At 37.3% G+C, this 135,210-nt stretch overlaps 1 protein-coding gene across 1 annotated transcript; it reads left to right on the top strand.

Moving 5' to 3' along the window:
• The first annotated feature begins 31,001 nt into the window (after nt 1-31,001).
• On the top strand, nt 31,002-111,044 carry HPD (4-hydroxyphenylpyruvate dioxygenase). Its single transcript, XM_053701751.1, has 14 exons — nt 31,002-31,067; nt 31,216-31,242; nt 32,010-32,072; nt 35,616-35,720; nt 35,824-35,866; nt 46,049-46,131; nt 53,187-53,276; nt 53,533-53,636; nt 57,280-57,357; nt 67,862-68,024; nt 81,629-81,700; nt 81,791-81,913; nt 87,404-87,520; nt 110,569-111,044. The coding sequence occupies exons 1-14, from the start codon at nt 31,065-31,067 to the stop codon at nt 110,677-110,679; spliced, it is 1,182 nt and encodes a 393-aa protein (XP_053557726.1). The 5' UTR covers nt 31,002-31,064; the 3' UTR covers nt 110,680-111,044.
• Nucleotides 111,045-135,210: the final 24,166 nt, after the last annotated feature.

Genomic DNA, 135,210 nt, shown 5'->3' with positions numbered 1-135,210 from the left:
TTTAAGTATTGGTATTTTTATCACTACTAGTTTCACTTTTTGTATTATATTTCAATCAGTTTCCTAGTGAAGAACAGAGTGTAAAAAGTAAAGCCGCTCTGTAATATTGCCGCAGGTGCCTATAAGAAAAAACATATTTACATGCAGTACAGAGAGTGCAAAAATGCTCTCTTACATAATCAATACAAATTAACTCTAAGCCGGGGCTGAATCTGAAGAAAATGTGTATAATTTAAACTATTGTAAGAGATGGTATTCCTGCTTAGAGTCACCATGGGAACTAATCAAACAAAAATATAATATAACACTCATAGAACTGTAACAACCAGTGATAGAGAGTTATTATAGAGTTAACAAAAATGCAAACTAGTGTAATTAATATGTAATTCTAAATGATAAGGTGGCACTTTGTAGAATACACGCTATCAAGCGTGTAGGTTAAACTAAGATCATTAGCAGGTGGGACCAAAAATAAATTAAATAGTAATATTTTCTTAGTAAGCATAGTGCAATACATATGACAAAAGGTATATGTAGCCCACTGGTAAATAACATAATGGGGCCTATCTATCAAGCTCCGAATGGAGCTTGATGCCCCGTGTTTCTGGCGAGCCTGCAGACTCGCCAGGAACAGCAGTTATGAAGCAGCGGTCACAAAGACGCTGCTCCATAACCTGTCCGCCTGCTCTGAGCAGGCGGACAGACATCGCCGGAAATCAACCCGATCGGGTTGATTGACACCCCCTGCTGGCGGCCCATTGGCCGCGAGTCTGCAGGAGGCGGCGTTGCACCAGCAGCTCTTGTGAGCAGGCCCGGCGCTTTGCATAAGGCAGCTTAGGCATTCGCCTTAGGGCGCACAAGGAGGTGGGCGCAATCCTGGAGCGGCAGATATGCAACAGCCAAAACTTTCATATTTTTTCATTTAGCCTGCCTAAATCTGACCTGACTTATATAATGAGTTAGCAATAGCAATGTTGTTATGCCATACATTTAACTGTTATCTATTTAATTTTACATGTGGGTGGGTAGGTCAGGTCACAGGTACCATAAACGCATATGACACTGACAGTGATAGACAGGCAGCTTTACAGTGCAGCCGCAACGAACAAAGTGTTGGCTGCCTGCCTCTGCGCTCTGCCTGGGAAAACAAACAGCCTGCTGCACTGTCACACACACACACAAGTTTGTGATGTAATGTCCGTGCGGTGCCGCAGTCAGAGCCCATGCGATGCTGGAGGCGGAGCTGAAGTGTGATATGAGTGTGTTTTAAAGCCCGCCACCGGACCGGACACTGGGAGCGGTGATCAGCGATGCCAGATCCAGGCTTTCAGCACAGACAGCAGGTTACATCTGTACTGCCTGCCCTCCTCCCTTACTCTCCCACTGGTGGTGTGAGTGGGATTTCCTGCTGTGCTCCCACGCTCACCCGGTCCTGGAAAACTTCTCCCAGCTACAGCGGCAGCCCGACTGCACAGAGCCACATGGCCAATGGCCATGCACTGAGGGAGAACATAAGTTATAACAACATTACATTATCAATATTGAGCGAGGTAAGTCCTCCTGGCCTGCAACAGTGGCACTTGTATCAGTACTGCTCCTGCTGGATCATACTTCATTTTTTAAGATTATTTTTTAGGAGCTAGTAAGTCAGTTACATAAAACCAAGCACATGTAACATGATAATTAGAGCCTGTATCTTTAGGTACACTTGGAGTGGAGTTTGGCCTCACCATTATATATGAAATTAATTCTATACTTTTATGGGATAAAAGATTTTAATGCCTATTTGCAACAGTTTGTCTCCTGAGTTCAAACTAACTAATGCTTTTATTGCTCATAGATAATAAGTACATACACATAACACACATATATTTACATGTGTACACGCAAACACACACACAAAACATGCATATAGACACACAACATGCAGACACGCACACATACACGCACACACATATATGTGTATATATATATGCATGCACAAACACACACAATATACATGCATATACACACACAACACACATGGCCATGCACTGATGGGAAAACATCAATATTGAGGGAGGTAAGTCCTCCTGGGAGTGGGACGGTGGCTCTATCTGTTATCTATTTCAGTCAGACTGCTGTGCTGTGTCACTCACACTTTGACCCCTCATTTACTGTCACTGGCAGTAATAATCAATTTGATTAAGGTGTAATGCACTACCACTGTCTTATTTGTTATGGAGCACAACCATTGTCTATTTTGTTAAGCAGCACAACCACTGTCTGACTTTCTATGCAGCACAACCATTATCTGATTTGCTATGCAGCACAACCGTTGTCTGATTTGCTATGCAGCACAACCGTTGTCTGATTTGCTATGCAGCACAACCGTTGTCTGATTTGCTATGCAGCACAACCGTTGTCTGATTTGCTATGCAGCACAACCGTTGTCTGATTTGCTATTCAGCACTACCACTGTCTAATTTGCTATGCTGCAGTACCACTGTCTGATTTGCTATGCAGCACAACCGTTGTCTGATTTGCTATGCAGCACAACCGTTGTCTGATTTGCTATGCAGCACAACCGTTGTCTGATTTGCTATGCAGCACAACCGTTGTCTGATTTGCTATGCAGCACAACCGTTGTCTGATTTGCTATGCAGCACAACCGTTGTCTGATTTGCTATGCAGCACAACCGTTGTCTGATTTGCTATGCAGCACAACCGTTGTCTGATTTGCTATTCAGCACTACCACTGTCTAATTTGCTATGCTGCAGTACCACTGTCTGATTTGCTATGCTGCACTACCACTGTTTGATTTGAATTTAGCCACCAATCAGCAAGTGCTACCCAGGTGCTGAACCAAAAATGGGCCAGCTCCTAAGCTTACATTCCTGCTTTTTAAATACAGATACCAAGAGAATTTTTTTTTTTTTAATAATAGGAGTTAATTAAAAAGTTGCTTAAAATGTCATGCTCTATCTGAATCATGATGGAAAAAATGTGGGTTTCATATCACTTTAACTAGCAATGGGATGGTATGTAATGGGGGGGGGGCGGCAAAATGTATTCTCGCCTGTGTGGCCAAAAATCCTAGCACCGGCCCTGCTTGTGAGCTGCTGGTGCAATGCTGAATACGGCGAGCGTATTGCTCGCCGTATTCAGCGAGGTCTGGTGGGCCTGATCCGCACTGTCGGATCAGGTCCCCCAGACTTTGATAAATTGGGGCCAAGGTCTTAGAGGCGTCTAGTTGCTTCCAATTACCCCAAAAACACCAACCCTTAAAGGGACACTGAAACCAAATTTTTTTTCTTTTGTGATTCAGATAGAGCATGAAATTTTAAGCAACTTTCTAATTTACTCCTATTATCAAATTTTCTTCATTCTCTTGGTATCTTTATTTGAAATGTTAGAATGTAAGTTTATTTGCCAGCCCATTTTTGGTGAACAACCTGGGTTGTTCTTGCTGATTGGTGGATAAATTCATCTACCAATAAAAAAAGTTCTAAACCATATAAAAGGTTAGATGCCTTCTTTTTCAAATAAAGATAGCAAGAGAACGAAGAAAAATTGATAATAGGAGTAAATTAGAAAGTTGCTTACAATTGCATGTTCTATCTGAATCATGAAAGAAAAAAATTGGGTTCAGTGTCCCTTTAAGACTTGACAACAAACTTTTAAGCAGAACATGCTTAAAGGGACAGTATACCATAGAATTGTTATTGTTTTAAAAGATAGATAATCCCTATATTACCCATTCCCCAGTTCTGCATAACCAACACTGTTATATTAATATACTTTTTACCTCTGTGATTACCTTGTATCTAGGAACCTTCTTCCAGCCCCCTGATCACATGACTGTGACTGTTTATTATCCATTGTCTTAAATTTACCATTGTGTTGTGCTAAATCTTAAATAACTTTCTGTGCCTGAACACAGTGTTATCTATATGGCCCAAGTGTACTTTCTGTCTCTTTGTGTTGAAAAGAGATTTAAAAAGCCTGTGATAAGAGGCAGCCCTCAAAGGCTTAGAAATTAGCATATGAGCTTACCTATGTTTAGTTTAAACTAAGAATATCAAGAGAAAAAAGCTAATTTGATTATAAAAGTAAATTGGAAAGTTGATTAAAATTAAAAGTCCTAGCTGAATAATGCAAGTTTAATTTATACTAGACTGTCCCTTTAACCAATATAACCAGAAATAACCACACTGACACAATATGTATGGCGAAATATGGAAAGGTCACGTTTTAATGAATTTTGCCAATAATATCTGTTTAGATTCAAGAGCAAAATTCACACAATATCATAATCACATTTCAATCTCAGAAAAAATGCACAAGCATTTGACCACAACATGAATTAGGGTCCCACGTATCGGGGTGAACCACAACCCCCTGTGACAGGGCAGAAAGGAGGGAAGGAGAACCCGCAGCACAGCCCGCCCAGCAGATAGACCAACGGATCATCCCTCTAGGCCAGTGTATGCCACGGGATCCTCCCACCTCGCTGCCCCGCCCACGTGCCAGACCCGAATTTCACCGCTATCAAAAGAGCCTTCTTTCTGCCATTTTCCCTACTTAGTTTTGTGACCTTTCCTTACCTTTACCAATTCCAGCAACATCATCTTGATGTCCAATAGGAACTGGTCATTTCCCACATCTGTAAGGTGGACCCCATGGCAAATAAAAATGTCCTCCCTTTTTGCCGCTATCAACGGGTGTTCTAATACAATACCCCTTATATCCCTTACTGTCTTTGCCGCTACCTGATTCACTTTTCTCCTTGATCTGTATCCTGCCCTCTGCGTGTTCGAATTTCTCCATTAAATTCTTGATATTACATAAAGCCACGTCATTACATACCTTAATTTTCTCCTTTAATTCCCTTAACGGATAAGCCCCTATAAATTTCCTCCAAGGTGAATAATTAAAATGTCAGGGCAACCCCATTGCTGCCTTGCCTACTGTATCGTATACACTAGCTCGTCCCACATCATGCCTCTCTTCCCTATCCATCTAATGCTAGCTTCCATAGGAGAGAAACCTAAATGCACGCCTTGCGATGCTGTCCTTGCTTGAGCCCAAAAGACGTAGGAATGTCCTATGATCCAAACCCTTAATGCTCTTCCTGCAATGAAAATAATTACAAACCGTTATCAACACATCAACCGTTCAATAATGAACCACACTTTTTTTTTTTTATCTACTCCCCCCTCTTGACCTAATATACAACTTGTATGCAACCGATTTCCAGCTCCCTGATTTTTGAATTTGCTTGGGTGTACACCCCCTACCTGCTGCCGAAGTTGCCGCCCCAATTCTAAATGAGTGAGGGGCAAAATAGGATTCCCCCCACCCAAGCTTTGACACAATCCTATTCAATACTCTTTTAAACTGGAAAATTGTCACATCAAATCCATCTGCATGTCTCAGGAATGCTCGCCCCTTGCCCCTAATAACTGTTAGGATGGCTGATCCGGCTTTGCTGCAGAAAAAGGTAAGTATTTTTAAAAAAAAAACACTGCAGTGTAAAATTTCATGAATGAAAGTGTCCCTGTTTTTAATAGTATTTTTAAAAACCGGGACTGATTCATGAAAGTTTACATTCACTTTAACTATAACTATATATAGTTATATAGTATATAGTTAACTTTAACTATAAACATCTTTGTCCAGTCTATTTCTACATATAATTGTGCAAAATAAGATATGCCCGACCACACTGTGCCTAACTGCCTTCTTTTAATTCCCAATCTTTTCATAGGCAACAATCTTTCTAAAAACTTCCCTTATTCTCTTATTTTCACTGTCTCCAATATTTTTTATATGCTACCCATGTTCTTGGCGCCACCAATTCTTTGATCCTGTCTATCCACTGCCAATCTGTCAAAGAAGCATAAGGCAACATTCACCTTCCTGTCTAGAGTTAAGTGCTAAAAAACCTAAATCTATCCCATTTAAAGTGCAATAAAGCGTCTGCCAATGTATTTCTATATACTGGAATGTGTTTCGCTTTAAAACAAATGTTATGCTTCAAACACTTCAGTACAAAATACCTCAGATACCTGATTACTGGCAAGGATGTAGCCGATAACTGGTTGATCACATCTACCACCCCTTTGTTATCCAACCAACATATTATCTTTTTGCTAGCCAACAGCTCTCCCCAAAGTTCAAAAGCCACCACTATAGGGAATAACTCCAGTAATACTTAGTTCCTAGTCCATTCCTTCTTTTTCCACTCCTCATTCCCCTGCACACCATCTACCCTGACAATAGGCTCCAAAACCTAAGCTCCGTGCTGCATCCGTGTACAGTTCCAGATCATCCACCGACAGCACCTCTTCCCATATTCGAACACCATTAAACTCTCTTAAAAATTCATCCCAAACTCTCAAATCTTCCCTCATCTCACCAGATATTCTAATCATATGCTTTGTTTTTTTGGCCCCTTTGGTACCTAACTCCAGCCTCCTTTTAAAAATTCTACCCACTGGTATGACCTTACAAGCAAAATTCAATATTCCTAATAACTTCTGCATTTCCTTTAAAGTTACCTTTTTCTTCTTAAGCACACCTGCTATTGACTGCCTAGCTTTTTCCACCTTATCTGCTGGCAACTCACATTGCCCTTTTTCTGAATCTATGACTATGCCCAGAAACGCTAACCTAACCCCAGGGTTCTCTGTCTTTTCCTTAGCAACAGACACTCCCAATTCCTCCAACATCTCAACCAGACCATCCTTCATCTGCCTATATACCTCAGAACCAGTCAGTCCTACTACCATGAAGTCGTCCAAATAATGAACCACTGACTACTTTCCTAGCCTTACCATCAGTAACCAATGCAAAAATGAACTACATTTCTCAAAGATTGAGCATGAAATAGAACACCCCATTGTAAAACATTTATCAACATAAAAACAACCTTCAAACTTACATCCTATTAACTTGAAACTCTCAGTGCCCTTTTGCAAACTTCTCTGACCAGCTTTACTGCACTGTCAAGAGATTGGTACTGAACCATAGCATCCAGCTTATCAATTGCATTATTTACTGATTTATCCCTAGGGTAAGATAAATGATGTATAATTCTGTATTTTCTTTTCTCCTTCTTGGGAACCACCCCCAGGGGAGAAATAACCATATCTACAAATGGTTTTTCAACAAATGGCCCTGCCATTCTACCCAGTGCTATCTCCTTATCCAACTTTTCTGGCACTACAAACCCCTTATTTAACCCCTCAATTAACAAATGCCTGTCCTCATTGTTAGGTTAGCCCTGCAACTCATCTGTCAACCTATCTATTCTCAATGGTGTTGTGGTCAGCCCCCATTGCTTGTCCCCCTCCTGTATTTCCTTGGCTTCAAAAGGAAGTTCTCCCTACTCCTCCATAATTACTGTTACCCTTACTGCAATCCATACGAGCATGACTTCCACTACAATACCTGTACATGTGCCTATATTTACATGAATTACATTTGTCACATCTTTTTTTCATTATACGTCCAGCTCTCCCTTGCTTCAGGTTTCTAACACCCTGATTATCTGCTACCTTCATAAACCTTGTATATATATATATATTTAAAATTTTTACCACAAACTGTTTTCTCCCTTTATTCCCCAGCTGCAAGTTACCCCTTCTAAATTCAGCGTCATAATCCTTACACGCAAAGCCTCCAGATGTCGTGTAGCATTCTGCAATTAAATTAATATATCTTAACATCCATTTTACCTTTTCTGGGTTGGCCTTAATAAAACACTCAGCATAGATCAACATACCCTTTACCCATTCTGGGAAAGACTGCTTAACTTTCCTCCCCTTTACCTCATCACCTCTAGGTTTTAAAGCCACCGCTTCCCTAGCAATTTCAAAGACATCTACATACTTCGCTTTTTGCACCCTAATTATCACTTTCGCTTTCAAATGTGTTGTTAGAGGAAGCAGTAAAGTTCCAGTTACCTCATCGTCTGCGTTAAATTCCTCCCCTACATTAATACCCCCTTCCGAACTAACTTCCTTGTCTTCAACCGACCCTGATTGGCATAAATCTTTTTAACTATCTTTAATATTTTCTTATTACCACCCCCTTTCACTTTCTCATCAACCAAATCTACCTCAGATGAGCTATCAGACTGCTATTTCTGCCTATAATGATCTTACCTTGTTTCGCTTATTTTCCTTTCCCAGCTCTCAGGTTTGATTCACACAACTTTGCCAGTGTTGCTTCCTCTACCCCCTGTTTTTGCTGAGACGCCACTGCAACAGATGGTCCTCCTTCCTCTGACCTGCTAGTCATTGCTGATGCCTCTGCAGATGGCAATTGACGTTCCTGTGAGTGTAACATATTGCTATTAGTGCGTTCCCCCTTTGATCCTGCTTTTGGCACCTATGAGCCTCCATCCTTTTCGCCCGCCTGCCCCACTACACCTATGCTCACCACCTCCATGCCACCTTTACTAACCCTACTCTCACCCTCCTTATCTACATCTTCTATTAACCTATACATATTGCCCTCAGTGTCGCTAATTACCCTGGAATTGTCCCTCCTATTCTCTATCGGCCTGGCTCTTTTTTGAGGCCTGCTATCCCCTCCAAAACCCCTCTCATAAACTTCAATTACCGGACATCTTCTATCTTCATCCATCCGGCATGGATCGGATAGAATGCAAGCTCAATCCTATTGGCTGATTGGATCAGCGTCGTTAGTCGTTGGGTGAAGAGGATGCTCCGTGCCGGATGGATGAAGATAGATGTCCGTTCTTCAAAACTGTAAGTGGATCTTCGGGGATTAGTGTTAGGTTTTTTGGGTGGGTTATATTTTTAGATTAGGGCTTTTGGGCTGAAAAAGAGCTAAATGCCCTTTTAAGGGCAATGCCCATACAAATGCCTTTTTCAGGCTATTGGTAGTTTAGTTTAGGCTAGGGTTTTTTTATTTTGGGGGGGCTTTTTTATTTTGATAGGGCTATTAGATTAGGTGTAATTAGTTTAAACATCTGATAATTTCTTTTTTTATTTTGTATAATTTATTGGGGGGTTTTGTTTGTAATTTAGGTAATTGTATTTAATTTAATTTATTTAATTGTAGTGTAATGTTAGGTGTTAGTGTAAGACAGGTTAGGTTTTATTTTACAGGTAGATTTGTATTTATTTTAACTAGGTAGTTATTAAATAGTTAATAACTATTTAGTAACTATTCTACCTAGTTGAAATAAATACAAACTTGCCTGTAAAATAAAAATAAACCCTAAGCTAGATACAATGTAACTATTAGTTATATTGTAGCTAGCTTAGGGTTTATTTTACAGGTAAGTATTTAGTTTTAAATAGGAATTATTTAGGTAATGATAGTAGGTTTTATTTAGATTTATTTTAATTATATTAAAGTTAGGGGGTGTTAGGGTTAGGCTTAGGTTTAGGGGTTAATAAATTTAGTATAGTGGCGGCGACCTTGGGGGCGGCAGATTAGAGGTTAATAAATGTAGGTAGGTGGTAGCGATGTTAGGGGCAGCAGATTAAGGGTTAATAATATTTAACTAGTGTTTGCAAGGCGGGAGTGCGGCGGTTTAGGGGTTAATGTTTATTATAGTGTCGGGGGCGGCAGATTAGTGGTTAATAAGTATAATGTAGGTGTCGGCGATGTCGGGCGGCAGATTAGGGGTTAATAAGTATACGATTAGGGGTGTTTAGCTTCAGGGTTCATGTTAGTGTGTTAGGTGTAAACATAAAATTTGTTTACTCATAGGAATCAATGGGGCTGCGTTACGGAGCTTTACGCTGCTTTTTTGCAGGTGTTAGACTTTTTTTCAGCTGGCTCTCCCCATTGATGTCTATGGGGAAATCGTGCACAAGCACTTAAAACCAGCTCACCGCGGCTTTCAGCAGCGCTGGTATTGGAGTGCGGTATGGAGCTCAATTTTGCTCTATGCTTACTTCTTGCCTGTTAATGCTGGGTTTATGAAAACCTGTAATACCAGTGCTGTAAGAAAGTGAGCGGTGACAATAACGTGCAAGTTATTACCGCACCCCTCATACCGCAAAACTCATAATCTAGCCGACAGGTAGTAACTCTTAAAAAGATTAATAATAATAAAAGAAAATGTATCATAGCGCAGGCAGTGATTTCAACAATAAGGGGTCTAACAATCATTATTGGAGACTTGACAGAGCAAAATAAAGAAAATTAAAGTTAGATCAAACACAGACTGACAGAGATTGTAATAAGCTTTCTGCTTATTTATTAGCAGAAACGAATGCTCAAATAAAATTACTGAGTTACAGATGAAAATAAAACAAGAAGAAAAAATAATTAGTGATATTTCTGGGAACAATGCAGATTGTGATCACTTACTGCCACAAAGGAGAGAGCTAAAACAAGTAATAAAACAAGATAATATGCCAGTGGGTCCCACTAAAAACCCAAGTTCTGTTCCAGTTGCCCCTGTCATAATATCTGAGAATGTTAACACCCTGAAATTTCCTACAGGTTTTTCAAATCAGACTAGGCCGATGACTTAAGCAGATAAAGACATTTTTCAGAAATGGTGGGGCACAATCCCCACAGTTTTAATAACTTTTCACATTGGTTTCACAAGGGGTCTGAAAAAGCCATAAAAATATGTATGAGCATGCAGGAATGGACAGAATTGCTTCAAGATGCCATGGGCCCCTATGCCAACAGGTTACTGGGATTCATCTCAAGCATATCTTATCAGGCTGGGAGAATAGTTGAAACCTTTTTCAATTTTACTAGTCTAGAAAAAGAGATTAGTGAAATTACCATGAGACCTCCTAGATGGGCCATTTAAAGTAGCAAAAAGAGTTTTTTATTCTGGTGTGTGCTGCGCCAGCTACAGAACCAAATGGTCTGGGGGTCACCAGCTCACATACAGCGGGTACTTGAAGCTCTCCCTATAAATTGTCAGGAGTTTGTAAAGCTGTATGATCCAAACTCCACAAACTTAGAAATGGTGCTCACTAGAGCTGAGAAGTGGTGGAATTATCACCCATACACCGTTAAGGCAATTTCTGCAGTGAAACAGTCAATGGAGAACAATCTGAATATTCACAGGCAGGAATCAGAGAGGGGCAACAGGAGACATGTTTGGGGATATCAGAATAGTAGAGCATCAAATACAGTAAACTGGAGAAACAGGAATTTCAATGGCGACATTAACAGAGGAGAAAATAGTATAAAAATTGGAGTCTGAGGCCAAATTAGATAAGCAATAAGGCCAACTTAAAGGTACATGAAACCCAAAAATTTTCTTTCATGATTCAGATAGAGAATACAATTATAAACAACTTTCTAATTTACTTCTATTATCTAATCTGTTTCATTCTCTTGGTATCATTTGTTGAAGGAGCAGCAATGCACTACTTGTTTCTAACTAAAGAAACAGCTGGAGTGCTCAAATTAAATCATTATATTTTTATTTTTTTTTATTTTTTTTATATCTTTATTTATTGAGGACCCAAACGGGTGCATCACAACAATAAGTAATAGTGTACATGAAAGCAACAATTCAAATTACATATAAACGGGGGGGGGGGGGGGGGGCGGAGGTGGGAGTAAGAGCAGGGGTGGGGAGAGAGAAAAAGGGGTGGGGGAAGAAGTAATAGTGTACATGAAAAAGGAACAATTCAAATTACATATAAACGGCATCCTGATAAAAAACTTACATCATAAGATAAGTGCAGGTTAATTATATACCTGAAATGGGGGGGGGGGCATTATTTTTTTGTAATGTGTACTTTAGTTTTAGGTTCAATTAATAATTTTAAGTGTTTTTATTATTAAGTTTTAAATATACCCATATTTAGAATGCATAGTTAATTGATAAATTTTCTATCTAAAAAAACAAATAACAGATACCTCCATTGTGATTACTTTTGGGAGGGCACATGCAAGAAAATTTCCATGTAACATGTCTGAAGTCTTATCTTGCAGGAAGAAAACCAATGAAGACAGAAGGCTTCTCACCTTTCCTTCCAGCTTTCCCCAATAACACATATTATATATTGTTGTTTTTCAGGTATCATCAGGACTGATCTAACCAAGAATCTGTGATTGTGGCGTTGGACAAATTAAATAAGTATAAAATGTATCACAATGGAGATGTAAAATGGGGCATTAGGCCAAAATTATATATAGCATAAAGGGGTAAATACTCATATAGGGAAAGCAACATAAGTTCAAGTAAGGGGGTGAGTGGGATGATGCAATGATAGAGGTACAACCCAACTTGAAGTTAATAACTGTGAATGTGGTTTCTACTGCAGATGGAGTGTTGTAGTGTGAAGTAAATATATGCCTGGTTTTAATCTCTTTTCATTCCTTCGAGGGTCCGGAAAAAAACTAATTGGTTCAAAGAGAGGTGATTGGTAAAGCAAGAGCAAGGACCAGATGACAACAAAGAACTTCAGTGAACCATTATAACTTATGTTCTACGGGCAAAATAAAGATTTTACTACACGCATACCCATCTAGTGTACCCACACTCACGCACTCATACAGGAACTTTACATTTTTCCCCATATTAAGACCATTGTATAAATGTTGCTAATGGGGTTTAGCATAGGATTTAGTGTTTCTATGTATAATTTTAAATTATTTTTTTAATGAATTGTATAAAGTTAGACAAGGAATTGACAGTCCTAGGAAAGTACAGAAGAGCTTGTGTCGCAGAGGGAATGATATTCCGGAGGGATGGTGGGAGAATTTTCCCAGTAAGGTTTTCGCTCCCACTGTGTTCTTCAGTACTAGTGGGTATAACTAGAAAACAGAGCAACATAGGAGAAGAAAAAGTGAGGGAATGTGGTGACATTTTATTACTGGAATATTAATCTAGCTGTAATTAAAATATAGTTAACAGATTTTATCCCTGGCAATTCACATAGCTGGTTTAATTCTTTGGCCTAGTCTCTGTCTAAGAAGGACACTCCCAATAGCCTTTGAATGGCATTTGATAAACCATTTCCTATTGAATTGGGGTATAAAAACTGGAACACCAACACCTTTTTTTTTTCTCTCTTCCCTGTCTTATCCTGTTCCTGCTGAAAAGATGGATGATGTTGGACACATTAGAGAATCTGGCTAAGTATTTCTGGGATAATATGCTGTGATTATTTTAGCAGTGTTGCACAAATTGGGGTTGTGGTAGAGTTTCCCTGTATTAACGATTTGGACTGTTTTTCTGTAAAATAGATGTGTGTATATATACCTGTAAATATTTCTCTTATTATTAACATATATTGATTCCTAATAAACTCTTTGGAAACAATGGAGACCCTCTCATAGAGTTTATTTCACAACTAAACTAATTAATAACCACACTGCTCAGCCCTCACTACCAGGAGATCCCAACAATGGAGCACTACTTGCCATCGATGGCACTACAGGTACACCAGCTGCTGAAGGTGGATCATTCACTGATACTCCCTGTACAGACTGAGGACCCTTCCTAGCTTTCTTCAGCCGCTTGAGTTTCCTCTGGGCTTGCAGAGCCCTCGTTTTCCACACTGTCTCGCCATTATCACGAAAACCTTGGGGATTCTTCTGTTTCTGGATGTCATTTTCCAACACCTTTACAGCTGCAATGATCCTTCCTGAAAAACAAAAAAAAAGGTTAGTCTGACCACTTCCTGCCAAACCCTAGTATATATACCCACACAATGCAAACATTCCCACAGGTAAGTAATCACTATTTCTAAACAATACAAGCAGAATGTCCCACACTGCAAGCTAAAAAGACCCCAACTTAACTCTTTACAGCCCAGAAGCTCATCCTTTATGCTATTACACTCATATTTGCTCCCTGCACTTATTTATTAATAAATGTTAGCTTGCTATTGCATTGTAATCTGTCCAACGTAGAAGTAGCATGGAAGGTATTCATAACATTGTTGCAGTGGACAAACAGCAACGCTGTTCAATTCACCAATTTCACTGGCCAGGTCCGATATCATCTAGAGAAAAAAATTATCCCACTCCTGTATTCCCTCACTCATGCCTCTCATGTGGAATTAAGAAATTGGATCTTACTCTTGCTTTGTCCCACTAATCTGGAAAAGTAACCTAAGTAAAATCACATATGGATAGATGGGGTAACTGTTGAAACACTGAAAAAGAAAAAGGTAGGAGCCTGTGTAGGAGATGGTGAGATACCTCTATGCAGCTCTCAATACATTGTGTAATGCCTGGGTTCTCAATCATCATGTGTGACACTTTGAATGGTCCAAGCTAAGAAGAAACAGAGCTGCAACAACTTCAGTCAAGTACAAGGCTGGTTATTGTTTTTTCTACCCTCCGTGTTCTGTGCACCACCACCCTGCTATACGTTGCAGTGTACCAGAAGGAGAATCACTGGAAACTTTTAAGAGAGGTAAGAGAAAAGAGGGCACCCCTATGGCTTTTGCAGTCATATACTGAATCCCCTCCAGAGGGAATGAGCACTGTAGAATCATCGGATGAGTAATCCCTTATGTAAGTAGACACTTGGCTGCTTGAAGGTCTAAATGGTGAGGTGTTAGTTTGATGGGAGATCGTAACTTTCTGCCTCCCACAACCGCTCCTCTGCTGTCAGGTCTGCACAGCTGGTGATCAGCTGATCCAATTTAGGAATGAGAATCTCTAGAGCTGCCACCACAACGTCCTTTTCAGTACACACTCTATCAGTCATGAATTAAGCCATCACTGGACATATAAAACTTTCTTGAACAGGTAGAAGTAAAGCAGAAAGCATTTGGTAAGTCGCAATAACAAAAAACATGGCCTCCAGGGGAAAGGTAGTGTTCAGTCCTTTATCCTCTCGTCTACTCCTCTAAATCAACAGAGAAGCAGTCCCAAACAGAATTCAGCTGTGAAGGGAGCTGTGGATGGTCTCTAATAGCAAAACATAGTTGAAACAACTGTGAAGTTTCCAGAGCTTCATGAAGTTTCCGCCATCTTGGTTAGCCACCCACCAGTAGTCCATTATGGCTTTAATATTTTGTTTGTTTGTAAATAAATACCATTAATACCTTCATGCTTGAACAAATATTTGACATCCAATGTAAAAATTTGCTTGAAAGTGGGAATCAATCCCGCACTCAAAAAAATTACGTTTTTGCATGGGATTTCCATAGTGCCAGTATTACAGGTTGTGCGGTGAGGCTAAAATGCTTGCGTTACAGCCTATATCGACACGATCTATTCCGCCATCTGAGAACAGTAGTTATGAGTTTTGCGCAACAAAATGTTTAATAAAACTCATAACTAAAGTGTTACAAAGTACACTAACACCCATAAACTACCTATTAACCCCTAAACCGAGGCACTCCTGCATCGCAAACACTATTTAAAACTTATTAACCCCTAATCTGCCGCCCGCCCACATCCCCGCAACTATAATAAAGTTATTAACTCCAATTCCGCCGCTCCCCAACACCGCCACTACTAACTAAACCTATTAACCCCTAAACCACCAGCGCGCCAAATCGCCACTACTAAATAAACCTAATAACCCCTAAACCGCCAGCCCTCCACATCGCCACTAATAAATTAAACTATTAACCCCTGAACCTATCACCCCCTAACTTTAAATTAAAATTACAATATCCCTATCTTAAAATAAATTAAAACTTACCTGTGAAATTAAAAAAACATAAGTTTAAACAAACAATTAACCTAACTATTATACTAAACTATTATACTAAAATTAAAATAACTACCAATTAAAAAAACAAAATTACACATTAAAAAAACCTAACACTACTAAAACATTTTAAGTCTACAAATGCAAAAAATAAAAAATACTAAATTACGAAAAATAACAAACCAAATTATCAAAAATAAAAACAATTACACCTACTCTAATAGCCCTATAAAAATAAAAAAGCCCCTCCAATAAACTACCAATAGCCCTTAAAAGGGCCTTTTGTAGGGCATTACCCTAAAGAAATCAGCTCTGTTACCTGTAAAAAAATACAAAGACCCACCAACAGTAAAACCCACCACCCAACCAACCTCCCAAAATACAAAACCTAACCCTAACAAAAACCTAAGCTACCCATTGCCCTTAAAAGGGCATTTGTATGGACATTGTGCAATCTGCACTTATGTGCATTGCAATGCATTTTCAGTCTTGTTGGGAGCGGGTGTTGGCCTTTTATGAGCACTAATTGTAATGGCTGGTTATTTAATGCGCACCAGTAGATGGGCGAATTTGACCGTTTATGGGCACACATCAAATTAGCGATCCACATGTAATCTATCCCAATATGTATTAAAATATATAGTCCAAGATGTTATGAATCTTCTTAGCAGGAGCTGTTAGTAACCTCAGGGTAAAAAAAGAAACAGCAATAGTGAAGTTCCGTAAATGTGAAGGATTTTAATCAACATGGACCTTACTCACGTTTTCGAGAGCTACACCTGAGCTCTCAGTTGAACAGCATAAATTTAAACTCCTGGAATGACAGGCAAGATGGTGACTGGATCAGATAAAAAGTATTTATTAAAACATCATAAAAGCAATGATACAGGACATTTAATACATGAAGGCAATATGGCAAGTCTGCAAGAGTTACGGCACTATGAGTGAAAAAGAACGACAACTGAACTCAGCGTCTTTATCCAATCCTTGTGCCGGACAATAAGACTGCTCACAAGAGTCCCGCCTTCTAACATAATAGTCCTTTGGTGTATCAAGGTAAGTTCTCCGACGCACGTTTCTCTGAGTTCTCGAAGTACTAAGAGATATGTACGTTGGAGAACTTACCTTGATGCACCATATAAACCTCACATCTCATCCCAAATGTACAGTTTCAGAGAGTTTGAGCAATGGTTAATATTCTCACATATGGACATCAGTGATACACAAGGATTAAAGGTGCATTAAAGCAAATTGTATACATTATGGTATATATTTATGAAGAGTCTGAGCATGGTAGAGAATTCCAGGGTTGGGTTTATCACATGAGCAAGAACAGTTATAATAAATGAAATATATTTTGAAAATTTTCAGATGGGTTGTATTTGGAAATTAGTGCAGAAAAAAGGGTTGTATTGAGTTGCGTCTGTTACAGGTAGCTTACAATTAACTGTAGTAGATTGGGAGCTATTGCAAGGATTTGAAAAGTGATGAAAAAATAATGAATATGCACAGTTAAGGATGGATTGCTAAGGAGAGAGGTGCCATTTAGGAGAAAGTTACAATAACCAAGTTTTGGGATAATGAAATGGTGAATCAGGATCTGCACCTTCATTTCTAAGGAAGTTGCAGTACCAGTAGGTTTCTAGGGGGTGCTGAGGGCTGCTGTGTGCCCCTATGGTGGTTCCTTTTTACAAATCCAGTGCTCTACATAGAGGGGAAATTAAATATAAAAGTAAGGGTAGATAGCAAAAAGTGAGGTCCCTCTCCAGTACCACTTGCACCCTTGATATTTAGCTTTGTGCTCAACGTTTTTGCTGCCCCACTCCCACATGTTATAGAAACACCCCCAGCCTGCATTGTTCCCTAAACTATGGGCTAGAAGATCGGTATGAGATGAAATCTGAGCTAAATGGAACTTCAAGACTTAAGCATTTCCAATGATTAGTGACATGGTATAGGTAGTTGGGACACTTCTTGAAGAGATGATAATGATATTAGATAATGCTGAGTTTCAGGAACATTTGGCATTTATTTATTAATACATATACAGCAGCCATACAATACATGTGCCTAGTAAAATGGATTTACATTGTTGCAAATATTTGAGACAATGTGTTGGCAGAGTTTTTGCTTTAATATGGTTTGCTACTTTGCAGACCTCATGCTAACCCTGTTGCAGAATAAGTGTTTATGTAGGAAATAAAAAGCATCCAGCAGAGACAAAACTGTACCAAAAACAACAGACCTCTGTAAGCTAGCAAAGCTTAACATTTCATTACAATGCATTATCCAGTACTTTCAAGCATAGTTATGGAAACAAAGCACATCAACTCTATTGCTGCTAGAGAATCCTGAAATGAATTACTCAGCAAATGAATTCTAGTGCAAATTACGCTCTCTAGGGACCAGAGTCCTATAATCCTATTCTCCCAGTCTGCCTTCTGTATTTATTGATTCTACCCCCTGTAAGAGCTGTGTTGGTGCATTACAGATAAAGATAATAATAATGATAAGATGCCTTTATGCATATAAGACTAATCTATTGTAAAAGAGCAACTCAAAGCATTTCATTAGAATTCACACAGGATTCTGAGTCATAATTCAGGAAATACAAAAAAAAAAATCTACATCACTCATTTTACTGAAGCTTTATCTACAGATTTAGGGCTAGATTACGAGTGGAGCGCTATTTTGCGTTCCCTCATCAACATCATCAAAAAGTTTGCGCCTGAGCAAAAACCTGACGTCCACAAAAAGTGAAGCATTGAAAATTGCAAGTGTGTTAATGGATTCTCCCATAGAAGTCAATAGAGGGTGGAAACTGCAAACAAATAAAAAAACTAACACCCATACTTGCTCGCTAACCCGAATGCTGAACCTGACATTAAATATGAATTTTTCACATTCCAATGTTCTTCACATAGAAGAATATATTCTATTTATTCATAAACACAAATTTCTATTTATATCTGATGATGTCTATACCTATATACAGTATATATATATATATATATATATATATATATTTATGATACAAAGAAACAACTGTGAATGAAGTGCACACAGATTCCCAGATAGGAGGATCAGCTGGGGAGGTACATGTCTCATCTCCCGCCACGGCACAATGGAGAGTGGGTGAATATGGAGACTAGGAATATTGCAAACGCAGCCAAAGGCGGGTCTGCAAGCCTCGCCAAACAGAGTACAAGAATCCAAGAATAATGTGCACTGTGTTAATTAATCCAATGTCACAACGGATACAAAATTCCAAAAGTTTACTAATCAAAAATAGATAAAAGCATGACAGCTAAGTACAGCTGTAAAAAGCACATATAAAAGCACAACAGTTGTGCAGACAAAATCAAAAGCAGACGCGTTTCGTACGCATGCGCACTTGGTCACTGCATACTTGCTGACCTGTCCGCTCTTAGCTTTATAGCACAATTTCTTAAAGGTAAATTACCTAATTCAAAAGAACAAGTTGGTATTAATTCACACAACATCCTTGCAATATACACTACACTGTTTTTAAGCATTATATGGTAAGAGATCAGTATTGTTCACTATAAAAGTATTAAAGAGATTTTCAAAAATGCTGTGATTATTTATCAACACGGTCTCATATCAATGTTTTCCGTTTTTTATAATAATATATGTTGTACACTTCAAGATATTTCACAAACCTTTTAACCATTTTATACTTATATATGTTGTACATTTCAGGATATGTCATATACCTTTTAACCATGTACCCTTATATCAACATTTTACGGTAGAAGAAATAATCCTAATCCGTAGAAGATAGACATTTTAAAATCCACCATGATGTTAAGTCACTGTATGAGTCTGTATATACAAATCTGCCTAAGCGTGTATGTGTCCATTCCTAGGTAATAAAGATCTAAGTCTCTTCTCATGTTGAGTCCCTGAGGACTGCTAGTCTTTAAAGATAAAATCCAAAAGACTTCTCTTTTATTTAGTTTATCCTCCCTATTGCCACCCCTTTTCCACACTGGAACATGAACAATCCCTTGGATTTTTAATAAAGTGATATCTGAGTTATGTAGAGTTTTGAAATGTTTGGCAACTGGAGTATCTGTGTATTCATCTTTAATTGAACGTAAATGTTCTAAAAATCTATCTTTTATAGGACGTTTGTTTTTTCCCACATACTGTATTTTACATAAATTACATCTTAACAAATACACCACATGTGTAGTAGAGCAGTTTATGTAGTAGTTAATTTCATGTTCTTGTTGGGTAATGCTAGATTTAAAGTTATTGCCTTCAATTACATGGTTGCAGATATTTTTTCTGCATTTGAAAAAAACCTTTCCTTCCTTTAAACCAGCACTTGCTGGTCTTAGTAGGCAGATCTGAAGGAGAAAGATAATTGGCCAGTTTTACCTCTTCTGGAGACACGTTTTACCCCATCTTGGACTACAATATAGGTATAGTCTCCTTAATGATATTACAGATATTACTGAAATCTGAGCTGTAAGTAGTGACAAATTTGGGTTTTTGTTTGTCATTTGATGTAGTCTTATTAGACACAGTGTTTTTATTTTTATATTTTAAGAGCTCTTCTCTGGGGGTGTTTTCTATGCTGTCCCTTGCTGTAAAGTGTATATTGCAAGGATCTTGTGTTAATTAGCACCAATTTGTTCTTTTGAATTAGGTAATTTACCTTTAAGAAATTGTGCTATAAAGCTAAGAGCAAGTATGCAGTGACCAAGAGTGCATGCGCACGAAACACGTCTTACTTTGATTTTGTCCGCACAACTGTTGTGCTTTTATGTGTGCTTTTTACAGCTATACTTAGCTGTCATGCTTTTATCTATTTTTGATGACTAAACTTTTGGAATTTTTTATCCGTTGTGTCATTGTGTCAGAACATTTGAATTTGAAATATTTACAGTAAATACACAGTATAACACTTTATTAAACATGAATATTGCTACTTGACTGCAATGGGCTCCAATGCATTTATATATATATGTCTATATATGTATTTATGTGTATATGTCTCACTTAACAGCTAACCAGAGCTCTGAAGTTGCGCTAACCAGATGCACGCTAAATTACATTGCACTCAAGTGAATGCAGTTACTTTCAACTCATAATATGTGCGCTATTTCTGTTGCTCGCAATGAGCCGTGAAATAAACATATTGCTTGCACGCTACAGTTAGCACACCGCTCATAATCTAGCCCTTAATGCTTATCGTAAACTGAATTGTATTAGGGGAATGTTTAATATTTTTTTTTTTAGCCTTTATTTTGCCACATTTTTTGTGCATTGATTTTGAAAATTCTGTTTTTCCACCTCCCCCATACTACACTCCCAACTATTACACATACAGTTCATTTTACTCCCTTAGAACAATCGTACATCCTAGCAGTTGATAGGATACCTGAATAGAATATTGGACATTTTTCCAGTCTGCATGGATTTTGTATCTTTGGGGTTCCCAGAATATGTATTTAATGTAAGGTTGGTTTCTTATACTCAGGACCATCTTTGATTGTAATTACATCCTCACTGGTGCTCCTTGGTCTATTACTACTACTTTTACCTGGATGATCAATAATTAGTTATTTGCTAAAAGACTTATAATTTACACCGATTCCCAGGGTTAATATCACATATACAATGGGGCAAAAAAGTATTTAGTCAGCCACCAATTGTGTAAGTTCTCCCACTTAAGAAGATGAGAGAGGCCTGTAATTTTCATCATAGGTATACCTCAACTATGAGAGACAAAATGTGGAAACAAATCCAGACAATCACATTGTCTGATTTGGAAATAATTTATTTGCAAATTATGGTGGAAAATAAGTATTTGGTTACCTACAAACAAGCAAGATTTCTGGCTCTCACAGACCTGTATCTTCTTCTTTAAGAGGCTCCTCTGTCCTCCACTCATTACCTGTATTAATGGCACCTGTTTGAACTTGTTATCAGTATAAAAGACAACTGTCCACAACCTCAAGCAGTCACACTCTAAACTCCACTATGGTGAAGACCAAAGAGCTGTTGAAGGACACCAGAAACAAAATTGTAGACCTGCACCAGGCTGGGAAGACTGAATCTGCAATAGGCAAGCAGCTTGGTGTGAAATCAACTGTGGGAGCAATAATTAGAAAATAGAAGACATACAAGACCACTAATAATCTCCCTCGATCTAGGGCTCCACGCAAGATCTCACCTTGTGGGGTCAATATTATCACAAGAACGGTGAGCAAACATCCCAGAACCACACGGGGGGATGACCTAGTGAATGACCTGCAGAGAGCTGGGACCAACGTAACAAAGGCTACCATCAGTAACACACTACGCCGCCAGGGACTCAGATCCTGCAGTGCCAGACGTGTCCCCCTGCTAAAGCCAATACATGTCCGGACCCGTCTGAAGTATGCTAGAGAGCATTTGGATGATCCAGAAGTGGATTGGGAGAATGTCATATGGTTAGATGAAACCAAAGTAGAACTGTTTGGTAGAAACACAACTTGTCGTGTTTGGAGGAGAGAGAATGCTGAGTTGCAACCAAAGAACACCATACCTACTATAAAGCATGGGAGTGGCAACATCATGCTTTGGGGCTGTTTCTCTGCAAAGGGAACAGGACGACTAATCCATGTACATGAAAGAATGAATGGGGCCATGTATCGTGAGATTTTGAGTGCAAACCTCCCTCTATCAGCAAGGGCATTGAAGATGAAACGTGGCTGGGTCTTTCAGCATGACAATGATCCCAAACACACCGCCCGGGCAACGAAGGAATGGCTTCGGAAGAAGCATTTCAAGGTCCTGGAGTGGTCTAGCCAGTCTCCAGATCTTAATCCTATAGAAAACCTTTGGAGGGAGTTGAAAGTCTGTGTTGCCTAGCGACAGCCACAAAACATCACTGCTCTAGAGGAGATCTGCATGCAGGAATGGGCCAACATACCAGCAACAGTGTGTGACAACCTTGTGAAGACTTACAGAAAACGTTTGACCTCTGTCATTGCCAACAAAGGATATATAACTAAGTATTGAGATGAACTTTTGATATTGACCAAATACTTATTTTCCACCATAATTTGCAAATAAATTATTTCCAAATCAGACAATGTGATTGTCTGGATTTGTTTCCACATTTTGTCTCTCATAGTTGAGGTATACCTATGATGAAAATTACAGGCCTCTCTCATCTTCTTAAGTGGGAGAACTTGCACAATTGGTGGCTGACTAAATACTTTTTTTTGCCCCACTGTACTAATACCATTTTAATATTGGTTCTTAACCATTTTTACAATTTTAATGTAATAAAAGTTATATTTTATTATTTTCTCTCAATCCCTGCCTTCATAGTAAGGGCAGAGGGTGCTGTTGTGCATACTTTAATGGATATTTTCTCCTCTTTCTCTATCAACAACCCCAATGTTGGTGGTATGTATTGTGTTTGTGAAGACTTAGGGCTAGTTTCCATTGAGGTGATAATGTTTGGAAACTGGTGGCAACATAACAATTCTCCATAAATAGCGTGACCATATTGCCACTTTCTAAAGGGACACATATGAAAAATACATATGTCAGGGTTCTTATAATGGAACAGTATTCAAAACATTTCTTTAATCAGCCCTGACATATGTATTTTTCATATCTGTCCCTTTTTAAAGCGGCAATATAATCAGCCTATCCATAAACTTTAATGAAGATAAATGTTTTTACCACCAGTTTCCAAACGTTACCACCTTAATGGAAACTAGGCCTTTCTTTGTGTCATACAAACCACTGCTGACTCTCTGAGAAGGAGCAGTGTTTGAATACTGGTGCTCGGGCGCTCACAACATATGTGTGTATGCTGTTGAAAAACAATAATAACTTTTGATAAAAACATTTATTGCAAAAATAATTATATTTAAATTTGAAATGCACCCATGCACATTTCAGTTTTGACCTTTCTAGATCATGACTAAGCATTCTATGGGCCAATGTAAGCCTGATAGTTATTTAACTCAAGGATGGAAAAGGTGCTATCCACACAGGAAGTGCATTCTTCTAGATGAAAGTCTGTAGCAGGATTTATTAATGTGTTTTCAAAGCACTCGCTACCTCTGAGCTTACAGGCAGAATTGCCCCTTTGAATCACTTCCATATGATTATGTTATGTGCAAATGCTGAACAACACGTTCGCTTATAACTGCTTTCCATTTGCTTTTAACCTCTAGCTTTGCTAACAGAGGAATGTGTAGCACATTGCAGAATATGTTTAGGTTTTTAGCCTTTTTTTTCTTTTGGGTTGTATTAGAAGAAACAAGAAATCCTCCTCCTGGTCCCACATCCCACCATTGCATCCAATGGGAGCATTAGGGCAGCCAACACCCCTTCATTACATCTATCATTACACAGTAGATGTGTGTGCTATCTGCTCACTTAAGCACTGTAGGTGGCATCTTCTTGTTTTTTGCTATTTTGTAGCGTTTTACCATTTGAGGTCAGCATTTTTCTGTAGAAATATATGTAGAAATAAACAAAAGTACCACAACCAAGTGGAGTATGGGGAAACATTATATTGTGTGATTCAACTTTTCAACCCCCTATAAAAATGCTAAAGGGATGATCATATGATTATCAGTGTTACGGAATTTGCAGCGCTATACAAATAAATGATAATAATAATTATGAGCCCACACTGCTTAGCCTGTGGTTATAATGTATTGTGTTTGGGGGATTAGAAAAACAAATGGATAATATTTTTTTTGCTAAGGCTCACTATTTATGTATGATTAATACCTGTTTATCATTTTACACACACACATATATGTATATACTGTACTGTATATATATTGTATATATATTTAAATGTCAAGTCCTAAGCTACTAGCCAGGACAAAATGTTACTCGCCACTTCTAAACCCACCCAAACCACACCCACTACTTCACCCTCACTTTGCATATGTTAAGCCACTGTGAAACATTTTGTAGTATTGTTTTTATTTTCTACCATAACAAATTAAATAATGCTACATACAGTAATAAAGTAACACAAATAAGTTCACAACAGCTAGAAACATGAACAAGAGGTTTTGGTTGAACAGCAGCTGGATAGAAAAAGGAAGTTGTTGAACTGACAGAATGCAGAGAGTGCTGACAGTCATGGAAGCTCACAGCAGACCTGGTGATTATTTTTATTTTTTATAACTATCTCTCCCTTCTTGCTCTAAACTATCTGAGGCCCATTTATCAAGCTCCGTATGGAGGTTGATGCCCCGTGTTTCTGGCGAACCTTCAGACTCGCCAGAAACACAAGTTATGGAGCAGCGGTCTAAAGACTGTTGCTCCATAACATATCCGCCTGCAAAGAGGCGGCAGGACAGACATCGCCGGAAATCAACCTGATCGAATACGATCAGGTTGATTGACACCCCCTGATGGCGGCTGCGAATCTGCAGGGGGCGGCATTGCACCAGCAGTTCACAATGTGCTGGACATTGGGACTTTATTTATGTAATTGTTCTGGGAGTCTGACACACACTGTAAAACGTTGCCCTGATTTGATAGTGGTAATCAGATTTGAGTTCTGCATTGGTCTTATTTATATACTAGTTTGCATAGTACACATCCTGCACTTTACACTGGAAGTATAGTAAATGTGAATCTGCTGCAGTTTACAAAGTAGATTGTATAGTACAGTATTTGTAGGGGAACTTTTTTGTAGCTCAATCACCGATTGGAGAAAAGTTCGGACCTTTAGCTCATAAAAAATATGAGTTTTGAAGTGTGTGGCTGGAGCACAGTGTGTTAGAATGGCTAGAATAAAAAGTATGTTTCAGCGCATCTTTATTAGAAGTGATCAATTAAAGTCCATCTAAAATATTTCTTAGATTCCAGACCTGATTTTAAAACATGTAAAGTTTACCATCACTTTAAGTGTGAAGCAGTTGTGTGCCCATGATAACTGGTGGAGAGAGTTGGGTTAATAAGGAGGGATTACTTCATAAGGAACGTGACAACTTGTGTGTTACTACCTAATGGCTAGATTTCTGCGTTAGGGTAAAAAAGCAGCGTTAAGAGGTCATAACGCTGCTTTTTTACGCCCGCTGCTATTACGAGTCTTGCAGGTTTAGGGTCACCGCACACTTCTTTGGCCTTACCGCAAAACGACTTACGTAAACTTCGTAAAGTCTTTTTTCTATGGGACTTCCATAGCACCGGTATTACGAGTCTGTCCTGGGAGGCCAAAAAGTGAGCGGTACACCCTATTCCGTCAAAATCCGTAACGCATTCTAAAGTCAGTAGTTAAGAGTTTTATGGTACATAGCCGTAACATAAAACTCATAACTAAAGTGCAAAAAAGTACACTAACACCCATAAATTACCTATTAACCCCTAAACCGTGGCCCTCCCGCATCGCAAACACTATAATAAAATTTTTAGCCCCTAATCTGCCGCTCCGGACACCGCCGCCACCTACATTATATTTATGAACCCCTAATCTGCTGCCCCCAACATCGCCGACACCTACATTATATTTATTAACCCCTAATCTGCCACCCCCAATGTCGCCGCAACCTACCTACACTTATTAACCCATAATCTGCCGCCCCCAACGTCGCTGCCACTATATTAAAGTTATTAACCCCTAAATCTAAGTCTAACCCTAACACCCCCTAACTTAAATATAATTAAAATAAATCTAAAGAAAATTACTATCATTAACTACATTATTCCTATTTAAAACTAAGTACTTACCTAAAAAATAAACCCTAAGCTAGCTACAATATAACTAATAGTAGCTATCTTAGGATTTATTTTTATTTTACAGGCAAGTTTATATATATTTTAACTAGGTAGAATAGTTATTAAATAGTTATTAACTATTTAATAACTACCTAGCTAAAATAAATACAAATTTACCTGTAAAATAAAACCTAACCTAAGTTACACTAACACCTAACACTACACTATATTTAAATAAATTAACTAAATTAACAACAATTAAATCAATTAAATTAAATTAGCTAAAGTACAAAAAACAAACACTAAATTACAGAAAATAATAAACAAATTACAAGATATTTAAACTATTTACACCTAATCTAATAGCCCTAGCAAAATTAAAAAAAAGCCCCCCCAAAATAAAAAAAACCCCTAGCCTAAACTAAACTACCAATAGCACTTAAAAAGGCCTTTTGCGGGGCATTGTCCCAAAGTAATCAGCTCTTTTACCTGTAAAAAAAATACAAACAACCCCCCCAACAGTAAAACCCACCACCCACACAACCAACCCCCCAAATAAAATACTATCTAAAAAACTAAGCTCCCCATTGCCCTGAAAAGGGCATTTGGATGGGCATTGCCCTTAAAAGGGCAGTTAGCTCTTTTGAAAGCCCAAACCCTAACCTAAAAATAAAACCCACCCAATACACCCTTAAAAAAAAACTAACACTAACCCCCTGAAGATCGACTTACCGGGAGAAGTCTTCTTCTATCTTCATCCATCCGACGCGGAGCGGTCCATCTTCAAGACATCCGACACGGAGCATCCTCTTCATCCGACGACTAAAGGCGAATGAAGGTACCTTTAAGTGACGTCATCCAAGATGGCGTCCCTTAGATTCCGATTGGCTGATAGAATTCTATCAGCCAATCGGAATTAAGGTAGAAAAAATCCTTTTGGCTGATGCAATCAGCCAATAGGATTGGATGAAGACTTCTCCCAGCTTTGTTGAGGACTTCGGCCCGGCTTGGATGAAGACTTCTCCCGGTAAGTTGATCTTCAGGGAGTTAGTGTTAGGTTTTTTTTTAGGGTGTATTGGGTGGGTTTTATTTTTAGGTTAGGGTTTGTGCTTTCAAAAGAGCTAACTGCCCTTTTCAGGGCAATGGGGAGCTTAGGTTTTTTAAATAGTATTTTATTTGGGGGGTTGGTTGTGTGGGTGGTGGGTTTTACTGTTGGGGGGGTTGTTTGTAGTTTTTTTTACAGGTAAAAGAGCTGATTACTTTGGGGCAATGCCCCGCAAAAGGCCATTTTACGGGCTATTGATAGTTTAGTTTAGGATAGGTTTTTTTTTATTTTGGGAGGGCTTTTTTATTTTGATAGGGCTATTAGATTAGGTGTAATTAGTTTAAATATCTTGTAATTTGTTTATTATTTACTGTAATTTAGTGTTTGTTTGTTTTTTGTACTTTAGCTAATTTAATTGATTTAACTGTTGTTAATTTAGTTAATTTATTTAATTATAGTGTAGTGTTAGGTGTTAGTGTAACTTAGGTTAGGTTTTATTTTACAGGTACTTGTTTTTATTTTAGCTAGGTAGATATTAAATAGTTAATAACTATTTAATAACTATTCTACCTAGTTAAAATAAATACAAACTTGCCTGTAAAATAAAAATAAATCCTAAACTAGCTACAATGTAACTATTAGTTATATTGTAGCTAGCTTAGGGTTTATTTTATAGGTAAGTATTTAGTTTTAAATAGGAATAATGTAGTTAATGATTGGAATTTTCTTTAGCTTTATTTTAATTATATTTAAGTTAGGGGGTGTTAGGGTTAGATTTAGGGGTTAATAACTTTAATATAGTGGCTGCGACATTGGGGTGGCAGATTAGGTGTTAATAAATGTAGGTAGGTGGCATCGACGTTAGGGACGGCATATTAGGGTTAATAATATTTAACTAATGTTTGTGAGGCAGGAGTGCGGCGGTTTAGGGGTTACTATGTTTATTATAGCGGCGGCGACATTGGGGGCGGCAGATTAGGGGTTAATAACTGTAGGTAGGTGGCGGCGACATTGGGGGCGGCAGATTAGGGGTTAATAAATATAATGTAGGTGGCGACGATGTTGGGGGCAGCAGATTAGGAGTTCATAAGTATAATGTAGGTGGCGGCGGTGTCCGGAGCGGCAGATTAGGGGTTAATAAATATAATGAAGGTGTCGGCGATGTCGGGAGCAGCAGATTAGGGTTAATAAGTGTAAGATTAGGGGTGTTTAGACTCGGGGTTCATGTTAGGGTGTTAGGTGTAGACATAAATTTTATTTCCCCATAGGAATCAATGGGGCTGCGTTACTGAGTTTTACGCTGCTTTTTTGCAGGTGTTAGACTTTTTCTCAGCTGGCTCTCCCCGTTGATTCTTATGGGGAAATCGTGCATGAGCATGTACGACCAGCTCACCGCTGACTTAAGAAGCGCTAGTATTGTAGTGTGGTAATGAGCAAAATTTTGCTCAACGCTCACTTCTTGTCTTTTAACGACAGGTTTGAAAAACTTGTAATACCAGCGCTGCAGGTAAGTGAGCGGTGAGAGAAAACTGCTTGTTAGCAGCGCACAGCTCAAAATGAAAAACTCGTAATCTAGCCGTATGTGTTTAAAGGACCACTCAATGCAGTAGAATTACATATTAAACAAGTACTTAATAATAAGACAATGCAATAACACTTACTCTGAATTTCTTACAATTTTATTTCCAATCACAGATTAGTATACGTATACCCTATGAGCTTGTGCACATGCTCAGTAGAATCTTGTTTCCCAGAAAGTGTGACTATAAATGGAAAATTTGATAATGGAAGTAAATTGGAAAGTGCCTTAAAACTGCTGCTCTATCTGAATCATAACAGTTTATTTTGACTTAAGTGTCCCTTTAAGTGAGGGTTATTCAAATCCTCTATTCTTCTAAAGAAATAGAATCCAAAACTAAAATGGACATTAAAGGGATATTAAACCCCAATTTTTTCTTTCATGATTCAGATAGAGCATGCAATTTTAAGCAACTTTCTCATTTACTCCTATTATTAATTTGTCTTCGTTGTCTTGCTATCTTAATTTAAAGCTTAGGAGCTTGCCCATTTTTGGTTTAGAACCTGGGTTGTGCTTGCTTATTGATGGCTAAATGTAGCCACCAATAATCAAGTACTATCAAGGGTGTTGAACCTCAAATGGGCTGGCTCCAAAGCTTTAAATTCCTGATTTTTTTTTAAAAAAGATAGCAAGAGAACGAATAAAAATTGAAAATAGGAGTAAATTAGAAAGTTGCTTAAAATTACATGTTCTATCTGAATTATGAAATAAAATAAAATGTGGGTTTAGTATCCCTTTAACATCAAAATTGAACTTTTAGGGGGGAAATTTAATTTTTCATGAATTTTGAATCCTATCCATGAGCACTAAATGAATAACAATGTTACTGCAAACAATGCTGTAAGATTGTAGCAAAGACACGTGCACACCCAGAATGTGCTAGTGGAAAGGAGCTAAGTTCCAAAAAAGTATATCAAGAGAAAGAGGTAAATTTGACAACAGAAAACTACAGAAATGTTTTTTTCTGTGAAAGGTACAGGCTGGGCAAAAAGAGGCTGCTCCAAGCATTGTAACTTGCCATAGAACAAGCTATTACGCTACTGTTCGTTCCCTGGTTGACCGTTTCTATCTGTTTGTAATTGTTGAAAAACATACCTAGGTAGGCTTAGCTGCTAATTGATGGCTACAAATATATGACTGTTGTTATTGGTTTACCAATGTGTTCAGCTAGCTCCCAGTATTATTATTATACTTTACTTATGAAGCGCCAACATATTCCGCAGCGCTGTCCATGGATACAATTCATTTAAATAAAACAATATAAGACTTGTAAGAGACAAGACAACATTTACAAACACATACAGGTGGAATTGAGGGCCCTATTCCCGTGGGAACTTACAATCTAGAAGGGTAGGAGGTTGAGAAACAGGAGGTGAGGACTGCAAGATTGAGAAAGATGTTAATGCAGAGTTAGAGGAGGGAAATGTTAGGTAAGTGAAATTAATTCATTATTGAGTGGTAGGCTTCCCTGAACAAAAAAGTATTCAGAGAGCATTTAAAGGAAGAAAGATTAGTGCAAAGCCTGACAGCACGAGGGAGAGCATTCCAGACGGTAGGTGCTGCATGACAGTAGTCCTGCAGTCTAGCATGGAAAGAGGTGATGGTTGCGGATGCAAGGAGCAGGTCATTGTTGTATCTTAGTGGGCGGGCTGGAGTATACTTGTTTATTAGAGCTGTAGCGAGTTCAGGGCAGGTTATAGTGGAAGTGTGAGGGAGAAGATCTTGAATGATTTTTGAAAACTGGAGCAGATCCACAGCATGTAGATTTCTACAGGTGCGGGGGCGGGATGGAGAAGTGGGTTTAGCTGTTGCATTAGTAGAGCATTGTTGTTCATTCAATAAATGAAAATTGATAAAAGAAATAAATTGTGAAGTTGTTTAAAAATGGTATGCTCTATCTGTACCAGGAAAGAAAAAAATTGTGTTTCATGTCCCTTTAAAACTCTCATACTTCAAACTTCAAAGGATAAGGTGGAGTCCAGAAGGAGTGTCCATTCTCACAGTCCTATATGAAGCATCTCTTACCCTCACAATCTTGTCATATCTGTCTTACTCTTGATAGCTCTGCTGATAGTGCTGAATCCAAAACAACATGGTAAGTAAAGTTATCAGTTCCTCTATCAGTATTAGCATTATAGGCTTAGCTAAAATATTCTTCTGCAGATAGAAGATTGAGACTGTACTGACTTTTGAAATATGTTCCATACTTTTGTTTAATCATTATCACTTTTTTTTCTTTTTAGACTTCATATACAAATAAAGGAGAGAAGGTATTATTGTTGCAAATTGATTTTGACTGTATTTCAGTAGAAGTTAGATTTGCCTTGTTTCAGTTCTTACAATTTATTTTTTAAGTAAACAATGCACAAAATATAAGCATGTAGGTAATGTGTATGTCCTATTTAATAATAGTTTTTTCTTTGTCTTTTTATAGTTAAGACAATATATTACAATATAATATCCATTATTTGTACCTCTTAATGATACAAAGATTTTGATTTTCAGAATGTATCCCAAATTGGTTGAATATGATTTTTCTGCTCAAATAAATCTGAGATATTTTTTTTTTACTTAACTTTAAAAGTATAGGGATTGATCATATTTATCTATGATTTATCTAAAAAGACCCAACAAATTTAATGGCAATTTCTGGAGAAAAATTAAAGGATTGTGATCAACCCCATATTATAAATGATGTTTTAATTATAAAATGCACTTTATAATAAAGGCTTGTGTATTCCAATTATATCATTTACTTTTTCAATTTTAAACTTAGAAATTAGAAATTCAAAATTAGAATTATTCCATCTATAAATTATTTTACTGCTGATCATAATAATTTTGGGGGATTTACTCAAATCAAGTAGTAGAAATAGGTTATTTATAATAGATTTTTTTTTAATAGTTTAATCATTTAAGTAATGCATACAATGAATAGTCTATAGTCTTATAGAGAATATAATTACTACTATAAGTATTCCGGATGTGTTTTTCAGCAACATTTTTATTTCATTTCATTTTGTTTTAATGAATACAGCATGAACAAGGGAGATTTCTCCATTTTCATTCTATCACAATGTGGGTCGGCAATGCAAAACAGGTGGGTCATTTCTCTGTTTCTGGCACTAAATGGGTTAAATTTAAGGAGTAAAAAGTTTACATCTTTAACAGAGTGGGATGTTGCCCATATACATCCAAAGCTTGTGATTGGTTACAGAAGGGGTGTATTTCCTGCACTTTGGAATCTGGTTCCAGTTAAACCCTTTGCCACATCTGTTGAGAGCATCAAGCTCATCTGCCGTTACTGTGAGATGCTGGGATGTGTCACAAAAGTCTCATGAGGTCAATCTATGAGTAAAATCCAATGCTTGTTCATTAAAAATAAAATTGTGGGTGTCATGAGGTTACATTTGGTAAATTGTTCTGAAATGTGTCTCTGCAGTATATGAGAGTTCTGTAATAAAGAGAGAGAGAGGATAATCACACACATCACATAGGCACACTGTATTATTCCATCAGAAAAAAAAACAATCATTTGTTCCTAGTGCAACTTTTTAGTGATTAAAAAGTTCTTCAAAGATTCTCTGCATGTAAACTATGCAGTAATGTATGTAATGTAGTGATGTCTGCTCACATCTAAATAAGAACCGCTTATTCTGTTATCTGCTTGCACTATTCTACTGATCTTCTTTACATAGTTCATTTGTTTAGTTTCTGATTCTCATTTTAGCCTCTGCTCCTTTACATTTCCCCCAGTCATCTATTATGTTTCCTTTATATACGTTGCTTTAATCTACCTGTGAACCTTCTGTTAATCTCTTACTCTCAGCTCAGAATACCCGCCCTTGAAGGTTGTCTTTCTAAATAATGACCAAAAACAACAGATCTTCTTCAGCTGTTCTTTAAAGTAAACTGAAAGTAAAACATTTAAAAGGCCTTCCCATTTTACACAAACATTTATAAACATGGATTGTGTTTTCAACCAAAAATATACAGTATCTAAGCAATTTTTTTAAATGTGTCTACTCACGTTAACCATTACCTCCCCAGATAAAGAGTACTATGTAATTTCAGAGCAGGCGGACAGACATCGCCGGAATTTAACCCGATCGAGTACGATCGGGTTGATTGGCCGCGATTCTGCAGGGGGTGGCGTTGCACCAGCAGCTCTTTTGAGCTGCTGGTGCAATGCTGAATATGGAGAGCGTATTGCTCTCCGTATTCAGCGAGGTCTGGCGGACCTGATCCGCACTTTCGGATCAGGTCCGCCAGACTTTGATAATTAGGGGCCTAAATCTCCTCTAGTCTAAAAGGGACATTAAAGGGATATACAATTTTATAACGTGCATGCTCCTAAGCTTACCTCCCTGTGTTTCAACAAAAGATACCAAGAGAACAAAGAAAATCTGATAATAGAAGAATAATACAGAATTGTTTCAACTTGTATGCTCTACCTCAATCATGAAAGAACAATTTTGGATTTTATGTTCCTTTAAAGTCTTTTTTGTATGTGCTATAAATTATTCTCTGCATTGAAAACAACCTGCATGTAAATGAAGTGTTTTAAAAGCAAGTTATTTTGTTAGCAACATTTTCATTGTTTTGCAGTCCCATGACACTCTCCTAGGAAGCCTCTTAAATTATTTATTTTTTATGTTAGTTCCTTTTGCTTTATTCAGTCTCTTGCACTAAAAAACCACTAACTGTGATCCATGTAGAAGGGTCATTGTTCTGCATTTCACTTAATCCAATACATCTCTTGGGGGAGAGGAAAAAGTAGAATTTCCAGGGTTAAAGTACAGGAAAAGTAGGTAAATTAATAATAATAATAATAATAATAATTATTATTATTATTATTATTATTAATAAAGGGCATTGCAAAAAAAGTGAATGTTTTTATGGAGAATTAAAGTTTGATGTCCTTTAAAATGTGACCACTTTTCATAAACACATTTTATAGAATAAACAGTGCTTCTTCCAACTCTCTATATTAGGTTGTTATTAGATAGTTAAAGGGACAAAGCACACACATTTTTTATTTCATTATTTAGATTGCTTCTAACGTTTTAAACAACTTTACAATTTAGTTCAATTATCAAATGTGCCTTTTTCTCTTGGTATCTTTTGTTGAAGGGGTAGCAGTGCACTAATAAAAACATGTTCTGTATTCCATACGAAAGATAAGGTTTTGCCAAGTAGTTATATAGGTGAATAATTGTGTTTTCTTTTCTTTTATCCATACCTGTTTGTATATGTGCTTATATCTTATTTGCTTTAGAAACTACTGCCTGGCATTGAACTATACTTTTTAGTTTGTTGTCTACAAAAGCTGCTCAATCCGTTTCCACTTCTGTTTTGCCAAATCATGTCCTATTTTAATAATAGGTAGAATATGCCCCCCCCCCCGTATACAATCTTACAATTATTTAAATCTCATTTGCCATTTACTGCATTCAGTGCTAATATTGGTGATGATCTAAATCATTTAGACAAGTTTATCTAAAGATTTTTTGTGCAAACTTCAAAATTAAAGTCTAAGTAGATTTTTGTAGATTAATACTTTGATAAGTTTTTGTAAAGGATATTGATCAACCCCATTATCAGCGCTTTCCCTGTTCCACAATCTCCCAAATGACACATGAAAATCTTTTGCATAATCTATGTATATAGTGATTCGACCAATATTTCTCTAGTCCTGTCCTCCAACCTTCTATAACTTCAGATACTCTTTGATCTCTGTTTTTCATCCTACCCAAAATAATTCTTGAACTGCCTGACTCACTGCTGCAGCTACAATCCATGTAACCAGCTACCCCAAACCTTATGTCTCTGCACCCTCAACCTGTAGACTGGGCGCTCTACAGAGCAGGGCTTCCTTCCTCCTGCACTATATTGTTTAGTCTGCTATGTTTTGTATTTTGCTGCACTATACAAATAAATGATAATAATAAGAATAATAATATTAGATAAGTGCTTGGATGTTCAACTATCTCCCATTGGTTCCCTTCTTGTGTACACAGAAAATAATTTATTTAACACCTCAGTCTTCCTCTGATCATTGATAATTGTCTTTCCTTTCTCACATTTTAGTGCTCCAATATTTTATTCTTAGATTGCATATTTGCATGCTTAGTTAATTTCCTTATAATCTTGGAAGGGTGAATCAGTGCCATGTTTCATGAATAATTATAATATCCTATTTTTGTTTCCTATTTGTCTTAAAATGATTCAATGAAACACAGTTGTTTGGATTTATTTGTTTTAAAGGGATACTGCACCCACATTTTATCTTTCATGATTCAGATAGAGCAACTTTCTAATTTACTCCTATTATCCCATTTTCTTCATTCTCTTATTTGAAAAAGCAGGAATGTAAGCTTATGAGCTGTCCCATTTTTGGTTCAGCACCCTGGATAGTGCTTGCTGATTGGTGGGTACATTTAGCCACCAATCAGCAAGCTGTTCCCAGGTGCTGAACCAAAGATGGCTCTTCTCATAAGCGTTCCTGCTTTTCAAATAAAGATTCACTAGAAATGCTTGTGCAATGTTAAATGCCGACAGCATGTCCGCCCGACAGTTAATAAATCTACCCCTATATGTTAAAAAGTTCATGTTTTTATTCACTTTTTTTTTTTTACTCCAGGCCGCCTCATTTTATTGCAACAAGATGGGATTTGAGCCTTTGGCATATAAGGGCTTAGAGACTGGCAGTCGGGAGCTGGTAACTCATGTAGTAAAGCAGGACAAGGTGTAGTAGGCTTGAAAACAATCTACGTTACTTTAATATCTCACTTTGTTTTTATTTTTTTGGCAAATTTTCTTACATTGTACTTTTTTTATTTTTCATGCAGATCATATTTATCTTTGTATCCTCTCTTACTCCTGGAAATAAAGGTAAAATAAATGCATACAATTGTTTTTTTTTCTCCTTGGGTTTGTTTAAAATGTACTATGTAGAAATGTGCTCTAAACGTTGAAATAAATCCCAAGAAAAAAATGGTATTGAGAAACAAATGAACCCCTAGAATGAGAATTATTCCTAAGATGCGGACATTAAGTCATCATCCATGTGGGTTGCTCTTCCAGCTGTGTTTGTGGTGTCTCCACTTTTATCAGCCAGTCAAACAGCCCTCCATCATCTCCGGCCTTCCTCATTAGTACAGTGTGTGATCATGTATGAGTGTGATGTTGCTACTCAGAATGAGGAAGTGCCCAAGAGTAGGGGCACTTCCACATTGTCAGTTGGGAGGCTCTTACAGAACCCATATCTCAGCTCCTCAACCACCTTCTGGGACGTGGGTCTTGTCTCCCTAGGATGTATGTGAGCACTGTAAAATATTGTGATCACCTGCCCCACCAGTGTATTTTACTATGGAGGGGAAACAGGCTATTATATAACACTTATCACCTCGGATTTAATTAAAGAGAAATCCCTTTTATGGAAGAGGGCATTCCTTTTAAATGACAGGTTGTCTGCCCCTCTAATTATCAGATAATGATGGAAATAGTGATCACTGACACCAAATAAGCACCAGGGCAATGAAAGAGGCATGAGAGGCAAAGAGGGGCTTAAGACTCTACTTTGGAAAAAGGGAAGTTCCAATTTGGTGTTTCATACCCCTATCTTTAGTAGAGAGATTCCCATAAAATGGCAGTTACCTACTTATTTTATTTACTTTGTAGAGGATTGTGGATCCCAAGGAACCATATCCCCTACTGATGTCAAATAACAGATGCACTCACCATTCTCCTCATATGAAAGGGGGAATTAACCCCTTCTTCTCATGCATCTATAGGTAGCAGGCGATTGCCAATTACCTATAAAGTGACTTTTGTTGGTGCTCTGGCCTCAGTCTAAAAGGGATCATTACACACCTTTAAAATCATGTTTAACCATATTTACACAACTTGTTTTTTTACCCTTCTAATAAAGCAAAGTATAAAGGTGGCTGCATCCTTCTAATAAAGAACTCCATTTAAAGGGATATGAAACCCACATTTTTTTTTCATGATTCAGATAGAGCATGCAATTTTAAGCAACTTTCTAATTTACTCATATTATCAATTTTCTTCATTCTCTTGGTATCTTTATTTGAAAAAGCAGGAATGTAAGATTAGGAAATGGCTCATTTTTGGTTCAGCACCCTGGGTAGCACTTGCTGATTGGTGGCTACATTTGCCGTAAATACTTAGCTGATAGGTTATTCTATAGCAATACATCAATAAGGACCATGTTTAAAAGTGGAGCACTTTTTAGCACATTCAGTCACTCTCAAACACCGCTGGATGTAAGCTTTTAACGTGCACGGGGTAATCTGAAGGTAGTTATACATATTTTACATTACAATGTTCTTCACATAGAATAAATGTTTCTTTTTCAAATATATTTTTAAATATATAAATAAATATACAGGTGTATAGGTGTATAGGTGTATAGATAGATAGATAGATAGATAGATAGATAGATAGATATACACACACTGTATATATTTAAAAATACTAAGAACATTGAAAGAAATACACAGTAAAAACTCGCACACGCACATATTTAAAATTGGATTAAAATTATTTTTCATGTTTTAAGGTATTTAAATGGAAAGGGCTCCAAAGTGTATATATGTATATGTGTATATATTTATGTATATACTTATATAGATATATAAATACATAAATACACATGTATATACATATATTTGTCCACCCATATACACACACATACATTTATATATATATATATATATATATATATATATATATATATATATATATATATATATATACAGGACTCAAAATTTCCACTCTTTACGAGCCATTGGCAAGTGGAAATTTAATTGTGGCGAGTAAAAGTTAGTGAGTGAAAAAATGTACACTCCTATTGCAGCATTGACAAACACAGATTTTGAGCTATGTGCTAAACATATTATCTGAAGGGATATTATATATCCTAGAACGTGCAAGGATATGTTTTTCCTCTAGGGCTGTAGGAACACCATTAGTACTTAGACTGTTACTTCTGAGAGGGTAAACATGGGGGGGAGAGAGAGATTGGAGACGAAAAGTAAAAGTGGAGTGGAAATTAGCTTTAAGAGAGAGTGAAGCAAAAAAAAAAAAAAAGAGTAAAAGATATGAGAGATGGGAAAGAAAGAGTGTAAAGAGAACATATGGCCTGAAAGAGTTGAGAAAGACAGTTAAGAGCAAGAAGGGAGAAATGATAATTATTAAAAGAAAATCTCCAGGTCTGCTAAAACCTTCCATGACAGTCAGCACTCTTTTTCTCCACTCTCTCATTTCAACAACTTTCTATTTCTATCCAGCTGTTGTCTTACCCAGAACCACCAAGTTGATGTTGCTAACTGCTATGCACTTATTTTTGTTAATTATTTACTGTATGTAGCAATATTTAATTTGTTATGGTATAAAATAAAAAATATTTTTACGCTATGTCTCGATTCTTGCAAACCCGACGTGCGCTAATTTTGATTGTGCTCCAATTTGATTGTGCTATATTGCTTATCGTGACTCATGCTATCAATAGTGCACCACTTGTAATTTGGCCCTAAATGTCTTGTAATTACAAAGTGTTTACCCTCCCTTTAATGTTCCAAATTGCTTGTTATACTTACGGCAAAAAAGTATAAAAACTATCTATGTTTATTTTTGCATTTTAAATAGTTCATTAAAACCCTGCAGAAAGAAAAGACCTACTCATGTTATCTCTTTCCCTATACACAAAGCCTTATATTTAGGTATTGAAATGCTGATTTTTGCTGGAGGGTTCAATGATCAAAACCAACTATTTTAAATACAAAAATCTCTCATTCCCACCCGCCATTGAACTTGGCTGATATGTTATTCTATACACTTGTTAATGATGTAATTTTACTGTATTTAGTGGTCCTTTAACTCTGATCAGTGTATATACTCTTAGGGGTAGATTTATGATGGTGCGAGCGGACATGATGTAGTGTATCATGTCCGCTGCACATCGATAAATGCCAACAGCATATGATGTTGGCATTTATCATTGCACAAGCAGTTTTGTGAACTGCTGGTGCAATGCCGCCTCCTGCAGGGGGTGTCAATCAACCCAATCGTATTCGATCGGGTTCATTTCTGTCCACAGCCTCAGAGCAGGCGGGCCAGTTATGGAGCAGCGGCCTTTAGACCACTGCTTCATAACTTCCGTTTCCGAAACACGGACATCAAGTGATATTTCCAATAGTAATTAGATGATCCGTGGACTCATCGTGTCATTAGAAAGAAATATGAATATTTCACATTCCAATGTTCTTCACATCAAAGGAAATGTTCTATTTATACTTAAATATATATATATATATATATATATATATATATGATTTTTTGGTTATATAAATATGTATATATATATATATATATATACAGTATATATATAATTATGTATAGATATATATATATTTATTTATATATTCATACCTCTTCTGTGTATCTGCACTCATAGTTCAAAAGTGTCTTACACGAGGGTGCAAAGTCTAATTATTTGTAGAAGATCCAAGCAGGGACTGCACTCACTGGATTTAGAAAATAAACTAATATTTATTAAATGGTGACGTTTCGGGGTTCGCAGACCCCTTCCTCTGGTCTGAGGAAGGGGTCTGCTAACCCCGAAACGTCACCATTTAATAAATATTAGTTTATTTTCTAAATCCAGTGAGTGCATTTCCTGCTTGGATCTTTTAGCACCCAGTGTTATTATGAGTATAACTGTACTGTTAAAATATATTGACTCCACCCCTTTATGTCTTGTTCAGTAGTGGACCTACTCAATAAGGGCCCTGGTGCAACTTTTTTATTTGCCCCCCCAAATGTAACTCAGTGCTAAGCAATAGTAATAATATGCATGCTCCTCTGTATAATGATTTTGAGGATAGATTGAAGTATACATCACAAATAGACAGACAACAACCTGCTATAATGAAAGACGACCCTGCATTAGCATTGTACACATTCTGCATTCCAGGCCTGTTTAAACTGTCTGCAATGGGCCCCCCAAGCAATTGGGCCCTGGTGCCACTGCATCTGCTGCATCAATGGTAGTTTGCCCCTGGTCTTGTTCCTCTTTTATGTATGCTTATTCCTTAAGAAAGAAAAATAAAGAAAAGTGCAAGGATTTACTTATACAGATTTTTAATAGCCAAACTCCACCCATAATTTGCCTTATTTGGAGGAGCCAATCTGGGCTTTAGTCTTCAGATAATACAGTTAGTATAAAATGCATTGTTTTGAAGTTGTTATTTGAAAAAAACAATTAGGAATATATATGAAGCAGGGTTAGTCTTGAGAAGTCAGCAGGGTGCATTTCAAGTTCTGAGAATTAAAAATTGTTAGACTTCAGGGGCCCGATCCGATATGCAGCGTCGCCCGCAAAAGCCGGCGACACCAAATATTGCGCTGGTTTATATGCTATATACGGCGTAACCTAGAAGTTACGCTTGTATATTTCACCCTTCGGCCGTAGTTTTTTGGCCCATAGACTGGTATACCAAACCAGCTCAGTTTGGTATCCAATATACAGCGTAAGGACTTACGTGGCGAAAATGGAGAAATCTTACTCCATTTTCACCTCGCCACAAAATGCAGGCTTAGTAAGCCTTACGCTGAGTATTGGAGCTTGTAACTCCCTAAACTGCCTGCAAAATAAAACCTAACACCTAACGCATGCGCAATGTCTATCTACCTGTCAACCGCAATCCCCCACCGCAATACCTAATAAATTGTTTAACCCCTAAACCGCCGCTCCCGGACCCCGCCGCCACCTATATTATATGTACTACCCCCTAATCTGACCCCCGTAGACCGCCGCCACCTATATTAAATATATTAACCCCTAATCAGATCCCCCTACACCGCCGCCACCTATATTATATGTATTAACCCCTAATCTGATCCCCCTACACCGCCGCCACCTATATTATATGTATTAACCCCTAATCTAACCCCCTTCACCGCCGCCACCTTTATTAAATATATTAACCCCTAATCTGACCCCCTTCACCGCCGCCACCTATATTATATGTATTAACCCCTAATCTAATCCCCTACACCGCCGCCACCTATATTAAATATATTAACCCCTAATCTGAGCCCCCTACACCGCCACCACCTATATTAACTATATTACCCCCTAAACCTAAGTCTAACCCTAACACCCCCTAACTTAATTATTATTTAAATAAATCTAAATAATATTAATATTATTAACTAAATTATTCCTATTTAAAACTAAATACTTACCTATAAAATAAACCCTAAGATAGCTACAATATAATTAATAATTACATTGTAGCTATTTTAGGGTTTATATTTATTTTACAGGTAACTTTGTATTTATTTTAACTATTAAATAGTTAATAACTATTTAATAGCTACCTAGATAAAATAATTTAAAAATTACCTGTAAAATAAATCCTAACCTAAGTTACCATTACACCTAACACTACACTATCAATAAATTAATTAAATAAACTACAATTATCTCAACTAAAATACAATTAAATAAACTAAACTATATTACAAAAACAAACAAAAACTAAATTACAAAAAATAAAAAAAGATTATAAGAATTTTAAGCTAATTAAACCTAATCTAATCCCCCTTATAAAATTAAAAAGCCCCCCAAAATAATAAAATGTCCCTACCCTAAACTAAATTACAAAAGTAATCAGCTCTATTACCAGCCCTTAAAAGGGCCTTTTGTGGGGCATTGCCCCAAAGTAATCAGCTCTTTTACCTGTAAAAAAAAAGAACAACCCCCCCATTACAATCCACCACCCACACACCCCACTCTAAAACCCACCCGATCCCCCCTTAAAAAAACCTAAGTCTAACACCCAAGTGCTCCTTACCTGTCCTGAAGATCGGCGGAGAAGTCTTCTTCCAGGCGGCAACCTCTTCTTCTTCCACGAACCAGCCGGCGTGGAGCGGAGGAGTTGAAGACCGATGACCGCGGAGCTGAAGACCGTCCACTCTGGAACTGAAGACCGGCGATGCTGGAACTGAAGATCGGCGACGCTGGAACTGAAGACCGCGGAGCCATAGAGCGTGGAGGATCCTCTTCATACGATCTCCGCCGTACACTGAATAGGAATTCAAGGTACGCGATTAAAAATGGCGTCCCTTGAATTCCTATTGGCTGATTTGAGCCTTCAAATTCAAATCAGCCAATCGGATGAGAGCTACTGTAATTCTATTGGCTGATTTGAATAGCCAATAGAATAAGAGCTACTGACATTCTATTGGCTGATTTAATAGCCAATAGAATTACAGTAGCTCATTCTTTTTTTTTTACAGGTAAAAGAGCTGATTACTTTGGGGCAATGCCCCACAAAAGGCCCTTTTAAGGGCTGGTAATAGAGCTGATTACTTTTGTAATTTAGTTTAGGGTAGGCACATTTTATTATTTTGGGGGGCTTTTTTATTTTATTAGGGGGCTTAGATTAGGTGTAATTAGCTTAAAATTCGTGTAATCTTTTTTTATTTTTTGTAATTTAGTGTTTGTTTGTTTTTGTAATATAGTTTAGTTTAATGACCGGACCATTTTTCAATTTTCTTACCCTTAATGACAATGGCTATTTTTACATTTCTGCAGTGTTTGTGTTTAGATGTAATTTTCTTCTTACTCATTTACTGTACCCACACATATTATATACCGTTTTTCTCACCATTAAATGGACTTTCTAAAGATACCATTATTTTCATCATATCTAATAATTTACTATAAAAAAAATGTAAAATATGAGGAAAAAATTGAAAAAAAACCACTTTTTCTAACTTTGACCCCCAAAATCTGTTACACATGTACAACCACCAAAATACACCCATTCTAAATAGTTTCTAAATTTTGTCCTGAGTTTAGAAATACCCAATGTTTACATGTTCTTTGCTTTTTTTGCAAGTTATAGGGCCATAAATACAAGTAGCACTTTGCTATTTCCAAACCACTTTTTTTCAAAATTAGTGCTAGTTACATTGGAACACTGATATCTTTCAGAAATCCCTGAATATCCCTTGACATGTATATATTTATATTTAGAAGACATCCCAAAGTATTGATCTAGGCCCATTTTGGTATATTTCATGCAACCATTTCACCGCCAAATACGATCAAATAAAAAAAAAAAACTTAAATTTTTCACAATTTTAGGTTTCTCACTGAAATTATTTACAAACAGCTTGTGCAATTATGGCACAAATGATTGTAAATGCTTCTCTGGGATCCCCTTTGTTCAGAAATAGCAGACATATATGGCTTTGGCGTTGCTTTTTGGTAATAATAAGGCCGTTAAATACTGCTGCGCACCACACTTGTAATATGCCCAGCAGTTAAGGGGTTAATTAGGTACTGAAATAAAAATAATTTATTATTATTTTTTTATTTTTTTCATACAGTCTGCAGTGATGGATCCCCCCTTACCCCACAACCTCCCTGATCCCCCCAATACATTTCTCTAAACCTCCCCCTCTACCTATTTGCCGCCATCTTGGGTATTGGCAGCTGTCTGCCAGTACCCAATTTGCCCCCCAAAATAGTTTTTTTGTTTACTTTTTTATATTAAATACTTGTTTTCTGTAGTGTAGCTGGCCCCCCTAAATGATCTACATCCCTCCCCCTCCCAGATCCCTTACTAAAGAACTAAGATCCCCCTGCTTCCATATCTTTCCTTTTTTTTTACTTTCATAATCCGGCATAATTTGTTATTAACTATTTAATAGCTATTGTACCTAGTTAAAATAAATACAAAGTTACCTGTAAAATAAATATAAACCCTAAAATAGCTACAATGTAATTATTAATTATATTGTAGCTATCTTAGGGTTTATTTTATAGGTAAGTATTAAGTTTTAAATAGGAATAATTTAGTTAATAATATTAATATTATTTAGATTTATTTAAATAATAATTAAGTTAGGGGTGTTAGGGTTAGACTTAGGTTTAGGGGGCAATATAGTTAATATAGGTGGTGGCGGTGTAGGGGGCTCAGATTAGGGGTTAATATATTTAATATAGGTGGCGGCGGTGTAGGGGGATTAGATTAGGGGTTAATAAATATAATATAGGTGGCGGCGGTGTAGGGGGATCAGATTAGGGGTTAATATATTTAATATAGGTGGCGGCAGTGTAGGGGGGTCAGATTAGGGCGTAGTACATATAATATAGGTGGCGGCGGGTCCGGTAGCGGCGGTTTAGGGGTAAATACATTTATTTTTAGGAGTGAGAAAGGGGATTGCGGATAGAGGGGTATACGTGTCGGGCTATTTTTGGGAGGCGTGTTAGACAGTTACGGGATATTTTATACTTTAGTACGTTTTTTTAGGCGGCGGTAGTTTCTAAAGTGCCGTAAGTCACTGGCGACTCCAGAAATTTGTACTTACACTTATTTCTGGACATCGCTAGTTTGTCCGACTTACGGCACTTTAGCAACTGTCGGCGCCGTATATGTGATAGCTCGATGTGCGAGGTGAAATTACGGAGGGCACAGGTTTCCATGCTTGCGCCGAAACCTGTGCCGTATATCGGATCGCGCCCCTGGAGTGTCATATGACAAACACACTGATTGGATGTTCATTGGAATTGTTATAAAAAAGGAGTTCATCCCAGTGGGCCGGCATAACATTGTAATAGAAACATTACTATAACCACGGATTTAACCCTTTTCACATATAGATAAAAAAAGTGCACATATTCTTTTTTAATGGCAAAGATTACATATATGGCATTTGATTAGCTAAAGTTTACCCTCCCTTTAATTACTTTTGCTCCTACAGGTGTGAGAACTTGCTTTTGTTTTAGTTTCCCATTATGGAGCCCAGGAGTTGCCAGTTTTGACAAATTGTTTGTGTTATAAATCATGTCCATGACTGAATAAATTGTGCATGTTGTAGTCAGGTCATGGAGTTTCCAATTTACTTTATCAGAATGTGTAAAAATAAAATAACAGAATGAAGAAACATGCTGTTGTACTCACTACTGCCATCTACTGACAGCTTGTTTTACATCTAATGTCCTCTCTATAAACAGTCTGTTTCATTGTTGTAATAAAAAAGCACTAAGTGGTGGCTTATAATTATTAGAAATCATTGCAATGTGTGTTATTCATCATTTTAACTGGATTTTACTTTCTTTCTTTTTTTAAACTTTTTTAACATGGAGTCAGATTTGCTCATACTCAGTACAGGCAGAATGCAACCTAAGTTGTCAACATGTCTGCTCCCTTATCTAGCTATTAGTGCTAATTTTTCAATAAAATAAGTAAGTTGTTTGCTGTTTTTTTTTACACAATTTGTTTCTTTTTATGTTTACTTTAAGTTAACATATTTGTTTTTACTAAAGGAGCACTGTTTTGCTGTTTGCTTCTTTGTACTTATGCATCAGCCTAACAAATGGCAAAGATGTATCCCAAATTTTATAACATTTTGTAACATTTTATTGTTTGATTATGATTTAATTATACATTCAAACTCCTTACAGTATGAAATACACCTGTAAGCTACTATATGAAACAAGGCTAACCTGCACACATTTCAATTATTCATGCTCACAATTTGCTAAATCATGGGAATGTCTTAATAAATTGTGTAAAACAAATTTTTAAAAAATCATGAAAGTTGCGGCTCTGGGGCTCCTTATGACATAACCATATAATCTGCACTATATTTTTCATGTTTTTGGAAGTATATTCAATACTACATTTTGCACCATATTTCGTTTTTTCAGACAAATATACACAGTTATTTTATATGATTATTATTGTTTTAAATAAACTATTAAGTAGTTCTTTATTTTTTTATTTTTCCATCACATGTTATAAAGTCTGTAAAATCTGTATGGTTGGAGTAAATGTCTTGCACATTCACACAGTGGTACCCAAGAGAATCGATTGTGGTAAAATTCCAGAAATAAATTATTGCACAGTTCAGATTCTAGAATTTATCTGTTTTGTTTTTCTTATTTAGTAGATTCAGACTGACCAATCTAGAATTTTTATTAGCATAAATTTGGAAATTACCATTCTTTTTATGTTTGTTTTTTCCCCCTAGAAATCGGAGCCCATTTAGAAAAACATGGGGACAGTGTAAAAGACGTAGCGTTTGAAGTAGAGGATTGTGATTACCTGGTGCAGGTGATGTGGAAACCAACTTCTAATGCTCATTTCCTCATCATAAATATTTTATACACTATAACCACATATCTCCAGCATTGCCAAATACCAAACCAAGAGTGTGAGAGCTAAAGAATTAACCATAAAGGGACATTATACACTAGATTGTTCTTTGCATAAATGTTTTGTAGATGATCCATTTATATAGCCCATCCAGGTGTGTTTATGTAAAAAAAAAAAAAAAATAGTTTTTCTTATTTTTAAATAATATTGTGCTGATTTTCAGGCTCCTAACCAAGCCCCAAAGTTTTAGAAGTGTACTGATGTATACAGACTTCAGACTGCTTCTGTTTGTATAATGGGTCTTTTCATATGCAGGGGAGGGGGATGCAGGAGGTTCTGCTATCAACCCCTTTCAGTGGGTGTCCCAGGCTTATCTCATTAACAGTGTTAAATTGGGAGCTTCTAAGTAAGTATTTGAAAGGTTTTACACTGGATTTTTATACCAGTATCTGTGCAAATTATTCTTTATTGTAGTGTCTATTACATGCAGTTAAATGAAATTGGTGTATACTGCCCCTTTAAATAAATAATAGCAGCAGTTCCACATGTATTGTGAGGGAGCTGCTGTTTGATTGGTTAATAGTTGAGCCTTCCTTTGCATGTGCTATACACCTGACAGGGCACACTGAATACGACAAGCAACAGGCAATATTAGATACTGTTAGTCAAATATTACACGAAGAACCCTGTGTCTGTACAATTAAAGAGGTATTGAGGGTTTGTAACACTTTTGCACTTTTCAGAATAGTTGGAAGTTATGAAAAATAAACCAGGATATTACTTACTCCGTATGCCAAGTGTTCAGTATTTAACAAGACTTCCAGCAAAATGTATATGGGTACGGATTCAAGGTAAAAAGTAGGCACATGGCCAGAGGTGTAACTAGAAACCACAGCATTTAACACAGGGGAAAAAAATTGTGAATCAAATTACATGTCTGCAAGAGGGGGTACCCTGGGCCCACAGTCTGTGAGATGGTCTGGCCCCCTATTACTGTATATAGTGACACTGTTTACCCCCAGTCTCCCCCCCAATTCTGTAGTAACAAGGTCTGTAATCTGCTGGTTCCACGAACACACATACACAGTCACATACATACATACACACATACACACACAAATATACATGCATACACACACACACAAATATACATGCATACACACACACACAGTCACATACATACAAACATACACACACAAATATACATGCATACACACACACAGTCACATACATACACACATACAGTCACATACATACATACACACATACACACACAAATATACATGCATACACACACAGTCACATACATACATACACACACAAATATACATGCATACACACACACAGTCACATACATACACACATACACACAAATATACATGCATACACACACAGTCACATACATACGCACATACACACACAAATATACATGCATACACACACAGTCACATACATACATACATACACACACAAATATACATGCATACACACACACAGTCACATACATACACACATACACACACAAATATACATGCATACACACACAGTCACATACATACACACATACACACACAAATATACATGCATACACACACAGTCACATACATACACACATACACACACAAATATACATGCATACACACACACAGTCACATACATACACACATACACACACACAAATATACATGCATACACACACAGTCACATACATACACACACAAATATACATGCATACACACACACAGTCACATACATACATACATACATACACACACAAATATACATGCATACACACACACAGTCACATACATACACACATACACACACAAATATACATACATACACACACACACAGTCACATACATACACACATACACACACAAATATACATGCATACACACACACAGTCACATACATACATACATACATACATACACACACAAATATACATGCATACACACACACACAGTCACATACATACATACACACACAAATATACATGCATACACACACACAGTCACATACATACATACATACACACACAAATATACATGCATACACACACACACAGTCACATACATACATACACACATACACACACAAATATACATACATACATACATACACACACACACAGTCACATACATACACACACAAATATACATGCATACACACACACACAATCACATACATACATACATACAACACAAATATACATGCATACACACACACACAGTCACATACATACACACACAAATATACATACATACACACACACACACACACAGTCACATACATACACACATACACACACAAATATACATGCATACATACACACACACACACACACACATAAACACATAAACACAAACATACATGCATAAATACACACATATACATACACACAGACATATACACACATACATATGTACACATGCCTATAGGTTTAAGCTTTGGTTTAATTGTACATTAGAGTCATCACCCTGTAAGGTCATGGAATAACAAATCTTTATTATTATTATTATTATTATTATTATTATATTAAATGGAAATCAAATGGTTCACAGAGAGAGGAACAAGAATTGTAATTCTATGAGCCATGACTTCCTGACCCCGTGGGTTGTTCTATGTTACCAAGTTAGTATTTTACAGCATTAATAGTATCACAGAGACAGCAATATTTAACCCTTTTATTGCAAATGAATTAACCACTTGATTGGCCACAATTCCCATGCATGATGCACAGCTGTCAACCCAATTTATAGCAGTTTGTTTTATGAGTAAAATAACTTTTTATACATTTAACATAATTACTATCAAAATAAATACATAAATAAATACAAACATCTGTAATGGAGAGATACTAGAATGAAAGTCTGCTTTTGTTTTCTTGTAGTTAAAACTTACAGTACTGATACTCACAGGCAATGTCACAAATGCAGTATGGAGTTGGACCATTCAAAAATAATTAAAACAATTATAGTGTTCTAAATATGAAAATCTAATGTTAGCAGGGAAAAAAGCATCTTGTAGTATATTGAGTTGTTATGCAGTTATAGTTATTAATTGTCCATTATGCCTATGCAGCATTGATTTGGCTCCTTGGCTGCCCATTTGCACTGAGCCATGCTTTTTATGGTGATATTATGGTGACCCTAGGTCCCTACTACCCCCCAGCCAATACTATATGTAGTGTGTGACTGTGAAGTGATACAGTCTGTGAGATGGTTTCGGCCCTGATACTCCCCTAAAATGTTTAGCCTCACCTGTTGCAGGCATTGCGCTACTGACCACCTGACACCTGTCCAGTCCACTACTCCAGTTACTGGTTCAATTTAATCAGCCTGGCAGCCTGCCACAATGCCACTCAGCCTCACACTGACTCACCACCACTAGCCGAGTAGCCGTCTCTAGCCGCCCTCCTCGCTCAGCTGCCTCTGCTCGTCACTCGTCTCTCACACTGACTGACTACACATGCAGTCATGAGCCGATTGAGCAGACTACCCATGCAGTCAGGAGCGGAGCCAATGTGTGTGCGGCACGCCAACCGCCAAAGCTCAGAGTCAGGGTTCCGGGCACAGATCAGCCAATGGGTAAAACAGAAACACTAACCCATGTAGTCAGAGACAGAGACACTAGTGAAGCATCATTTCACACTAACAAAATATCAGTGCAGGCAGTGGCAGGTCGACGTTTTTTATTGAAAAAAAAAAAGTTTTGCTGATGCTGCCCCCCCCCCCGGGGGCCCTGTCGCAGTTGCGACCTCTGCACTCCCTAGTTCCGCCCCTGCACATGGCTGACAGGTATTTATAATTGGAAACCAATGACACTACTAGTTATAATTTTCGAAACTTGCCTTTATTTTTTACTTAAAGTTATAACTAATAGTTAATGACCGGCAATGGTGCTTTGTATCTGTTTACAGCATTTTACTTATGATCCTCAAACCAAGAAAAAAGGATATATATTTTAGCACTCTTGGTTCTCAAAAAATGATATTATAATGTGTGGTTGAAAAACCAATATCTTTATTTACATATTAAAAAATGGGTTACGTTGATATTTAAAAACTGTAGCTTTGGCAATATCGTTTATTACAATTTTATCCTTTACTCTGTGAATTAGATATACCATCTGAGCTGTAAAATCTATTACTATTATTATATATTAAGAGTATATAACAAATAGAATGATGGCTGATTATGCACTTGTAAAGAAAAACAACTATATTCACTTAGCCTGTCATATTCAGTAACTAATATTTAAAAGGACACTAAACACTAAGGGCCAGATTACAAGCGGAGCGCTATTTAACGTTCAGTGGCGTCACTAGGGGGGGGGCGGGGGGGGGGCGTGCCGCACCCGGGTGACACCCACCAGGGGCTGGCATTTGTGAACATTGGTGGGACTGGGGAAGATGTAGACACACAATTTTTTTGCCCCTTGAGCCAGTGCTGCAATTTCAACAAATAGTTTTCCCGGCTGCTTTTGCTTGTTTGTACTTTGCTTCTCCCCTGCCCAATTTCGCTATGAATGTTGTGGGCATGCCGTGGGGCTTGCAAAGTTGCGCTGCTAGCCTAAACCTGCCTGCCTATCTGTGCTCACTGCTCAGTGACATGTGGAGCAGTGGAGTCATTCACTGCTGTGCTGTCTCTCTAAACGGGAACTGGCAAATCATGAGGGGATGCCTGGCACCTGACCGCATGACTGTTTGACACTGTCTTTAAAGTGAAGGAGCCACGTATGATGCCCACCAGACCATTACGGTTACGGTACACTAAGTGCACACTGAACAGGTAGGAGGGCGGGTGGGGGTCTGGGGGTGGGCAGAGTGCAGAGGTGATTGACCATAAGAAGCGGTAGGCATGCGGCCCGGGGCTGTGCACTGACAGACTTGGAACAGAGTCAGAGAGCAGAATTTTCATAGTTTGCACCTAAAACTTTTCTTTAGTGATTTATTTTTAGAGTGCTCTGTTTATCTTTCATTTGATGCTCTACTGAGCCAGGGAGCAGCTCTAGGCATGAACTTTATAATTAATGCAGTGCAGTTTACATATTTTGTATGTGTGTGTCTGAGTTTTTGTGTGTGTGTGTGTCTCAGTGTTTTTGTGTGTGTGTTTTTGTGTGTGTGTCTGAGTGTGTTTCCGAGTGTTTGTGTGTGCATCTGAGTATGTTTTAAGTGTGTCAGAGTGTTTGTATGTGTGTTTGCCTGTGTTTTTGTGTGTGTCTGCTTTCTGGGGGGGGGGGTGACACCATAACTTACCGCACCGGGTGACACCAACCCTAGTGACGCCACTGTTAACGTTCCTGCTCAAGCTTGAACTGCGCTAGAAGTAAGATTTGTGCACGTGTTGGGTTGCACTGGTGTTACAAGTTGAAAGTAAACTGGTTTTGCTTGCACACTAACCCGACACGCTTAAAAAAAAACAAAAAAAACCTTGGAATATCGCACATGCAATAACATATCCCCCCATAGAAGTCAATGGAGCAAAAAGTGGAAAAAAACACCCTACTCGTGCGCAAGTGAGCTAACCCGACATTAAAATATGACATTTTCACATTCCAATGCACATAACAGAATATGTTATATTTATTTATAAACACATTTCTAAATATCTGATTTTTTTTTGCACAAATATATATTTATACACACATATATATATATATATTCATTAAAATTATGAGGGAGATAAAAAACTGAGATTAAAATTCTCCATGTCTCAAAAGTAAATCAATACAAATTTTTGCATAGAAAATTAGCTCATCTAGGCAAGTTCCCCGCTTGCTTTTCCCCATTAAAACTCCATATACATTGTGACCAATGCACAACATGATTCTGGGTAAGATATGCAAATTAGATATGCAAAATCTCAGCTTTTTTGCTTCAAATACTGTTTTAACACAGCAATTCCAAACTGAGTTTAAAATCCTCCATGTCTCAAAAGTAAAACAATACAAATGTATATATGATATACATGATTATATATAGGTATAAATATATACAGATATATATAGGAATATGTATTTATACCTAGAACATATTCTGCTATGTGCAGAACATTGGGATGTGAAATATTTACAGTAAATACACAGTATAACACTGATAAATATGATTATTGCATAAATATGCTTTGACATGTTTTCATCTACTTAACTGCTTAAGACTGCAATGCACTCATATATATGTCTTATGTGTGTACAAAGGTATTTATGTGTTTATAGGTGTATATATGTCTGTAAATAAATATATACACATATAAATACATGTTCCCACATATATATATATACTGTATATATATATATATATATATATATATATATACATATATATATATATATATATATATATATATACACATATACATATTTAGAGATGTATATTGTATGTATGTCAATGTTAAAGCCCTTTGCCTGCTTTTTTTCTAACACCTGAGACCTCATATCTTTGAGCCCTTATAAGTTTTTCTAACTAATTTTTATTAGAAGGTTGTTATTATATTATATATTATAAGTGTAACTCTACTTTGTAATGTATTTTTTATGTGTTTTGTGAGACTTTTTTGTTTTGCCAAACAGTTAACCAGAGCTCTGAAGTTGCGTTAACCCGGCGAGCGTTAACTTCAATTGTACTCAAGCGATCGTGTTTACTTTTAACGCGCGTAATTGTTAGCGCTCCACTCATAATCTAGTCCTTAATGGGGTACCCCACTGTATCCGGGGCTGCCAATCTAAAAAGAAAATACCTTGCCCACTGTTCAGAGATGAATGCTTTTTTTTTTTTACAGCTAAATTCAATAAAGAGGACAAAAATCTAAAGAATGTAAAGTAATCATCAGTCAGATATTGTATAAATGTTATGAGTAAAATATGATATAAATCAATTAAAATACTGTGTTCACTTTATCTCTTTTACAGTTTGTGTTTTTTCGCAATAGAAATATCTAATACCTTTTATAGCTCTTTATTGGACTATTTGCTCTGTGTAGCTGAAAATCCACTGTTGTTTTGTTTAGAAAGCCAGAGAACGAGGAGCCGTGATAGTGAGGGAGCCTTGGACTGAAGAAGATAAATATGGAAAAGTGAAATTTGCAGTGGTTAAAACGGTACTGAAAAAAAGATAATAAATTGTAATAATTCATATCAATCACAATCATAAACTGTATGGCCATCTATTTGACTGGTTCTGTAACTCCCTTATCTGATGGAATAACGTTTAGATCCTAACCAAATGTCTTACGTTTTTAAACTATTTACCAAGCGTGTTACAATGAACATCGCACTTCCACCTTGTTTTTTATTACCTGCTAAATGAACTTCAGCTGCTGGATGTTTGATGTCATTATTTTGTATGTTTGTCAGTATGGAGACACAACACATACTCTGGTGGAGAAGCTGACTTACACGGGCATCTTTTTACCTGGTTTTGAACCTCCTCTATTTCAAGATCCACTGTTGCCAAAACTGTGAGTATGTTAGAATTGCTAAATGTTTGAAGAGACAGTGTACTGTAAAACTGCCCCCTTTAATTTGTTCTCAATTGCCCATTATACCTGCTGAAATATATTAAATTGTTTACAGTCGGCTCCCTTACTTTTATTTTGGCATTTGAAATAGCTGTTTTTGCTTGTGCTACTCCCACTTATACTGAAAATGTCAATACTTAAGTATTGCCTATAGAAAAGCTTTGTAAACAGAAGCCAAGAGAAGAAATTACTCTCCCAGTGATAGGTAGGAGAGATAAATAATAAAATGTTAATTTTCAATTGTTCTCTCTATATATTGGGGTTTGGTATACAGTGAGAAGATAAAGAAGCATTGGTCTGTATAGAAATTGATAAGAGAAGGAGATCTTAATTTATTACATGTTTAGCCCATTTTAATGGGTTGTGTTGTCAAATATCAAAATCTGATATTTCATATCAAACAATAAATAAAGGATTCATTTATAATACAATGTACACTCTGCTGCTGCTATAACAAGTCATTGGAAACAAATTAAGGGGAAACTGATTTTACGGTACATTGTCCCTTTAATGTTGTTGGTCCCAGTGAGTCTAGAAAACCTCTTTTAACAGAATGGGAATATTTATCTAATACCTCCTGGAAACCTCTTTTAACCCAATTGTACTTTTCCAAGAGGAGACATTTCCTAGTGTTCAACAGTCTGATCCAAAATACCAGACAGCCCCTATGAATGTGTCAAATAGCAACTCCAGAAGTACATTTCATCCTTCTCTGGGCAGTATCATTGAGGGGCATCCATATTGCTCTAAGTGCATTGGGCACACACACAAACTTGTATCTGGGATTACTAAATAAAAAGCAGTTTTTTGCACAGCCTCTAACCACACTTTCTAATTAACTAATTCAACATTGCCCCCATGCTTCTATAAATTCACACTCAGCGACCCGTTACCCCCAAACAATAATATTCAGACCAGTGGCCCCATTATTAAAGTCAGGACAAACAAGGTTTACCTCTTGGGACCTTGTCTGTCAGGCATACATTGTCAGCATTTAACTTTAACATTGCACAAGCATTTCACAAGAAATGCTTGTGCAATGCCGCTCCTTACATGTTCACGGCCAATCGGCTGCTAGCAGGGGGGTGTCACTCATCCCGATCGTATCTGATTGGGATGTTTGCAGTCCGCTATCTAATAGGTGGCGGACAAGTTAAGCAGCAGCGGTGGGTTTCTGGCGGACCTGAAACTTCGGGAGGAGCAAGCAGCAATGGCTGCTTGATAAATCTCCCTCTTAGAGTTGAATTCTTTGTTTGGATCATAGTTGTACTACTGCACCAATAAATACACTTTTCTATAAAGTTTATTCTACTTACCAAAGTGTTATGCAATAGCCCTAGATGGTTAACTGTGTACAAAGCTACTCAGACAAGCACATCAGACCTTTGCTGTGTTTCCTGCTACTACACAATGATTCTAAACTGTGCAGTTAATGTTAAAAATATGTGATAAAGTACAGTGAGCAAAAAAAAAAAATATATAAGACTGCAAGCCTACAGTACAAGACTACAATTGTCCTAGTGAGAGAAAGGTCTAGATTTGTAATTTGTTGAAAGTCCGGATCGATTACAGGCTTGCTCATTTGAGCCTGCAACTTATATTTATGAAGCAGCTTTATAAACCTTCTTACCATTTTAGGGTTGGAGGATAAAGATAACCCTGGATTCATTCAACCGGGGGGTTTGACAAACCTTATTCTCATGCAACTGGGTAATGGAAGCGGCAACAAATGGGCCCCACAGTTGGCAATGCAGACACAACATGTGAACCTTGTGCATTTGCAAATTAATAAATCTAGCTTGTAGCCCAAAGTTGCTGATAAATCTGAACTATCATAGATGAAAAAGTCTTGAAGGCAAAGAGCAGTAAAGCTTCAAATACAAAAAGAGAAAGTTGTTTTGCTTTGCAAATCTAGGATAAAGTACAACAAATTATGATAATTATACTTTGAGGTGCCCACTAGCATCCCTTTCCACTCTTTAACTACTAGCACCCCCTATAGTAAGTAATTCCAGTGCCCCCCTTCCACCTTTTATGCCTATTAGTGCCCCCTCAAAAGTCTTATCGCCCACCAGGGGATAATACCGCCCACTATGGGAACCATTAATCTACAATGATCCGTCAGGCATAACAGGATGACCTAAAGGGACCTTTTACACTGTTAGCTGTGTATCTCACTAGGGGGCGTAACCTACATTTCTGTATGTGATGGTGAGATACATACATACAGGATACATAAACAGAGCGTTACAAAAGCGCATTGAATTTCCACTGTAAAGAAATCAGAATCAAAATAATAAAAATGATATAAACAGTACACAAACAAAGAAGTGTTAAAAGCCACAGCAAATCATGCCAAACAAATTCTTAAAGGGACAATCAACATTGTTTGAAATTTGCAAATTTATGTAAGGATATCCTTTGGCTTGCTTTTAATGTTTTTTTTTTTTCCAAATATAGAATTAGTGAGATAAAAGTATACTTACCTTGCACGTGCAGACATCCTCTTCGGTCGCAGCAGCCAAGGGCTCGCTATTTAAACACAGTTTACAGGATTGCATCATTCAATTAAATGTTGCACGTCCACGTGTGTAGCTGTTCTGCTTTACCTAGCGTGGGATCAAGGTACATTTAATTGAATGGCTTAACCAACAGAGGTTGTTAAAAAAACTGCTGTACCTAAGAGGACGTCTACACTTACAAGATAAGTTTACTATTAGCTCACTAATAATATATTTTCAAATATTTTTTAAAAGTAAGGCTATCCTTATGTTTTATAATTCCTTACATACTGCACATTTTAAACAACATAGACTGTCCCTTTAAATTATGTGGAAAAAAAAGTTTTATTCAATGTAAACTGTAAAACTATTATTTGAGATACATGGTAGAATTGTAAAAAAGCAGTCAAAATGTATTTCTATTGTGAAATGAGTCACACAGCCTTGGCGAAAAGGGCTAAACTTGGCGTTCCTTAGGCGTCTATGAAGTTACTCCGCAATTTGTATCAGCATAATTAATTTGATTAGTAGGTGCTTCATAAAATGTTGTAATCAGTATCAGGTGTTTCCTGTCACATTTGATTTCCCCTGTGAGAATCTAAATTCTAGTGAGCTTTATTATTACTTCCTGTTGAGATAAGCTCCCAACTCAAGGTAATACCTGTTCCATCCTCTTTTCTTAGATCATTCCATGAGGTCTGCCCGTGTGAGGGTCAGCATGATATTTCTCACTAAACTAAAAGAAATTAGATCATCAGGCCTAAAATGTGGAACTCTTGTTTTCACTAACAAACCACTGATAATTGTTTTCTGTTCAGTGGTAAAGAGGGGCATACAGAAAAACCCTTAAAGGACTGGTTGTGAACCCTTGGCCAAAGTTTATGCAGCTCTTTGGTAAATGGTCATCATATCATAACAAGATGTTTGACTCTTACCAGTGCATTTATTGAAAACCAATTTCACACAACACTAATTCTTACAGCATTACGCAATCCTTATTTAGTGTTACTCCAGACAAAACAAAATGGTTTCTGAAAGGCACGCTTGAATTGCAGACTTGAACTTCTATGTTTTGATTATAGGCCATGTTGCAAATTAAACTTTATTGATCATGTGGTGGGAAATCAGCCTGATGATGAAATGGTTCCAGTGGTTGACTGGTAAGTGTTTTTACCTTCTACACAACCATAGTACACTTAAGAGAACAAATAACCTTTACAATATTCTTTTCTTTTTTTCTCTATATTCATTTTAGAAATCCTAATAATTTACTTATTTTAAAGAAAGACAATAAATGGTGGTTTGCAAGAAAGAGTACTCAGCCTTCAGAGTTTTTGCACCGAAGAGATAGTTAGAAAATAAATCCAGGTTAAAAATTTTAAATAATTTTAAATAATGTATTTGAATGGGAAATCTTCGTAGCAGTACCAGATATTGTGTGATCCAGTAAACATCTGAGCAGTCACATGAACCACCAGGTTGTGTTAAAAAAAACCAGGAGAGGCCATAATCTGAAACCACTTAGAAGAGGTATAAAGATTTTAGTTGATAGAGGTTCCGGGCCTCTTTTGTATCTTAAAAGACCACTTAATGCAGTAGAATTGCATAATTAACAAGTGCATAATAAAAAGACAATGCAATAACACCTACTCTGGATTTCAAATAAGCAGTAGATTTTTTTTTCTGAGAAATGTATTTTCTCCCATTATCCGCCCCCCTGTATCATGTGACAGACATCAGCCAATCACAGACTAGTATATGTATACCCTGTAAACTTGTACACATGCTCAGTAGGATCTTGTTCCCCAGAAAGTTTTAATATAAAAAGATAGAGCACACAATTCTAAACAACTTTCAAATTCACTTCCATTATCTAAATGTGCACAGTCTTTCTAAAGCACCAGCTCCTACTGAGCATGTGCAAGATTTACAGAATATACGTATGCACATTTTATGATTGCCCGATGGCTGTCACCTGTTGCATTAGGACAGAAAATGTAACTAATATGACATGTGTAAGAAAAAAAATCTACTACTAATATGAAATTCAAACTAAGTGCTTTTGTTATGCATTTCAATTCTACTGTGTTCAGTGGTCCTTTAAATAAAGGTAGGTATGTGTTGAAAGAGATAAGGTCCCCAGCACCGGCTCCTCTTGCACTATTGATATATAGCTTTGTGGTCAACTTTTTACACCTCAACATTTTATTGCCTACAACCACCCAAGATCCTTTTGCATGGAATCCTGGTGAAAGGAAAAAAAACAACTTGAAAATAGCTGAGTGTTAACAATGAAAAACAAAACTTTATAGACATTTTCATTTTATTGTTAAGGTTTCTATATTGAAGTGTTAAATACTCTAGTCTTTGGCAATTAAACAGACCCATTGATAAGAGAGGTATACACACACACACACACACACACACACACACACACACATATATATATATATATATATATATATATATATATATATATATATATGCACCCCCACATATACACACAAAGACACACACACACACACATATATATATATATATATATATATATATATATATATACTGTATATATATATATATATATATATATATATATATATATATATATATATATATACACACACACTCGTACACACACGCTCATGCACCCTATAGGTGAGTGTGATTATAGGATGAGAGTGCACTATATATATATATATATATATATATATATATATACACATACATACATACACACACACACATACAGGTGAGAGTGCACTATATATATATAATAGAGATGTGCAGTGACTAGAGGCAGGTAAGGCAGGGCTTCACCTCTCATATGGGAAAAACATAATTTATGTAAGAACTTACCTGATAAATTCATTTCTTTCATATTAGCAAGAGTCCATGAGCTAGTGACGTATGGGATATACATTCCTACCAGGAGGGGCAAAGTTTCCCAAACCTCAAAATGCCTACAAATACACCCCTCACCACACCCACAAATCAGTTTAACGCATAGCCAAGAAGTGGGGTGATAAGAAAAAAGTGCGAAAGCATAAAAAATAAGGAATTGGAATAATTGTGCTTTATACAAAAAAAAAAAATCATAACCACCACAAAAAGGGTGGGCCTCATGGACTCTTGCTAATATGAAAGAAATGAATTTATCTGGTAAGTTCTTACATAAATTATGTTTTCTTTCATGTAATTAGCAAGAGTCCATGAGCTAGTGACGTATGGGATAATGACTACCCAAGATGTGGATCTTCCACGCAAGAGTCACTAGAGAGCTAGGGATAAAATAAAGACAGCCAATTCCGCTGAAAATAATCTACACCCAAAAGAAAGTTTAAATCTTATAATGAAAAAACTGCAATTATAAGCAGAAGAATCAAACTGAAACAGCTGCCTGAAGTACTTTTCTACCAAAGACTGCTTCAGAAGAAGAAAACACATCAAAATGGTAGAATTTAGTAAAAGTATGCAAAGAAGACCAAGTTGCTGCTTTGCAAATCTGATCAACCGAAGCTTCATTCCTAAACGCCCAGGAAGTAGAAACTGACCTAGTAGAATGAGCTGTAATCCTTTGAGGCGGAGTTTTACCCGACTCGACATAAGCATGATGAATTAAAGATTTCAACCAAGATGCCAAAGAAATGGCAGAGGCCTTCTGACCTTTCCTAGAACCGGAAAAGATAACAAATAGACTAGAAGTCTTTCGGAAATTCTTAGTAGCTTCAACATAATATTTCAAAGCTCTAACTACATCCAAAGAATGCAATGATCTCTCCTTAGAATTCTTAGGATTAGGACATAATGAAGGAACCACAATTTCTCTGCTAATGTTGTTAGAATTCACAACCTTAGGTAAAAATTTAAAAGGAGTTTGCAACACCGCCTTATCCTGATGAAAAAAAGAAACTCTTCTAGCAGAAGAGATGACCAAAAGAAACAAAACTTTCCAAGAAAGTAATTTAATGTCCAATGAATGCATAGGTTCAAACGGAGGAGCTTGAAGAGCCCCCAGAACCAAATTCAAACTCCAAGGAGGAGAAATTGACTTAATGACAGGTTTTATACGAACCAAAGCTTGTACAAAACAATGAATATCAGGAAGATTAGCAATCTTTCTGTGAAAAAGAACAGAAAGAGCAGAGATTTGTCCTTTCAAGGAACTTGCAGACAAACCTTTATCCAAACCATCCTGAAGAAACTGTAAAATTCTCGGAATTCTAAAAGAATGCCAGGAAAAATGATGAGAAAGACACCAAGAAATGTAAGTCTTCCAGACTCTATAATATATCTTCCTAGATACAGATTTACGAGCCTGTAACATAGTATTAATCACAGAGTCAGAGAAACCTCTTTGACTAAGAATCAAGCGTTCAATCTCCATACCTTTAAATTTAAGGATTTGAGATCCTGATGGAAAAAAGGACCTTGCGACAGAAGGTCTGGTCTTAACGGAAGAGTCCACGTTTGGCAAGAGGCCATCCGGACAAGATCCGCATACCAAAACCTGTGAGGCCATGCTGGAGCCACCAGCAGAACAAACGAACATTCCTTCAGAATCTTGGAGATTACTCTTGGAAGAAGAACTAGAGGTGGAAAGATATAGGCAGGATGATACTTCCAAGGAAGTGACAATGCATCCACTGCTTCCGCTTGAGGATCCCTGGATCTGGACAGATACCTGGGAAGTTTCTTGTTTAGATGAGAAGCCATCAGATCTATTTCTGGAAGTCCCCACATTTGAACAATCTGAAGAAATACCTCTGGGTGAAGAGACCATTCGCCCGGATGTAACGTTTGGCGACTGAGATAATCCGCTTCCCAATTGTCTATACCTGGGATATGAACCGCAGAAATTAGGCAGGAGCTGGATTCCGCCCATACCAGTATTCGAGATACTTCTTTCATAGCCAGAGGGCTGTGAGTCCCTCCTTGATGATTGATATATGCCACAGTTGTGACATTGTCTGTCTGAAAACAAATGAACAATTCTCTCTTTAGAAGAGGCCATGACTGAAGAGCTCTGAAAATTGCACGGAGTTCCAAAATATTGATTGGCAATCTCACCTCCTGAGATTCCCAAACCCCTTGTGCTGTCAGAGACCCCCAAACAGCTCCCCAACCTGTCAGACTTGCATCTGTTGAAATTACAGTCCAGGTCAGAAGAACAAAAGAAGCCTCCTGAACTAAACGATGGTGATCTATCCACCACGTCAGAGAGTGTCGTACACTTGGTTTTAAAGATATTAATTGAGATATCTTTGTGTAATCCCTGCACCACTGGTTCAGCATACAGAGCTGAAGAGGTCGCATGTGAAAACGAGCAAAGGGGATCGCGTCCGATGCAGCAGTCATAAGACCTAAAATTTCCATGCATAAGGCTACCGAAGGGAATGATTGTGATTGAAGGTTTCGACAAGCTGAGATCAATTTTAGACGTCTCTTGTCTGTCAGAGACAGAGTCATGGACACTGAATCTATCTGGAAACCTAAAAAGGTTACCCTTGTCTGAGGAATCAATGAACTTTTCGGTAAATTGATCCTCCAACCATGATCTTGAAGAAACAACACGAGTCGATTCGTATGAGATTCTGCTAAATGTGAAGACTGAGCAAGTACCAAGATATCGTCCAAATAAGGAAATACCACAATACCCTGTTCTCTGATTACAGACAGAAGGGCACCGAGAACCTTTGTAAAAATTCTTGGAGCTGTTGCTAGGCCAAACGGCAGAGCCACAAACTGGTAATGCTTGTCTAGGAAAGAGAATCTCAGAAACTGATAGTGATCTGGATGAATCGGAATATGCAGATATGCATCCTGTAAATCTATTGTGGACATATAATGCCCTTGCTGAACAAAAGGCAGGATAGTCCTTATAGTTACCATTTTGAATGTTGGTATCCTTACATAACGATTCAATATTTTTAGATCCAGAACTGGTCTGAAGGAATTCTCCTTCTTTGGTACAATGAAGAGATTTGAATAAAACCCCAGCCCCTGTTCCAGAACTGGAACTGGCATAATTACTCCAGCCAACTCTAGATCTGAAACACATTTCAGAAATGCTAGAGCCTTCGCTGGATTTACTGGGACACGGGAAAGAAAAAATCTCTTTGCAGGAGGCCTTATCTTGAAGCCAATTCTGTACCCTTCTGAAACAATGTTCTGAATCCAAAGATTGTGAATTGAATTGATCCAAATTTCCTTGAAAAATCGTAATCTGCCCCCTACCAGCTGAGCTGGAATGAGGGCCGCACCTTCATGTGGACTTGGGAGCTGGCTTTGGTTTTCTAAAAGGCTTGGATTTATTCCAGACTGGAGATGGTTTCCAAACTGATACCGCTCCTGTGGGTGAAGGATCAGGCTTTTGTTCCTTATTGTGACGAAAGGAACGAAAACGATTAGATTTTTTATCCTGTGGCAAAAAAGTTACTTTCCCTCCAGTAACAGTTGAGATAATAGAATCCAACTGAGAACCAAATAATTTATTACCCTGGAAAGAAAGGGAAAGCAAAGTTGACTTAGAAGACATATCAGCATTCCAAGTTTTAAGCCATAAAGCTCTTCTAGCTAAAATAGCTAGAGACATATACCTGACATCAACGCTAATGATATCAAAGATGGCATCACAAAGAAAGTTATTAGCATGTTGAAGAAGATTAACAATGCTATGAGAATTATGATCTGTTACTTGTTGCGCTAAAGCTTCTAACCAAAAAGTTGAAGCTGCAGCAACATCCGCTAAAGATATAGCAGGTCTAAGAAGATTACCTGAACATAAGTAAGCTTTTCTTAGAAAGGATTCAATCTTCCTATCTAAAGGATCCTTAAAGGAAGTACTATCTGCCGTAGGAATAGTAGTACGTTTAGCAAGAGTAGAGACAGCCCGATCAACTTTAGGGATTTTGTCCCAAAATTCTAATCTGTCAGATGGCACAGGATATAATTGCTTAAAACGTTTAGAAGGAGTAAATGAATTACCCAAATTATTCCATTCCCTGGAGATTACTTCAGAAATAGCATCAGGGACAGGAAAAACTTCTGGAATAACTACAGGAGATTTAAAAACCTTATTTAAACGTTTAGATTTAGTGTCAAGAGGACCAGAATCCTCTATTTCTAATGCAATTAAAACTTCTTTAAGTAAAGAACGAATAAATTCCATTTTGAATAAATATGAAGATTTATCAGCATCAACCTCTGAGACAGAATCCTCTGAACCAGAGGAACCATTATCAGAATCAGAATGATGATGTTCATTTAAAAATTCATCTTAAAAATGAGAGGTTTTAAAAGACCTTTTACGTTTACTAGAAGGAGGAATAACAGACATAGCCTTCTTAATGGATTTAGAAACAAAATCTCTTATGTTAACAGGAACACTCTGAGTATTAGATGTTGACGGAACAGCAACAGGTAATGTAACATTACTAAAGGAAATATTATCTGCATTAACAAGTTTGTCATGACATTCATTACAAACAACAGCTGGAGGAACAGATACCACAAGTTTACAGCAGTTACACTTAACTTTGGTAGATCCAGCGCCAGGCAGCGTTTTTCCAGAAGTATCTTCTGACTCAGTGTCAATCTGGGACATCTTGCAATATGTAATAGAAAAAACAACATATAAAGCAAAATTGATCAAATTCCTTAAATGACAGTTTCAGGAATGGGAAAAATGCCAGTGAACAAGCTTCTAGCAACCAGAAGCAATAAATAATGAGACTTAAATAATGTGGAGACAATAGTGACGCCCATATTTTTTAGCGCCGAAAAAAACGCCCACATTATTTGGCGCCTAAATGCTTTTGGCGCCAAAAATGACGCCACATCCGGAACGCCGACACTTTTGGCGCAAAAAACGTCAAAAATGACGCAACTTCCGGCGACACGTATGACGCCGGAAACTGGAAAAAAAAATTTGCGCCAAAAAAGTCTGTGCCAAGAATGACGCAATAAAATGAAGCATTTTCAGCCCCCGCGAGCCTAACAGCCCACAGGGAAAAAAGTCAAATTTTAAGGTAAGAAAAAAAAATTTGATTTATTCATATGCATTATCCCAAATATGAAACTGATTGTCTGAAATAAGGAACTCTGAACATCCTGAGTCAAGGCAAATAAATGTTTGAATACATATATTTAGAACTTTATATAAAAGTGCCCAACCATAGCTTAGAGTGTCACAGAAAATAAGACTTACTTACCCCAGGACACTTATCTACATGTAGTAGAAAGCCAAACCAGTACTGAAACGAGAATCAGTAGAGGTAATGGTATATATAAGAGTATATCGTCGATCTGAAAAGGGAGGTAAGAGATGAATCTCTACGACCGATAACAGAGAACCTATGAAATAGACCCTGTAGAAGGAGATCATTGAATTCAAATAGGCAATACTCTCCTCACATCCCTCTGACATTCACTGCACGCTGAGAGGAAGACCGGGCTCCAACCTGCTGCGGAGCGCATATCAACGTAGAATCTAGCACAAACTTACTTCACCACCTCCATAGGAGGCAAAGTTTGTAAAACTGATTTGTGGGTGTGGTGAGGGGTGTATTTATAGGCATTTTGAGGTTTGGGAAACTTTGCCCCTCCTGGTAGGAATGTATATCCCATACGTCACTAGCTCATGGACTCTTCATAATTACATGAAAGGACTCTTGATAATTACATGAAAGAAAAATATATTTTTTTATTGGCTTTAAAAAAAAAATAAAAAAATATTGCAATTTTTTTCCCCCAACATTTTTTTTTCACAGCTACATGTTGTGCAATGGAGAGGCACACGCAGGTCTGCTGGCTGCTGCCCTCCATTACACAACATGCTGCGCCACCTACTGGATGAAAGTGGTTAAGATCATTGCATGGCCCATAAGTGCATATTTGAGGCAGGCCTCTTTTGGGCTGACCCAATCCAGTGAGAGGCATCAGTCAGGGGCTGAATGTTAAATCATATAAAATAAAACACAAACGGAAAAAAACTACTTTTATTTATTTTGTTGCTGCCCTGTGCAGCTGCCAGCTTTGCTTCAGTAAAAAAGTTCTGTACTTCCCCTCCAAGTGCAGTGGAATGTGCCGCTGTCACTTCCTTACAGAGCAGTGAGCAGTGTTTTAGCCACATTTTATTGAAATAAGTGCTGCAACCTTAGATTTTGCTGAAAATTATAATTTAATGAATGTGGTTTAGTGTTTTTTTTTTTTTTTACTCTTTTACAGCAGTTTAAGGATTGTTTTTGTATTTTGTTTACTCAAACTTTACACACACTACCTTAGCAGCTTGCTTCTGTACTGCACACTAGTTTAAAACCTCTGTACTGCACACTAGTATATTGTCTCACTCTCTTACTGAATTATTAATGTTACCTTAGCAGCTTGCCTCTGTACTGCACACTAGTTAATAGTCTCACTCTCTTTCTGAACTTATGAACTCTCTGTAGCTCTGCAACTGTGTTTTCTCACAACATTATCTTACTATTATGCTGTTTGTATGGATGAGTTGTTATTTGACCAGAGTAAGCTAGACTAACAGCATGGTAATGTAAAATGAAACCAAACAGTTTAGAATGAATTATAGCAAATATTCTCCATGGCTCCTGTAGCTATAATATTTCATTTAAACCAGTGATTCCTTAGGTGTATGTTGGACAACCTTGATGTAGACAACAAATAATAAGTTATTAATGCTCCCATTCATATGTGCTGTTCTTTTTTTTAGCTATTTAAAATAGATTGTAGACTATTAGCATTTGATAGTCACTTAAAATATTACTTAAACATTCAGTGGTGCCTCCCCCACTTCAGTGTTCCCTCTCTCCCCACTTATATGTCTCTCTCCTCCCTCTGTCTCCCTCTCTCCCCCTTTTGTCTCACTCCCCTCTGTCTGTCTGTCTGTCTCTCTCTGTCTCTGTCTCTCTCTCTGTCTCTCTCTCCCCTCTGTCTCTCTCTCCCCTCTGTCTCTCTCTCCCCTCTGTCTCTCTCCCCTCTGTCTCTCTCTCCACTCTGTCTCTCTCTCTCTCTCTCTCTCCCCTCTGTCTCACTCTCTCTCCTCTCTCTCTCTCTCCCTCTGTCTCATGTAGCTATAGTATTTCATTTAAACCAGTGATTCCTTAGGTTTATGTTGGACAACAAATAATAATTTATTAATTCATTCACATGTGCTTTTCTGTTTCAGATATTTAAAATAGATTGTATATTATTAGCATTTGATAGTCACTTAAAATATTACTTAAAAATTCAGTGGTGTCTCTCCCCTTTCAGTGGTCCCTCTTCCCCCCTTGTGTGTCTCTCTCCCTCTCTCTATCCATCTCTCTTTCTCTATCTGTCTGTCTCCCTCTCTATCCATCTCTCTCTCTATCCATCTCTCTCCCTGTCTCTCCCACTCCCTCTGTCTCTCTCCTTATGTGTCGGTCTCCCCCATGGTCTCTTTCTCTCTTTCTCTCTGTCTCTCTTCCTCCCCCTCTGATTATCTCATCCCTTATGTGTCTCTCTAACCCTCTGTGTGTGATTGTGTCTCTCTCTCTTTCTCTCTAACCCTCTGTGTCTCTCTCTCTCCCCCTGTCTCTTTCTCCCTCTCCCCCCGTCTCTCTCTCCCTCTCCCCCATCTCTCTCTCTCCCTCTCCCCCCGAGTGCTTTTCTGTGTTTCGGTCTACCTTTTATTTATTTAATTAATGAATTGGTGGTGCCATCTGAGAATCTGGCTTTATTTAAAGGGGTGGGGTCAAGCGCCCCACCATCTTTAAATTTCACCAGCCACCACTGGATCAAGACATTTTTATATTTACTGAATAATGAAGGAATCTATAAGCATAATTTGCAGCATTAAAGTAAAAAGTACGTTTTAAACATATTTTAATGGGCCTGGATTTCTAGATCTCATAATCAGAGCAAGCATGTTGTTATCTGGCAAGAGTTTCTGTTACAATCCTTTAGACTAAAATCAGATGTTTACTAAGTTGACCAGTTTTCCAAGACACCATTTAAAGGGACATGAAACCCATATGTTTTCTTGCATGATTTAGAAAGAGCATGCAATTTTAAATAACTTTCCAATTTACATCTAATATCTAATTTTCTTCATTCTTTTGATATCCTTTGTTGAAAATCATATCTAAATATGCGCAGTAGCTGCTGATTGGTGGCTGCACATAGATACCTCATGTGATTGGCTCACCCATGTGCATTGCTATTTCTTCAACAAAGGATATCTAAAGAATGAAGGCATATCCTAGCCACTGCCTCACCAGCCTCTGACGTCACCGCACGTCATATATATATATATATATATATATATACACACACACACACATACACATACAGACAAACACTAGTATATAAACAGTATATATATATATATATATATATATATATATATATATATATATATATATATATATAAATAAAAGCACACACACACATACATACAGGGACACAATTTATGACACGTTTTTGGATTTGACAAAGCTTTTATTTAAACATAATTTAAGTGTGGATGAGTAAAAGATATCCACAGTGAGTAGAAGTCTGGTGTAAACCTGCTACATACACAACTACTTCTTCCTTTACCTCTGTCTTTGCTCATTCAGGAGATGTTAAAAAAATGTATCTGGCTATTTTTTTGGTTATCTTAGTTACTTAACAATCGTTTTCACCTCACAGGTATCAGAAATCTCTTCTTTTCCACCGTTTTTGGTCTGTGGATGACAAGCAACTTCACACTGACTTTAGTGCCTTACGCTCAATTGTGGTCGCCAATTATGAAGAGACTATAAAAATGCCGATAAATGAGCCTGCACCAGGGAAGAAAAAGTCACAAATCCAGGTACTGTGAGAACCAGGCATATGTACATGTATAGTAAACGCATAGGGGCATATGTATCAAGCTCCAAAAGGAGCTTGACGGCCCCTGTTTCTGGCGAGTCTTCAGCAGTTATGAAGCAGCGGTCACAAAGACCGCTGCTCCATAACCTGTCCACCTGCTCTGAGCAGGCGGACAGACATCGCTGCAATTCAACCCGATCGGGTTGATTGACACCCCCCTGCTGGCGGCCTATTGGCCACGAGTCTGCAGGGGGCAACGTTGCACCAGCAGCTCTTGTGAGCTGCTGGTGCAATGCTGAATACGGCGAGCGTATTGCTCGCCGTATTCAGCAAAGTCTGGCAGACCTGATCCGCACTGTCGGATCAGGTCCGCCAGACTTTGATAAGTATGCCCCATAGTATATATAATTCAATAAGTATGAAACCAGTGTCACTATGTAGAATGTTTCAGGTAAATGTCACCATTCTTAAAAGGGACATGATACCTAGATGTTGAATGACTTGAAAGTGATCCAGCATATCTGTAAAAAGCTGACTAGAAAATGTCACCTGAATATCTCTATCTAAAAAAGCAAGATCATTTACCTCATACTGTCATTTTCAATAGCCAGATCTCTGTGAACATATGGCATGTGCAGGCACAGTCACTTTATTTTCAGATTACGGAAATTTACTATGATATATTTTGTTGAAAGATATAAGATATGAGATATTGTTTAAATCAAAGCTCTGTGTAAACTTAGCAGTGGTAAAGTTGTTTGTATGTTGTTTTTCTTTTCACCATGCAGATGACAGTAAAAAGATAAGCTCTGGACATTGCATATGAGTATTATGTCCCTTTAAGTATGACACTCTATCCTCTCTGGAGGGAGTGGGACAAGTATAAATTTTAGAGGTATTTTACAGCAAAAGCAGGCAAAATAGACCATTCACATTCAGCTAGATTACGAGTTGTGGGTTCGTCTTTTAACACTGAAAAAAATGGTCATTCCAGCGTTCAAACAGCACCGCAGCCATTACAAGTCTTGTCAGTATAGGTGTATGTTTTTTCATGGGATTGCCATAGCGCTGCCATTATGAGTTTTGCGGTGAGGCTAAAAAACCTGCGTTACACCCTCAAACGACAAGATCCGTAACGCCATCTAAAAGCAGTAGTTATGAGTTTTACGCTACAAATCTGTTACATAAAACTCAAAACTAAACTGCTACAAAATACACTAAACAGCCATAAACTACCTATTAACCCCTAAACCGAGGCCCTCCCGCATCACAAACAGTATATTAAAGTTATTAACCCCTAATCTGCTGCTCCTGACATCGCCGCCACTAAAAACAATAATTAACCCCTATTCCGATGCTCCCCGACATCGTCACCACTATCATAAAGTTATTAACCCCTAAACCGCCGCCCTCCTGCATCGCAAACACTATTTAAATATTATTAACCCCAATTTGCTGTCTGCCCCACTATACTTAAAGGGACACTGTACCCAAAATTTTTCTTTCGTGATTCAGATTGAGCATGAAATTTTAAGCAACTTTCTAATTTACTCCTATTATCACATTTTCTTCATTCTCTTGGTATCTTTATTTGAAATGCAAGAATGTAAGTTTAGATGCCAGCCCATTTTTGGTGAACAACCTGGGTTGTCCTTGCTGATTGGTGGATAAATTCATCCACCAATAAAAAAAGTGCTGTCCAGAGTATTGAAACCAAAAAAAAGCTTAGATGCCTTCTTTTTCAAATAATGATAGCAAGAGAACGAAGAAAAATTGATAATAGGAGTAAATTAGAAAGTTGCTTAAAATTGCATGCTCTTTCTGAATTACAAAAGAAAAAATTTGGGTTCAGTGTCCCTTTAAGTTATTAAGCCCTACACAGCCGCCACTATGATAAACCTATTAACCCCTAAACCGCAAGTCTATAAACCTAATGCCCCCCTAACTTTAGATTAAAATTACAATTTCCCTATCTTAAATTAAATTAAAAATTACCTGTCAAGGGGACTTCCGGTGGGTGGCTCTAGAAGATGGACGCAAGCTTTTGTAGCTCCGGAGAGAATCTATTTTAATCTCTCCTACACCTTCTTTCTTCCATGCCATCTGCGTCTCCCTTGACAGAAAAGCTGTCCGGGAACTACTAGCAGATAGAAGAAATCCACTCTCTTCTTCCCCGGAGGTCATTTCAAGTAATAGTAATCCATGTGGGACTTTGTATATACTGACTCTCTGTATAGAGCTATGGAGCCGGAAGAAAATATGGCCGTGCAGATAATTGAAATTCTATTGCCGGCATTTGAACACTTGTTCTCTAGCTATGAGAAATTACATGAAACCATTCAGGCAGCTAAGAGTCCGTGTTGTCAAAAAGTTAGCCCCTTAACTACGCAACCCTGCCTTTCCACACTGGATCTACACAAAATACCTTCAACACAGCTGCAATCGAATACTAACGCAACGGAATCAGCATTTCTCTTCCCAGACCCGGCTGTTCTGACTCAGGATATTTATTTAGCTCATCAGGCTGCCGAGAACACCACTAGACCTACAGAGCTTGCTACCAGCTCATCACCCGTCATTTCATTAGCAGACATGATCCCTGCCTCAGTGATAAGGAAACAAAGTACCAGGAAAATTCATGATACAGCACCACTACGGGTGACCACTAATGAATCCTCCCGAAGTCTACAGCCTCCATTGTGCACCTTTTCCAGCAACGCAAAGGGGTCAGAGGAAACACAGCCTGACACCAAACTAACCTCGATGTACCTGCCTGCTTGCAAAGCATATCAGGAAGACGCATCTGCACGCACTCCTCGATGCCCGCGGGGCTTCTTATCAGGGCAATTGTTCTTTCTGTGCTCTCTCGAGTATCATGCTGGATGGATATCAGATCCGTGTCAACGATTGTTGGTTCCGGGCAGGGCTGGCATCGGCTAGAGTGGGAGTACTATATATGAGCTGATTTCTATAATATTTGGATCAACATGCTCTAAAAAATAATACAGTCAACTCCTTTACGCTGGACAAACCAGGATGTCACATTACACAGCATGTTAAACTTCACGTGGTACTCAAGCCAAACTTTTGTTTGCAGTTAGGTTGGACAGTTTATAATCCCCCTTTGTATTTGTATGTGTCAGTAATGTTGTGTTTATTTTTATCTCTAGTTTTGGGCCTATATCAACTATTGCACAATTTGTTTTTTACAGAAACATCCCTCTACAGTTAGTGTACTGTGATACGTAATCTGCATCAAAGCATAGCCGCTTCATGTGCAGCCTCTGTGTCACTACTTTTTATTTGCTCTGTTGATCATGAGAAGTCAATTGTGTCTCATCAGGAACGGCTCAAATGTGGTGTAGTCATCTTGTTCATTTATACCTCTTGCGCTCTGCATATCAATTGTTTATAACTGCTCACAATATGTAAAATCTAGCCTAGGTCAACTGTATATATTCCTTTTTTCTTCTTTTCTCTCAAAACATAACCTAGGGGAGACAGGCTCTGTTGAGGTATATGCAATATAACTTTCTAAAAATCCATTGTCGCTTTGTCTAAAGTAACCTGCACTAACATTTAATAACTGTCTTATAATGCCCCTAGATTGATGCTGACATACTGCCTCCGGGCTCTAGACTAGGAGTCAACGACATAAATATTTGCCAGTTTTACAAAGCACCAGTAAACCTCTTTTAACTCTGCATACCCAGGAACTTGCTGACGAATGGTCCTGGACAAGAGCATGGCATAAATATCAGTACCATTCCCACAAAACGTGCCAATCCCATATATGAAACCTAGACTTCTGCTAGACTATAGGATTGAGATACAATAATTATTTCCCCACAGTTTAGAATTTACCTAATGTACTCACCATAAATTTGATGATATCTGCATGGTCAGAACCTCTCTATGTGGGAACAAGCCTAATATCAGGGGAATATTCATGCAGAACTGCCCGCAGGGATGGTAAGGGCATCTCCATAATATGTATTTTGCTCTTGTGATATGTATATCACATACCTGTGTTGTGGACCATCAGGGGGGAATTTATTGAATGCACTAGTTTTCGTTTTATTTTGTTTATGTTTATAGATGTTTAGTTTAGTTGTTTTAGGTTATAAAATAATAAAACCCCAACATTGAGGTACATATGTGTATATACTAGACGGTTCTCTCATCTGCAGAAGATTCCTGCAGCCTTCATTGTAATGTATTTTATACTGTAGACAGTCACATTTTACTACATACCTTCATCGCATTTGTAATCTCTTAATACACCCTGCGAGGTGTTTCACAGATACACAGTTTATCATTGTACCTTATGTTGGTTATAAATAAAAATTTAAAAAAAAATTACCTGTCAAATTAAAAAAACTAAGTTTAAACTAACAATTAAACTAATATAATTATTAAACTAAAAAGGGCATTTAGCTCTTTTGCTGCCCAAACCCTAAAAAAAAAAAAACACCCAAAAAACCCTTAAGAAAATTATTACTAACCCCCGAAGATCCACTTACAGTTTTTTAAGTCCCGCTTGAACGATCTTCATCCAGACGGCGAGAAGTCTTCAGCCAATAGGATTTAAGCAGCTCTCATTCTATTGGCTGACTCGGGTGAGTTTTTATTTTTAGATTAGGGTTTGGGCCGCAAAAGAGCTAAATGCCCTTTTAAGGGCAATGCCCATCCAAATGCCCTTTTCAGGGCAATGGGTAGCTTATGTATTTTAGATGTTTTTATTTTATTTTGTGGGTTTGGGGGGGGATTTGTAATGTTAGTGGGTGTTTGTATTTTTTTTACAGGTAAAAGAGCTGAAATGCCCTACAAAAGGCCCTTTTAAGGGCCATTGGTAGTTTATAAAGATTAGTTTTTTTATTTTGGGGTGTTTTTTTTTTTTAAATGGGTATAAGAATAGCAATAATGTTTATTATTTTGATCATTTGTTTGTTATTTTGTGTAATGTATTTTTTTTTCCGTTTTAGGGTGGGTTTTTATTTTTAGATTACGGCTTGGGCAGCAAAAGAGATACAGTAAATGCCCTTTTAAGGGCAATGACCATACAAATACCCTTTTCAGGGCAATGGGTAGATTCGGTTTTACTTTGTAGCAAAAGAGCTGTTAACTTTAGTGCAAGGCCCTACAAAAGGCCTTTTTAAGGGCCCCCAAAAGGCCCTTTTAAGGGCCCTTGGTAGTTTGGGGGCTGGGGGTTTGTTTACTGTTAGGGGGTGTTTGTTTTGTAGCAAAAGAGCTGTTAACTTTAGGCAGTGCCCTACAAAAGGCCCTTTAAGAGCCCTTGGTAGTTTGGTGGGTGGGGGTTTGTATACTGTTAGGGGGTGTTTGTTTTGTTTTGTAGCAAACATAGCTGTTAACTTTAGGGCAATGCCCTACAAAAGGCCCTTTTAAGGACCCTTGGTAGTTTATTCTAGATTAGGCTTTTTTATTTTGTTTTTTTTGTTGTTGTTTTTTTAAAGGGTACTAGAATAGGAATAATATTTATTTATTTTGGATAATTTCATTTTTGTTTTTTTGTAAAGGTAGTTTTTTTTTGTTGTGATTTTAGTGTTTTTGATTTTTTGTAATTTTAGTTTTTAGTGTAAGGTAGCTTAGGATTTATTTCACAGGTAAGTTTGTATTTATTTTAACTAGGTAGTTAGTAAATAGTTAATAACTATTTACTAACTAGTCTACCTAGTTAAAATAAATACAAACTTACCTGTGAAATAAAAATGTAACCTAAGCTAGCTACAATATAACTATTAGTTATATTGTAGCTATCTTAGGTTTTATCTCACAGGTATTTAGTTTTAACTAGGTATTATTTAGTTAATAATTATAACTTTAATTTAGCTCTATTGTAATTATGTTAAAGTTAGGGGGTGTTAGGGTTATGGTTAGGTTTAGGGTTAGGGTTTAATAGTTTAATATAGATGTTTGCGATGTGGGGGGCTGGCGGGTTTGGGGGTTAATAGATTTATTTAGTGGTAGTGATGTGGGAGGCCAGAGGTTTAGGGGTTTATTTAGTTGTGGGGATGTCGGGGAACGGCGGAATAGGGGTTAATAGATTTATTATAGTGTGGGCGATGTTGGGGTGCAGGGGAATATGGGGTTAATAACTTTAGTATAGTGGCAGCGATATTGGGAGCGGCAGATTATTTTTATTCCCTATAGACATCAATGGGGCTGCGTTACAGAGCTTTTCTTTCTGCGATCGCAGGTGTTGGACTTTTTTCTAACCCACTGTACCCATTGATGTCTATGGGGAAAGCGTGCATGAGCAAGGCAAAACAGCGCTTGTTTTTTGGGCGGTATGGAGCTCAAAAGCACCATACTGCACGCACAAGCCGGGTTTTGAAAAACTTGTAATGGCTGAGCTATAGGGGGTTAAATAATGCAACTTTTATTGCGTTCGGTAATGTCCCTATAGCGCACATAACTCGTAATCTAGCTGAGTGTAATGTAATAGTTATTATTAAAAGTAAAATGCAAGAATCAGTCTGAAAACTGGATTTTGCTTTAAATGCACAGGTGACCATGTAAGCCACCAGCAAAAATATAACTTGCATACTTCAGTTTACTTAAAGGGAAATTAAACCCAAATGGTTTCTTTCATGATTCAGATAGAGAATACTATTTTAAATCCTATTGCAATTTAAGTCTATTATCTAATTTGCTTCATTCTTTAGATCAGTGCTTTTCAACCAGTGTGCCGTGGCACACTAGTGTGCCGTGAGAGATCCTCAGGTGTGCCGCGGCAGACTGACAACAGTGAGGGGGTGTCCCTCTTTCAAATTTTGAAATATTGGGAGGTATGTGACCGGCTCATCAGGCATCATTTACAACCTTGACATTGACATTCATTCACAGACAATCATTATGATTTTTTGTGAATGAATGTCAATATGTCATGTATAGTTTGTAGGAGGCATGGCATGACAGCACAGTACAGTGTGTGTATTAGGCTACAATGTGTGATTTTGTAAAATTTTGGGATGGTGGTGTGCCACAGGATTTTTTAATGTAAAAAAGTGTGCCACGGCAAAAAAAGGTTGCAAATCACTGCTTTAGATATCCTTTGTTGAAGAAACAGCAGTGCACATGGGTGAGCCAATATATACTTTTAAGCAAAGGATATCAAGAGAATAAGGCAAATTATATAATAAAATTACATTTAAAAGTTAGATAAAATGGCATGCTCTGTATAAATCATGAAAGAAAAAATGTGGGTTTCATTTCCCTTTAATAAAGAAACAAACATAAATAAGAAATAAAATTGGATCTCTCGTAAAGTTACACAATAAAGTATAAAAATACTAGTGTTAAAGTCTGTGTACACGGGCCAAAATGTTTAAGGTAAGAAATATACCTATCCCGCTATCCATCTATCTCTATTCCTCTATCCATCTATCCCTATCCCTCTATCCACCTATTCCTCTATCCATCTATCCCTATCCCTCTATCTCTATCCCTTTATCTCTATCTATCTATCTATCTATCTATCTATCTATCTATCTACCTATCTATCTCTATCCCTATCCCTCTATCCCTATCCCTCTATCTCTATCCCTAACCCTCTATCCATCTATCCCTATACATCTATCCCTATACATCTATCCCTATCCCTCTATCCCTATCCCTCTATCTCTATCCCTAACCCTCTATCCATCTATCCCTATACATCTATCCCTATACATCTATCCCTATCCCTCTATCTCTATCCCTCTATCTCTATCCCTCTATCTCTATCCCTCTACCCATCTATCCCTATCCCTCTATCCATCTATCCCTTTATCTCTATCCCTCTATTCCATTCCCTCTATCCCTATCCCTCTATCCATCTATCCCTATCCCTCTATCCATATCCATCTATCTATATCCCTATCCCTCTATCCTTTTTCCTCTATCCATCTATCTCTATCCCTCTATCTATCTATCTATCTATCTATCTATCTATCCCTATCCCTCTATCCATCTATCTCTATCCCTCTATCTCTATCACTATGCCTTTATCTCTATCCCTCTATCTCTATCCCTATATCTCTATCCCTCTATCCTATCCCTCTATCTCTATCATCTATCCCTCTATCTCTATCCATCTATCCCTCTATCTCTTTATTTTTCTGCAGTGTAGGATCCCCCTAACCCTCCAACCTCCCTGATCCCCCCCCCCAAACAGTTCTCTAACCGCTGTAGCTGCCCCATCCCTCCCTGTTTCTTTAAAAAAACAAATTCTGTAGAGTAGGGGCCTCCAACTCCCTCCCCTTCCTTCCCATCCTCCGCTGCTGAGCTCCCACCACCACTCGCCTCCCGCCCACAACTCCCGCCAGCACCAACGATCAGGCATCTGCCCTCATATGGAGGCGGAGCACCGATCGCGCTCCGGCTCCATATGTGGCAGATGCCTGGAATTCAGGAACTCCAGCTCTGAGAGTGCTGGAGCTTCCTGAAGCTATCTTAAGGCCAGGTATGTTTGTCCTCGCGCAGTCTCTACTGCGCATGACTGCATCGAACTTGGCCTTTTATAATATAGGATATGATGATAAAACAAAATAATTGAAAGTAGTTAGCAAACTCTTAAATGAGAATTATCCCCTCACAATACATAAAAATCTATACAAAGAAAGAGTGCGCTACAAAGCCAACTACAAATGATATAAAGCCACTATGGTGTATACTATGAATATTTTTTTACTTTTTTACTGCCACCTAATTAATATTCCTCTTAGGTATAAAAATGGCAATATTCTTGCTAAATATTTGTCATAAAAATATATTTTTTTTAAAAACAATGTAAAAACAACAGTTCATAAATTAAAAACTATATATTGAGGTGCACCTCTTAATCATACTATCATGCAGATATATCATACGTTCATAATGGTATCAAAATTCATCTGATATTTCTAAGCTTATCAACTTCATAAATGTTGCAAATTCATATGTATTATTAATTCATGATAGAATCATATATCAAATACATAATCAAAATATATTAATAAGATGTGCAGGTAAAAAGGAACATTAACTTGATTGTACTCTAACAATATGATGGTTACTCTTTGGTGTGTGTATTGAACGGTCCATTCTATTTATACAGGCATCTGTTGTTTTTATAGAAACCATATATGTTAATATAGTATAGTAAAGACTGCCCCTTTATTTTAATAGTAGTGTCTCTGTTATTTTACACGGCTTTACTATGGTGTTGAAAAAGAGTTCATATAGTTCTGTTTAGTTGTGTAAGTTGGTATGTCCTCCGTTTTCCACTTTATGTTCTGTACTGGGCTCCAAAGGAGAGAATCTACTCACCAGAATTCAAAAGCCTGTTGGTAATTCTTAGCTTTCTCTGACCTTGCCCTCTCTGTGTGACTGACGTGTCTGGTGTAATTCAGCATTCTCTCTGCCAACTCAGATCTTTGACGTGTCTTGGTTACGTGTTTGGTACTCTACCAATGGGGACGTCAGATTACCGGCAAATTGTAGTAGAATCTCTGGAATGAAAGGACTTCGATTTTTTTCATTTTCACAAACTTAAAATGGAAAGTTCTTTTTCTCAGAGCGCTCATGAGTCTTCAAATAGTAGTATATAGAAGACATCTTGATATAAGAACCTTTGAGATCCTTAATATTGTTCCGTAGTTTACACCAACAATCTCTTTTTGGATAAGAAATTTCTTGCTTGCACAACACAGGACTGGTTGCTCATCAACGTGTTTCAGCTGTAAAGCTTTTATCAAGACCAGTCCTGTGTTGTGCAAGCAAGAAATTTCTTATCCAACAAGAGATTGTTGGTGTAAACTACGGAACCATATTAAGGATCTCTAAAATGTACATAATACATATGAATTTGCAATATTTAGAAAGTTGATAAGCTTACAAATGTCAGATGAATTTTGATACCATTTTAAAACTTATGATATATCTGCATGATAGTACGATTAAGAGGGGCACCACAATATATAGTTTTTAATTTATGAACGGTTATTTTTACATTGTTTTTAAAAAAATAAATATTTTTATGACAAATATTTAGCAAGAATATTGCCATTTTTATACCTAAGAGGAATATTAATTAGGTGGCAGTAAAAAGGTAAAAAATTATTCATAGTACACACCATAGTGGCTTTATATCATTTGTAGTTGGCTTTGTAGCGCACTCTTTCTTTGTATATATATAATATAGGATACATTTAATTGAATAATTTTTGTTTTCACATACACATGGTTATTTTGCACAGCTAAAATCATGATGAGAAGCCAGTAATAAAAGTATAGCACAAGATAAAAAAGGTCAAGGCTTTCCCTAGCATCATTAGTCATATGGATCACAGAGTAAATCCAGTTGATTCAATATATTCTGGAAGCTTAGTTTTATTTTCTGGAACCACAATGGAGGATAAAAATATAAATGAGTCAGCTATGTTTAGTAGCCACCAAAAATAAAGCACATTAAGATTGTAATATAAAATGTAATATAAAATGTTTAACTATACATAGTAACACAAATTGCAACATACTTTAATTATTTACCCCCTTCCCCTTTTTCTGTAATATTTTGGTTTTCCAGTTCTGGAAATTGGAAGTTTACATTGCAGACTTCACAAGCCTAACCATATATATACTGTATATATATATTTCTCTCATTGGCATCAGCAGAAGTGAAAAAGTAACATGTCATAAAATACATAGTAACTAAATCCACACAAAATCAGGAAATCCATATCACCATGTGACACACTATGGGCTAGATTACGAGTGGAGCACAATTTTAACATTACTGTGTCAGGTTAGGAAATGTCCAGAAGAAGACCCAAATGCTAGGGTGAACTTAAACAACACCCTTGAACTCTGAGTTTAATCCAGGACGTGACCCCACGACAACCTCTAAAAAACAATGTACTCACGATATGGAGCAGAGCTAGCCTGAGTCCAAAGTAATTCAAGATATCAGCCAAATAGACTTCTGAGTAAGGAACTGGTTTCAGGAAATGTCTTCCACAGAATCAGGAGAGCAGGGATAGTCCACTTATACTCAGACAGAGGAAGGGTAAAACAAGAAACAGTTAATAATGCAGGAGTAGGTAACTTGTTATCAGGCAATTTGAGGGTTAACACTGTGTAGTCAGTCCTTGCAGAGTTTAGCAACAGGTTATCAGGCAGTTTGAAAGTTAATACTGAATAGTCAGTACTTGCAGAGTTAGACAACAGGATATCAGGTAGTTTGAGGGTTAACACTGTGTAGTCAGTCCTTGCAGAGTTTGGCAACAGGTTATCAGGCAGTTTGGGGGTTAATACTGAATAGTCAGTACTTGCAGAGTTAGACAACAGGATATCAAGTAGTTTGAAGGTTAACACAGATTAATCAGTACTTGCAGAGATTGGCAACAGGTTATCATGCAGTTTGAGAGTTTACACTGAATAAACAGTACTTGCAGAGTTTGGCTACAGTGTTTATATATACAATATATTCATACAGAAATATTACAGAGAAAGTGGAATTCCAGAGTTATTCCATGAGTTATTGAATTGAAGTTGAATATAATCTGATAGTTAAAGAGTGATAAAAAGCATAATTTGAAAAAGGAAGCTCTCCTCTTTCTAGTGAGCTGTCTCATGCGCAAGCATCCATTTTAGCCAAGTTGGGGGCAATGTTCCTTTCTTTAGTGGTAATATGATATCTGGAGGGTCATAAACCTTAATTTAGATGTTAGACACTTTAGATTAAAGGGTCTCTTTTGTGTACTTTTAGTTTTGCCAGAAAGTGTGGCAGTTTCGGTGTTCTAGCATTGTTTAATCTTGTGTCATTTGACTGGACTCTAAGAATGGAAGATGTTTCTTCTTTCATTTAAATTAATTGTGACTGTGTCCTTTGTAATAACAAAAAATCCTAAAACCCTGGCTGCATATTTTTTTATCACACTGATGATTAAAGGGACAGTCTACACCAGAATTGTTATTATTTAAAAAGATAGATAACCCCTTTATTACCCATTCCCTAGTTTTGCATAACCAACACAGTTATATAAATACACTTTTTACCTCTGTGACTACCTTGTATCTAAGCCTCTGCAAACTGCCCCCTTATTTCAGTTCATTTGACAGACTTGCATTTTAGATTAGATAAGGAATATATAACGTGTAATAAATACCCTGAATGGGACGGCTGACGAAAGCCCTCCAAACAGGTGGTGCTAGATGCAGAAATTGACAATTTAATACAAAATGGAAAGAAAAAGTAGCATCCCTTAAGCACTCTGGAGGAACACAAAATAAGATTAGTCCAAAAGAGAGGACACAAAAAGAAAGAGAGGGGTTCTCAATCATCACAACAATATGATTGGAAAAAAAGGGAAGATTAAAACTTAACATTTATTATATAAAAAAATAATAAAAAAGAGAAATATAAAACCACATTAAAAACACTTAAAAAGAGAAAAATAATATACAGGGACATGAAAGGTCCAATTCATAGTATTGTATCAATTTACGCAGAGAACACCTATACAGTCAAATAGAAGGCCTAATACCAGAAAGGTTCAAAGGAGGTAATTATCCCCATTATATAGTGCAACACGAAACAAAAAAAGCCCTAATAAATAGTCTACCGGTGACTATAATATCCCCTTAGGAGAACCACAAAAAAGGGATTGGCGAACTGCTAATCTCACGTGTGGCTCCAATTATTTTAAAACACTGGGTTTTCCTGTCCTAATCTGGTACTACAAAAACATCTAGTATAGGGTAAAACATATAGAACAAATCAAGTATAACTGTAATACAATAACAAAGGCCCCTGGCCAGGACCTAATCAAGTCACAAAACGCCTGATGCACGTTTTGCTTCCTGCTTTATCAAAGGCATACATTTTAGCCAATAAGAGCTGGCTCCCTGGAACTTCACGTGTGTGAGCACAGTGTTATCTATATGACACACATAAACTAACACCCTCTAGTGGTGAAAAACTGTCAAAATGCCCTAAGTGAAGAGGCGGCCTTCAAGGGCTTAGAAATTAGCATATGAACCTCCTATGTTTAGCTTTCAACTAAGAATACCAAGAGAACAAAGCAAAATTGGTGATAAAAGTAAATTGGAAAATTGTTTCAAATTATATTCTCTATCTGAATCATGAAAGTTTATTTTGGACTAGACTGTCCCTTTAACCGAAAAAAATAAATGTTAAAGGGACAGTAAAGTCAAAAATAAATTTTCATGATTCAGACAGAGCATACAATTTTACAACGTTTAAATTTATTTTTATTATCAAACTTGCTTCATTCTGTTGGTATCCTTTGTTGAAGGAGTGGCAATGCACTACTGGAAGACACTTGAACACATCAGATGAGCCAATGACAAGAGACATATGTGCAGCCACCAATCATCAGTAAGTTCCCAGTAGTGCTTTGCTGCCCCCAGAACCTAGCTAGGTATTCTTTTCAACAAAGGATACCAAGAAAATTAAGCAAATTTTATATCAGAAGTAAACTGGAAAGTTGCTTAAAATCACATGCGCTATCTGAATTATGAAAGTTTTGTCTTGCCTTTACTGTCCCTATAATTTTAGCATATGTAAATAATTATTTTATTTGCTTTTATCTTCACTCCTAGGAATATGTTGATTACAATGGTGGGCCTGGAGTTCAACACATTGCACTGAATTCGTCAGATATTATTTGTGCTGTGAGTTTGACAGAACCTTCTCAATTACAGTACAATTACTGAGTGTAAATTTTGAAACACTGATATCTTAAAAATGTCCTAAATTTACAGATTTCCAACCTAAAGGAGCGAGGAATGGAATTTATGTCAGTTCCCTCCACCTATTACCAAACATTAAGAGAAAACCTCAGATCTGCTAAGATCCACGTAAAGGAGAATGTCGACAAACTGGAGGTTAGTTTAATTATGTCAAATAATCATAATGGGCACTACCTTAGTCAGGGGTGTAATTGGACCTCACTGGGGCCCAGGAGAAAGGCTATGGAGGGACCCCTATTGCAACAGTGCATCTTCTAGCTTTCTAATAAACCGAAGCAGATCCAGCAGCCAAACAAGAGTAAGCTTTCCCCTTTGTTTAGTGTGTGCCAGAAAATATAACATTTGTGCAACCTTCCAGTGCAAATATGGTGGCAAGTGTTTCTGTACAGCAACACTGTAGTGACTGTTTTGTAAAGGCAAATCATTACACTTTCCTAAAACTGTGAGCCCTATTTTACATGGGAAACACAGAGTTGCCAGACATAATGCAGGGGTAGTTTCCTCATTAGGCCCTCCTGTAGAAATGCCACTACTGATGCAGGGTCATATGGGCCCCTAGAGATGTGTGGCCACCTCTGAGACCCCTGTAGTTATTGCTCTGAATGTATTGCCTTATGAAATGCGCGTTGGCTGATTTTGTATAAGGAAAGCAAGATGTTTCATTACTAATATTGCCATTAAATCACTTACATTTGTCTTGGTCTCAGTGGGAAGAGATAACAAAATCATTCTTATGTTGTTAGCAAATTGCTACTAAACTAGTGACAATATGTCCCTCCATGTGAGAGGGATTATGTTTTGCAAACATGGTGGCAGTCCCCTATAATTCAGTGAGTGAAAGACATGAACACGTTACGTTAGCCTTAAAGAAATAGATCTCTTATTAGAACACGGTCACTGCTACATAAGGCATAGATGCTATTTAAATTAATTTCTTAAAATCCTTTGCTAGATACCATTTTCCTGAAAATATAAACACCTGCATTGAAAATATGAGAACTTTCAAACCTCTTCTTTCTCCCTAAAGGCTTTATACTGTTGAGGTGTGTAGTGTTATTGTACCCCCTGTGGGTTACCATGTACACAGTACTTAAAGGGACAGTCTACCATAGAATTGTTATTGTTTTAAAATATAGATAATCCCTTTATTACCCATTCGCGAGTTTTGCATAACTAACACAGTTATATTAATATACTTCTTACCTCTGTGATTACCTTGTATCTAGGAACCTTCTTCCAGCCCCCTGATCCCGTGACTGTGACTGTTTATTATCTATTGCTAAAGAACTTCTTAAAACCACATCCTATCCTGTAAAATACCTTTTCAGTATCTAGTGACAGAGTAAGGAAAGAGTGCCTGATTTAGAGGCCTGTATAACTATATTTAAAAGGAATCTGGTATTATATGACCCTTGAGGAAACTGACTTATCACCAAGGCAAGACATAGCTATTTTCACAGTCTAGAGTTTGGCATAGATTTTAACATCTACATTTATGGAAATATGATAAGAGTTTCAGCATAAACGCTTGGGTGTTGGCCTATTTTGGTTGATAGAAGTCACTGCTATAACATTGACAAGCTCAACTAAACATGATGCTATGAAATATAAGATTATCCAGATTTTAGAACCAGAAACATAGCAATTGATTTTCAGGATGTGGGTGGGATGATAGAACTTGTTAGGAGACAACATTCCTTGAACAACTCTGAAGCTGTTCTACACAACAGTTTATTTAGACTGCTGGGGCCCGATCCGATATGCAGCGTCGCCCGCAAATTCCGGCGACGCTGAATTTTGCGCTGGTTTGGTATCCTATATACGGCGTAACCTAGAAGTTACGCCCGTATATTTCTGCCGTCGCCCGTAGTTTTTTGGGCCATAGGCAGGTATACCAAACCAGCGCAGTTTGGTATCCAATATACAGCGTTAGGACTTACGTGGCGAAAATGGAGAAATCTTACTCCATTTTCGCCTCACCACAAAAAGCAGCCGTAGTAAGCCTTACGCAGTCTATTGGAGCCCCGTAACTCCCTAAACTAGCTACAAAATAAACCTAACACCTAACGCATGCGCAATGTCTATCTACCTGTCAACCGCGATCCCCTGCCGCAATTCCTAATAAAGTTATTAACCCCTAAACCGCCGCTCCCGGACCCCGCCGCCACCTACAATAAAAGTATAACCCCCTAATGTGAGCCCCTTACCCTGCCTCCAACTACATTAAACTACCTCCTAAAGTGAGCCCCTTACACCGCCGCCATCTATTTTAAATTATTAACCCCTAATTTAATCCCCCTACACCGCCGCCAGCTATATTAAATTAATTAACCCCTAATTTAATCCCCCTACACCGCCGCCAGCTATATTAAATTAATTAACCCCTAATCTAATCCCCCTACCCCGCCGCCAGCTATATTAACTATATTAACCCTAATTATATTAGGGTTAATATAGTTAATATAGTTATTATATTATATATATTAACTATATTAACCCTAATTATATTAGGGTTAATATAGTTAATATAGTTATTATATTATATATATATTAAGTATAATAACCCTATCTAACTCTAACATCCCTAACTAAACTCTTATTAAAATAAATCTAATATTAATATTATTAATTAAAATATTCCTATTTAAATCTAGATACTTACCTATAAAATAAACCCTAAGATAGCTACAATATAATTAATAATTACATTGTAGCTATTTTAGGGTTTATATTTATTTTACAGGTAACTTGGTATTTATTTTAACTAGGTACAATAGCTATTAAATAGTTAATAACTATTTAATAGCTACCTAGTTAAAATAATTACCAATTTACCTGTAAAATAAATCCTAACCTAAGTTACAAATACACCTACACTATCAATAAATTAAATAAACTACAAATATCTAACTAAAATACAATTAAATAAAGTAAACTAAATTACAAAAACAAACAAACACTAAATTACAAAAAATAAAAAAAAGATTACAAGATTTTTAAGCTAATTACACCTATTCTAAGCCCCTAATAAAATAATAAAGCCCCCCAAAATAAAAAAATTCCCTGCCCTATTCTAAATTTAAAAAGTTAGCTCTTTTACCTTACCAGCCCTTAAAAGGGCCTTTTGCGGGGCATGCCCCCCAAAAAACTGCTCTTTTGCCTGAAAAAAACACAATACCACCCCCCAACATTACAACCCACCACCCACATACCCCTAATCTAACCAAAACCCCCCTTAAAAAAACCTAACACTACCCCCCTGAAGATCTCCCTACCTTATATTCACCTCGCTGGGCAGAACTCTTCATCCGATCCGGGCGATGTCTTCAAGCAAGCTGCAGTGAAGTCTTCTTCCATCCGGCGATGTCTTCAAGCAAGCGGCAGAGAGTCTTCTTCCATCCGGTGATGTCTTCAAGCAAAGCGGCATCTTCAATCTTCTTTCTTCGCTCCTCCGCCGCGGAGCATCCATCCAGCAAGACGACTTCCCGACGAATGAGGTTCCTTTAAATGACGTCATCCAAGATGGCTTCCGTCGAATTCCGATTGGCTGATAGGATTCTATCAGCCAATCGGAATTAAGGTAGAAAAATCTGATTGGCTGATTGAATCAGCCAATCAGATTCAAGTTCAATCCGATTGGCTGACGTCATTTAAAGGAACCTCATTCATCGGGAAGTCGTCGTGCCGGATGGATGCTCCGCGGCGGAGGAGCGAAGAAAGAAGATTGAAGATGCCGCTTTGCTTGAAGACATCACCGGATGGAAGAAGACTCTCTGCCGCTTGCTTGAAGACATCGCCGGATGGAAGAAGATTTCACTGCAGCTTGCTTGAAGACATCGCCTGGATCGGATGAAGAGTTCTGCCCGACGGGGTGAATACAAGGTAGGGAGATCTTCAGGGGGGTAGTGTTAGGTTTTTTTAAGGGGGGTTTGGGTTAGATTAGGGGTATGTGGGTGGTGGGTTGTAATGTTGGGGGGTGGTATTGTGTTTTTTTTTCAGGCAAAAGAGCAGTTTTCTTAGGGGCATGCCCCGCAAAAGGCCCTTTTAAGGGCTGGTAAGGTAAAAGAGCTAACTTTTTTAATTTAGAATAGGGCAGGGAATTTTTTTATTTTGGGGGGCTTTATTATTTTATTAGGGGGCTTAGAATAGGTGTAATTAGCTTAAAAATCTTGTAATCTTTTTTAAATTTTTTGTAATTTAGTGTTTGTTTTTGTAATTTAGTTTAGTTTATTTAATTGTATTTTAGTTAGATATTTGTAGTTTATTTAATTTATTGGTAGTGTAGGTGTATTTGTAACTTAGGTTAGGATTTATTTTACAGGTAAATTGGTAATTATTTTAACTAGGTAGCTATTAACTAGTTATTAACTATTTAATAGCTATTGTACCTAGTTAAAATAAATACCAAGTTACCTGTAAAATAAATATAAACCCTAAAATAGCTACAATGTAATTATTAATTATATTGTAGCTATCTTAGGGTTTATTTTATAGGCAAGTATTTAGATTTAAATAGGAATATTTTAATTAATAATATTAATATTAGGTTTATTTTAATAAGAGTTTAGTTAGGGATGTTAGAGTTAGATAGGGTTATTATACTTAATATATATATAATATAATAACTATATTAACTATATTAACCCTAATATAATTAGGGTTAATATAGTTAATATATATAATATAATAACTATATTAACTAGCTGAATTCTTTGGGGCATGCCCCGCAAAAAGCCCTTTTAAGGGCTGGCAATAGAGCTGTTTACTTTGGGGTAATGCCACGCAAAAAGCCCTTTTCAGGGTTAGACTTAGGTTTAGTGGTAGGGATAGTTTAGTATTTTAGGGGTTAAATAATTTAATATAGCTGGCGGCGGGGTAGGGGGGTTAAATTAGGGGTTAATTAATTTAATATAGGTGGCGGCAGGGTAGGGGGATTAGATTAGGGGTTAAATAATTTAATATAGGTGGCGGAGGGGTAGGGGGATTAAATTAGGGATTAATAATTTTAAAATAGATGGCGGCGGGGTAGGGGCTCACTTTAGGGAGTAGGTAAGGTAGATGGCGGCGGGGTAGGGGCTCACATTAGGGGGTTATAGATTTAATATAGCTGGCGGCGGGGTCCAGGAGCGGCGGTTTAGGGGTTAATAACTTTATTAGGTGGCGGCGGGGTCCGGGAGCGGCGGTTTAGGGGTTAATACATTTTTTATTGTTAGGATAGTGAGGGGGGATAGCGGATAGAGGGGTATACGTGTCGGGCTATGTTTGGGAGGTGTGTTAGACAGTGCGGGTGATTTTATAACTTTAGTCAGGTTTTGTAGGCGCCGGCAGTTTCTAAAGTGCCGTAAGTCACTGGCGACTCCCAGAAATTTGTACTTACGCAGATTTCTGGACATCGCTGGTTTATCCGACTTACGGCACTTTAGCATCTGACAACGCCGTATATAGGATAGCTCGAGTTGCAAGCTGAAACTGCGGGCGGCGGGGGTTCCCTCGCTTGCGCCGCAAACTACGCTGCATATCGGATCGCGCCCCTGATGTTTTAACATCTAGAAAATATCTATAAAAATAAAATTCTTTGTTACACTTTTCACCATGATAAAGAAACATTTTTTGTCCTCCCTCTAGGAACTGAAAATTTTAGTTGATTTCGATGAAAAAGGTTACCTGCTGCAGATTTTCACTAAACCAGTTCAGGATAGACCAACCCTGTTTTTGGAGGTTATACAGCGTCACAATCACCAGGTACTTAGAATTTTATTTTATATTTCTTTTCATGAAAGGGAAACACATTTTTTTTTCTTTCATAATTTAGAAAGAGCATGTAATTTTAAACTTTCCAATTCACTTCTATTACCTAATTTGCTTCATTCTCTTGGTATCCTTAGTTGAAAAGCATATTTTAATGCTCATTAGCTACGGATTGGTGGCTGCAAATAGATGCCTCGTGTGATTGGTTCACCCATGTGCATTGCTATTTCTTCAACAAAGGATATCTAAAGAATGAAGCAAATTAGATAATAGAAGTAAATTGAAATGTTTAAAATTGTATTCTCTATCTGAATCATGACAGAAATGTTTTGGGTTTTATGTCCCTTTAATCCCTTAATGACACATGTCGTACAGGGTACATCATACACAAACTGGTTGTTAAAGACCAATGACGTACTCTGTACATCGCTAGGGGTTTAAAGCGTCTGGAAGCGATCCTGATCGCTTCCAGCCGCTTTCAAGGTATTGCCGTGATGCCTCGATATTGAAGCATCAGATTTAGCCGATCGTTGGAGGGTTGGAGCAGCTGCAGGGAGGCAGGTTGCCGGCCCATCGCTAGACAAGTTCTGGTGACGACACTGGGCCACTGTTCAGGGAAGGTGGACGGGAGCTTGCGAGGGGGGGCGGGAGTGCGTGCGCAGGCGACCGTCCGATTGGTGGGAGAGAGAGAGGGAGGAGGGAAAGGGGAAATGTTGTTGGGAATTGGATCTGGGAGTGGGTAAGATATTGAGGGGGGACAGCTACACTACGGAAAAATGGGATTTAAAATTTTTTTTTTTTTAAAAAAAAGCCAATTTGTTAAGAAATTGGGTACTGTCAGGAAGCTGTCAGTACCTAAATTGGCCACAAATAGGAAGAGTGGGAAGGTTAAAAGAGCTGTTTGGGGGGGATCGTGGAGGTTGGGGGTTTAGCGGGGAACCTACACTGCAGAAACTATTTATTTATTTTAGAAAAATGCTTTAAAAAAAAAAGGCTTTTATTTTAGTACCGGCAGACTTTCTACCAGTACTTAAGATGGCGGTGACAATTGTGGGATGGGGGAGGGAATAGAGCTGTTTGTGAGGAGTCAGGGAGGGATCAGGGGGTGGGATGTGTCAGGTGGGAGACTAATCTTTATGCTAAAGCTAAAATTAACCCTACAAGCTACCTAATTAACCCCTTCTCTGCTGGGCATAATACAAGTTTGGTGCGCAGCGACATTTAGCTGCCTTCTAATGATCAAAAAGCAATGCCAAAGCCATATATGTCTGCTATTTCTGAACAAATGGATCCCAGAGAAGTATTTACAACCATTTGTGCCATAATTGCACAAGCTAATTGTAAAAAATGTAAGTGAGAAACCTAAAGTTAGTGAAAAAGTTAACAATATTTTTTTTATTTGATCGCATTTGGCGGTGAAATGGTGGCATGAAATATATCAAAATGGGCCTCGATCAATACTTTGGGTTGTCTACTACACTACACTAAAGTTAAAATTAACCCTAGAAGCTCCCTACAAGCTTCCTAATTAACCCCTTCACTGCTGGGCATAATAAAAGTGTGATGCACAGCAGAATTTAATGCCCTTCTAATTACCAAAAAGCAACACCAACAGGCCCATTTATCAAGCTCCGTATGGAGCTTGAAGGGCCGTGTTTCTGGCGAGTCTTCAGACTCGCCAGAAACACAACTTATGAAGCAGCGGTCTAAAGACCGCTGCTCCGTAACCCTGTCCGCCTGCTCTGAACAGGCGGACAGGAATCGCCAGACATCAACCCGATCGAATACGATCGGGTTGATTGACAGCTCCCTGCTGGCGGCCGAGTGGCCGCGAGTCAGCAGGGGGCGGCGTTGCACCAGCAGCTCTTGTGAGCTGCTGGTGCAATGTTAAATGCGGAGAGCGTATTGCTCTCCGCATTTAGCGAGGTCTTGCGGACCTGATCCGCAGTGTCGGATCAGGTCCGCAAGCCCTTTGATAAATGGGCCTGTATAGCCATATATGTCTGCTATTTCTGAAGAAAGGGGATCCCAGAGAAGCATTTGCAACCATTTATGCCATCATTGCACAAGCTGTTTGTAAATAATTTCAGTAAGAAACCTAAAGTTTGTGAAAAAGTTAGCGATTTATTTTTATTTGATCGCATTTGGTGGTGAAATGATGGCATGAAATATACCAAAATGGGCCTAGATCAATACTTCGGGTTGCCTACTAAAATATATATATAGTGTCAAAGAGTTACAGTAGTCAATCTCGTAAAAGAAAGTCTTTATTTAACAATACGTTAAAAACATAATCCAAGAGGTACACGAAGCAGCATCCACAATCACAGTATCTGCTAACATGTTTCGGCCTATACATGTAAAGGGATATTTAGGGATTCCTGACAGATATCAGTGTCCCAATGTAACTATCGCTAATTTTGAAAAAAAAAAATGGTTTGGAAATAGCAAAGTGCTACTTGTATTTATTGCCCTATAACTTGCAAAAAAAGCAAAGAACATGTAAACATTGGGTATTTCTAAACTCAGGAAAAAATGTAAAAAACTATTTAGCATGGGTGTTTTTTGGTGGTTGAAGATGTGTAACAGATTTTGGGAGTCAAAGTTAGAAAAAGTGTGTTTTTTTCCATCATTTTTTTATAGTAATAAATTTAGTATAAGATATGATGAAAATAATGGTATCTTTAAAAAGTCAATTTAATGGCAAGAAAAACGGTATATAATATGTGTGGGTACAGTAAATGAGTAAGAGGAAAATTACAGTTAAAGGGCCAGTAAACCTAAAAAATAATGTTATATAATTCTGCACATAGTGCAGAATTATATAACATTATATGAGTGCTAGCTTTATAGGAACAATCACAAAGAAGGCAGGATCCAGCTTTAGTGTATAGTAAAATCCAATTTTATTAGGTTTGATTAAAACGCCAAACAGGCTATAGAAACAGCACAAACAGAGTAGGTGTGTGAGCGTGACACCAGGGCTTACATGTTTCGGCCCGCAGCCGTAATCATAGCCATAGGTGTCATGCAGGTGAATGCATACTTAAAAAGGTAATAGTAAAATGTGATTGGACAAGAATACAAATTCAAAATACGCCCACACTCCACAGGTAGAAAGGGAATTAACCCTTGTTTCCCTTGATATGGAACAACATGTGTAAATACATTAGCAGATCAATATATGTACAAAATAGTATAATCTCCAAAACAACATTAGTAAATGATATGAATGTTAGAAATGTTAAAAACACTGGCCATATAGACCGCACAGAATACTATGTGAATATAAGAATAGAAGATATACACATATAATATACTGCACTTAATGTACTATACTTCAGAATACGGTACAGAATGTATAATATGTTTACCTCATAACACTTAACACTTCAAATACACAATCTTGTATAGTTTAACCCCTACCTACCAGATAAATATTAATAGAATATGTACTATAGTATCAATGCACCTTAATTTTATATATATATATAATAGTGCTAGTGGCTAGCTGTGGTACTATATAAACCTTATAAATAGTGTATTAGAGGATAAAATAGGAGGATATGGGGAGAAACATAATATATAGTTTGGTTATGAATGAGAGTCAAAAAGGATATGGAATAGGGAAATTAAATAAAAATTAAAATGTAAAAAATGAAAGTAAAAAACGCTGGAATGAAGTGTATGTGCTCAGTAAAAATATATATGCCCTAGAAGTACGGTCCTAGATAGCTAATACTGGGAAAATGTAAGAGAAATATATATATATACACAAACATCACAAATATAGCATGGTAATATCCTGATGATGAGCAGTAGAGCTTAAGGATATTTGTATATACATATACACTACTCCATATGTAGGGCAACATTGAAGTGAAGGTCTATAAACCCATAATTGCAGTAATACCAATAATTACACAGGATGGTAATTGGATAGTACATGAAATGTATAATATGTTATACTATATATTATATAAGGCATGGTGGACATTACAGCAGGGCTAGCTAGTGTGGCTATTCCCAGAAATTAATTAAATCATATCTGGAGTTTAATCCTAAAGGAAGTCTAGTTTTTAACGTATAGATCCAATATACTTCCCTTTTGGCAAGTATATTCTCTAAGTTGCCACCCCTCTTCGGCACCTTGGCTTGTTCTATTGCCAGCCATTTAAAAGAATTTAAGCTACATCTGTGTTTAGTGGCAAAATGTTGAACCAGAGGTGTACTTGACGTGCCTTTAGTAATTGTAGAAAAGTGTTCTCTGATACGTGAATTGATGTCCCTCGAGGTTAACCCTACATACTGGATATTACATAAGGTGCATATAATAACGTATATGACATCCGTACTTTGGCAATTGAGGCAAGTTTTAATTGGATATGTCTGACCAGTTGTTGTAGAGGTGAATTCTTTAGTAACCCAAGCAAAATCACAGGGTTTACACTTTTTATGGCCGCATTTAAACATACCTAAATGTTGTAGCCATGAGCTAGTAGGTTGTAATGTCTGTTTGAGTTCTGTTGGCGACAGCATAGATGCTAGTGTGGGGCTTTTTCTGTATGAACACCTGACCCCTTGTTTCACGGTGTCAATCAGCTTATCATCAGCTGCCAGTAGAGGGAAATGTTTCTTAACTATATTACAAATCTGTGAGTATTGTGTACTGTATGTTGTCACAAAGTGTACACCTTGAAAATCACTGTGTGTTTGTTTGGGTTTGTCTTTCAAAAGTTGGTCCCTATCTAGCTTGTCCACAGCTGATCTAGCTTGTTTGATGTGTCTGCGTGTATATTTTCTTTCTTTAAGCCTCTTCTCAAGGCAATCAGCCTCCTGCACATAATCCACAGTGTTGCTACAGTTCCTCTTTAGCCTAGAAAATTGGCCCTTTGCAACAGCATATGATGTATTTTTGGGATGGCAACTGGAAGCGTGCAGGAGGGTGTTGCCGGAGATGGGCTTGCGATATACTTTAGAGGTGATTTGTCCACTACTTTCTCCTGTAAGGCATAGGTCTAAATAATTAATAGACTTTGTGTCTGTAACGTAAGTAAAACTTAAGTTTAAATCGTTATTATTGATCATTTCCATGAAAGACAGTATATCTACAGGTGACCCTGACCAGATAAAAAGAAGGTCATCTATGTAGCGTTTAAAAAAACAAATATGTGATCTGTATGGGTTACTATGGTCAAAGATGTTGTCTAGCTCCCATTTGCCAAGAAATAAATTTGCATAGGAGGGGGCGTATTTCGCCCCCATGGCCGTTCCACATCTCTGAACATAGTATTGCCCTTCAAAGGTGAAAAAATTGTGAGTCAAAAGAAATTCTAGGATTCTCAGAACGTAGTCTTGGAAATCTGGTGTGTATTCTGTATGTGTAGTCAAAAAATACCTAACTGCCTCAATACCTTTATTATGTGGAATTCTGGAATATAGAGAGACCACATCCACTGAAAGCCAGTGATAGTTTGTTTGCCAATTTGTGTCAGTTAGCAAATTGAGTACATGCTTTGAATCCCTGGTATATGACGGTAGTTGGTTAACCAGAGGTTGTAAAATGGCATCAAGCCACTGGGACAATCTTTCAAATAAGGAGTCTATACCGCTAACTATTGGGCGGCCCTTTACATCAGTTAATGATTTATGGACCTTGGGGAACATATGGAACACTGGGATCCTAGGATATTTGACATAAAGATAGTCTGCTGTATTTTCATCCAAAAAACCATGTTCAACACCATCATCTAGGATACCACATAGGAGTTTCTTATACTCATTTGTTGGATTTCTGGGTAAGAGTGAGTAGTCTGAAGGATTACTTAGCTGTCTGAGAGCTTCTGATACATAATCTTTCCTATCAAGGACTACAATAGTGCCGCCCTTATCTGACGGTCTAATCACAAGATTTGGTTGTTGTTGTAATGACCTGAGTGCTTGGGATTGTCTTTTGGTCAGATTATTTGCTGTACTATCTATAGTCTCCTTCAGTTTCTGCAGGTCTGCCTCTACTCGTGCGTGGAATGTCTCTATTATTGGCCCTCTGTTTTGTATCGGGTAGAAGGTAGATTTGTTTTTGAATGAAAAAGCCCTATTCAGTGTTCCAGATGCATTGTTACTCTCTATGGCTAGATTTTGTAGAGATATAAGATCACAGACTTCTGAAAATGTGTTTATACCTGTACATGTTGTAGTGTGGACACTAGTTGATTCAGAGTGGGTGATCTCATATGGAGTGTCTGCAAAATGTTTCTTAAGTGTGATATTCCTTACAAATTTGTTGATATCGATGAGTGTTTGGAAAATGTCAAAGCTTGTAGTAGGTGCAAAACCTAAACCCAGAGACAATACATCTATTTGATCTTTAGTCAATGTAGTTGAGGATAAGTTTACCACACTATTTATTTGTATTTGGTCTGTGTGCGGTTGCCCCGTACAGGGTATCTCTCTTGGCTGTTGTAAGGTGTCCCCCCTATACCCTGCAAAGGTGGACCTATTGGAAAAACCTGATTTAAAAGTAGCATATCTTGTGCCCCTGTGTTCCCAATGTGTGCACTCATTTGTTCATCTGGTCTGTTAGTAGGAACATATTTGGACACAGTATTTTTATCTTTGGATCTTGCTGCTTGTGGTACCAGGCTAGCAGATGTTGTGTTGGGCATACTGGGAGTATTAGAGGCATTAACAATATTGGAGGAAACAGTGGGAACAGTGGGTACCTTTAGAATGCCCTGTTGAGTGTTAGAAATAGTGTTTGTTTGTGTTACTCTGTCTATCTCATTGTCACCACCTGAGTTATATTCGCCACCTGAGTTATATTCATCAGACGATCTGTCTGTATCACTATCAGAGAAGCTGACCTGTTTGCGGTGACCTCTACCATGTCTGCGATTGCCTCTACGGTTTTTGTTCTGTGGTAAGCTTCGTCTATAGTTGGAACGTTGTTGTTTGTTCCAAATATACACTGAGTTTTTCTGGTAATCAGTTTTGTCACGTACAAACTTAATATGTTTGTTTTCCATTATGATTTGCTTACCACGGGCCAAAGACTCTTGCAGGATCTTATCGAATTTGGCAAAATCTGGATCAATACTTCTATTGTTAAACTCAATCTGAAGGGTATCTATCTCTAGTTTGATATCACTTAGTTGCTTTGTCCTATATTGTATTAATAGTAACATTAATTGGCATGAACATTCTGATAACACTGCATTCCATTTATCAACAAATTCTACATCTGTGGTATCAACCTCAAAAGTAGGAAATTTAAAAATTCTCAGTCCTCTGGGAATCATTTGGGCTTTAAGATATGATTGGAATGTCCAAATGTCCCACTGTGCCTTAGTTTCTTTAAACAGAAGGGTTTCCATAGTATCAAATAAAGTGCTGAGTGAAAGTGTCCCCTTATCCTCAGAAAATATTTTTTCACATTCTGTGGAAAATTCACTACGTGTTGTAGCCGGTCTCAGGGAAAAATATTGTTGTTGTGCTGTTTCTTCCATTATAATTCTATAGCAATCGTATTAATTAAATGTTCACTGTTATAGTGGATAGTCAATATATAGTAGTAAATAGTAAAATAGAGCCCCTGTATTTGTATACTGCAATGAAGAGTTTCTCTGGGTATCACCAGTAATACCCCAAATAAATGAGAAATATGGAAGGATGAGAAAAGCTCTTCAAATATGCAACTCCACTGCAAACAAACATATGCAACAGTCTATTTCGTTGTTCCCGGGACTTACCCCAAATGAGCTCTACCGCCCCTGTAGTTGCGACTTGGCTGTATGATCTTTACCATAAAGATGCTCTGGATATGCCGGGGGACCTACGTGGTCAAACCGAAACCTTGTCGGTGGGCTAATAGCTCCAAGTAAACGGCACTCACATGAGACTCCAGCAGCGCTTCTGGCTTGCCATACGGACATTCAGCGTCGATCGTGACGTCACAGGATTCGCCGGTCGGGGGGCGGTGCTCTCTGTCTTCACCCGGGTTTACAACAGGATACAGGTGAACAGGGGCTAAAGCGGATCCCAAGCTGGTGTGGATACGAACAATCACAAAGAAGGCAGGATCCAGCTTTAGTGTATAGTAAAATCCAATTTTATTAGGTTTGATTAAAACGCCAAACAGGCTATAGAAACAGCACAAACAGAGTAGGTGTGTGAGCGTGACACCAGGGCTTACATGTTTCGGCCCGCAGCCGTAATCATAGCCATAGGTGTCATGCAGGTGAGTGCATACTTAAAAAGGTAATAGTAAAATGTGATTGGACAAGAATACAAATTCAAAATACGCCCACACTCCACAGGTAGAAAGGGAATTAACCCTTGTTTCCCTTGATATGGAACAACATGTGTAAATACATTAGCAGATCAATATATGTACAAAATAGTATAATCTCCAAAACAACATTAGTAAATGATATGAATGTTAGAAATGTTAAAAACACTGGCCATATAGACCGCACAGAATACTATGTGAATATAAGAATAGAAGATATACACATATAATATACTGCACTTAATGTACTATACTTCAGAATACGGTACAGAATGTATAATATGTTTACCTCATAACACTTAACACTTCAAATACACAATCTTGTATAGTTTAACCCCTACCTACCAGATAAATATTAATAGAATATATACTATAGTATCAATGCACCTTAATTTTATATATATATATAATAGTGCTAGTGGCTAGCTGTGGTACTATATAAACCTTATAAATAGTGTATTAGAGGATAAAATAGGAGGATATGGGGAGAAACATAATATATAGTTCGGTTATGAATGAGAGTCAAAAAGGATATGGAATAGGGAAATTAAATAAAAATTAAAATGTAAAAAATGAAAGTAAAAAACGCTGGAATGAAGTGTATGTGCTCAGTAAAAATATATATGCCCTAGAAGTACGGTCCTAGATAGCTAATACTGGGAAAATGTAAGAGAAATATATATATATATACACAAACATCACAAATATAGCATGGTAATATCCTGATGATGAGCAGTAGTGCTTAAGGATATTTGTATATACATATACACTACTCCATATGTAGGGCAACATTGAAGTGAAGGTCTATAAACCCATAATTGCAGTAATACCAATAATTACACAGGATGGTAATTGGATAGTACATGAAATGTATAATATGTTATACTATATATTATATAAGGCATGGTGGACATTACAGCAGGGCTAGCTAGTGTGGCTATTCCCAGAAATTAATTAAATCATATCTGGAGTTTAATCCTAAAGGAAGTCTAGTTTTTAACGTATAGATCCAATATACTTCCCTTTTGGCAAGTATATTCTCTAAGTTGCCACCCCTCTTCGGCACCTTGGCTTGTTCTATTGCCAGCCATTTAAAAGAATTTAAGCTACATCTGTGTTTAGTGGCAAAATGTTGAACCAGAGGTGTACTTGACGTGCCTTTAGTAATTGTAGAAAAGTGTTCTCTGATACGTGAATTGATGTCCCTCGAGGTTAACCCTACATACTGGATATTACATAAGGTGCATATAATAACGTATATGACATCCGTACTTTGGCAATTGAGGCAAGTTTTAATGGGATATGTCTGACCAGTTGTTGTAGAGGTGAATTCTTTAGTAACCCAAGCAAAATCACAGGGTTTACACTTTTTATGGCCGCATTTAAACATACCTAAATGTTGTAGCCATGAGCTAGTAGGTTGTAATGTCTGTTTGAGTTCTGTTGGCGACAGCATAGATGCTAGTGTGGGGCTTTTTCTGTATGAACACCTGACCCCTTGTTTCACTGTGTCAATCAGCTTATCATCAGCTGCCAGTAGAGGGAAATGTTTCTTAACTATATTACAAATCTGTGAGTATTGTGTACTGTATGTTGTCACAAAGTGTACACCTTGAAAATCACTGTGTGTTTGTTTGGGTTTGTCTTTCAAAAGTTGGTCCCTATCTAGCTTGTCCACAGCTGATCTAGCTTGTTTGATGTGTCTGCGTGTATATTTTCTTTCTTTAAGCCTCTTCTCAAGGCAATCAGCCTCCTGCACATAATCCACAGTGTTGCTACAGTTCCTCTTTAGCCTAGAAAATTGGCCCTTTGCAACAGCATATGATGTATTTTTGGGATGGCAACTGGAAGAGTGCAGGAGGGTGTTGCCGGAGATGGGCTTGCGATATACTTTAGAGGTGATTTGTCCACTACTTTCTCCTGTAAGGCATAGGTCTAAATAATTAATAGACTTTGTGTCTGTAACGTAAGTAAAACTTAAGTTTAAATCGTTATTATTGATCATTTCCATGAAAGACAGTATATCTACAGGTGACCCTGACCAGATAAAAATGGCTGGCAATAGAACAAGCCAAGGTGCCGAAGAGGGGTGGCAACTTAGAGAATATACTTGCCAAAAGGGAAGTATATTGGATCTATACGTTAAAAACTAGACTTCCTTTAGGATTAAACTCCAGATATGATTTAATTAATTTCTGGGAATAGCCACACTAGCTAGCCCTGCTGTAATGTCCACCATGCCTTATATAATATATAGTATAACATATTATACATTTCATGTACTATCCAATTACCATCCTGTGTAATTATTGGTATTACTGCAATTATGGGTTTATAGACCTTCACTTCAATGTTGCCCTACATATGGAGTAGTGTATATGTATATACAAATATCCTTAAGCACTACTGCTCATCATCAGGATATTACCATGCTATATTTGTGATGTTTGTGTATATATATATATTTCTCTTACATTTTCCCAGTATTAGCTATCTAGGACCGTACTTCTAGGGCATATATATTTTTACTGAGCACATACACTTCATTCCAGCGTTTTTTACTTTCATTTTTTACATTTTAATTTTTATTTAATTTCCCTATTCCATATCCTTTTTGACTCTCATTCATAACCGAACTATATATTATGTTTCTCCCCATATCCTCCTATTTTATCCTCTAATACACTATTTATAAGGTTTATATAGTACCACAGCTAGCCACTAGCACTATTATATATATATATAAAATTAAGGTGCATTGATACTATAGTACATATTCTATTAATATTTATCTGGTAGGTAGGGGTTAAACTATACAAGATTGTGAATTTGAAGTGTTAAGTGTTATGAGGTAAACATATTATACATTCTGTACCGTATTCTGAAGTATAGTACATTAAGTGCAGTATATTATATGTGTATATCTTCTATTCTTATATTCACATAGTATTCTGTGCGGTCTATATGGCCAGTGTTTTTAACATTTCTAACATTCATATCATTTACTAATGTTGTTTTGGAGATTATACTATTTTGTACATATATTGATCTGCTAATGTATTTACACATGTTGTTCCATATCAAGGGAAACAAGGGTTAATTCCCTTTCTACCTGTGGAGTGTGGGCGTATTTTGAATTTGTATTCTTGTCCAATCACATTTTACTATTACCTTTTTAAGTATGCACTCACCTGCATGACACCTATGGCTATGATTACGGCTGCGGGCCGAAACATGTAAGCCCTGGTGTCACGCTCACACACCTACTCTGTTTGTGCTGTTTCTATAGCCTGTTTGGCGTTTTAATCAAACCTAATAAAATTGGATTTTACTATACACTAAAGCTGGATCCTGTCTTCTTTGTGATTGTTCGTATCCACACCAGCTTGGGATCCGCTTTAGCCCCTGTTCACCTGTATCCTGTTGTAAACCCGGGTGAAGACAGAGAGCACCGCCCCCCGACCGGCGAATCCTGTGGCGTCACGATCGACGCTGAATGTCCGTATGGCAAGCCAGAAGCGCTGCTGGAGTCTCATGTGAGTGCCGTTTACTTGGAGCTATTAGCCCACCGACAAGGTTTCGGTTTGACCACGTAGGTCCCCCGGCATATCCAGAGCATCTTTATGGTAAAGATCATACAGCCAAGTTGCAACTACAGGGGCGGTAGAGCTCATTTGGGGTAAGTCCCGGGAACAACGAAATAGACTGTTGCATATGTTTGTTTGCAGTGGAGTTGCATATTTGAAGAGCTTTCCTCATCCTTCCATATTTCTCATTTATTTGGGGTATTACTGGTGATACCCAGAGAAACTCTTCATTGCAGTATACAAATACAGGGGCTCTATTTTACTATTTACTACTATATATTGACTATCCACTATAACAGTGAACATTTAATTAATACGATTGCTATAGAATTATAATGGAAGAAACAGCACAACAACAATATTTTTCCCTGAGACCGGCTACAACACGTAGTGACTTTTCCACAGAATGTGAAAAAATATTTTCTGAGGATAAGGGGACACTTTCACTCAGCACTTTATTTGATACTATGGAAACCCTTCTGTTTAAAGAAACTAAGGCACAGTGGGACATTTGGACATTCCAATCATATCTTAAAGCCCAAATGATTCCCAGAGGACTGAGAATTTTTAAATTTCCTACTTTTGAGGTTGATACCACCGATGTAGAATTTGTTGATAAATGGAATGCAGTGTTATCAGAATGTTCATGCCAATTAATGTTACTATTAATACAATATAGGACAAAGCAACTAAGTGATATCAAACTAGAGATAGATACCCTTCAGATTGAGTTTAACAATAGAAGTATTGATCCAGATTTTGCCAAATTCGATAAGATCCTGCAAGAGTCTTTGGCCCGTGGTAAGCAAATCATAATGGAAAACAAACATATTAAGTTTGTACGTGACAAAACTGATTACCAGAAAAACTCAGTGTATATTTGGAACAAACAACAACGTTCCAACTATAGACGAAGCTTACCACAGAACAAAAACCGTAGAGGCAATCGCAGACATGGTAGAGGTCACCGCAAACAGGTCAGCTTCTCTGATAGTGATATGACAGATCGTCTGATGAATATAACTCAGGTGGCGAATATAACTCAGGTGGTGACAATGAGATAGACAGAGTAACACAAACAAACACTATTTCTAACACTCAACAGGGCATTCTAAAGGTACCCACTGTTCCCACTGTTTCCTCCAATATTGTTAATGCCTCTAATATTCCCAGTATGCCCAACACAACATCTGCTAGCCTGGTACCACAAGCAGCAAGATCCAAAGATAAAAATACTGTGTCCAAATATGTTCCTACTAACAGACCAGATGAACAAATGAGTGCACACATTGGGAACACAGGGGCACAAGATATGCTACTTTTAAATCAGGTTTCTCCAATAGGTCCACCTTTGCAGGGTATAGGGGGGACACCTTACAACAGCCAAGAGAGATACCCTATACGGGGCAACCGCACACAGACCAAATACAAATAAATAGTGTGGTAAACTTATCCTCAACTACATTGACTAAAGATCAAATAGATGTATTGTCTCTGGGTTTAGGTTTTGCACCTACTACAAGCTTTGACATTTTCCAAACACTCATCGATATCAACAAATTTGTAAGGAATATCACACTTAAGAAACATTTTGCAGACACTCCATATGAGATCACCCACTCTGAATCAACTAGTGTCCACACTACAACATGTACAGGTATAAACACATTTTCAGAAGTCTGTGATCTTATATCTCTACAAAATCTAGCCATAGAGAGTAACAATGCATCTGGAACACTGAATAGGGCTTTTTCATTCAAAAACAAATCTACCTTCTACCCGATACAAAACAGAGGGCCAATAATAGAGACATTCCACGCACGAGTAGAGGCAGACCTGCAGAAACTGAAGGAGACTATAGATAGTACAGCAAATAATCTGACCAAAAGACAATCCCAAGCACTCAGGTCATTACAACAACAACCAAATCTTGTGATTAGACCGTCAGATAAGGGCGGCACTATTGTAGTCCTTGATAGGAAAGATTATGTATCAGAAGCTCTCAGACAGCTAAGTAATCCTTCAGACTACTCACTCTTACCCAGAAATCCAACAAATGAGTATAAGAAACTCCTATGTGGTATCCTAGATGATGGTGTTGAACATGGTTTTTTGGATGAAAATACAGCAGACTATCTTTATGTCAAATATCCTAGGATCCCAGTGTTCCATATGTTCCCCAAGGTCCATAAATCATTAACTGATGTAAAGGGCCGCCCAATAGTTAGCGGTATAGACTCCTTATTTGAAAGATTGTCCCAGTGGCTTGATGCCATTTTACAACCTCTGGTTAACCAACTACCGTCATATACCAGGGATTCAAAGCATGTACTCAATTTGCTAACTGACACAAATTGGCAAACAAACTATCACTGGCTTTCAGTGGATGTGGTCTCTCTATATTCCAGAATTCCACATAATAAAGGTATTGAGGCAGTTAGGTATTTTTTGACTACACATACAGAATACACACCAGATTTCCAAGACTACGTTCTGAGAATCCTAGAATTTCTTTTGACTCACAATTTTTTCACCTTTGAAGGGCAATACTATGTTCAGAGATGTGGAACGGCCATGGGGGCGAAATACGCCCCCTCCTATGCAAATTTATTTCTTGGCAAATGGGAGCTAGACAACATCTTTGACCATAGTAACCCATACAGATCACATATTTGTTTTTTTAAACGCTACATAGATGACCTTCTTTTTATCTGGTCAGGGTCACCTGTAGATATACTGTCTTTCATGGAAATGATCAATAATAATGATTTAAACTTAAGTTTTACTTACGTTACAGACACAAAGTCTATTAATTATTTAGACCTATGCCTTACAGGAGAAAGTAGTGGACAAATCACCTCTAAAGTATATCGCAAGCCCATCTCCGGCAACACCCTCCTGCACGCTTCCAGTTGCCATCCCAAAAATACATCATATGCTGTTGCAAAGGGCCAATTTTCTAGGCTAAAGAGGAACTGTAGCAACACTGTGGATTATGTGCAGGAGGCTGATTGCCTTGAGAAGAGGCTTAAAGAAAGAAAATATACACGCAGACACATCAAACAAGCTAGATCAGCTGTGGACAAGCTAGATAGGGACCAACTTTTGAAAGACAAACCCAAACAAACACACAGTGATTTTCAAGGTGTACACTTTGTGACAACATACAGTACACAATACTCACAGATTTGTAATATAGTTAAGAAACATTTCCCTCTACTGGCAGCTGATGATAAGCTGATTGACACCGTGAAACAAGGGGTCAGGTGTTCATACAGAAAAAGCCCCACACTAGCATCTATGCTGTCGCCAACAGAACTCAAACAGACATTACAACCTACTAGCTCATGGCTACAACATTTAGGTATGTTTAAATGCGGCCATAAAAAGTGTAAACCCTGTGATTTTGCTTGGGTTACTAAAGAATTCACCTCTACAACAACTGGCCAGACATATCCCATTAAAACTTGCCTCAATTGCCAAAGTACGGATGTCATATACGTTATTATATGCACCTTATGTAATATCCAGTATGTAGGGTTAACCTCGAGGGACATCAATTCACGTATCAGAGAACACTTTTCTACAATTACTAAAGGCACGTCAAGTACACCTCTGGTTCAACATTTTGCCACTAAACACAGATGTAGCTTAAATTCTTTTAAATGGCTGGCAATAGAACAAGCCAAGGTGCCGAAGAGGGGTGGCAACTTAGAGAATATACTTGCCAAAAGGGAAGTATATTGGATCTATACGTTAAAAACTAGACTTCCTTTAGGATTAAACTCCAGATATGATTTAATTAATTTCTGGGAATAGCCACACTAGCTAGCCCTGCTGTAATGTCCACCATGCCTTATATAATATATAGTATAACATATTATACATTTCATGTACTATCCAATTACCATCCTGTGTAATTATTGGTATTACTGCAATTATGGGTTTATAGACCTTCACTTCAATGTTGCCCTACATATGGAGTAGTGTATATGTATATACAAATATCCTTAAGCACTACTGCTCATCATCAGGATATTACCATGCTATATTTGTGATGTTTGTGTATATATATATATTTCTCTTACATTTTCCCAGTATTAGCTATCTAGGACCGTACTTCTAGGGCATATATATTTTTACTGAGCACATACACTTCATTCCAGCGTTTTTTACTTTCATTTTTTACATTTTAATTTTTATTTAATTTCCCTATTCCATATCCTTTTTGACTCTCATTCATAACCGAACTATATATTATGTTTCTCCCCATATCCTCCTATTTTATCCTCTAATACACTATTTATAAGGTTTATATAGTACCACAGCTAGCCACTAGCACTATTATATATATATATATAAAATTAAGGTGCATTGATACTATAGTACATATTCTATTAATATTTATCTGGTAGGTAGGGGTTAAACTATACAAGATTGTGTATTTGAAGTGTTAAGTGTTATGAGGTAAACATATTATACATTCTGTACCGTATTCTGAAGTATAGTACATTAAGTGCAGTATATTATATGTGTATATCTACTATTCTTCACATAGTATTCTGTGCGGTCTATATGGCCAGTGTTTTTAACATTTCTAACATTCATATCATTTACTAATGTTGTTTTGGAGATTATACTATTTTGTACATATATTGATCTCCTAATGTATTTACACATGTTGTTCCATATCAAGGGAAACAAGGGTTAATTCCCTTTCTACCTGTGGAGTGTGGGCGTATTTTGAATTTGTATTCTTGTCCAATCACATTTTACTATTACCTTTTTAAGTATGCACTCACCTGCATGACACCTATGGCTATGATTACGGCTGCGGGCCGAAACATGTAAGCCCTGGTGTCACGCTCACACACCTACTCTGTTTGTGCTGTTTCTATAGCCTGTTTGGCGTTTTAATCAAACCTAATAAAATTGGATTTTACTATACACTAAAGCTGGATCCTGCCTTCTTTGTGATTGTTCGTATCCACACCAGCTTGGGATCCGCTTTAGCCCCTGTTCACCTGTATCCTGTTGTAAACCCGGGTGAAGACAGAGAGCACCGCCCCCCGACCGGCGAATCCTGTGACGTCACGATCGACGCTGAATGTCCGTATGGCAAGCCAGAAGCGCTGCTGGAGTCTCATGTGAGTGCCGTTTACTTGGAGCTATTAGCCCACCGACAAGGTTTCGGTTTGACCACGTAGGTCCCCCGGCATATCCAGAGCATCTTTATGGTAAAGATCATACAGCCAAGTCGCAACTACAGGGGCGGTAGAGCTCATTTGGGGTAAGTCCCGGGAACAACGAAATAGACTGTTGCATATGTTTGTTTGCAGTGGAGTTGCATATTTGAAGAGCTTTTCTCATCCTTCCATATTGCTAGCTTTATAGAACATAATATATCCGGTGAACTTTTATAAAAAACAAACAAACATAATTTATGTAAGAACTTACCTGATAAATTAATTTCTTTCATATTGGCAAGAGTCCATGAGCTAGTGACGTATGGGATATACAATCCTACCAGGAGGGGCAAAGTTTCCCAAACCTCAAAATGCCTATAAATACATCCCTCACCACACCCACAATTCAGTTTAATAAATAGCCAAGAAGTGGGGTGATAAAGAAAGGAGTAAAAAGCATCAACAAAGGAATTTGGAAATAATTGTGCTTTATACAAAAAAATCATAACCACCATAAAAAAGGGGGTGGGCCTCATGGACTCTTGCCAATATGAAAAAAAAAATGAATTTATCAGGTAAGTTCTTACATAAATTATGTTTTCTTTCATGTAATTGGCAAGAGTCCATGAGCTAGTGACGTATGGGATAGCAATACCCAAGATGTGGAACTCCACGCAAGAGTCACTAGAGAGGGAGGGATAAAAATAAAAACAGCCATTTTCCGCTTGAAAAAAATAATCCACAACCCAAAATATAAGTTAATTCTCATAAATGTGAGGAAAATACTTAAATCAAAAGCAGAAAAATCAAACAAACCGCTGCCTGAAGAACTTTTCTACCAAAAACTGCTTCCGAAGAAGCAAATACATCAAAATGGTAGAATTTAGTAAATGTATGCAAAGAAGACCAAGTAGCAGCTTTGCAAATCTGATCAACTGAAGCTTCATTCTTAAAAGCCCAGGAACAGGAAATGGAGACTGATCTAGTAGAATGAGCTGTAATTCTCTGAGGCGGGGCTTGACCCGACTCCAAATAGGCTTGATGAATCAAAAGTTTTAACCATGAGGCCAAGGAAACAGCAGAAGCCTTCTGACCTTTCCTGGAACCATAAAAGATAACAAATAGACTAGAAGTCTTCCTGAAATCTTTAGTAGCTTCAACATAACATTTCAAAGCTCTCACCACATCCATAGAATGTAAAGATCTTTCCAAAGAATTCTTAGGATTAGGACACAAAGAAGGGACAACAATTTCTCTGTTAAAGGGACATGAAACCCAAATTTTTTCTTTCATGAATCAGATAGAGAATACAATTTCAAACAACTTTCCAATTTACTTCTATTATTTAATTTGCTTCTTTCTCTTGTTATCCTTTGCTGAAATGTTTATCTAGAAAAGTTCATGTGCAGCAGAGAACCTAGGTTCTAGCTGTTGATTAGTGGCTGCATATATAAACTGATTGTCATTGGCTCACCCATGTGTTCAGTTAGAAACCAGTAGTGCACGGCTGCTCCTTCAACAAATGATGCCAAGAGAATAAAACAGATTAGATAATAGAAGTAAATTAGAAAGTTGTTTAAAATTGTATTCTCTATCTGAATCATGAAATAATTATTTTGGGTTTCATGTCCCTTTAATGTTGTTAGAATTTACAACCTTAGGTAGGAATTTAAATGAAGTCCGCAAAACTGCCTTATCCTGATGAAAAATCAGAAAAGGAGATACACAAGAGTGAGCAGATAATTCAGAAACTTTTCTAGCAGAAGAGATGGCCAAAAGAAACAACACTTTCCAAGAAAGTAGTTTAATGTCTAAAGAATGCATAGGCTCAAACGGAGGAGCCTGTAAAGCTTTCAAAACTAAATTAAGACTCCAAGGAGGAGAGATTGATTTAATGACAGGCTTGATATGAACCAAAGCCTGTACAAAACAATGAATATCAGGAAGTTTAGCAATCTTTCTATGAAATGAAACAGAAAGAACAGAGATTTGTCCTTTCAATGAACTTGCAGACAAACCTTTATCCAAACCATCCTGAAGAAATTGTAAAATTCTAGGAATTCGAAAAGAATGCCAAGAGAATTTATGAGAAGAACACCATGAAATGTAAGTCTTCCAATAAATCTTTCTAGAAACAGATTTATGAGCCTGCAACATAGTATTAATCACTGAGTCAGAGAAACCTCTATGACTAAGCACTAAGCGTTCAATTTCCATACCTTCAAATTTAATGATTTGAGATCCTGATGGAAAAACGGACCTTGAGATAGAAGGTCTAGCCTTAATGGAATTGGCCAAGGTTGGCAGCTGGACAAGATCCACATACCAAAACCTGTGAGGCCATGCTGGAGCCATCAGCAGCACAAACGATTGCTCCATGATGATTTTGGAGATCACTCTTGGAAGAAGAACTAGAGGCGGGAAAATATAAGCAGGTTGATAACGCCAAGAAAGTGTCAATGCATCCACTGCTTCCGCCTGAGGTTCCCTGGACCTGGACAGGTACCTGGAAAGTTTTTTGTTTAGATGAGATGCCATCAGATCTATTTCTGGAAGCCCCCACATCTGAACAATTTGAGAAAACACATCTGGGTGGAGAGACCATTCTCCCGGATATAAAGTCTGACTACTGAGGTAATCTGCTTCCCAATTGTCTATACCTGAGATATGAACCGCAGAAATTAGACAGGAGCTGGATTCTGCCCAAACAAGTATCCGACATCCTTCTTTTATAGCTTGAGGACTGTGAGTCCCACCCTGATAATTGACATATGCCACAGTTGTGATATTGTCTGTCTGAAAACAAATGAACAGTTCTCTCTTCAACAGAGGCCAAGACTGAAGGGCTCTGAAAATCGCACAGAGTTCCAAAATATTGATTGGTAATCTCGCCTCTTGAGATTTCCAAACCCCTTGTGAAGTCAGAGATCCCCAAACAGCTCCCCAACCTGAAAGACTCACATCTGTTGTGATCACAGTCCAGGTTGGACGAATGAACGAGGCCCCTAAAATTATAGGATGGTGATCTAACTACCAAGTCAGAGAAAGTCGAACATTGGGATTTAAGGATATTTATTGTGATATTCTTCTATAATCCCTGCACCATTGGTTCAGCATACAAAGCTGGAGAAGTCTCATATGAAAACGAGCAAAGGGGATCGTGTCCGATGCTGCAGTCATGAGACCTAAAACTTCCATGCACATAGCTACTGAAGGGAATGACTGAGACTGAAGGTTCCGACAGGCTGCAACCAATTTCAAACGTCTCTTGTCTGTTAGAGACAGTCGTGGACACTGAATCTATCTGGAAACCTAAAAAGGTTACCTTTGTCTGAGGAATCAAATAACTTTTTGGTAAATTGATCCTCCAACCATGTCTTCGAAGAAACAACACTAGTTGATTCGTGTGAGATTCTGCAGAATGTAAAGACTGAGCAAGTACCAAGATATCGTCCAAATAAGGAAATACCGCAATATCCCACTCTCTGATTACAGAGAGTAGGGCACCTAGAACCTTTGAAAAGATTCTTGGAGCTGTTGCTAGGCCAAAAGGAAGAGCAACAAATTGGTAATGCTTGTCTAGAAAAGAGACAACCTTGAAGAAGGAATAAAAGAAGTACCAGGCCTATTCCATTCTTTAGAAATCATATCAGAAATAGCATCAGGAACTGGAAAAAAACTCTGGAATAACCATAGGAGGTTTATAAACAGAATTTAAACGTTTACTAGTTTTAATATCAATAGGACTAGTTTCCTCCATATCTAATGTAATCAACACTTCTTTTAACAAAGAACGAATAATACTCCATTTTAAATAAATAAGAGGATTTGTCAGTGTCAATATCTGAGGCAGGATCTTCTGAATCAGATAGATCCTCGTCAGAGAAGGATAATTCAGTATGTTGCTGGTCATTTGAAATGTCATTAACCTTATGAAAAGTTTTAAAATACCTTTTAGGTTTATTAGAAGGCGGAATGGCAGACAAAGCCTTCTGAATAAAATTTAGAAATAAATTCTTTTAAATTTACAGGTATATTTTGTGCATGAGATGTTGAGGGAACAGCAACAGGTAATGAACTACTACTGATGGATACATTCTCTGCATGTAAAAGTTTATCATGACAACCATTACAAACCACAGCTGGAGGTATAACCCCCACAAGTTTACAACAAACGCACTTAGCTTGGTAGAACTGTTATCAGGCCGCAGGGTTCCATCAGTGATTTCTGAGACATCTTGCAAATGTAAGAGAAAAAAACAACATATAAAGCAAAATTATCAATTATATGGCAGTTTCAGGAATGGGAAAAAAATGCAAACAGCATAGCCCTCTGACATAGAAAAAAGGCAGGAGGCAAATAGAAAAAGGGGTCTTAAATAATGAAAATATCTGGCGCCAAGTATAACACAGAACAAACAGAAAAATATTTTTTGGCGCCAAAAACGATACACTCGCGTCATAGATGACGCAACCTTGTGAAAGGACTCGGCATCAACTAAGATGCCGGAAATTACAAATTTGTGTCAACTAATGTAACTTCGCGCCAAAATAAATCTTGCGCCAAGAATGACGCAATAAACTCTGGTATTTTGCTCCCTCGTGAGCCTAATTTTGCCCGCAAATTTAAAAGACAGTCAATTAGAAAAAGAGACTATACCCCAGGTAAGAAATACATTTTTCCTAAAAAAGCATTTCCCAGATATGAAACTGACAGTCTGCAAAAGGAAATATACTGAAAACCTGACTCATGGCAAATATAAGTACAATACATATATTTAGAACTTTATATAAATACATAAAGTGCCAAACCATAGCTGAGAGTGTCTTAAGTAATGAAAACATATTTACCAAAAGACACCCATCCACATATAGCAGATAGCCAAACCAGTACTAAAACGGTTATCAGTAGAGGTAATGGAATATGAGAGAAGCGCATTTGGGCCAAAATGCTGAGAAGCGCATATCAACATAGAAATCTTAGCACAAACTTACTTCACCACCTCCATAGGAGGCAAAGTTTATAAAACTGAATTGTGGGTGTGGTGAGGGGGGTATTTATAGGCATTTTGAGGTTTGGGAAACTTTGTGCCCCTCCTGGTAGGATTGTATATCCCATACGTCACTAGCTCATGGACTCTTGCCAATTACATGAAAGAAAGAGGGTTTTCCAGACCTGCCCTCTGTGCTCTACTGAGCGGGTCTGGTTTTCCCTCAAAGCGCATCTGGCCAGCTGTCTAGTAACAGCTCAGCCCGACCGCACCATTACACTTAATGCAGCTCGCTTCTGGAGCAGGAGTGAGCTGCATTGAGTGTAATGGCGCGGGCTGTAACCTGTGACTAGACAGCTGGCCAGATGCGCTCTGAGGGAAAACCAGACCCGCTCAGTAGAGCACAGAGGGCGTGTTTGGAAAACTCTCTTTTTTTTATAAAAGTTCACCGGATATATTATGTTCTATAAAGCTAGCACTCATATAATGTTACATAATTCTGCACTATGTGCAGAATTATATAACATTATTTTTTAGGTTTACTGGCACTTTAAACACAAACACAGCAGAAATGTAAAAATAGCCCTGGTCCTTAAGGGTAAGAAATTGAAAAATGGCCTTGTACTTAAGGGGTTAAGGCAGCAGGATAAAGGGTGGCACATTTTGATTGGTAGTTCATTGGCATTTTGTCACTCTCCTAATTTTTTACTTATACATTTTATTATAAAACAATGATAATTGGTTGTGTAGTTGGGTGCATGAACATGTCCACTGTGGCTTTTGCTTCTGTTTGTGATCAATATAAAAAGCAAATATGACCTAATATTATTGTAAATAGGAAGATTCTAGCGAAGAAGTTTTCTCAGTGCTTAGAGCAATCAAAACCAAATCAACTACTGTTGGGGATAAATGCTGAAATAATTATTAATAAATAATAAATATTTGGATAAATTGTTAATTATTGGGTTTTCTGTTGCATTTAATATTTTAGGGATTTGGTGCTGGAAACTTCAAATCATTGTTTGAGGCTATTGAGAAGGATCAAGCGGCACGAGGAAACCTCACTGCTTTGACACCAAATGGAGAACTGGAAATCCTCTAAACAGGGACAACCTTGGCATTTGGGCCCTGGGCAAGACAAATTTGTGTCTTGTCACTTCCAAAAGATTGTCCTATTGCAACAGACGAGCAGAGCTTTCAATATAAATAATATTTATGCTGTGCTATTGAAATATTATATGATTCTGCAAAATTTCAGTTACCACTAAACAAATTAGTATTATTGTTTTGCATGTAATATGGATAGCTTTACAATTATTACATGAAACTAAAAGAAAAAAACTGCAGGTTATTAGCTATAACAATTTGTTTGTCAGAGTCTAAATTGTTAGCTTTTGGTATTGTTCATATTTTGTAACATTTCACGTTATTGACTACGTTCATTAAAATACATTATTACCATTTAAATATTTATATTTTTTCCTTCTCTATGAATGTGCACAAAATGTGATGCACTTCACACTACACTAATGTAAAATAACCATTGATACTGTATTTAAAAACATAAAGTTAATGGGACATCAAAGTCAGAATAAAACTTTTATGATTCAGACAGATCATGCAATTTTAAGAGACTTTTCAATTTATTTCTATTATCAATTTGACTTTGTTCTTTTGTTATCCTTTGTTCAAAAGCATTTCTAGGTAGGCTACGAAGCAGGAGTGTGCAACTGGTAGCTAACAGGTAATAGTGGCTATACATTGTATTCTTCTTGTCATTGATTAGCTAGGTCCTAGTAGTGCATTGCTGCTCTGTTGCTGACACTGGGCAGGATTACGAGTGCAGCACTAACAGTTATGCATGATAGAAAAAAAAAGCAGGGAGAGGGCTATAACCTAGACATACATATACAGGTCTAAAGATGGATATGTATGTGTGTACAGTATATATATATATATATATATATATATATATATATATATATATATATATATATATATATATATATATATATATATATATGTGTGTGTATATATATATATGTGTGTACAGATGTATTTATATGTGTATTTATGTATTTACACACATATATAAACATAAATACATTTGTACACATATATAGACATTTATAAGTGGACTGGAGCCCTTTGCAATTAAAGGGATAGTAAACACCAAAAATGTTATTTTTTAAAAAGATAGATAATGCCTTTATTTACAATTCCCCAGTTTTGCATAACCAACACTGAAATATACTTTTTACCTCTATGATTACATTGTATCTAAACTTCTGCTGACTGGATCCTTCTCTCAGATCTTTTGACAGACTTGCATTTCAGGCAATTAGTGCTGACTCTTAAATAACTTCATGTGCATGTGCACAATGTTATCTATACGAAACACATGAACTAACGCCCTCTAGCTGTAAAAAACTGTCAAATGCTTTCAAATTAGAGGCAGGCTTAGAAATTAGCATATGAGCCTACCTACTATTAGCCTTCAGCTAAGAATAACAAGAGAACAAAGCAAATTTGTTGTTTAAAATTACATGCCCTATCTGAATCATGAACGTTTAATTTGGACTTTACTAAAAAGGGACATAATACGCTAAAAAGGGACATAATATGCTAAATCACTTGAAACTGATGTAGTATAACTGTAGAAAAAAGACAGGACAATATCACCTGAGCATCTCTATGTAAAAAAAAGAAGATATTTTACCTCACAATTTCCTCAGCTCACCAGAGTAAATTCTATGTAAAAAGTTATTCTTCAGCTACTGTCCAGCTGCAGGTAAAAAAATAAAATAAAAAATGAAGAAATGAACAGCAGCCAATCAGCATCAACAGTGCTGAGGTCATGAACTCTTTTACTGTGATCTCATGGGATTTCCTTTAACTCTCATGAGATGTCATAGTAATATATAAATAAATAAATAAATAAATAAGTAAGTAAGTAAATATCTGGCCTGTTGGAGAGGCATGAGGATAGGTTTGAAAACCAGTACTATATATGTTTGGGGATACTTTATAATCTGATGTATTAAAGAACCTAATTTTAAAAATCTGGTAAATGCAGCGTCTATTCTTGGTAAGGATAGATTGAAACATTTATATTATTGGACACGCAGCACCCTGGTTATTACCATTGGGGAACAGTGAGTGCACCTGACTCAGACTTCAGTATATATATATATATATATATATATATATATATATATATATATATATATATATATATATATATATACTGAAGTCTGAGTCAAAGCTCTGCTTTGTTTGATGGTTTGTGACCATCCATCTTCTTCTTAATCACATTCCAGAGGTTTTCAATGAGGTTCAGGTCTGGAGATTAGGCTGGCCATGACAGGGTCCTAATCTGGTGGTCCTCTATCCACACCTTGATTGACCTGGTAGTGAGGCATGGAGCATTGTCCTGCTGGGAAAAACATTCCTCTGAGTTGGGGAACATTGTCAGAGCAGATAGGAGCAAGTTTTCTTCCCAGATAACCTTGCGCGTGGCTGTAGCTTGGGAGACCATATAACACAGAATTGCAATAGTCAAGACAGGAAATGATAAGGATCTTAGTTGTGTCTTGAGTGAGGAAGTGACTAATTTTAGAGATGTTTTTAAGGTGGAAGCAGCAGGAATTAGATAAGGACTTAATGTGGGGAGCAAAAGAAAGTTCTGAGACAAGTGTGACACACATAGCACCGGGCCTGGGGGATAGAGGTGATGAAAGACTTGTCCACAGTAAGTGAGATTTGAGGAACAGGGAGGTTGTTAGAGGGAGGAAATAGAAGAAGCTCAGTTTTAGAGAGGTTCAGCTTTAGGTGGTGAGAAGCCATCCAGGATGAGATATTAGCTAGGCAGCTGGTGACACGAGTCAGCAGAGAGGAGGAAATGTCTGGTGCAGAAAAGTAGATTTGAGTGTCGTCAGCATAGAGATGATACTGAAACCCACAGGACTTACTTAATGAGCCTAGAGATGATGTGTAGACTGAGAAACGAAGGGGACCTAGGACTGAGCCTTGATGTACCCCAACAGAAAGTGGTAGAGGGGAGGAGCCAGTGAAGGAAACACTGAAGGTAAGGTTAAATAGAAAGCCACAGTAGAGCTGTACATATATGCACATACTGTATATATATATATATATATATATATATATATATATATATATATATATATATATACAGGGAGTGCAGAATTATTAGGCAAGTTGTATTTTTGAGGATTAATTTTATTATTGAACAACAACCATGTTCTCAATGAACCCAAAAAACTCATTAATATCAAAGCTGAATATTTTTGGAAGTAGTTTTTAGTGTGTTTTTAGTTTTAGCTATTTTAGGGGGATATCTGTGTGTGCAGGTGACTATTACTGTGCATAATTATTAGGCAACTTAACAAAAAACAAATATATACCCATTTCAATTATTTATTTTTACCAGTGAAACCAATATAACATCTCAACATTCACAAATATACATTTCTGACATTCAAAAACAAAACAAAACCAAAAAAACCAATATAGCCACCTTTCTTTGCAAGGACACTCAAAAGTCTGCCATCCATGGATTCTGTCAGTGTTTTGATCTGTTCACCATCAGCATTGCGTGCAGCAGCAACCACAGCCTCCCAGACACTGTTCAGAGAGGTGTACTGTTTTCCCTCCTTGTAAATCTCACATTTGATGATGGACCACAGGTTCTCAATGGGGTTCAGATCAGGTGAACAAGGAGGCCATGTCATTAGATTTTCTTCTTTTATACCCTTTCTTGCCAGCCACGCTGTGGAGTACTTGGACGCGTGTGATGGAGCATTGTCCTGCATGAAAATCATGTTTTTCTTGAAGGATGCAGACTTCTTCCTGTACCACTGCTTGAAGAAGGTGTCTTCCAGAAACTGGCAGTAGGACTGGGAGTTGAGCTTGACTCCATCCTCAACCCGAAAAGGCCCCACAAGCTCATCTTTGATGATACCAGCCCAAACCAGTACTCTACCTCCACCTTGCTGGCGTCTGAGTCGGACTGGAGCTCTCTGCCCTTTACCAATCCAGCCACGGGCCCATCCATCTGGCCCATCAAGACTCACTCTCATTTCATCAGTCCATAAAACCTTAGAAAAATCAGTCTTGAGATATTTCTTGGCCCAGTCTTGATGTTTCAGCTTGTGTGTCTTGTTCAGTGGTGGTCGTCTTTCAGCCTTTCTTACCTTGGCCATGTCTCTGAGTATTGCACACCTTGTGCTTTTGGGCACTCCAGTGATGTTGCAGCTCTGAAATATGGCCAAACTGGTGGCAAGTGGCATCTTTGCAGCTGCACGCTTGACTTTTCTCAGTTCATGGGCAGTTATTTTGCACCTTGGTTTTTCCACACGCTTCTTGCGACCCTGTTGACTATTTTGAATGAAACGCTTGATTGTTCGATGATCACGCTTCAGAAGCTTTGCAATTTTAAGAGTGCTGCATCCCTCTGCAAGATATCTCACTATTTTTGACTTTTCTGAGCCTGTCAAGTCCTTCTTTTGACCCATTTTGCCAAAGGAAAGGAAGTTGCCTAATAATTATGCACACCTGATATAGGGTGTTGATGTCATTAGACCACACCCCTTCTCATTACAGAGATGCACATCACCTAATATGCTTAATTGGTAGTAGGCTTTCGAGCCTATACAGCTTAGAGTAAGACAACATGCATAAAGAGGATGATGTGGTCAAAATACTCATTTGCCTAATAATTCTGCACTCCCTGTATATATATATATATATATAGACTTTGGTGCCTTTTTATTCAAATATCTTAAAACATGAAAAACCCTTTTTATTTAAATTTTTTTAACGTTTTTCACATAGTTCATAATATTTTTTAATATATGGAACATATTCTTAGTATTTTAAAATTATATTCAAATACAGTGTATATATATATATATATATATATATATATATATATATATATATATAAATAAAACAAAATTTATGTAAGAACTTACCTGTTAAATTAATTTCTTTCATAATGGCAAGAGTCCATGAGCTAGTGCGTATGGGACATACAATCCTACCAGGAGGGGCAAAGTTTCCCAAACCTCAAAATGCCTATAAATACACTCCTCACCACACCCACAATTCAGTTTAACGAATAGCCAAGTAGTGGGGTGATAGAAAAAGGAGTAAAAACGCATACAAAAAAGAGGAACTGGAAATATAATTGTGCTTTAATACAAAAAATCATAACCACCAAAAAAAAGGGTGGGTCTCATGGACTCTTGCAAATGTGAAAGAAATTAATTTATCAGGTAAGTTCTTACATAAATTATGTTTTCTTTCATGTAATTGGCAAGAGTCCATGAGCTAGTGACGTATGGGATAAAAATACCCAAGATGTGGAAGTCCACAGAAGAGTCATTAGAGAGGGAGGGATAAAATAAAAATAGCCATTTTCTGCTAAAAAAATAATAAAAAAAATTAAAACATAAGCAGAAGAATCAAACTGAAACAGCTGCCTGAAGAACTTTTCTACCAAAAACTGCTTCAGAAGAAGCAAATACATCAAAATGGTAAAATTTAGTAAATGTATGCAAAGAAGACCAAGTTGCTGCTTTGAAAATCTGATCAACTGATGCTTAATTCTTAAGTGGAGACTGATCTAGTACAATGAGCTGTGATCCTCTGAGGTGGGGACTGTCCCGCCTCCAAATAGGCTTTAAGAATCAAAAGCTTTAACCAAGATACCAAAGAAATGGCAGAAGCTTTCTGACCTTTTCTAGAACCAGAGAAGACAACAAATAGACTAGAAGTCTTCTTGAAATCTTTAGTAGCTTCAACATAATATTTCAAAGCTCTTACAACATCCAAATAATGTAAAGATCTTTCAAGAGTATTCTTGGGATTAGGACACAAAGAAGGAACAACAATTTCCCTACTAATGTTGTTAGAATTCACAACCTTAGGAAGAAATGTAAACAAAGTCCGCAAAACAGCCTTATTCTGATGAAAAATCAGAAAAGGAAAATCACAAGAGAAAGCAGACAATTCGTAAACTCTTCTAGCTGAAGAGAAAGCCAAAAAAAACAACACTTTCCAAGAAAGTAGTTTAATATCCAAAGAGTGTATAGGCTCAAAAGGTGGAGTCTGCAAAGTCTTCAAAACCAAATTAAGGCTCCAAGGAGGAGAGATTGATTTAACAACAGGCTTGATATGAACCAATAGCCTGAACAAAACAGTGAATATCATAAAGCTTAGCAATTTTTCTATGAAATAAAACATAAAGAGCAGAGATTTGTCCCTTCAAAGTACTTGCAGACAAACCTTTATCCAAACCATCTTGAAGAAACTGTAAAATTCTAGGAATTCTAAAAGAATGCCAGGAAAATTTAAGAGATGAACATCATGAAATATAGAACTTCCAAACTCGATAATAAATCTTCCTTGAAACAGACTTACGAGTCTGTAGTATAGTATTAATCACTAAGTCAGAGAAACCTCTATGACTAAGCACTAAGCGTTCAATTACCATACCTTCAAATTTAACGATTTGAGATCCTGATGGAAAAACGGCCCTTGAGACAGAAGGTCTGGTCTTAAAGGAAGTGGCCAAGGCTGGCAACTGGACATCCGGACAAGATCCGCATACCAAAACCTGTGAGGCCACGCTGGTGCTTTCAGAAACACATACAATGGTTCCATAATGATCTTGGAGATCACTCGTGGAAGAAGAACTAGAGGCAGAAAGATATAAGGAGGTTGGTAAAACCAAGGAACTGCTAAAGCATCCACCATCTCTGCCTGAGGATCCCTGGACCTGAATAGGTACCTGGGAAGTTTCTTGTTTAGATGAGAAGCCATCAGATCTATTTCTGGAAGACCCCACATCTGTACAATCTGACAAAATAGAGACCACTCCGATAACTGAGATAATCCGCTTCCCAATTGTCTACACCTGGGATATGCACCACAGAAATTAGACAAGAGCTGGATTCCGCCCAAGAAAGTATCCAAGATACTTATTTCATAGCTAGGGGACTGCGAGTCCCACCCTGATGATTGACATATGTCACAGTTGTGATATTGTCCGTCTGAAAACAAATGAATGGTTCTCTCTTTAACAGAGGCCAAACCTGAAAAGCCCTGAAAATAGCACAGAGTTCTAAAATATTGATTGGTAACCTCGCCTCTTGAGGTTTCCAAATCCTTTGTGCTGTCAGAGATCCCCAGACAGCTCCCCAACCTGAAAGACTTGCATCTGTTGTGATCACAGTCCAGGTAGGACGGACAAAAGAAGCCCCTTGAACTATATGATGATGGTCCGAAAGGGGATCGCTTCCGATGCTGCAGTCATGATACCTAAAACTTTCATGCACATAGCCACTGAAGGGAATGATTGAGACTGAAGGTTTCGACAAGCTGAAACCAATTTCATTCATCTCTTGTCTGTTAAAGACAGAGTCATGGACACTGAATCTATCTGGAAACCTAAAAAGGTGACCCTTGTCTGAGGAATCAAGAAACTCTTTGGTAAATTGATCATCCAACCATGTCTTTGAAGAAACAACACTAGTTGATTCATGTGAGATTCGGCTAAATGTAAAGACTGAGCTAGTACCAAGATATCGTCCAAATAAGGAAACACCGCAATACCCTGTTCTCTGATTACAGATAGAAGGGCACTGAGAACCTTAAAAATTATTCTTGGAGCTGTTGCTAGGCCAAATGGAAGAGCGACAAATTGGTAATGCTTGTCTAGAAAATAGAATCTCAGAAACCAATAGTGGTCTGGATTAATCGGAATGTGAAGATATGCATCCTGTAAGTCTATGGTGGACATATAATGACCTTGTTGAACAAAAGGCAAAATAGTCCTCATAGTCACCATCTTGAAAGTTGGGACTCTTATAAAACGATTCAAAAACTTCAGATCCAGAACTGGCCTGAATGAATTTTCTTTCTTTGGGACAATGAATAGATTTTAATAAAACCCCAGACCCTGTTCCTGAAACGGAACTGGAATTATTACCCCTGAAAGCTCTAGATCTTAAAAACACTTCAGAAAAGCCTGAGCCTTCACCGGATTTGCTGGAACGTGAGAGAGAAAGAATCTTCTCACAGGAGGTCTTACTCTGAATCCTATTCGATACCCTTGAGAGACAATACTCTGAATCCACTAATTTTGAACAGAATCTGCCCAGATGTCTTGAAATAATTTTAATCTGCCCCCCACCAGATGAACTGGATTGAGGGCCGCATCTTCATGCAGACTTGGGGGCTGGCTTTGTTTTTTTAAAAGGCTTGGATTTATTCCAACTTGAAGGTTTCCAATTGGAACCAGAGTCTTTAGGGGAAGGATTGGTTTTCTGTCAAAAAGAACGAAAACGATTAGAAGCTTTAGATCTTTTATCCTGAGGCAAAAAACTCCCTTTCCCCCAGTCATAGTTGAAATAATTGAATCCAACTGAGAACCAAATAAATTGTTACCTTGGAAAGAAAGCGATAGTAATCTAGACTTAGATACCATGTCAGTATTCCAAGATTTGAGCCATAAAGCTCTTCTAGATAAAATAGTTAAAGACATAGATTTAACATCAATTTTGATATCAAAAATAGCATCACAGATAAAATGATTAGCATGTTGAAGCAAACGAACAATGCTAGACAAATCAGGATCTGTTTCCTGTTGCGCTAAGCTATCCAACCAAATGGTTGATGCAGCCGCAACATCAGCCATAGAAATGGCACGCCTGAGAATATAGCCAGAATATAAATAAGCTTTCCTTAGATAAGATTCAAGTTTCCTATCTAAAGGATCTTTAAAAGAAGTACTGTCTTCCATAGGAATAGTAGTACGTTTGGCAAGAGTAGAAATAGCCCCATCAACTTTGGGGACTTTTTCCCAAAACTCTAATCTAGCCGCTGGCAAAGGGTACAACCTTTTAAACCTAGAAGAAGGAATGAAAGAAGTACCAGGCTTAATCCATTGCTTATCAATCACATCAGAAATAGCATCAGGAACTGGAAAAACCTCAGGAGTAACCACAGGAGGTTTATAAACAGAATTTAAATGTTTACTAGTTATGATATCAAGAGGACTAGACTCCTCAATATCCAAAGTAACCAACACTTCTTTTAACAAGGAACGAATATACTCAATCTTGAAAAGATAAGTAGATTTGTCAGTGTCAATGTCTGAGGTAGGATCTTCTGAATCAGAGAGATCCTCATCAGAGGAGGATATTTCAGTATGTTTTCGGTCATTAGAAATTTCATCAATTTTATGAGAAGTTTTAAAAAGACCTTTTACGTTTATTAGAAGGCGGAATAGCAGACAAAGCCTTCTGTATTGCATCAGCAATATAATTTTTCATATCAACAGGGATATTATGTACATTAGATGTTGAAGGAACAACAGAAACTGTACTAGTACTGATGGAAACGTTTTCTGCGTGCAAAAGCTTATCATGACAACTGTTACATACTACAGCTAGAGATATAATCTCAGATAATTTACAACAGATACACTTAGCTTTGGTAGAACTGTGATCAGGCAGCAGGGTACCAACAGTTGCTTCTGAGACAGAATCAGATTGAGACATCTTGCAAAAATGTAAAAGAAAAAACAACATTAAAGCAAAATTTACAATTTCCTTATATGGAAGTTTCAGGAATGGGGAAAAATGCAAACACCATAGCCCTCTAAACATATAGAAGCCAAGAGGCATATAGGAAGTGGGGTGAAAAATAAACTAAAAAATAATCAAACTTTTTTGGCACCAAGTATGACGCACAACGCAAAAGGAGGTTGAATTTTTTTTGGGGCGCCAACAACATCTGGAAATGATGCAACTCGCGTCATAACAGACGCAACCTCATGCAAGGAAACCTGGCATCAACTAAGATGCCGGAAATGACGAACTTGCGTCATCAAAGACGTACTTTCGCGCCCAAAAAATTCTTGTGCCAAAAATGAATAACAGCATTTTGCGACCTTGCAAGCCTTATTTTTCCCGCAAAATTAAAAGAAAAACAATTAGAAAAAAAGGACTATACCCCAGGTAAGAAAAATAACTTCCTAAATCATGCTTCCCAAACTGAAACTGACAGTCTGCAAAAGGAAATATACATAGACCTGGCTCATGGCAAATATAAGTACAATATATATATTTAAAACTTTATATTAATACATAAAGCGCCAAACCATAGCTGAGAGTGTCTTAAATAATGAAAACATACTTACTGAAAGACACCCATCCACATATAGCAGATAGCCAAACCAGTACTGAAAAAGTAACAGCAGAGGTAATGGTATATGAGAGTATATCGTCAATCTGAAAAGGGAGGTAGGAGATGAATCCCTACGACCGATAACAGAGAACCTTTGAAAAGATTTCCCGCAAGAAAAACCATAAAATCAATGTGATATTCCCTTCACATCCCTCTGACAAACACTGTACTCTAAGAGGAATTTGGCTCCAAAATGCTGAGAAGCGCTTATCAAAGAAGAAAAAACAAGCACAAACTTACTTCACCACCTCCATAGGAGGCAAAGTTTGTAAAACTGATTTGTGGGTGTGGTGAGGGGTGTATTTATAGGCATTTTGAGGTTTGGGAAACTTTGCTCCTCCTGGTAGGATTGTATATCCCATATGTCACTAGCTCATGGACTCTTGCCAATTACATGAAATATATATATATATATATATATATATATATATATATATGATATATAGCTATACCTGTATATATTCATATAGATTTAAAGCTATATATTTATATTTTTAAAATAAAAAGATTATTACTATGCCTTTAAAAAATAAATAATACTAATTGTATGTGTGTATTCCCCACACTGACTATCCAAAATATATAATAAGAAGACTTAAATTTAATAATTCAAAAGAATTGTGACACAAATAAAAACCCACATAGACTGGTCATCCCCAGTCTCATTAAAAACTCAGAGCTAGCCAAAAATACATCACAGATAAATCAAATATAAGGTGCATGCATGAAACAGCAAAAAGTGGTAGGAATGTAAATGTCTCTCTGTCACTTGTCAAGTTATTGTTGCTAGTACTCAGACATGTGGAATTAAAGGTCCTGTAAAGAGGTGAATACTGAACAAGCCAAGGACCGGTTTAAGTCAGTGTGTTTTATCCAGTAACGTAGCATCACTATCACTATAGGCATAGCTAGGATAAAGTTCTTATCAAGAATACGTTCATAGCCACTTATGCCCATCTGCTACAAAGCATTATATCACAGATCCTTTCTGTAACACATGGCTCTTAAGGGATTTATCCCAGCGTTTCACACACAAGTGGAGCTATACATTTTTATCCCTCATGAGTGCTAACTGTACTCAAGGCAAAACAATAGATCTCCCAGGTTAGCAATGACATTACAAGTTGAAAATAAAAATTGCATGAGCGAAAGACTTAGGCACTTAGGCACGCTAATCTTCTAGACTAGGATATTTCAACCACTCTAACTCGCTCTCCACATATACTTTTATGAGTTGCACAAAAGAAAGCCTTTAAATTTTTTCACTTGCTCTCTAACCCAAAGCTGCCCTAGACCAACTGCACTAAACCGAATGGTGTGCGAGGAATATGAATATTTTTTGTAAAATATCTATCTATCCATCTATCTATCTATATACAGTATATATATATATATATTTTTTTTTATATATATATATATATATATATTTATATATATATATATATATATATATATATATATACACACACACACACACACACACACATACAGGCCCATTTATCAAGCTCCGTATGGAGCTTGAAGGGCCGTGTTTCTGGCGAGTCTTCAGACTCGCCAGAAACACAAGTTATGAAGCAGCGGTCTAAAGACCGCTGCTTCATAACCCTGTCCGCCTGCTCTGAGCAGGCGGACAGGAACCGCCGGAAATCAACCCGATCGAATACGATCGGGTTGATTGACAGCTCCCTGCTGGCGGCCGATTGGCCGCGAGTCAGCAGGGGGCGGCGTTGCACCAGCAGCTCTTGTGAGCTGCTGGTGCAATGTTAAATGTGGAGAGCGTATTGCTCTCCGCATTTAGCGAGGTCTTGCGGACCTGATCCGCAGTGTCGGATCAGGTCCGCAAGCCCTTTGATAAATGGGCCCCATAGTATATACAGATATATATATATATATATATATATATATATATATATATATATATATATATATATTTAAATATATAAAAATAAAAAATAAATATTTTCTTCTAAGTGAAGAACATAGGAATGTGAAGTATTTCTATAAAAAAAATGAAACATTAAAAAATATTAAAATTGATTCAAAATGATATTGTCTATTTCAAAGCATTTGACTGGGAATGGCTCAAAAGTTTATATATATAATATATGTGTATATATGTGTTTATATGTATGCACATATATATATATATATATATATATATATTTATACACACACTTTTGCACATATTACATGAACTTTTACAACATCTGAATGTATCTTTTTGTGAGCTCAACCAGTTATTAAATTTCTTTACTCCTTCCTTTTGTAATAAGATTGAAGTTAGAAGAGTTTTTACATTTTTATTACTTCTAAATATAATTGATGGCTAATCTCCAATCACCTCCTTTAAATTAATTTTCCCCCTTCATTGTGTGTAATTATAAATCTTAATATTATTCCTATTTTTTTTTATAATTTCTTAACAGGACTCCTCTGTCTAACTCCTATTTCTAGCTTTGATTAGTAACTCCCCATCATATCCTTTTTCCAAAAATGTAAAATCCAAATTCTTACATTTGCTCTCAAAATATCATATTAACACAGTTTTCATCTCATTTTCACGTATTTCCCATGAGGGATGTTTGCTTTCCACATCTTTACATGTGCAGCATTAGGCTTAAAATAGTTGTTTTTATAGTTTGGTTTTCGGAAATTTCTTACCGCTACTCTCCTATCTTAATAAAATAACCTCAAATTTAATAGAATTTTCTGCAAAATTCTTAGTAAACCTGGAGGTATTGTTTGCATTGATATACTTCAAAAATTCTTTAAATACCATTTGTGTCCCTTTCCATTTAATAATAAAATCATCTATGTACATCAGATGCAAAAAGATGTTATTACTAAACATGTGTGTAAGATAGGGCAAATGTAGTGCTTATAGCCGGTCCTTTGCTCTTTCATCAAAAATAAAAAAATTGTGTGAAAAAAAATGAACCCAGTACATTCTGATAGTGTCACATATAGAGGGAATAACCAATCTTTAAAATTCATTGTTAACTGCCTGAAGGCCTTAGTAATGTGGTATACATTTTTACAAAAAATGAAAGCTTAGCTTATCTTATTATTATCAAAAAATTATTTTGGTGCAGACCCTTAACATACAATGCTGTAACATCACAAGTAACCCAATGAAGATCGCTACCTCACACAAGGCCTTCCCCACGGTTAATAACATTTCTTGTATCATATTACAAAGCCTTTGGATTTTTTTTTATTATTTGTGAAACTGTTAAACCTATATTAATCCCGCTGGTCTAAAATACCTAGGGATTAAAATTGCCATCTTCCTGGATACCATGTTCAATTTAAATTACAAAACATTGTGAACCACAATCCAATCAGAAATAACCACTTGGGGTACACATCTCAACATCACTTGGCTGGGCAGGTTAAATGATTTTAAGATTTCCATACTACCCAAGATATTGAGGCCTACTTATCAAGCCCTCAACTGTGCTGCATTCGCCAGCACCAATACGCTCACCTAACATTGTGGCCGCGGACCTGAATACGCTCTCCATATTTATCAAAAAAGCTGTCAAAAAGTCGCACACAAAGTACGGGGCGATGAGCAGCGGACTGTTGTTAACTAACAGTCATCGATCTCGCTGCTATTCGGCTTTTTCCCAACTTTATTTATACCCTGTCACTAAACACCGCCACTATACTAAAAAGTTTAACACCTATCCCGCCGCTCCCGGACCCCCCCGCAACTAAATAAAGTTATTAACCCATATCCTGCTGCTCCCTGACACTGCCACAACCTAAATAAATATATTAACCTCTAACCCTCTGCTCCTGGAGCCCACCGCAACTCTAATAAAGTTATTAACCCCTATCCCGCTGTACCCAGAGCCCACCGCAACTCTAATAAAGTTATTAACCCCTATCCCGCTGCTCCCAGAGCCCACCGCAACTAAATAAAGTTATTAACCACTATACCGCTGCTCCCGGAGCCCTCCACAACTAAATACATGTATTAACCCCTAAACCTCTGACCTCTCACATCACTACCACTTACTAAACCTATTAACCCCTAAACCGCCAGCCCCCCACATCGCCATAAACTAAATAAAGCTTTTAACCCCTAAACCTAACAACCCGCTAACTTTATATTAAAGGGCCACTAAACCCAAAATCTTTCTTTCATGATTCAGATAGAGAATATAAATTTAAACAACATTACAATTTACTTCTATTATTTATTTTGCTTAATTTTTTAGATATCCTTAGTTGAAGAAAAAGCAATGCACATGGTGAGGCAATCACACAAGGCTTCTATGTGCAGCAACCAATCAGCATCTACTGAGCATATCTAGATATGCTTTTCAGCAAAGAATATCAAGATAATAAAACAAATTAGATAATATAAGTAAATTAGAAAGATGTTTAAAACTGCATTCTCTTTCTAAATCATGAAAGAAAAAATGTGGGTTTCATGTCCCTTTAAATATTAACTCATCCCTATCTTATAATAAATGTAAACTTACCTTTAGAATTAAATTAAACTATATTAAACTATTAATTAACCTACTCTAACTATTATACTACAATTACATTAAACTATATTAAACAAATAATTAATCTACCCTAACTATTATACTAAAATTACATTAAACTATATTACATATTTAACACCTAACCCTACTCAAATTATTTAAATTTACTATTAAATATTACTAAGTTACAAAAAATAAAAAACACTAAGTTACACAAAATAATAAACACTAAGTTACACAAAATAAAAAATAAATTATCAAATATTTAAACTAATCACACCTAATCTAAGAGCCCTATGAAAATAAAAAAGACCCCCAAAATAAAAAAACCTCCTAGCCTACAATAAACTACCAATGGACCTTAAAAGGGCCTCTTGTGGGGCATTGCCCCAAAGAGATCAGCTCTTTTACCTGTAAATACAAATACAAATACCCCCCCCAACGGCAGTAAAACCCACCACCCACACAACCAACCCCCCCAAATAAAAACCTATCTAAAAAACCTAAGCTCCCCATTGCCCTGAAAAGGGCATTTGTATGGGCATTGCCCTTAAAATGACATTTAGCTCTTTTTCAGCCCAAACTCCTAATCTAAAATTAAAACCTACCCAATAAACCCTTAAAAAAAACTAACACTAACCCCCGATGATCCACTTACAGTTTTTGAAGACCCGACATCCATCCTCAACAAAGCGGCAGAAGTCCTCAGCGAAGGCAGCAGAAGTCTTCATCCAAGCGGGCCGAAGTCTTCATCCAAGCCTCCAGAAGTCTTCATCCAGACAGCATCTTCTATCGTCATCCATCCGGCGCGGAGCGGCTCCATCTTTAAGACATCCGGCACGGAGCTTCCTCTTCTTCCGACGTCTTCTGAACAATGAAGATTCCCTTTAAATGACGTCATCAAAGATGGCGTCCCTTAGATTCCGATTGGCCGATAGAATTCTACCAGCCAATCGGAATTAAGGAGAAAAAATACTATTGGGTGTTGCAATCAGCCAATAGGATTGAGCTTTCATCCTATTGGCTGATCGAATCAGCCAATAGGATTGAGCTCGCATTCTATTGGCTGATTGGAATAGCCAATAGAATGCAAGCTCAATCCTATTAGCTGATGGGGGGTATTTGTATTTTTATTTACATGTAAAAGAGCTGATTTATTTGGGGCAATGTCCCGCAAAAGGCCCTTTTAAGGGCCATTGGTAGTTTATTGTAGGCTAGGGTTTTTTTTATTTTGGGGGGGGCTTTTTTATTTTCATAGGGCTCAAGGTGTAATTAGTTTAAATATTTGATAGTTTATTTTTTATTTTGTGTAGCTTAGTGTTTTTTATAACTTAGTGTTTTTAATTTTTTGTAACTTAGTTGTTAGTTTTTTGTAACTTAGTAATATTTAATAGTAGATTTAAATAATTTGAGTAGGGTTAGGTGTTTAAATATGTAATATAGTTCATTTAATTTTTAGTTTAATGTAATTTTAGTATAATAGTTAGGGTAGATTAATTATTAGTTTAATATAGTTTAATGTAATTGTAGTATAATAGTTAGAGTAGGTTAATTAATAGTTTAATATAGTTTCATTTAATTCTAAAGGTAAGTTTAAATGTATTATAAGATAGGGATGAGTTAATATTTAATATAAAGTTAGCGGGTTGTTAGGTTTAGGGGATAATAGCTTAATTTAGTTTATGGCGATGTGGGGGGGTTGGCGGTTTAGGGGTTAATAGGTTTAGTAAGTGGTAGTGATGTGGGAGGCCAGAGGTTTAGGGGTTAATACATTTATTGAGTTGCGGAGGGCTCCGGAAAGCAGAGGGATAGGGGGTTAATAACTTTGTTTAGTTGCAGTGGGCTTCGGGAGCGGCGTCATAGGGGTTAATATTTTTATTTAGTTGCGGTTGGCTCCGGGAGCGGCGGGATAGGGGTTAGTAACATTATGTAGGTGGCGGCAATGTCGAGGCGTCAGATTAGGGGTGTTTAGACTCGGGCTTATGTTATGGTGTTAGGTGTAAACTTTACTGGTTTTCTACCATATAAATCAATGGGGTATCAGGCAGCAGCGAACATGGGCTTTCGCTGCTTTCAGAATCCCATTGATTCCTATGGCATCCGCGGCCTCCAGGGTGGCGGATTGAAAACCAGGTACGCTGGGCCGGAATGGTGGCAAGAGTACATGTTAGATATTTGTTAACTAGCAAAAGTTGTCAGATAGTGCCAAATTTGTATTTGGAACATCTGTAATGACGTAAGCATCGATCTGTGTGACTGTGGTCTGTAGGCTTTGATAAATGAGGCGAATCAGGCTCGCCACAATTAGGCTGTGGAATTCCAGCGTATTTGCGGTTGACGGCTTGATAAATAGGCCTCAAGATATGTATTCCAATCACTACCAATCCCTTTTCCTTTGAATTTTCTTAAAGGACCACTAAACAGTAACTGTAGAATAGCATAACCAATAGATGAATAATAAATAGACAATGCAAAAGCACTTTGAATTACACGAGAAGTAGATTTTTAAAGTTAGTTTTATATTCCTTCACACTGCATCATGTGACAGCCATCAGCCAATCCCAGAACGCATAAACTTATATTCTGCGAATCTTGCACATGCTCAGTACAAGATGGTGCCTCAGAAATTGGGCAAATAAAAAGATTGTGCATATTTAGATGTGAATTGGAAAGTTGTTTAAAATTGTGTGCTCTATCTATATCATAAAAGCTTAGTGTTGATTTTAGTGTTCCTTCAACTCCCTACAAAAAATCATAGATAAATACATTTGCAGCAAAATAAAACAGAATAAATAGGACTACTACATATTTATCAAGAAACAGTAGTGGAATGGGGATTTCACATCTAACAAAATACTATCAAGCAGCTTTTCTAATATCAATTATAAACTGGTAGTGGGACATGGTCTGTCACCCATGGGTAAAACTGGAGGGAAATGTATTGGGGGTTGTTAATTTAGAAGACTATTGCTAGTTAAAAAGTGAAATAGACACTGTCTTGCAAGTACACAACAAGATTTAAAGCAGATGAGGGACGTGCCCAGGCAGCTGTCATGTACGGCAGCACTTTCTGTACTATCATGGATAGACACTTATAATCCACCGAATATCAGCCTTCCATTTTACCCTCCAAGAGTGTGAAGTGCAAGATAAGATGTCTAGTTGCTAACTGCAACAAGATGTTGAAATCTGGGCAGTTGAGACCTGAGGAGATAACGCTCGCTAAGGTCTCAACCCCCCCCCCGGCAAGGGGTTTAATTAAAGGGATATAAAACACAAAATTTTTCTTTCATTATCCAGATAGAGATTACAATTTTAAACAACATTCCAATTTACCTCTATTGTCTAATTTACTTCTTTCTTTAGATATCCTTTGTTGAAGAAATAGCAATGCACATGGGTCAGCCAATCACACGAGGCATCTATGTGCAGCCATCAATCAGCAGCTACTGAGCCTATCTAGATATGCTTTTCAGGAAAGAATATCAAGAGAATTAAGCAAATTAGATAATAGAAGTAAATTAGAAAGTTGTTTTAAATTGTATTCTCTATCTGAATCATGAAAGGAAATTTTTGGGTTTAATGTCCCTTTAAGAGCCAAACATTGCTCTGAATACTTTAGCCTTCTGCAGCTTTTACATTTCTGCAAGATTACTGCTATGAGCTTTGCTTTTTGTGGAGATTTGCCATTTGTGGTGGAAAAGGTCAGACTCTTCTACTAAGCTACTTAACATGGACTCGATAGACATTTGGGCACAGGCAGTGGAACAGTCGCTCGAGAAACACTTTTCTCAGCTACAGCAGCAGCTAAGGATTCTTCTCGAGATAGCTACCAGTTCACCGGTGGCTTTGGAGGTAATGGAGGCCTATCTACAACCGAGGAACATATTCTCTTGAGATATTACATATGACGACATACAGGGTCTGGGCTGTCATGTTAAAAAGTGCTTTGACACTATATGGAGCCCGCTGGCATCTGGTGCCTCTTGTGCTATCAATAAACCTGCTTACCTGTGCAATATGAGAAGAGAATGGATCCGAGGACTCTGAGGACGTATGCCAACTATCATCACACCGCGGAACTGAAGGTTCAGAACAGCCTGGGCTAGGTAAGCAACAGATATGTCCCCACGACCACACGGCCTGGCGATAACAGTCCTTGTAAGAGGCAGGAAAGAGCGCATCCTGATCACTTCATTGAAAGTTTGCTTGGTACTCAGGCCAATAATCACCATAGCATATGACAACACTATAATAACATTGACTCCCAGTTACACTGCAACGTACAACTGCTGAAGGTTGGTGTAGGATGAGGGCAGACGTGCCATTAGACTAGCAGCCCCAGCAGCACCTAAATAGATGTTGAGGCCTATTCACTGCTATGTTTGTTTGATTTTAGCTAATCCCTGTTACACAGTTGGTTCAAATTTCTAAATATTTAAATGTTGCTTTGTTTTATAAGTTATGGAGTGCTGATTCAATCGTTTATAACATCAGCCTGTTTGAATTTCCCTGAGCACTTTCAGCCTATGTTATGGGCATGATAGATATGATGTATATGGGACTATCTTGCAAATTGATTGATTTCAATATACTGTGTGCAACTCCCATAGGCACAATGTAGATAGGGACAGATATAACCTGAAAACTGTGGTGACTGCCTTATATCAATTTATTTATCATGTTACAACCCCTCTCTTTGCCAGCTGCCAAGGCAATGGGGTGTGATAAGTCAGCTGGTAGCAAGTGGAAAGCAGTTTCACACATACATAAGCTTCTAGTAGCTACATAAAATTGTGCATCTAGCGCTTATAATAGTAAAGAGCAACCATACTTAATATATTTGCAATTTTATTGAAGCAAAGGACTGTGGGACCAGTACAATTGCATTTCTAAATATCTTAAGATAGTAAATCTCACCATAGACATATTAGCTTACTTCACCACCTCGGACAGGTTCTCTTATTAGCTCCACATTGGGCAATTTTATGTGGCATGCCTATTATCTCTCAGATTATGTACTACTTACATTATTGAGACTTATTTAGTATTATTCTCATATAGAGGTTAGCATGTTTCCCTTAAGATATCAGCCAAGACTATCTTCATCAACTATACCTCATATAGCCCTAGGTTTCATATCAATAACCAACCTCATTATATACTATTTTATTGAGGGAATTTATATAATTTATTTGGAAGAGTAAATCAGATAATTCAGATATTTTGTTTTAATGATAGTTATAGGAAACTGATTCATACTCAGTTTAATGTTTTTAGTCTAGATAATTAGATCTATACATAGCTGACCTTAATTATCCACTTTTAGAAATACTCCTCACTAGAAATTTAGCTACTACAGAATTTTAGGTATGCCACTATGATATTTACACTTTTGTGTTCTTGCATAAGCTCTATGATATTCACTTGCCTATTTAATAGTATGCTATCTGTTTTATCCTTTATATTAGTTTATTTTATTTTATTTTTTTTATATTTTTTTTATTATTAAACAAGTCAAAAAATACAACAAGGTATGATTACAACAATATGTGATCAATTTCCATACAATGTAGCTATTACATTACACCATTCTACATAGCTCTGCATAATATTATCATTTATCCGGAGAGTGTACATATTCTTCCCAAATAAATATCATGGAACAGTAGTCCTCCATTTTTTGTAGCTGAAAGTAGTGATGCTTTTCCAAAGAAAGTGTTAAAGTGACACTTTCAGACCAAACTCTCATTGAGGGGGTTATCTCTTTTTTCCACAGTCTAGGTATTAACTGTTTAGCACAATTTAACATTATATACAAAAACATAGATCTTAGTTTGCAAGTCAATTTAACAGGTTTGTGAAATAAACATTTCAGAGGGTCTAGAGGTATAGTGGTGTGCAGTACCTTATTAATTTCCCGTAATATGAGTTGTCAATATTCTACTATTTTGGGGCATTCCCACCATATGTGAATCAATGATCCCACTTGACCGCATCCCCTCCAGCATTTATCACTTGTGGTAGGATATATCTGGGCAAGCCTTTGGGGAGTGTAATACCACCTACTGAGAAGCTTCATGTTGGTTTCATGGAATCTTACAGATGAGGATGATGAATTCATCTTTGAGATAATAGTAAGCCATTCTTTCTCAGTGGGTTTGGTCTGTAATTCTCTTTCCCATTTCTGTATATACGTGGGGAGAGTGTGAGTCTTGCTCTGCATGTATAACTTATATGAGATAGACATGAGTGGTAGCAAAGAGATTCAAACCTTGTGAGTTGCCTGGTTATTTTAGGTTTTTCCATATGTGAGGTTATTATATGGTTTAATTGATGGTACTTAAACCAGTGGTCAAAGTATGGTATATTCAGTTTTAATATGTCTACCTTCGGGCGTAGTCTACCGTTATCCAGTACTGTGTAAAAGGGTATAAAGGTGTGTAGAGAGTGTTCTGAATTTAAGTTAATACTCTTCTCACCATCAAAAATTGGGTTTGTGATAATTGGCGTTAGTGGAGAGGGGTTTGATGAGAGTGTTGATGAGAGTGTTGCATCCCTCCTAAGCAGCTGGCCCCATATTTTTAGTGTTTCTATAGTGAAGGTGGATGTGGTACACAATGCTCTCTGTTGTGTTGGAAGTGACCAGCAGATACTACCTAAATTTACGGAATTGGCTACGGCCTGCTCTAATGCTATCCATTCCTTATCTTTTTCGTGTCTGCTCCAATTGATAATGCGTACCAAGTGAATAGCAGTCTTATATCCTGCAATGTTGGGGACCCCCAGCCCTCCTTGTTCTTTGGGCATATACATAGTCTTCATTGACACCCTGGTCATATGTTTGGACCAAATATAAGTATTTATGGAATTTTGTAAAGTTTGAATGTAATGGTCTGGAATGTGCATAGGTAAAGCCTGTAACGGTTAAAGTATTTTTTGAAGTATCATCATTTTAACTGCACTTATGCGCCCTAACCAGGACATAGATTTTTGTGTCCAGTTGTGGAGTTCTTGTTTAATTTTTTGGTGAAGTGTTAAGAAGTTTAAGGTGAATAATGTATATTTATCAGCTGTTATTTGTATCCCTAGGTACTCCCTGGATTCAGCTTGAGGTTTAAAGTGAAAGGTCTGTTGTATTTGTTGCGTGATCTGACTTGGGTTGTTTAAACTAAGGAATTCTGATTTAGATTTGTTCATTTTAAAGAAGGATACCTCACTATATCTTGAGAGCTCTATTGATAAGTTATTTAATGATGTTACTGGGTTTGTAAGTGTTAGCATAACATCATCAGCATATAATGCCATTTTATAATCAATATTATTAATAGTGATCCCTGTAATGCTTGGGATTTGCCGTATGTTTGCTGCTAAAGCTTCCATTGTCATTATAAATAGGACGGGTAAAAGTGGGCACCCCTGTCGTGTACCATTTGAAATCTTAAGTGATGCTGATAGGGAGCCAATTAGACAAATTTTAGCTGTAGGGGAGTTATATAAAGCGAAAATGTTTTCCTATCAAAGGTGCTCCAAACCCAAATTTACACAGAACTGCCTTTAGGAATTCCAGTTGATCCTATCAAAGGCCATTTCCACGTCTATAGATAAAATATCGATGGTATCTTATTTTTGGATATATAGTCTAAGAGATCAATAATTTTAGTGGTATTGTCCCGAGCTTTGCGGTTTGGGGTGAATCCCGCCTGATTAGTATGTATCAACATAGGAAGAACCTTATCGGGTTGCCAATATTTTTGAAAATAGCTTTATATCTACATTCAAAAGTGATATAGGCCTGAAATTAGCTGGTGTTGTAGGGTGTTTTCCAGTTTTAGGTATGACAGTTATATGGGCTTCTACCATACTGTGGGGAAAAGGGTTGTTGTTGTTCACCTTATTAAAAAGTGTGAGCAGTGTTGAGGACAAGATTTCTTTAAAAACTTGGTAGTAGCGAACGGAAAACCCATCTGGGAATGGAGCTTTACCTGTATTTAGGTTTTTGATGGCTTGGGCCAGTTCTAACTGGGATATCGGTGCGTCTAATTCCTTCATCTGTTCTTCAGATATGTTTGGGAGTTCAATGTCCCCTAGGTATGTGTTAATATTGGGTACCAGGTCTAATTGGGCTCCTGGAGTAGCTAAATTATATAGTATGGAGTAATAATCTCGAAATTGCTCTACAATAGCTGAGGTAGTTTGTATTTTTTGCTTACCTGGGGTGTGTAATTCGTGCACAAAGGATTTAAATTTTTTGACTTTTAAATATCTGGCCATCATTTTCCCCGCTTTATTTCCCTCATAGAAAAACCTCTGTTTTTATTTTTGGGTTGTTATCTGCTGTTCCTGGGCTAGAAGCTCTTTAAGCTGATATCTACACTCTTTTAAGTTGTCTTGTGTTTGCGTGTTTGTGCGTTCCTTTTTGTGGTGGTATTCCAATTGTGTTAGCTGTTTAGTGAGATCTAAATAACGTTGGCGTGATAGTTTTTGTCTTTGAGCTTTATATTGTATAAAAAAAAACCCTCATGTAACACTTATGCACTTCCCACAAGGTGAAGTCATCCACCTCTGAAGTAGTATTGATCTCAAAAAATCCCCTTTGTGTAGCCTTTAGTTTTTCTCTTGTTTCCTCTGTGTCAAGCAGCGAGTCATTTAGTCGCCAGGGAAAATCTGAGTTTCTAGCATTGGGCCATTGGAGTTGTATTTATATTGCAGAGTGGTCTGACCATGAGGTTGGCTTTATTAAAGAGCTTTTTAGATATGTTAAACCTAATTGATTGATATAAAAATAGTCTAGACGGCTGTATGTCCCGAAAGCAGCTGAGAAGAAAGTGTAGTCTCGCTTTTCTTCATTGAAATAGCGCCATGTGTCATATAAGTTATGTTCTCTGAACAACTTCCACAGGAACCTGGCTGTTCTAAGGGATACTCTTGTTTTTGGATTGGAGCTATCTAGCGATGATTGAATTGGTAAATTAAATCCCCCTCCTAATATAATTACTCCCATAGAAAAGTCCAGGAATTTTTGGAACATCATTTTAAAGAAGGTAATATGTTTACAGTTTGGTACATATATATTAATGAGTGTTACTGGAGTCCTAAATAAAAGGCCAAAAACTCCTAAGAATCTTCCATCTATATCCTTAAATGTTTGGATTTGTTTGAATGCTGTGTTTTTATTTATAAGAATGCTGACACCTTTTTTTTTTTTTTGTGTGAGCAGTGTTGTGTGAAGTGCGGTCCTAAGTGTTTGGGTTCTTTGTGTTTCCGCAAGTGCGTCTCCTACAGAAAAAGTATATCTGCCCTGCACTTGAACATGTCCAGTAGTGCCATACAGTGTTTTTGGGGAACATTGAATCCCTTAACATTCTGTGAAATAATATGTACCTGTCATTATGTCTGTTTTCCATGTGTGTTATGCCTATGTGTGTTCATATGACAATACACCGTCCACAGTTGGGAGAAATAATCAAGCAGTATCAATACTTTAAATATTGTTAGCATATCAACATCAGAGCCATTTCAGGTCGTTTACATTTATACCCCGGATAGTTGTATCTATTGCAATAACTCTTATGTATCTGATACTCTAAATAACATTTCTGAACCCTTGTTGTTTCATAACCAATAACTAAAAGAACATATGAAACCAAATTAAATGCATCATGTGCAAATATTTTTCTCTTAATAAAGATTTAGGCATAGTTATATCTGTGATATATCAGAACAATTGTAAACATTTTTCACACAGAACATATCCTTAGAACTATAAAAGAGTCCATTCCAACTTACAGTGGTGAGACCCAACGGCAATCTGTAAGCTGAGTTTTAATCCTAAATGCTAAGCATATCTCTAAACA

The sequence above is a fragment of the Bombina bombina genome, chromosome 2, assembly GCF_027579735.1.
Source record: "Bombina bombina isolate aBomBom1 chromosome 2, aBomBom1.pri, whole genome shotgun sequence".
NCBI classification, from domain to species: domain Eukaryota; kingdom Metazoa; phylum Chordata; class Amphibia; order Anura; family Bombinatoridae; genus Bombina; species Bombina bombina.
Note: the sequence above shows the minus strand (reverse complement) of the source record. Positions and strands in the feature narration are given on the sequence as shown.

Bases quoted from the DNA above. Each gene is read 5' to 3' on its own strand.
- HPD (XM_053701751.1), top strand. The intron at 31,243-32,009 runs GTATTATTGTTG...TAATGAATACAG, and splicing joins ATACAAATAAAGGAGAGAAG to CATGAACAAGGGAGATTTCT. The intron at 53,277-53,532 runs GTACTGAAAAAA...TATGTTTGTCAG, and splicing joins AATTTGCAGTGGTTAAAACG to TATGGAGACACAACACATAC.